Genomic DNA, 144,179 nt, shown 5'->3' on the forward strand with positions numbered 1-144,179 from the left:
AGAAATTGCATCCGAAATTAATAGAAAAGGCTCAATGCCGACTTAAGTACAAGAGGCCTGACACCTTAACTTTCTAAGATTTGAACCTCTCCCATGAGTCCAGTTTTCGATTCCGATGCTTCACTTCAGGTTTACTGTATCCCCTTGACCTTCTTATTGCGGATGAAGCACCGAAATTGCGTCGGAATTAAATTCAAAATGCACAATGCCGACTTAAGTACAAGAGGACTGACACTCTAACTTTCTATGATTTGAACCTCTCCTGTGAGTGCAGTTTTAGATTCCGATGCTTCACTTTAGGTTTACTGTATACCTTGGACCTTCTTATTGACGATGTAGCACAGAAATTGCATCGGAATTAAATTCAAAATGCACAATGCCGACGTAAGTACAAGAGGACTGACACTCTAACTTTCTATGATTATAACCTATCCTGTGAGTCCAGTTTTAAATTCCGATACTTCACATCAGGTTTACTGTATCCCTTGGACCTTCTTATTGACGATGAAACACAGAAATTGCATGCGAATTTAATACAAAAGGCACAATGCCGACTTATATACAAGAGGACTGACACTCTAACTTTCTATGATTTGAAACTCTCCTGTGAGTCCAATTTTAGATTCCGATGCTTCACTTCAGGTTTACTGTATACCTAGGACCTTCTTATTGACGATGAAATACAGAAATTGCATCGAATTAAATTCAAAAGGCACAATGCCGACTTAAGTACAAGAGGACTGACACTCTAACTTCCAATGATTTGAACCTCTCCTGTGAGTCCAGTTTTAGATGCCGATGCTTCACTTCAGGATTACTGTATCCCTTGGACCTTCTTAAAGACGATGAAACACAGAAACTGCATCCGAATTTAATACAAAAGGCACAATGCCGACTTAAGTACAAGAGGACTGACACTCTACCTTTCTATGATTTGAACCTCTCCTGTGATTCCAGTTTTAGATTCCGATGCTTCGCTTCAGGTTTACTGTACCCCTTGGACCTTCTTATTAAAGATGAAACACAGGAATTGCATCCGAATTTAATACAAAAGGCACAATGCCGACTTAAATACAAGAGGACTGACACACCAACTTTCTATGATCTGAACCTCTCCTGTGAGTCCAGTTTTAGATTCCGATGATTCACTTCAGGTTTACTGTATCCCTTGAACCTTCTTATTGACGATGAAACACAGAAATTGCATCCGAATTTAATACAAAAGGAACAATGCCGACTTAAATACAAGAGGACTGACACTCTAATTTTCTATGATTTGAAACTCTCCTGTGAGTCCAGTTTTAGATTCCGATGCTTCACTTCAGGTTTACTGTATCCCTTGGACCTTCTTATTGAGGATGAAACACAGAAATTGCATCGAATTAAATTCAAAAGGAACAATGCCGACTTAAGAACAAGAGGACTGACACTCAAACTTTCTATGATTTGAACCTCTCAAATGAGTCGAGTTTTAGATTCCGATGCTTCGCTTCCGGTTTACTGTATCCCTTGGACCTTCTTATTGAAGATGAAACACAGAAATTGCATCCGAACTTAATACAAAAGGCACAATGCCGTCTTAAGTACAAGAGGACTGACACTCTACCTTTGTATGATTTGAACCTCTCCTGTGAGTCTAGTTTTAGATTCCGATGGTTCACTTCAGTTTTACTGTATCCCTTGGACCTTCTTATTGACGATGTAACGCAGTAATTGTAATCGAACTTAATTCCAAATCACAATGCCGACTTAAGTACAACAGGACTGACACTCTTACTTTCTATGATCTGAACATCTCCTGTGAGTCCAGTTTTAGATTCCGATGATTCACTTCAGGTTTACTGTATCCCTTGGACCTTCTTATTGACGATGGAACACAGAAATTGCATCCGAAATTAATAAAAGGCACAATGCCGACGTAAGTGCAAGAGGACTGACACCTTAACTTTCTATGTTTTGAACCTCTCCTCTGAGTCCAGTTTTCGATTCCGATGCTTCACTTCAGGTTTACTGTATCCCTTTGACCTTCTTATTGCCGATGAAACACAGAAACTGCATCCGAATTTAATACAAAAGGCACAATGCCGACATAAGTACAAGAGGACTGACACACTACCTTTCTATGATTTGAACCTCTCCAGTGAGTCCGGTTTTAGATTCCGATGCTTCACTTTAGGTTTACTGTATACCTTGGACCTTCTTATTCACGATGTAGCACAGAAATTGCATCGGAATTAAATTCAAAAGGCACAATGCCGACTTAAGTACAAGAGTGCTGACACTCTAACTCTCTATGATTTGAACCTATTCTGTGAGTCCAGTTTTAGATTCCGAAGCTTCACTTCAGGTTTACTGTATCCCTTGGACCTTCTTATTGCGGATGAAGCTCAGAAATTGCGTCGGAATTAAATTCAAAATGCACAATGCCGACTTAAGTACAAGAGGACTGACACTCTAACTTTCTATGATTTGAACCTCTCCATTGAGTCCGGTTTTAGATTCCGATGCTTCACTTTAGGTTTACTGTATACCTTGGACCTTCTTATTGACGATGTAGCACAGAAATTGCATAGGAATTAAATTCAAAAGGCACAATGCCGACTTAAGTACAAGAGTGCTGACACTCTAACTCTCTATGATTTGAACCTATTCTGTGAGTCCAGTTTTAGATTCCGAAGCTTCACTTCAGGTTTACTGTATCCCTTGGACCTTCTTATTGCGGATGAAGCTCATAAATTGCGTCGGAATTAAATTCAAAATGCACAATGCCGACTTAAGTACAAGAGGACTGACACTCTAACTTTCTATGATTTGAACCTCTTCTGTGAGTCCAGTTTTAGATTCCGATGCTTCACTTTAGGTTTACTGTATACCTTGGACCTTCTTATTGACGATGAAACACAGAAATTGTATCGAATTAAATTGAAAAGGCACAATGCCGACTTAAGAACAAGAGGACTGACACTCAAACTTTCTATGATTTGAACCTCTCCTGTGTGTCCAGTTTTAGATTCCGATCATTCGCTTCAGGTTTACTGTATCCCTTGGACCTTCTTATTGCGGATGAAGCTCAGAAATTGCGTCGGAATTAAATTCAAAATGCACAATGCCGACTTAAGTACAAGAGGACTGACACTCTAACTTTCTATGATTTGAACCTCTCCTGTGAGTCCAGTTTTAGATTCCGATGCTTCACTTTAGGTTTACTGTATACCTTGGACCTTCTTATTGACGATGAAACACAGAAATTGTATCGAATTAAATTCAAAAGGCACAATGCCGACTTAAGTACAAGAGTGCTGACACTCTAACTTTCTATGATTTGAACCTATTCTGTGAGTCCAGTTTTAGATTCCGAAGCTTCACTTCATGTTTACTGTATCCCTTGGACCTTCTTATTGCGGATGAAGCTCAGAAATTGCGTCGGAATTAAATTCAAAATGCACAATGCCGACTTAAGTACAAGAGGACTGACACTCTAACTTTCTATGATTTGAACCTCTCCTGTGAGTCCAGTTTTAGATTCCGATGCTTCACTTTAGGTTTACTGTATACCTTGGACCTTCTTATTGAAGATGAAACACAGAAATTGCATCCGAATTTAATACAAAAGCCTCAATGCCGACTTAAGTACAAGAGCACTGACACTCTACCTTTGTATGATTTTAACCTCTCCTGTGTGTCTAGTTTTAGATTCCGATGGATCACTTCAGTTTTACTGTATCATTTGGACCTTCTTATTGACGATGAAACACAGTGATTGCATCCGAACTTAATTCAAAATCACAATGCCGACTTAAGTACAAGAGGACTGACACTCTAACTTTCTATGCTTTGAACCTCTCTTTTGAGTCCAGTTTTAGATTCCGGTACTTCACTACAGAATTAGTGTATCCCTTGGACCCTCTTATTGACGATGAAACACAAAAATTGCATCGGAATTAAAATCAAAAGGCACAATGCCGACTTAAGTACAAGAGGACTGACACTCTAACTTTCTATGATTTGAAACTCTCCTGTGGGTCCAGTTTTAGATTCCGATGCTTCACTTCAGGTTTACTGTATCTCTTGGACGTTCTTATGGACGATGAAACACAGAAATTGCATCGCGAAATTAATACAAAAGGCACAATGCCGACTTAAGTACAAGAGGACTGACACCTTAACTATCTATGATTTCAACCTCTCCTGTGAGTCCAGTTTTCGATTCCGATTCTTCACTTCAGGTTTACTGTATCCCTTTGAAATTGTTATTGACGATGAAACACAGAAACTGCATCCGAACTTAATTCAAAATCACAATGCCGGCTTAAGTACAAGAGGACTGACACTCTAACTGTCTATGATCTGAACCTCTCCTGTGAGTCCAGTTTTAGATTCCGATGCTTCACTACATGTTTACTGTATCCCTTGGACCTTCTTATTGACGATGAAACACAGAAATTGCATCCGAATTTGATACAAAAGGCACAATGCCGACTTAAATACAAAAGGTCTGACACACTACCTTTGTATGATTTGTACCTCTCCTGTGAGTGTAGTTTTAGATTCCGATGGTTCACTTCAGTTTTACTGTATCCCTTGGACCTTCTTATGGACGATGAAACACAGAAATTGCATCCGAAATTAATACAAAATGCTCAATGCCGACTTAAGTACAAGAGGCCTGACACCTTAACTTTCTATGATTTAAACCTCTCCAGTGAGTCCAGTTTTCGATTCCGATGCTTCACTTCAGGTTTACTGTATCCCTTTGACCTTCTTATTGCGGATGAAAAACAGAAATTGCGTCGGAATTAAATTCAAAATGCACAATGCTGACTTAAGTACAAGAGGAGTGACACTCTAACTTTCTATGATTTGAACCTCTCCTGTGAGTGCAGTTTTAGATTCCGATGCTTCACTTTAGGTTTACTGTATACCTTGGACCTTCTTATTGACGATGTAGCACAGAAATTGCATCGGAATTAAATTCAAAAGGCACCTTGCCGACGTAAGTACAAGAGGACTGATACTCTAACTTTCTATGATTTGAACCTATCCTGTGAGTCCAGTTTTCGATTCCGATGCTTCACTTCAGGTTTACTGTATCCCCTTGACCTTCTTATTGCGGATGAAGCACCGAAATTGCGTCGGAATTAAATTCAAAATGCACAATGCCGACTTAAGTACGAGAGGACTGACACTCTAACTTTCTATGATTTGAACCTCTCCTGTGAGTGCAGTTTTAGATTCCGATGCTTCACTTTGGGTTTACTGTATACCTTGGACCTTCTTATTGACGATGTAGCACAGAAATTGCATCGGAATTAAATTCAAAAGGCACAATGCCGACGTAAGTACAAGAGGACTGACACTCTAACATTCTACGATTATAACCTATCCTGTGAGTCCAGTTTTAAATTCCGATACTTCACATCAGGTTTACTGTATCCCTTGGACCTTCTTATTGACGATGAAACACAGAAATTGCATGCGAATTTAATACAAAAGGCACAATGCCGACTTATATACAAGAGGACTGACACTCTAACATTCTATGATTTGAAACTCTCCTGTGAGTCCAATTTTAGATTCCGATGCTTCACTTCAGGTTTACTGTATACCTAGGACCTTCTTATTGACGATGAAATACAGAAATTGCATCGAATTAAATTCAAAAGGCACAATGCCGACTTAAGAACAAGAGGACTGACACTCAAACTTTCCTTGATTTGAACCTCTCCTGTGAGTCCAGTTTTAGATTCCGATGATTCGCTTCACGTTTACTGTATCCCTTGGACCTTCTTATTGAAGATGAAACACAGAAATTGCATCCGAATATAATACAAAATGCACAATGCCGACTTAAGTACAAGAGGACTGACACTCTACCTTTGTATGTTTTGAACCTCTTCTGTGAGTCTAGTTTTAGATTCCGATGGTTCACTTCAGTTTTACTGTATCCCTTGGACCTTCTTATTGACGCTGAAACACAGTAATTGCATCCGTACTTAATTCAAAATCACAATGCCGACTTAAGTACAAGAGGACTGACAGTCTAATTTTCTATGATTTGAACCTCTCTTTTGAGTCCAGTTTTAGATTCCGATGCTTCACTTCAGGTTTACTGTATCTCTTGGACGTTCTAATGGACGATGAAACACAGAAATTGCATCGCGAAATTAATACAAAAGGCACAATGCCGACTTAAGTACAAGAGGACTGACACCTTAACTATCTATGATTTCAACCTCTCCTGTGAGTCCAGTTTTCGATTCCGATTCTTCACTTCAGATTTACTGTATCCCTTTGAAATTGTTATTGACGATGAAACACAGAAACTGCATCCGAATTTAATAAAAAAGGCACAATGCCGACTTAAGTACAAGAGGACTGACACTTTACCATTCTATGATTTGAACCTCTCCTGTGAGTGCAGTTTTAGATTCCGATGCTTCACTTTAGGTTTACTGTATACCTTGGACCTTCTTATTGACGATGTAGCACAGAAATTGCATCGGAATTAAATTCAAAAGGCACAATGCCGACGTAAGTACAAGAGGACTGATACTCTAACTTTCTATGATTTGAACCTATCCTGTGAGTCCAGTTTTAGATTCCGATGCTTCACTTCAGGTTCACTGTATCCCTTGGAACTTCTTATTGACGATGAAACACAGAAATTGCATGCGAATTTAATACAAAAGGCACAATGCCGACTTAAATACAAGAGTACTGACACTCTAACTTTCTATGATTTGAAACTCTCCTGTGAGTCCAGTTTTAGATTCCGATGCTTCACTTCAGGTTTACTGTATACCTAGAACCTTCTTATTGACGATGAAACACAGAAATTGCATCGAATTAAATTCAAAAGGCACAATGCCGACTTTAGAACAAGAGGACTGACACTCAAACATTCTATGATTTGAACCTCTCCTGTGAGTCCAGTTTTAGATTCCGATGCTTCGCTTCAGGTTTACTGTATCCCTCGGACCTTCTTATTGAAGATGAAACACAGAAATTGCATCGGAATTTAATACAAAATGCACAATGCCAACTTAAGTACAAGAGGACTGACACTCTACCTTTGCATGATTTGAACCTCTCCTGTGAGTCTAGTTTTAGATTCTGATGGTTCACTTCAGTTTTACTGTATTCCTTGGCCCTTCTTATGGACGATGAAACACAGAAATTGCATCCGAAATTAATAGAAAAGGCTCAATGCCGACTTAAGTACAAGAGGCCTGACACCTTAACTTTCTAAGATTTGAACCTCTCCCATGAGTCCAGTTTTCGATTCCGATGCTTCACTTCAGGTTTACTGTATCCCCTTGACCTTCTTATTGCGGATGAAGCACCGAAATTGCGTCGGAATTAAATTCAAAATGCACAATGCCGACTTAAGTACAAGAGGACTGACACTCTAACTTTCTATGATTTGAACCTCTCCTGTGAGTGCAGTTTTAGATTCCGATGCTTCACTTTAGGTTTACTGTATACCTTGGACCTTCTTATTGACGATGTAGCACAGAAATTGCATCGGAATTAAATTCAAAATGCACAATGCCGACGTAAGTACAAGAGGACTGACACTCTAACTTTCTATGATTATAACCTATCCTGTGAGTCCAGTTTTAAATTCCGATACTTCACATCAGGTTTACTGTATCCCTTGGACCTTCTTATTGACGATGAAACACAGAAATTGCATGCGAATTTAATACAAAAGGCACAATGCCGACTTATATACAAGAGGACTGACACTCTAACTTTCTATGATTTGAAACTCTCCTGTGAGTCCAATTTTAGATTCCGATGCTTCACTTCAGGTTTACTGTATACCTAGGACCTTCTTATTGACGATGAAATACAGAAATTGCATCGAATTAAATTCAAAAGGCACAATGCCGACTTAAGTACAAGAGGACTGACACTCTAACTTCCAATGATTTGAACCTCTCCTGTGAGTCCAGTTTTAGATGCCGATGCTTCACTTCAGGATTACTGTATCCCTTGGACCTTCTTAAAGACGATGAAACACAGAAACTGCATCCGAATTTAATACAAAAGGCACAATGCCGACTTAAGTACAAGAGGACTGACACTCTACCTTTCTATGATTTGAACCTCTCCTGTGATTCCAGTTTTAGATTCCGATGCTTCGCTTCAGGTTTACTGTACCCCTTGAACCTTCTTATTGAAGATGAAACACAGGAATTGCATCCGAATTTAATACAAAAGGCACAATGCCGACTTAAATACAAGAGGACTGACACACCAACTTTCTATGATCTGAACCTCTCCTGTGAGTCCAGTTTTAGATTCCGATGATTCACTTCAGGTTTACTGTATCCCTTGAACCTTCTTATTGACGATGAAACACAGAAATTGCATCCGAATTTAATACAAAAGGAACAATGCCGACTTAAATACAAGAGGACTGACACTCTAATTTTCTATGATTTGAAACTCTCCTGTGAGTCCAGTTTTAGATTCCGATGCTTCACTTCAGGTTTACTGTATCCCTTGGACCTTCTTATTGAGGATGAAACACAGAAATTGCATCGAATTAAATTCAAAAGGAACAATGCCGACTTAAGAACAAGAGGACTGACACTCAAACTTTCTATGATTTGAACCTCTCCAATGAGTCGAGTTTTAGATTCCGATGCTTCGCTTCCGGTTTACTGTATCCCTTGGACCTTCTTATTGAAGATGAAACACAGAAATTGCATCCGAACTTAATACAAAAGGCACAATGCCGTCTTAAGTACAAGAGGACTGACACTCTACCTTTGTATGATTTGAACCTCTCCTGTGAGTCTAGTTTTAGATTCCGATGGTTCACTTCAGTTTTACTGTATCCCTTGGACCTTCTTATTGACGATGTAACGCAGTAATTGTAATCGAACATAATTCCAAATCACAATGCCGACTTAAGTACAACAGGACTGACACTCTTACTTTCTATGATCTGAACATCTCCTGTGAGTCCAGTTTTAGATTCCGATGATTCACTTCAGGTTTACTGTATCCCTTGGACCTTCTTATTGACGATGGAACACAGAAATTGCATCCGAAATTAATAAAAGGCACAATGCCGACGTAAGTGCAAGAGGACTGACACCTTAACTTTCTATGTTTTGAACCTCTCCTCTGAGTCCAGTTTTCGATTCCGGTGCTTCACTTCAGGTTTACTGTATCCCTTTGACCTTCTTATTGCCGATGAAACACAGAAACTGCATCCGAATTTAATACAAAAGGCACAATGCCGACATAAGTACAAGAGGACTGACACACTACCTTTCTATGATTTGAACCTCTCCAGTGAGTCCGGTTTTAGATTCCGATGCTTCACTTTAGGTTTACTGTATACCTTGGACCTTCTTATTGACGATGTAGCACAGAAATTGCATCGGAATTAAATTCAAAAGGCACAATGCCGACTTAAGTACAAGAGTGCTGACACTCTAACTCTCTATGATTTGAACCTATTCTGTGAGTCCAGTTTTAGATTCCGAAGCTTCACTTCAGGTTTACTGTATCCCTTGGACCTTCTTATTGCGGATGAAGCTCAGAAATTGCGTCGGAATTAAATTCAAAATGCACAATGCCGACTTAAGTACAAGAGGACTGACACTCTAACTTTCTATGATTTGAACCTCTCCATTGAGTCCGGTTTTAGATTCCGATGCTTCACTTTAGGTTTACTCTATACCTTGGACCTTCTTATTGACGATGTAGCACAGAAATTGCATCGGAATTAAATTCAAAAGGCACAATGCCGACTTAAGTACAAGAGTGCTGACACTCTAACTCTCTATGATTTGAACCTATTCTGTGAGTCCAGTTTTAGATTCCGAAGCTTCACTTCAGGTTTACTGTATCCCTTGGACCTTCTTATTGCGGATGAAGCTCATAAATTGCGTCGGAATTAAATTCAAAATGCACAATGCCGACTTAAGTACAAGAGGACTGACACTCTAACTTTCTATGATTTGAACCTCTCCTGTGAGTCCAGTTTTAGATTCCGATGCTTCACTTTAGGTTTACTGTATACCTTGGACCTTCTTATTGACGATGAAACACAGAAATTGTATCGAATTAAATTGAAAAGGCACAATGCCGACTTAAGAACAAGAGGACTGACACTCAAACTTTCTATGATTTGAACCTCTCCTGTGTGTCCAGTTTTAGATTCCGATCATTCGCTTCAGGTTTACTGTATCCCTTGGACCTTCTTATTGCGGATGAAGCTCAGAAATTGCGTCGGAATTAAATTCAAAATGCACAATGCCGACTTAAGTACAAGAGGACTGACACTCTAACTTTCTATGATTTGAACCTCTCCTGTGAGTCCAGTTTTAGATTCCGATGCTTCACTTTAGGTTTACTGTATACCTTGGACCTTCTTATTGACGATGAAACACAGAAATTGTATCGAATTAAATTCAAAAGGCACAATGCCGACTTAAGTACAAGAGTGCTGACACTCTAACTTTCTATGATTTGAACCTATTCTGTGAGTCCAGTTTTAGATTCCGAAGCTTCACTTCATGTTTACTGTATCCCTTGGACCTTCTTATTGCGGATGAAGCTCAGAAATTGCGTCGGAATTAAATTCAAAATGCACAATGCCGACTTAAGTACAAGAGGACTGACACTCTAACTTTCTATGATTTGAACCTCTCCTGTGAGTCCAGTTTTAGATTCCGATGCTTCACTTTAGGTTTACTGTATACCTTGGACCTTCTTATTGAAGATGAAACACAGAAATTGCATCCGAATTTTATACAAAAGCCTCAATGCCGACTTAAGTACAAGAGCACTGACACTCTACCTTTGTATGATTTTAACCTCTCCTGTGTGTCTAGTTTTAGATTCCGATGGATCACTTCAGTTTTACTGTATCATTTGGACCTTCTTATTGACGATGAAACACAGTGATTGCATCCGAACTTAATTCAAAATCACAATGCCGACTTAAGTACAAGAGGACTGACACTCTAACTTTCTATGCTTTGAACCTCTCTTTTGAGTCCAGTTTTAGATTCCGGTACTTCACTACAGGTTTAGTGTATCCCTTGGACCCTCTTATTGACGATGAAACACAAAAATTGCATCGGAATTAAAATCAAAAGGCACAATGCCGACTTAAGTACAAGAGGACTGACACTCTAACTTTCTATGATTTGAAACTCTCCTGTGGGTCCAGTTTTAGATTCCGATGCTTCACTTCAGGTTTACTGTATCTCTTGGACGTTCTTATGGACGATGAAACACAGAAATTGCATCGCGAAATTAATACAAAAGGCACAATGCCGACTTAAGTACAAGAGGACTGACACCTTAACTATCTATGATTTCAACCTCTCCTGTGAGTCCAGTTTTCGATTCCGATTCTTCACTTCAGGTTTACTGTATCCCTTTGAAATTGTTATTGACGATGAAACACAGAAACTGCATCCGAACTTAATTCAAAATCACAATGCCGGCTTAAGTACAAGAGGACTGACACTCTAACTGTCTATGATCTGAACCTCTCCTGTGAGTCCAGTTTTAGATTCCGATGCTTCACTACATGTTTACTGTATCCCTTGGACCTTCTTATTGACGATGAAACACAGAAATTGCATCCGAATTTAATACAAAAGGCACAATGCCGACTTAAATACAAAAGGTCTGACACACTACCTTTGTATGATTTGTACCTCTCCTGTGAGTGTAGTTTTAGATTCCGATGGTTCACTTCAGTTTTACTGTATCCCTTGGACCTTCTTATGGACGATGAAACACAGAAATTGCATCCGAAATTAATACAAAATGCTCAATGCCGACTTAAGTACAAGAGGCCTGACACCTTAACTTTCTATGATTTAAACGTCTCCAGTGAGTCCAGTTTTCGATTCCGATGCTTCACTTCAGGTTTACTGTATCCCTTTGACCTTCTTATTGCGGATGAAAAACAGAAATTGCGTCGGAATTAAATTCAAAATGCACAATGCTGACTTAAGTACAAGAGGAGTGACACTCTAACTTTCTATGATTTGAACCTCTCCTGTGAGTGCAGTTTTAGATTCCGATGCTTCACTTTAGGTTTACTGTGTACCTTGGACCTTCTTATTGACGATGTAGCACAGAAATTGCATCGGAATTAAATTCAAAAGGCACCTTGCCGACGTAAGTACAAGAGGACTGATACTCTAACTTTCTATGATTTGAACCTATCCTGTGAGTCCAGTTTTCGATTCCGATGCTTCACTTCAGTTTTACTGTATCCCCTTGACCTTCTTATTGCGGATGAAGCACCGAAATTGCGTCGGAATTAAATTCAAAATGCACAATGCCGACTTAAGTACAAGAGGACTGACACTCTAACTTTCTATGATTTGAACCTCTCCTGTGAGTGCAGTTTTAGATTCCGATGCTTCACTTTGGGTTTACTGTATACCTTGGACCTTCTTATTGACGATGTAGCACAGAAATTGCATCGGAATTAAATTCAAAAGGCACAATGCCGACGTAAGTACAAGAGGACTGACACTCTAACTTTCTACGATTATAACCTATCCTGTGAGTCCAGTTTTAAATTCCGATACTTCACATCAGGTTTACTGTATCCCTTGGACCTTCTTATTGACGATGAAACACAGAAATTGCATGCGAATTTAATACAAAAGGCACAATGCCGACTTATATACAAGAGGACTGACACTCTAACATTCTATGATTTGAAACTCTCCTGTGAGTCCAATTTTAGATTCCGATGCTTCACTTCAGGTTTACTGTATACCTAGGACCTTCTTATTGACGATGAAATACAGTAATTGCATCGAATTAAATTCAAAAGGCACAATGCCGACTTAAGAACAAGAGGACTGACACTCAAACTTTCCTTGATTTGAACCTCTCCTGTGAGTCCAGTTTTAGATTCCGATGATTCGCTTCACGTTTACTGTATCCCTTGGACCTTCTTATTGAAGATGAAACACAGAAATTGCATCCGAATAGAATACAAAATGCACATTGCCGACTTAAGTACAAGAGGACTGACACTCTACCTTTGTATGTTTTGAACCTCTTCTGTGAGTCTAGTTTTAGATTCCGATGGTTCACTTCAGTTTTACTGTATCCCTTGGACCTTCTTATTGACGCTGAAACACAGTAATTGCATCCGTACTTAATTCAAAATCACAATGCCGACTTAAGTACAAGAGGACTGACAGTCTAATTTTCTATGATTTGAACCTCTCTTTTGAGTCCAGTTTTAGATTCCGATGCTTCACTTCAGGTTTACTGTATCTCTTGGACGTTCTAATGGACGATGAAACACAGAAATTGCATCGCGAAATTAATACAAAAGGCACAATGCCGACTTAAGTACAAGAGGACTGACACCTTAACTATCTATGATTTCAACCTCTCCTGTGAGTCCAGTTTTCGATTCCGATTCTTCACTTCAGATTTACTGTATCCCTTTGAAATTGTTATTGACGATGAAACACAGAAACTGCATCCGAATTTAATAAAAAAGGCACAATGCCGACTTAAGTACAAGAGGACTGACACTCTACCATTCTATGATTTGAACCTCTCCAGTGAGTCCAGTTTTAGATTCCGATGCTTCACTTCAGGTTTACTGTATCCCTTGGGCCTTCTTATTGCGGATGAAGCACAGAAATTGCGTCGGAATTAAATTAAAAATGCACAATGCCGACTTAAGTACAAGAGGACTGACACTCTACCTTTGTATGATTTGAACCTCTCCTGTGAGTCTAGTTTTAGATTCCGATGGTTCACCTCAGTTTTACTGTATCCCTTGGACCTTCTTATTGACGATGAAACACAGAAATTGCATCCGAATTTAATACAAAAGGCACAATGCCGACTTAAATACAAAAGGTCTGACACACTACCTTTGTATGATTTGAACCTCTCCTGTGAGTGTAGTTTTAGATTCCGGTGGTTCACTTCAGTTTTACTGTATCCCTTGGACCTTCTTATGGACGATGAAACACAGAAATTGCATCCGAAATTAATACAAAATGCTCAATGCCGACTTAAGTACAAGAGGCCTGACACCTTAACTTTCTATGATTTAAACCTCTCCAGTGAGTCCAGTTTTCGATTCCGATGCTTCACTTCAGGTTTACTGTATCCCTTTGACCTTCTTATTGCGGATGAAAAACAGAAATTGCGTCGGAATTAAATTCAAAATGCACAATGCTGACTTAAGTACAAGAGGAGTGACACTCTAACTTTCTATGATTTGAACCTCTCCTGTGAGTGCAGTTTTAGATTCCGATGCTTCACTTTAGGTTTACTGTATACCTTGGACCTTCTTATTGACGATGTAGCACAGAAATTGCATCGGAATTAAATTCAAAAGGCACAATGCCGACGTAAGTACAAGAGGACTGATACTCTAACTTTCTATGATTTGAACCTATCCTGTGAGTCCAGTTTTAGATTCCGATGCTTCACTTCAGGTTCACTGTATCCCTTGGAACTTCTTATTGACGATGAAACACAGAAATTGCATGCGAATTTAATACAAAAGGCACAATGCCGACTTAAATACAAGAGTACTGACACTCTAACTTTCTATGATTTGAAACTCTCCTGTGAGTCCAGTTTTAGATTCCGATGCTTCACTTCAGGTTTACTGTATACCTAGAACCTTCTTATTGACGATGAAACACAGAAATTGCATCGAATTAAATTCAAAAGGCACAATGCCGACTTTAGAACAAGAGGACTGACACTCAAACATTCTATGATTTGAACCTCTCCTGTGAGTCCAGTTTTAGATTCCGATGCTTCGCTTCAGGTTTACTGTATATCTCGGACCTTCTTATTGAAGATGAAACACAGAAATTGCATCGGAATTTAATACAAAATGCACAATGCCAACTTAAGTACAAGAGGACTGACACTCTACCTTTGCATGATTTGAACCTCTCCTGTGAGTCTAGTTTTAGATTCTGATGGTTCACTTCAGTTTTACTGTATTCCTTGGCCCTTCTTATGGACGATGAAACACAGAAATTGCATCCGAAATTAATAGAAAAGGCTCAATGCCGACTTAAGTACAAGAGGCCTGACACCTTAACTTTCTAAGATTTGAACCTCTCCCATGAGTCCAGTTTTCGATTCCGATGCTTCACTTTAGGTTTACTGTATACCTTGGACCTTCTTATTGACGATGTAGCACAGAAATTGCATCGGAATTAAATTCAAAATGCACAATGCCGACGTAAGTACAAGAGGACTGACACTCTAACTTTCTATGATTATAACCTATCCTGTGAGTCCAGTTTTAAATTCCGATACTTCACATCAGGTTTACTGTATCCCTTGGACCTTCTTATTGACGATGAAACACAGAAATTGCATGCGAATTTAATACAAAAGGCACAATGCCGACTTATACACAAGAGGACTGACACTCTAACTTTCTATGATTTGAAACTCTCCTGTGAGTCCAATTTTAGATTCCGATGCTTCACTTCAGGTTTACTGTATACCTAGGACCTTCTTATTGACGATGAAATACAGAAATTGCATCGAATTAAATTCAAAAGGCACAATGCCGACTTAAGAACAAGAGGACTGACACTCAAACTTTCCTTGATTTGAACCTCTCCTGTGAGTCCAGTTTTAGATTCCGATGATTCGCTTCACGTTTACTGTATCCCTTGGACCTTCTTATTGAAGATGAAACACAGAAATTGCATCCGAATTTAATACAAAATGCACAATGCCGACTTAAGTACAAGAGGACTGACACTCTACCTTTGTATGTTTTGAACCTCTTCTGTGAGTCTAGTTTTAGATTCCGATGGTTCACTTCAGTTTTACTGTATCCCTTGGACCTTCTTATTGACGATGAAACACAGTAATTGCATCCGAACTTAATTCAAAATCACAATGCCGACTTAAGTACAAGAGGACTGACAGTCTAATTTTCTATGATTTGAACCTCTCTTTTGAGTCCAGTTTTAGATTCCGATACTTCACTTCAGGTTTACTGTATCCCTTTGACCTTCTTATTGACGATGAAACACAAAAATTGAATCGGAATTAAAATCAAAAAGCACAATGAAGACTTAAGTACAAGAGGACTGACACTCTAACTTTCTATGATTTGAACCTCTCCTGTGAGTCCAGTTTTAGATTCCGATGCTTCGCTTCAGGTTTACTGTAACCCTTGGACCTTCTTATTGGCGATGAAACACAGTAATTACATCGGAATTTAATACAAAAGTCACAATGCCGACTTAAGTACAAGAGGACTGACACTCTAAGTATCTATGATTTGAACCTCTCCTGTGAATCCAGTTTTAGATTCCGATGGTTCACTTCAGGTTTACTTTATCGCTTGGACCAGCTTATTGACGATGAAACACAGTAATTGCATTAGAACTTAATTCAAAATCACAATGCCGACTTAAGTACAAGAGGACAGACACTCTATCTTTCTATGATTTGAACCTCTCCTGTGAGTCCAGTTTTATTCCGATGGTTCAGGTTTACTGTATCCCTTGGACCTGTTTATTGACGATGAAACACAGTAATTCCATCCGAACTTAATTCAAAATCACAATGCTGACTTAAGTACAAGTGGACTGACACTCTAACTTTTTATGATCTGAACCTCTCCTGTGAGTCCAGTTTTAGATTCCGATGCTTCACTTCAGGTTTACTGTATCCCTTGGACCTTCTTATTGACGATTAAACACAGAAATTGCATCCGAATTTAATACAAAACGCACAGTGACGACTTAAGTACAAGAGGACTGACTCTCTAACTTTCTATGATTGGGACCTCTCCTGTGAGTCCAGTTTTAGATTCCGATGCTTCAGTTCAGATTTACTGTATCCCTTGGACCTTCTTATTGACGATGAAACATAGAAATTGCATCGGAATTAAATTCAAAAGGCACAATGCCGACTTAAGTACAAGAGGACTGACACTCCAACTTTCTATGATGTGAACCTCTCCTGTGAGTCCAGTTTTAGATTCCGATGCTTCACTTCAGGTTTACTTTATCCCATTGACCTTCGTATGGACGAAGAAACACAGAAATTGCATCCAAATTTCATACAAAAGGCACAATGCCTACTTAAGTACAAGAGGACTGACACTCTAACTTTCTATGATTTGTACCTCTCCTGTGAGTCCAGTTTTAGATTCCGATGCTTCACTTCAGGTTTACTGCATAACTTGGACCTTCTTATTGACGATGAAGCACAGAAAATGCGTCGGAATTAAATTCAAAATGCACAATGCCGACTTAAGTACATGAGGACTGACACTCTAACCTTCTATGATTTGAACCTCTCTTTTGAGTGCAGTTATAGATTCCGATACTTCACTTCATGTTTACTGTATCCCTTGGACTCTCTTATTGACGATGAAACACAAAAATTGAATCGGAACTAAAATCAAAATGCACAATGCCGACATAAGTACAAGAGGACTGACACTCTAACTTTCTATGATTTGAACCTCTCCTGGGAGTCCAGTTTTAGATTCCGATGCTTCACTTCAGGTTTGCTGTATCCCTTAGACCTTCTTATTGACAATGAAACACAGAAATTTCATCCGAATTTAATACAAAAGGCACAATGCCGACTTAAATACAAGAGGACTGACACTCTAACTATCTATGATTTGAACCTCTCCTGTGGGTCCAGTTTTAGATACTGATGCTTCACTTCAGGTTTACTGTATACCTTGGACCTTCTTATTGACGATGAAACACCGAAATTGCATCGAAGTAAATTCAAAAAACACAATGCCGACTTAAGTACAAGAGGACTGACACTCTAACTTTCTATGATTTGAACCTCTCCTGTGAGTCCAGTTTTAGATTCCGATGCTTCCCTTCAGGTTTACTGTAACCCTTGGAACTTCTTATTGACGAAGAAACACAGTAATTACATCGGAATTTAATACAAAAGGCACAATGCCGACTTAAGTACAAGAGTACTGACACTCTAAGTATCTATGATTTGAACCTCTCCTGTGAGTCCAGTTTTAGATTCCGATGGTTCACTTCAGGTTTACTTTATCCCTTGGACCTGCTTATTGACGATGAAACACAGTAATTGCAACCGAACTTAATTCAAAATCACAAAGCCGACTTAAGTACAACAGGACTGACTCTCTACCTTTCTATGATTTGAACCTCTCCTGTGAGTCCAGTCTTAGATTCCGATGTTTCACTTCAGGTTTACTGTATTCTTTCTACCTTCTTCTTGACAATGAAACACAGAAATTGCATCGGAATTAAATTCAAAAGGCACAATGCCGACTTAAGTACAAGAGGACTGACACTCCAACTTTTTATGATTTGAACCTCTCCTGTGAGTCCAGTGTTAGATTCCGATGCTTCACTTCAGGTTTACTGTAACCCTTGGTCCTTCCTATTGACGATAAAAACAGATATTGCATCCGAATGTAATACAAAAGGCACAATGCCGACTTAAGTACAAGAGGACTGACACTCTAACTTTCGATGATTTGAACCTCTCCTGGAAGTCCAGTTTTAAATTCTGACGCTTCACTCCAGGTTTACTGTATACCTGGGACCTCCTTATTGTCGATGAAATACAGATATTGCATCGGAATTACATACAAAAGGCACAATGCCGACTTAAAAACAAGAGGACTGACACTCTAACTTTCTATGATTTGAGCGTGTCCTGTGAGTCCGGTTTTGGATTCCGATGCTTCACTTGAGGTTTACTGTATACCTAGGACCTTCTTATTGAGGATGAAACATAGAAATTGCATCGGAATTAAATTCAAAAGGCACAATGCCGACTGAAGTACAAGAGGACTGACACTCTAACTTTCTATGATTTGAACCTCTCCTGTGAATCCAGTTTTAGATTCCGATGCTTCACTTCAGGTTTACTGTATCCCTTGGACCTTCATATTGACGATTAAACACAGAAATTGCATCCGAAATTAAATACAAAAGGCACAATGCCGACTTAAGTACTAGCGCACTGACACTTTTTACAATCTATGATTTGAACCTGTAATGTGAGACCGGTTTTAGGTTCCGATGCTTCACTTCAAGTTTACTGTATCCCTTGGACCTTCTTATTGACGATGAAACACAGAAATTGCATCCGAATTTAATACAAAAGGCACAATGCCGATTTAAGTACAAGAGAACTGACACTCTAACTTTTTAGGATTTGAACCTCTCCTGTGAGTTCAGTTTTAAATTCTGATGCTTCACTTCAGGTTTACTGTATACCTTGGACCTTCGTATTGACGATGAAGCACAGAAATTGCATCGGAATTAAATTCAAAAGGTACAATGCCGATTTAAGTACAAGAGGACTGACACTCCAACTTTTTATGATTTGAACCTCTCCTGTGAGTCCAGTGTTAGATTCCGATGCTTCACTTGAGGTTTTCTGTAACCCTTGGACCTTCTTATTGACGATGAAACACAGTAATTACATCGGAATTTAATACAAAAGGCACAATGCCGACTTAAGTACAAGAGGACTGACACTCTAAGTATCTATGATTTGAACCTCTCCTGTGAGTCCAGTTTTAAATTCCGATGGTTCACTTGAGGTATACTTTATCCCTTGGACCTGCTTATTGACGATGTAACACAGTAATTGCATCCGAACTTAATTCAAAATCACAATGCCGACTTAAGTACAAGAGGACTGACACTCTAAGTATCTATGATTTGAACCTCTCCTGTGAGTCCAGTCTTAGATTCCGATGTTTCACTTCAGGTTTACTGTATCCTTTGGACCTTCTTCTTGACAATGAAACACAGAAAATGCATCGGAATTAAATTCAAAAGGCACAATGCCGACTTAAGTACTAGAGGACTGACACTCCAACTTTTTATGATTTGAACCTCTCCTGTGAGTCCAGTGTTAGATTCCGATGCTTCACTTCAGGTTTACTGTATCCCTTGGACCTTTTTATTGACGATGAAACACAGATATTGCATCCGAATGTAATACAAAAGGCACAATGCCGATTAAAGTACAAAAGGACTGCCACTCTAACTTTCTATGATTTGAACCTCTCCTGGGAGTCCAGTTTTAGATTCCGACGCTTCACTTCTGGTTTACTGTATACCTGGGACCTCCTTATTGACGATGAAATACAGATATTGCATCGGAATTAAATACAAAAGGCACAATGCCGACTTAAGTACAAGAGGACTGACACTCTAACTTTCTATGATTTGAACGTGTCCTGTGAGTCCGGTTTTGGATTCCGATGCTTCACTTGAGGTTTACAGTATACCCTGGATCTTCTTATTGACGATGAAACACAGAAATTGCATCGGAATTAAATTCAAAAGGCATAATGCCGACTGAAGTACAGGAGGACTGACACTCTAACTTTCTATGATTTGAACCTCTCCTGTGAATCCAGTTTTAGATTCCGATGCTTCACTTCAGGTTTACTGTATCCGTTGGACCTTCATATTGACGATTAAACACAGAAATTGCATCCGAATTAAATACAAAAGGCACAATGCCGACTTAACTACTAGCGGACTGACACTTCTTACAATCTATGATTTGAACCTCTAATGTGAGACCGGTTTTAGGTTCCGATGCTTCACTTCAAGTTTACTGTATCCCTCGGACCTTCTTATTGACGATGAAACACAGAAATTGCATCCGAATTTAATACAAAAGGGACAATGCCGATTTAAGTACAAGAGGAATCACACCTTAACTTTCGATGATTTGAACCTCTCCTGTGAGTCTAGTTTTCGATTCCGATGCTTCCCTTCAGGTTTACTGTATCCCTTGGATCTTCTTATTGACGATGAAACACAGAAACTGCATCCGAATGTAATACAAAAGGCACAATGCCGATTTAAGTACAAGAGGACTGACACTCTAACTTTCTATGATTAGAACCTCCCCTGTGAGTCCAGTTTTAGATTCCGATTCTTCACTTCTGATTTACTGTATCCCTTGGACCTTCTTAATGACGATGAAACTCAGAAATTCCATAAGAATTTAATTCAAAAGACACAATGCCGACTTAAGTACAAGAGGACTGACACTCTAACTTTCTGTGATTAGAACCTCTCCTGTGAGTCCAGTTTTAGATTCCGATGCTTCACTTCAGGTTTACTGTATCCCTTGGACCTTCTTATTGACGATGAAACACAGTAATTGCATTCGAAATTAATACAAAAGGCACAATGCTGACTTAAGTACAAGAGGAATCACACCTTAACTTTCGATGATTTGATCCTCTCCTGTGAGTCTAGTTTTCGATTCCGATGCTTCCCTACAGGTTTACTGTATCCCTTGGATCTTCTTATTGACGATGATACACAGAAACTGCATCCGAATGTAATACAAAAGGCACAATGCCAACTTAAGTACAAGAGGACTGACACTCTACCTTTCTATGATTTGAAACTCTCCTGTGAGTCCAGTGTTAGATTCCGATGCTTCACTTCAGGTTTACTGTATCCCTTGGACCTTCTTATTGACGCTGAAACACAGATATTGCATCGGAATTAAATACACAAGGCACAATGCCGAATTAAGTACAAGAGGACTGACACTCTAACTTTCTATGATTTGAACGTGTCCTGTGAGTCCAGTTCTGGATTCCGATGCTTCACTTCAGGTTTACTGTATACCTTGGACCTTCTTATTGACGATGAAACACAGAAATTGCATCGGAATTAAATTCAAAAAGCACAATACCGACTTAAGTACAAGAGGACTGACACTCTAAATTTCTATGATTTGAACCTCTCCTGTGAGTCCAGTTTTAGATTCCGATGGTTCACTTCAGGTTTACTTTATCCCTTGGACCTGCTTATTGACGATGAAACACAGTAATTGCTTCCGAACTTAATTCAAAATCACAAAGCCGACTTAAGTACAACAGGACTGACTCTCTACCTTTCTATGATTTGAACCTCTCCTGTGAGTCCAGTCTTAGATTCCGATGTTTCACTTCAGGTTTACTGTATTGTTTCTACCTTCTTCTTGACAATGAAACACAGAAATTGCATCGGAATTAAATTCAAAATGCACAATGCCGACTTAAGTACAAGAGGACTGACACTCTAACTTTCTATGATTTGAGCGTGTCCTGTGAGTCCGGTTTTGGATTCCGATGCTTCACTTGCGGTTTACTGTATACCTAGGACCTTCTTATTGAGGATGAAACATAGAAATTGCATCGGAATTAAATTCAAAAGGCACAATGCCGACTGAAGTACAAGAGGACTGACACTCTAACTTTCTATGATTTGAACCTCTCCTGTGAATCCAGTTTTAGATTCCGATGCTTCACTTCAGGTTTACTGTATCCCTTGGACCTTCATATTGACGATTAAACACAGAAATTGCATCCGAATTAAATACAAAAGGCACAATGCCGACTTAAGTACTAGCGCACTGACACTTCTTACAATCTATGATTTGAACCTGCAATGTGAGACCGGTTTTAGGTTCCGATGCTTCACTTCACGTTTACTGTATCCCTTGGACCTTCTTATTGACGATGAAACACAGAAATTGCGTCCGAATTTAATACAAAAGGCACAATGCCGATTTAAGTACAAGAGGACTGACACTCCAACTTTTTATGATTTGAACCTCTCCTGTGAGTCCAGTGTTAGATTCCGATGCTTCACTTGAGGTTTTCTGTAACCCTTGGACCTTCTTATTGACGATGAAACACAGTAATTACATCGGAATTTAATAGAAAAGGCACAATGCCGACTTAAGTACAAGAGGACTGACACTCTAAGTATCTATGATTTGAACCTCTCCTGTGAGTCCAGTTTTAAATTCCGATGGTTCACTTCAGGTATACTTTATCCCTTGGACCTGCTTATTGACGATGTAACACAGTAATTGCATCCGAACTTAATTCAAAATCACAATGCCGACTTAAGTACAAGAGGACTGACACTCTAAGTATCTATGATTTGAACCTCTCCTGTGAGTCCAGTCTTAGATTCCGATGTTTCACTTCAGGTTTACTGTATCCTTTGGACCTTCTTCTTGACAATGAAACACAGAAAATGCATCGGAAATAAATTCAAAAGGCACAATGCCGACTTAAGTACAAGAGGACTGACACTCCAACTTTTTATGATTTGAACCTCTCCTGTGAGTCCAGTGTTAGATACCGATGCTTCACTTCAGGTTTACTGTATCCCTTGGACCTTCTTTTTGACGATGAAACACAGATATTGCATCCGAATGTAAAACAAAAGGCACAATGCCGATTTAAGTATAATAGGACTGACACTCTAACTTTCTATGATTTGAACCTCTCCTGGGAGTCCAGTATTAGATTCCGACGCTTCACTTCTGGTTTACTGTATACCTGGGACCTCCTTATTGACGATGAAATACAGATATTGCATCGGAATTAAATACAAAAGGCACAATGCCGACATAAGTACAAGAGGACTGACACTCTAACTTTCTATGATTTTAACGTGTCCTGTGAGTCCTGTTTTGGATTCCGATGCTTCACTTGATGTTTACAGTATACCCTGGACCTTCTTATTGACGATGAAACACAGAAATTGCATCGGAATTAAATTCAAAAGGCACAACGCCGACTGAAGTACAAGAGGACTGACACTCTAACTTTCTATGATTTGAACCTCTCCTGTGAATCCAGTTTTAGATTCCGATGCTTCACTTCAGGTTTACTGTATCCCTTGGACCTTCATATTGACGATTAAACACAGAAATTGCATCCGAATTAAATACAAAAGGCACAATGCCGACTTAACTACTAGCGGACTGACACTTCTTACAATCTATGGTTCAAATGGCTCTGAGCAGTATGCGACTTAACTTCTGAGGTCATCAGTCGCCTAGAACTTAGAACTAATTAAACCTAACTAACCTAAGGACATCACACACATCCATGCCCGAGGCAGGATTCGAACCTGCGACCGTAGCGGTTACGCGGTTCCAGACTGAAGCGCCTTTAACCGCACGGCCACACCGGCCGGCTACAATCTATGATTTGAACCTCTAATGTGAGACCGGTTTTAGGTTCCGATGCTTCACTTCAAGTTTACTGTATCCCTTGGACCTTCTTATTGACGATGAAACACAGAAATTGCATCCGAATTTAATACAAAAGGGACAATGCCGATTTAAGTACAAGAGGACTGACACTTTAAATTTCAATGATTTGAACCACTCCTGTGAGTCCAGTTTGAGATTCCGATGCCTCACTTCAGGTTTACTGTATCCCTTGGACCTTCTTATTAACGATGAAACACGGAAATTGCATCCGAACTTAATGCAAAAGGCACAATGCCGACTTCAGTACAAGAGGACTGACACTCCAATTTTCTATGATTAGAACCTCCCCTGTGAGTCCAGTTTTAGATTCCGATTCTTCACTTCTGATTTACTGTATCCCTTGGACCTTCTTAATGACGATGAAACTCAGAAATTGCATAAGAATTTAATTCAAAAGACACAATGCCGACTTAAGTACAAGAGGACTGAAACTCTAACTTTCTATGATTTGAACCTCTCCTGTGAGTCCAGTTTTAGATTCCGATGCTTCACTTCAGGTTTACTGTATCCCTTGGACCTTCATATTGACGATGAAACACAGTAATTGCATTCGAAATTAATACAAAAGGCACAATGCTGACTTAAGTACAAGAGGAACCACACCTTAACTTTCGATGATTTGAACCTCTCCTGTGAATCTAGTTTTCGATTCCGATGCTTCCCTTCAGGTTTACTGTATCCCTTGGATCTTCTTATTGACGATGAAACACAGAAACTGCATCCGAATTTAATACAAAAGGCACAATGCCAACTTAAGTACAAGAGGACTGACACTCTACCTTTCTATGATTTGAACCTCTCCTGTGAGTCCAGTGTTAGATTCCGATGCTTCACTTCAGGTTTACTGTATCCCTTGGACCTTCTTATTCACGATGAAACACAGATATTGCATCCGAATGTAATACAAAACGCACAATGCCGACTTAAGTACAAGAGGACTGACACTCTATATTTCTATGATTTGAACCTCTCCTGGGAGTCCAGTTTTAGATTCCGACGCTTCACTTCAGGTTTACTGTATACCTTGGACCTCCTTATTGACGCTGAAACACAGATATTGCATCGGAATTAAATACACAAGGCACAATGCCGACTTAAGTACAAGACGACTGACACTCTAACTTTCTATGATTTGAACGTGTCCTGTGAGTCCAGTTCTGGATTCCGATGCTTCACTTCAGGTTTACTGTATACCTTGGACCTTCTTATTGACGATGAAACACAGAATTTGCATCGGAATTAAATTCAAAAGGCACAATACCGACATAAGAACAAGAGGACTGAAACTCTAACTTTCTATGATTTGAACATCTCCTGTGAGTCCAGTTTTAAATTCCGATGCTTCACTTCAGGTTTACTGTATCCCTTGGACCTTCATATTGACGATTAAACACAGAAATCTCATCCGAATTAAATACAAAAGGCACAATGCCGACTTAAGTACAATGGGACTGACACTTCTTACAATCTATGATTTGAACCTCTCCTTTAAGACCTGTTCTTGGTTCCGATGCTTCACTTCAAGTTTACTGAATCCCTTGGACTTTCTTATTGACGATGAAACACAGAAATTGCATCCGAATTTAATACAAAAGGCACAATGCCGATTTAAGTACAAGAGGACTGACACTCTAACTTTCAATGATTTGAACCTCTCCTGTGAGTCCAGTTTTAGATTCCGATGCTTCGCTTTAGGTTTACTGTATCCCTTGGACCCTCTTATTGAGGATGAAACACAGAAATTTCATCCGAATTTAATACAAAAGGCACAATGCCGATTTAAATACAAGAGGACTGACACTCTAACTTTCAATGATTTAAAACTCTCCTGTGAGTCCAGTTTTCGATTCCGATGATTCACTGCAGGTTTACTGTATCCCTTGGACCTTCTTATTGACGATGAAACACGGAAATTGCATCCGAACTTAATACAAAAGGCACAATGCCGACTTAAGTACAAGAGGACTGACACTCTAATTTTCTAGGATTAGAACCTCCCCTGTGAGTCCAGTTTTAGATTCCGATTCTTCACTTTTGATTTACTGTATCCCTTGGACCTTCTTAATGACGATGAATCTCAGAAATTGCATAAGAATTTAATTCAAAAGACACAATGCCTACTTAAGTACAAGAGGACTGACGCTCTAACTTTCTATGATTTGAACCTCTCCTGTGAGTCCAGTTTTAGATTCCGATGCTTCACTTCAGGTTTACTGTATCCCTTGGACCTTCTCATTGACGATGAAACACAGTAATTGCATTCGAAATTAATACAAAAGGCACAATGCTGACTTAAGTACAAGAGGAATCACACCTTAACTTTCTATGATTTGAACCTCTCCTGTGAGTCTAGTTTTCGATTCCGATGCTTCCCTTCAGGTTTACTGTATCCCTTGGACCTTCTTATTGACGACGAAACACAGAAACTGCATCCGAATTTAATACAAAAGGCACAATGCCAACTTAAGTACAAGAGGACTGACACTCTACCTTTCTATGATTTGAACCTCTCCTGTGAGTCCAGTTTTAGTTTCCGATGCTTCACTTCAGGTGTACTGTATCCCTTGGACCTTCGTTTTGACGAACAAACACAGAAATTGCATCCGAATTTATTTCAAAAGGCACAATGCCGACTTAAGTACAAGAGAACTGACACTCTAACTTTTTATGATTTTAAACCTCTCCTGTGAGTTCAGTTTTAAATTCCGATGCTCCACTTCAGGTTTACTGTATACTTTGGACCTTCTTATTGACGATGAAGCACAGAAATTGCATCGGAATTAAATTCAAAAGGCACAATGCCGACTTAAGTACAAGAGGACTGACACTCCAACTTTTTATGATTTGAACCTCTCCTGTGAGACCAGTGTTAGATTCCGATGCTTCACTTCAGGTTTACTGTATCCCTTGGACCTTCTTATTGACGATGAAACACAGATATTGCATCCGAATGTAATACAAAAGACACAATGCCGACTTAAGTTTAAGAGGACTGACACTCTATCTTTCTATGATTTGAACCACTCCTGGGAGTCCAGTTTTAGATTCCGATGCTTCACTTCAGGTTTACTGTATTCCTTGGACCTCCTTATTGACGATGAAACACAGATATTGCATCGGAATTAAATACAAAAGGCACAATGCCGACTACAGAACAAGAGGACTGACACTCTAAGTTTCTATGATTTGAACGTGTCCTGTGAGTCCAGTTTTGGATTCCGATGCTCCACTTCAGGTCTACTGTATACCGTGGACCTTCTTATTGGCGATGAAACACAGAAATTGCATCGGAATTAAATTCTAAGGGCACAATGCCGACTGAAGTACAAGAGGACTGACACTCTAACTTTCTATGATTTTAACCTCTCCTGTGACTCCAGTTTTAGATTCCGATGCTTCACTTCAGGTTTACTGTATCCCTTGGACCTTCATATTGACGATTAAACACAGAAATCTCATCCGAATTAAATACAAAAGGCACAATGCCGACTTAAGTACAATGGGACTGACACTTCTTTCAATCTATGATTTGAACCTCTCCTGTAAGACCTGTTTTAGGTTCCGATGCTTCACTTCAAGTTTACTGAATCCCTTGGAAATTCTTATTGACGATGAAACACAGAAATTGCATCCGAATTTAATACAAAAGGCACAATGCCGATTTAAGTACAAGAGGACTGACACTCTAACTTTCAATGATTTGAACCTCTCCTGTGAGTCCAGTTTTAGATTCCGATGCTTCGCTTTAGGTTTACTGTATCCCTTGGACCCTCTTATTGAGGATGAAACACAGAAATTTCATCCGAATTTAATACAAAAGGCACAATGCCGATTTAAATACAAGAGGACTGACGCTCTAACTTTCTATGATTTGAACCTCTCCTGTGAGTCCAGTTTTAGATTCCGATGCTTCACTTCAGGTTTACTGTATCCCTTGGACCTTCTCATTGACGATGAAACACAGTAATTGCATTCGAAATTAATACAAAAGGCACAATGCTGACTTAAGTACAAGAGGAATCACACCTTAACTTTCTATGATTTGAACCTCTCCTGTGAGTCTAGTTTTCGATTCCGATGCTTCCCTTCAGGTTTACTGTATCCCTTGGACCTTCTTATTGACGATGAAACACAGAAACTGCATCCGAATTTAATACAAAACGCACAATGCCAACTTAAGTACAAGAGTACTGACACTCTACCTTTCTATGATTTGAACCTCTCCTGTGAGTCCAGTTTTAGTTTCCGATGCTTCACTTCAGGTGTACTGTATCCCTTGGACCTTCGTTTTGACGATGAAACACAGATATTGCATCCGAATGTAATACAAAAGACACAATGCCGACTTAAGTACAAGAGGACTGACACTCTAACTTTCTATGATTTGAACGTGTCCTGTGAGTCCAGTTCTGGATTCCGATGCTTCACTTCAGGTTTACTGTATACCTTGGACCTTCTTATTGACGGTGAAACACAGAGATTACATCGGAATTAAATTCAAAAGGCACAATGCCGACTTAAGTACAAGAGGACTGACACTCTATCTTGCTATGATTTGAACCTCTCCTGGGAGTCCAGTTTTAGATTCCGACGCTTCACTTCAGGTTTTCTGTATACCTTGGACCTCCTTATTGACGATGCAACACAGATATTGCATCGGAATTAAATTCAAAAGGCACAATGCCGACTGAAGTACAGGAGGACTGACACTCTAACTTTCTATGATTTGAACGTGTCTTGTGAGTCCAGTTTTGGATTCCGATGCTTCACTTCAGGTCTACTGTATACCTTGGACCTTCTTATTGACGATGAAACACAGCAATTGCATCGGAATTAAATTCAAAAGGCACAATGCCGACTGAAGTACAAGAGGACTGACTCTCTAACTTTCTATGATTTGAACCTCTCCTGTGAATCCAGTTTTAGATCCCGATGCTTCACTTCAGGTTTACTGTATCCCTTGGACCTTCATATTGACGATTAAACACAGAAATTGCATCCGAATGAAATACAAAAGGCACAATGCCGACTTAAGTACAAGCGGACTGACACTTCTTACAATCTATGATTTGAACCTCTCCTGTAAGACCGGTTTTAGGTTCCGATGCTTCACTTCAAGTTTACTGAATCCCTTGGACCTTCTTATTGACGATGAAACACAGAAATTGCATCCGAATTTAATACAAAAGGCACAATGCCGATTTAAGTACAAGAGGACTGACACTCTAAATTTGTATGATTTGAACTTCTCCTGTGAGTCCAGTTTTAGATGCCGATGCTTCGCTTCAGGTTTACTGCATCCCTTGGACCTTCTTATTGACGATGAAACACAGAAATTGCATCGAATTAAATTCAAAACGCACAATGCCGACTTAAGAACAAGAGAACTGACACTCTAACTTTTTATGATTTGAACCTCTCCTGTGAGTTCAGTTTTAAATTCCGATGCTTCCCTTCAGGTTTACTGTATCCCTTGGACCTTCTTATTGACGATGAAACACAGATATTGCATCCGAATGTAATACAAAAGGCACAATGCCGACTTAAGTACAAGAGGACTGACACTCTATCTCTCTATGATTTGAACCTCTCCTGGGAGTCCAGTTTTAGATTCCGACGCTTCACTTCAGGTTTACTGTATACCTTGGACCTCCTTATTGACGACGAAACACTGATATTGCATCGGAATTAAATACAAAAGGCACAATGCCGACTTAAGTACAAGAGGACTGACACTCTAACTTTCTATGATTTGAACGTGTCCTGTGAGTCCAGTTCTGGATTCCGATGCCTCACTTCAGGCTTACTGTATACCTTGGACCTTCTTATTGACGATGAAACACAGATATTGCATCGGAATTAAATACAAAAGGCACAATGCCGACTTAAGTACAAGAGGACTGACACTCTAACTTTCTATGATTTGAACGTGTCCTGTGAGTCCAGTTCTGGATTCCGATGCCTCACTTCAGGCTTACTGTATACCTTGGACCTTCTTATTGACGATGAAACACAGAAATTGCATCAGAATTAAATACAAAAGGCACAATGCCGACTTAAGTACAAGAGGACTGACACTCTAACTTTCTATGATTTGAACCTCTCCTGTGAGTCCAGTTTTAGATTCCCATGCTTCACTTCAGGTTTACTGTATCCCTTGGCCCTTCTTATTGACGATGAAACAGAGTAATTGCAACCGAAATTAATACAAAAGGCACAATGCCGACTTAAGTACAAGAGGACTGACACCTTAACTTTCTACGATTTGAACCACTCCTGTGTGTTCAGTTTTCGATTCCGATGCTTCACTTCAGGATTACTGTATACCTTGGACCTCCTTATTGACGATGAAACACAGATATTGCATCGGAATTAAATACAAAAGGCACAATGCCGACTTAAGTACAAGAGGACTGACACTTTAACTTTCAATCATTTGAACGTGTCCTGTGAGTCCAGTTTTGGATTCCGATGCTTCACAACAGGTCTACTGTATACCTTGGACCTTCTTATTGACGATGAAACGCAGAAATTGCATCCGAATTAAATTCAAAAGGCACAATGCCGACTGAAGTACAAGAGGACTAACACTCTAACTTTCTATTATTTGAACGTGTCCTGTGAGTCCAGTTTTGGATTCCGATGCTTCACTTCAGGTCTACTGTATACCTTGGACCTTCTTATTGACGATGAAACACAGAAATTGCATGGGAATTAAATTCAAAAGGCACAATGCCGACTGAATTACAAGAGGACTGACACTCTAACTTTCTATGATTTGAACCTCTCCTGTGAATCCACTTTTAGATTCCGATGCTTCACTTCAGGTTCACTGTATCCCTTGGACCTTCATATTGACGATTAAACACAGAAATAGCATCCGAATTAAATACAAAAGGCACAATGCCGACTTAAGTACAAACCTACTGACACTTCTTACAATCTATGATTTGAACCTCTCCTGTAAGACCGGTTTTAGGTTCCGATGCTTCACTTCAAGTTTACTGAATCCCTTGGACCTTCTTATTGACGATGAAACCAAGAAATTGCATCGAATTAAATTCAAAAGGCACAATTCCGACTTAAGAACAAGAGGACTGACACTCAAACTTTCTATGATTTGAACCTCTCCAATGAGTCCAGTTTTAGATTCCGATGCTTCGCTTCAGGTTTACTGTATCCCTTGTACCTTCTTATTGAAGATGAAACACAGAAATTGCTTCCGAATTTAATACAAAAGGCACAATGCCGACTTAAGTACAAGAGGACTGACACTCTACCTTTGTATGATTTGAACCTCTCCTGTGAGTCAAGTTTTAGATTCCGATGGTTCACTTTAGTTATACTGTAACCCTTGCCCCTTCTTATTGACGATGAAACACAGTAATTGCATCCGAACTTAATTCAAAATCACAATGCCGACTTAAGTACAACAGGACTGACACTCTAACTTTCTATGATCTGAACCTCTCCTGTGAGTCCAGTTTTAGATTCTGATGCTTCACTTCAGGTTTACTCTATCCCTTGGACCTTCTTATTGACGATGAAACACAGAAAATGCATCCGAATTTAATACAAGAGGCACAATGCCTACTTAAGTACAAGAGGACTGACGCTCTACCTTTCTATGATTTGAACCTCTCCAGTGAGTCCAGTTTTAGATTCCGATGTTTCACTTCAGTTTTACTGTATCCCTTGGACCTTCTAATTGCGGATGAAGCACAGAAATTGCGTCGGAATTAAATTCAAAATGCACAATGCCGACTTAAGTAAGAGAGGACTGACACTCTAACTTTCTATGATTTGAACCTCTCCTGTGAGTCCAGTTTTAGATTCCGATACTTCACTTCAGGTTTACTGTATCTCTTGGACCTTCTTATGGACGATGAAACACAGAAATTGCATCCGAAATTAATACAAAAGGTACAATGCCGACTTAAGTACAAGAGGAATGACACCTTAACTTTCTATGATTTGAACCTCTCCTGTGTGTCCAGTTTTCGATTCCGATGCTTCACTTCAGGTTTATTGTATCCCTTTGACCTTCTTATTGACGATGAAACACAGAAACTGCATCCGAATTTAATACAAAAGGCACAATGCCGACTTAAGTACAAGAGGACTGACACTCTACCTTTCTATGATTTGTACCTCTCCAGTGAGTCCAGTTTTAGATTCCGAAGCTTCACTTCAGGTTTACTGTATCCCTTGGACCTTCTTATTGCGGATGAAGCACAAAAATTGCGTCGGAATTAAATTCAAAATGCACAATGGCGACATAAGTACAAGAGGACTGACACTCTAACTTACTATGATTTAAACCTCTCCTGTGAGACTAGTTTTAGATTCCGATCCTTCACTTTAGGTTTACTGTATACCTTTGACCTTCTTATTGACGATGTAGCGCAGAAATTACATCGGAATTAAATTCAAAAGGCACAATGCCGACTTAAGTACAAGAGAACTGACACTCTAAATTTCTATGATTTGAAGCTATCCTGTGAGTCCAGTTTTTGATTCCGATGCTTCACTTCAGGTTAACTGTATCCCTTTGACCTTCTTATTGACGAACAAACACAGAAATTGCATCTGAATTTCATACAAAAGGCACAATGCCTACTTATGTACAAGAGGACTGACACTCTAACTTTCTATGATTTGAACCTCTCCTGTGAGTCCAGTTTTAGATTCCGATGCTTCACTTCAGGTATACTGTATTCCTTGGACCTTCTTATTGACGATGAAACACAGAAATTGCATCCGAATTTAATACAAAAGGCACAATGCCGACTTAAATACAAGAGGACTGACACTCTAACTTTCTATGATTTGAGCGTGTCCTGTGAGTCCGGTTTTGGATTCCGATGCTTCACTTCAGGTTTACTGTATCCCTTTGACCTTCTTATTGACGATGAAACACAGAACCTGCATCCGAATTTAATACAAAAGGCACAATGCCGACTTAAGTAAAAGAGGACTGACACTCTACCTTTCAATGATTTGAACCTCTCCTGTGAGTCCAGTCTTAGATTCTGATGCTTCTCTGCAGGTTTACTGTATCCCTTGGACCTTAGTATTGACGAACAAATACAGAAAATGCATCTGAATTTCATACAAAAGGCACAATGCCTACGTAAGTACAAGAGGACTGACACTCTAACTTTCTATGATTTGAACCTCTCTTTTGAGTGCAGTTTTAGATTCCGATACTTCACTTCAGGTTTACTGTATCCCTTGGACCCTCTTATTGACGATGAAACACAAAAATTGAATCGGAATTAAAATCAAAATGCACAATGCCGACTTAAGTACAAGATGACTGACACTCTAACTTTATATGATTTGAACCTCTCCTGTGAGTTCAGTTTTAGATTCCGATGCTTCACTTCAGGTTTACTGTATTCCTTGGACCTTCTTATTGACGATGAAACACAGAAATTGCATCCGAATTTAATACAAAAGGCACAATGCCGACTTAAATACAAGTGGACTGAGACTCTAACTTTCTATGATTTGAACGTGACCTGTGAGTCCGGTTATGGATTCCGATGCTTCACTTCAGGTTTACTGTATCCCTTTGACCTTCTTAGTGACGATGAAACACAGAAACTGCATCCGAATTTAATACAAAAGGCACAATGCCGACTTAAGTACAAGAGGACGGACACTCTACCTTTCTATGATTTGAACCTCTCCTGTGAGTCCAGTCTTAGATTCCGATGTTTCACTTCAGTTTTACTGTATCCCTTGGACCTTCTAATTGCGGATGAAGCACGGAAATTGCGTCGGAATTAAATTCAAAATGCACAATGCCGACTTAAGTAAGAGAGGACTGACACTCTAACTTTCTATGATTTGAACCTCTCCTGTGAGTCCAGTTTTAGATTCCGATACTTCACTTCAGGTTTACTGTATCTCTTGGACCTTCTTATGGACGATGAAACACAGAAATTGCATCCGAAATTAATACAAAAGGTACAATGCCGACTTAAGTACAAGAGGACTGACACCTTAACTTTCTATGATTTGAACCTCTCCTGTGAGTCCAGTTTTCGATTCCGATGCTTCACTTCAGGTTTATTGTATCCCTTTGACCTTCTTATTGACGATGAAACACAGAAACTGCATCCGCATTTAATACAAAAGGCACAATGCCGACTTAAGTACAAGAGGACTGACACTCTACCATTCTATGATTTGTACCTCTCCAGTGAGTCCAGTTTTAGATTCCGAAGCTTCACTTCAGGTTTACTGTATCCCTTGGACCTTCTTATTGCGGATGAAGCACAGAAATTGCGTCGGAATTAAATTCAAAATGCACAATGGCGACATAAGTACAAGAGGACTGACACTCTAACTTACTATGATTTAAACCTCTCCTGTGAGTCTAGTTTTAGATTCCGATCCTTCACTTTAGGTTTACTGTATACCTTTGACCTTCTTATTGACGATGTAGCACAGAAATTACATCGGAATTAAATTCAAAAGGCACAATGCCGACTTAAGTACAAGAGAACTGACACTCTAACTTTCTATGATTTGAAGCTATCCTGCGAGTCTAGTTTTAGATTCCGATGCTTCACTTCAGGTTTACTTTATCCCTTGGACCTTCTTATTGAAGATGAAACACAGAAATTGCATCCGAAATTAATACAAAAGGCAGAATGCCGACTTAAGTACAAGAGGACTGACACTCTACCTTTGTATGATTTTAACCTCTCCTGTGAGTCCAGTTTTAGATTCCGATGCTTCACTTCAGGTTTACTTTATCCCTTGGACCTTCTTATTGACGATGAAACACAGAAATTGCATCCGAATTTAATACAAAAGGCACAATGCCGACTTAAGTACAAGAGGACTGACACACTAACTTTCTATGATTTGAACCTCTCCTGTGAGTCCAGTTTTAGATTCCGATGTTTCACTTCAGATTTACTGTATCCCTTGGAGCTTCTTATTGACGATGAAACACAGAAATTGCATCGGAATTAAATTCAAAAGGCACAATGCCGACTTAAGTACAAGAGGACTGACACTCTAACTTTCTATGATGTGAACCTCTCCTGTGAGTCCAGTTTTAGATTCCGATGCTTCACTTCAGGTTTACTGTATCTCTTGGACCTTCTTATGGACGATGAAACACAGAAACTGCTTCCAAATTTAATACAAAAGGCACAATGCCGACTTAAGTACAAGAGGACTGACACTCTAACTTTCTATGATTATGAACCTCTGCTGTGAGTCCAGTCTTAGATTCCGATGCTTCACTTCAGGTTTACTGTGTCCCTTGGACCTTCGTATTGACGAACAAACACAGAAATTGCATCTGAATTTCATACAAAAGGCACAATGCCTACTTAAGTACAAGAGGACTGACACTTTAACTTTCTATGATTTGAACCTGTCCTGTGAGTCCAGTTTTAGATTCCGATGCTTCACTTCAGGTATACTGTATTCCTTGGACCTTCTTATTGACGATGAAACACAGAAATTGCATCCGAATTTAATACAAAAGGCACAATGCCGACTTAAATACAAGAGGATTGACGCTCTAACTTTCTATGATTTGAACGTGTCCTGTGAGTCCGGTTTTGGATTCCGATGCTTCAGTTCAGGTTTACTGTATCCCTTTGACCTTCTTATTGACGATGAAACACAGAACCTGCATCCGAATTTAATACAAAAGGCACAATGCCGACTTAAGTACAAGAGGACTGACACTCTACCTTTCAATGATTTGAACCTCTCCTGTGAGTCCAGTCTTAGATTCCGATGCTTCTCTTCAGGTTTACTGTATCCCTTGGACCTTAGTATTGACGAACAAACACAGAAATTGCATCTCAATTTCACACAAAAGGCACAATGCCTACGTAAGTACAAGAGGACTGACACTCTAACTTTCTATGATTTGAACCTCTCTTTTGAGTGCAGTTTTGGATTCCGATACTTCACTTCAGGTTTACTGTATCCCTTGGACCCTCTTATTGACGATGAAACACAAAAATTGAATCGGAATTAAAATCAAAATGCACAATGCCGACTTAAGTACAAGATGACTGACACTCTAACTTTATATGATTTGAACCTCTCCTGTGAGTCCAGTTTTAGATTCCGATGCTTCACTTCAGGTTTACTGTATTCCTTGGACCTTCTTATTGACGATGAAACACAGAAATTGCATCCGAATTTAATACAAAAGGCACAATGCCGACTTAAATACAAGAGGACTGAGACTCTAACTTTCTATGATTTGAACGTGTCCTGTGAGTCCGGTTATGGAATCCGATGCTTCACTTCAGGTTTACTGTATCCCTTTGACCTTCTTATTGACGATGAAACACAGAAACTGCATCCGAATTTAATACAAAAGGCACAATGCCAACTTAAGTACAAGAGGACTGACACTCTACCTTTCTATGATTTGAACCTCTCCTGTGAGTCCAGTCTTAGATTCCGATGCTTCACTTCAGGTTTACTGTATCCCTTGGACCTTAGTATTGACGAACAAACACAGAAATTGCATCTGAATTACATACAAAAGGCACAATGCCTACGTAAGTACAAGAGGACTGACACTCTAACTATCTATGATTTGAACTTTCCCTGTGAGTCCAGTTTTAGATTCCGATGCATAACTTCAGGTTTACTGTATACCTTGGACCTTCTGATTGACGATGAAGCACAGAAATTGCGTCGGAATAAAATTCAAAATGCACAATGCCGACTTAAGTACAAGAGGACTGACACTCTAATTTTCTATGATTTGAACCTCTCTTTTGAGTGCAGTTTTACAATCCGATACTTCACTTCAGGTTTACTGTATCCCTTGGACCCTCTTATTGACGAAGAAACACAAAAATTGAATCGGAATTAAAATCAAAATGCACAATGCCGACTTAAGTGCAAGAGGACTGACACTCTAACTTTCTATGATTTGAACCTCTCCTGTGAGTCCAGTTTTAGATTCCGATGTTTCACTTCGGGTTTACTGTATCCCTCTGACCTTCTTATTGACGATGAAACACAGAAATTGCATCCGAATTTAATACAAAAGGCACAATGCCGACTTAAATACAAGAGGACTGACACCCTAACTTTCTATGATTTGAACCTCTCCTGTGAGTCCAGTTTTAGATACCTATGCTTCACTTCATATTTACTGTATACCTTGGACCTTCTTAATGACGATGGAACACCGAAATTGCATCGAATTAAATTCAAAAGGCACAATGCCGACTTAAGTACAAGAGGACTGACACTCTAATTTTCTATGATTTTAACCTCTCCTGTGAGTCCAGTTTTAGATTCCGATGCTTCGCTTCAGGTTTACTGTAACCCTTGGACCTTCTTATTGACGATGAAACACAGTAATTACATCGGAATTTAATACAAAAGGCACAATGCCGACTTCAGTACAAGAGGACTGACACTCTAACTTTCTATGATTTGAACGTGACCTGTGAGTCCGGTTATGGATTCCGATGCTTCACTTCAGGTTTACTGTATCCCTTTGACCTTCTTAGTGACGATGAAACACAGAAACTGCATCCGAATTTAATACAAAAGGCACAATGCCGACTTAAGTACAAGAGGACGGACACTCTACCTTTCTATGATTTGAACCTCTCCTGTGAGTCCAGTCTTAGATTCCGATGTTTCACTTCAGTTTTACTGTATCCCTTGGACCTTCTAACTGCGGATGAAGCACGGAAATTGCGTCGGAATTAAATTCAAAATGCACAATGCCGACTTAAGTAAGAGAGGACTGACACTCTAACTTTCTATGATTTGAACCTCTCCTGTGAGTCCAGTTTTAGATTCCGATACTTCACTTCAGGTTTACTGTATCTCTTGGACCTTCTTATGGACGATGAAACACAGAAATTGCATCCGAAATTAATACAAAAGGTACAATGCCGACTTAAGTACAAGAGGACTGACACCTTAACTTTCTATGATTTGAACCTCTCCTGTGAGTCCAGTTTTCGATTCCGATGCTTCACTTCAGGTTTATTGTATCCCTTTGACCTTCTTATTGACGATGAAACACAGAAACTGCATCCGCATTTAATACAAAAGGCACAATGCCGACTTAAGTACAAGAGGACTGACACTCTACCATTCTATGATTTGTACCTCTCCAGTGAGTCCAGTTTTAGATTCCGAAGCTTCACTTCAGGTTTACTGTATCCCTTGGACCTTCTTATTGCGGATGAAGCACAGAAATTGCGTCGGAATTAAATTCAAAATGCACAATGGCGACATAAGTACAAGAGGACTGACACTCTAACTTACTATGATTTAAACCTCTCCTGTGAGTCTAGTTTTAGATTCCGATCCTTCACTTTAGGTTTACTGTATACCTTTGACCTTCTTATTGACGATGTAGCACAGAAATTACATCGGAATTAAATTCAAAAGGCACAATGCCGACTTAAGTACAAGAGAACTGACACTCTAACTTTCTATGATTTGAAGCTATCCTGCGAGTCTAGTTTTAGATTCCGATGCTTCACTTCAGGTTTACTTTATCCCTTGGACCTTCTTATTGAAGATGAAACACAGAAATTGCATCCGAAATTAATACAAAAGGCAGAATGCCGACTTAAGTACAAGAGGACTGACACTCTACCTTTGTATGATTTTAACCTCTCCTGTGAGTCCAGTTTTAGATTCCGATGCTTCACTTCAGGTTTACTGTATCCCTTGGACCTTCTTATTGACGATGAAACACAGAAATTGCATCCGAATTTAATACAAAAGGCACAATGCCGACTTAAGTACAAGAGGACTGACACACTAACTTTCTATGATTTGAACCTCTCCTGTGAGTCCAGTTTTAGATTCCGATGTTTCACTTCAGATTTACTGTATCCCTTGGAGCTTCTTATTGACGATGAAACACAGAAATTGCATCGGAATTAAATTCAAAAGGCACAATGCCGACTTAAGTACAAGAGGACTGACACTCTAACTTTCTATGATGTGAACCTCTCCTGTGAGTCCAGTTTTAGATTCCGATGCTTCACTTCAGGTTTACTGTATCTCTTGGACCTTCTTATGGACGATGAAACACAGAAACTGCTTCCAAATTTAATACAAAAGGCACAATGCCGACTTAAGTACAAGAGGACTGACACTCTAACTTTCTATGATTATGAACCTCTGCTGTGAGTCCAGTCTTAGATTCCGATGCTTCACTTCAGGTTTACTGTGTCCCTTGGACCTTCGTATTGACGAACAAACACAGAAATTGCATCTGAATTTCATACAAAAGGCACAATGCCTACTTAAGTACAAGAGGACTGACACTTTAACTTTCTATGATTTGAACCTGTCCTGTGAGTCCAGTTTTAGATTCCGATGCTTCACTTCAGGTATACTGTATTCCTTGGACCTTCTTATTGACGATGAAACACAGAAATTGCATCCGAATTTAATACAAAAGGCACAATGCCGACTTAAATACAAGAGGACTGACACTCTAACTTTCTATGATTTGAACGTGTCCTGTGAGTCCGGTTTTGGATTCCGATGCTTCAGTTCAGGTTTACTGTATCCCTTTGACCTTCTTATTGACGATGAAACACAGAACCTGCATCCGAATTTAATACAAAAGGCACAATGCCGACTTAAGTACAAGAGGACTGACACTCTACCTTTCAATGATTTGAACCTCTCCTGTGAGTCCAGTCTTAGATTCCGATGCTTCTCTTCAGGTTTACTGTATCCCTTGGACCTTAGTATTGACGAACAAACACAGAAATTGCATCTCAATTTCACACAAAAGGCACAATGCCTACGTAAGTACAAGAGGACTGACACTCTAACTTTCTATGATTTGAACCTCTCTTTTGAGTGCAGTTTTGGATTCCGATACTTCACGTCAGGTTTACTGTATCCCTTGGACCCTCTTATTGACGATGAAACACAAAAATTGAATCGGAATTAAAATCAAAATGCACAATGCCGACTTAAGTACAAGATGACTGACACTCTAACTTTATATGATTTGAACCTCTCCTGTGAGTCCAGTTTTAGATTCCGATGCTTCACTTCAGGTTTACTGTATTCCTTGGACCTTCTTATTGACGATGAAACACAGAAATTGCATCCGAATTTAATACAAAAGGCACAATGCCGACTTAAATACAAGAGGACTGAGACTCTAACTTTCTATGATTTGAACGTGTCCTGTGAGTCCGGTTATGGAATCCGATGCTTCACTTCAGGTTTACTGTATCCCTTTGACCTTCTTATTGACGATGAAACACAGAAACTGCATCCGAATTTAATACAAAAGGCACAATGCCAACTTAAGTACAAGAGGACTGACACTCTACCTTTCTATGATTTGAACCTCTCCTGTGAGTCCAGTCTTAGATTCCGATGCTTCACTTCAGGTTTACTGTATCCCTTGGACCTTAGTATTGACGAACAAACACAGAAATTGCATCTGAATTACATACAAAAGGCACAATGCCTACGTAAGTACAAGAGGACTGACACTCTAACTATCTATGATTTGAACCTCTCTTTTGAGTGCAGTTTTACAATCCGATACTTCACTTCAGGTTTACTGTATCCCTTGGACCCTCTTATTGACGAAGAAACACAAAAATTGAATCGGAATTAAAATCAAAATGCACAATGCCGACTTAAGTGCAAGAGGACTGACACTTTAACTTTCTATGATTTGAACCTCTCCTGTGAGTCCAGTTTTAGATTCCGATGTTTCACTTCGGGTTTACTGTATCCCTCTGACCTTCTTATTGACGATGAAACACAGAAATTGCATCCGAATTTAATACAAAAGGCACAATGCCGACTTAAATACAAGAGGACTGACACCCTAACTTTCTATGATTTGAACCTCTCCTGTGAGTCCAGTTTTAGATACCTATGCTTCACTTCATATTTACTGTATACCTTGGACCTTCTTAATGACGATGGAACACCGAAATTGCATCGAATTAAATTCAAAAGGCACAATGCCGACTTAAGTACAAGAGGACTGACACTCTAATTTTCTATGATTTGAACCTCTCCTGTGAGTCCAGTTTTAGATTCCGATGCTTCGCTTCAGGTTTACTGTAACCCTTGGACCTTCTTATTGACGATGAAACACAGTAATTACATCGGAATTTAATACAAAAGGCACAATGCCGACTTCAGTACAAGAGGACTGACACTCTAAGTATCTACGATGTGAACCTCTCCTGTGAGTCCAGTTTTAGATTCAGATGGTTCAGGGTTACTGTATCCCTTGGACCTTTTTATTGACGATGAAACAGAGTAATTCCATCCGAACTTAATTCAAAATCACAATGCCGACTTAAGTACAAGAGGACTGACACTCTAACTTTCTATGATCTGAACCTCTCCTGTGAGTCCAGTTTTAGATCCCGATACTTCACTTCAGGTTTACTGTATCCCTTGGACCTTCTTATTGACGATGATACACAGAAATTGCATCCGAATTTAATACAAAAGGCACAATGCCGACTTAAGTACAAGAGGACTGACACTCTAACTTTCTATGTTTTGAACCTCTCCTGTGAGTCCAGTTTTAGATTCCGATGCTTCACTTCAGATTTACTGTATCCCTTGGACCTTCTTATTGACGATGAAACACAGAAATTGCATCGGAATTAAATTCAAAAGGCACAATGCCGACTTAAGTACAAGAGGACTGACACTCTAACTTTCTATGATGTGAACCTCTCCTGTGAGTCCAGTTTTAGATTCCGATGCTTCACTTCAGGTTTACTGTAACCCTTGGACCTTCTTATTGACGATGAAACACAGTAATTACATCGGAATTTAATACAAAAGGCACAATGCCGACTTAAGCACAAGAGGACTGACACTCTAAGTATCTATGATTTGAACCTCTCCTGTGAGTCCAGTTTTAGATTCCAATGGTTCACTTTAGGTTTACTTTATCCCTTGGACCTGCTTATTGACGATGAAACACAGTAATTGCATCCGAACTTAATTCAAAATCACAAAGCCGACTTAAGTACAACACGACTGACTCTCTACCATTCTATGATTTGAACCTCTCCTGTGAGTCCAGTCTTAGATTCCGATGTTTCACTTCAGGTTTACTGTATCCTTTGGACCTTCTTCTTGACAAGGAACCACAGATATTGCATCGGAATTAAATTCAAAAGGCACAATGCCGACTTAAGTACAAGAGGACTGACACTCTAACTTTCTATGATCTAAACCTCTCCTGTGAGTCCAGTTTTAGATTCCGATGCTTCGCTTCAGGTTTATTGTAACCCTTGGACCTTCTTATTGACGATGAAACACAGTAATTACATCGGAATTTAATACAAAAGGCACAATGTGTACTTAAGTACAAGAGGACTGACACTCTAACTTTCTATGATTTGAACTTCTCCTGTGAGTCCAGTTTTAGATTCCGATGCTTCCCTTCAGGTTTACTGTATACCTTGGACCTTCTTATTGACGATGAAGCACAGAAATTGCGTCGGAATTAAATTCAAAATGCACAATGCCGACTTAAGTACAAGAGGACTGACATTCTAACTTTCTATGATTTGAACCTCTCTTTTGAGTGCAGTTTTAGATTCTGATACTTCACTTCAGGTTTACTGTATCCTTTGGACCCTCTTATTGACGATGAAACACAAAAATTGAATCGGAATTAAAATCACAATGCACAATGCCAACTTAAGTACAAGAGGACTGACACTCTAACTTTCTATGATTTGAACCTCTCCTGTGAGTCCAGTTTTAGATTCCGATGCTTCACTTCAGGTTTACTGTATCCCTTGGACCTTCTTATTGACGGCGAAACACAGAAATTGCATCCGAATTTAATACAAAAGGCACAATGCCGACTTAAATACAAGAGGACTGACACTCTAACTTTCTATGATTTGAACCTCTCCTGTGAGTCCAGTTTTAGATACCGATGCTTCACTTCAGGTTTACTGTATACCTTAGACCTTTATATTGACGTTGAAACACCGAAATTGCATCGAATTAATTTCAAAAGGCACAATGCCGACTTAAGTACAAGAGGACTGACACTCTAACTTTCTATGATATGAACCTCTCCTGTGAGTCCAGTTTTAATATTCCGATGCTTCGCTTCAGGTTTATTGTAACCCTTGGACCTTCTTATTGACGATGAAACACAGTAATTACATCGGAAATTAATACAAAAGGCACAATGCCGACTTAAGTACAAGAGGACTGACACTCCAAGTATCTATGATTTGAACCTCTCCTGTGAGTCCAGTTTTAGATTCCGATGGTTCACTTCAGGTTTACTTTATTCCTTGGACCTGCTTATTGACGATGAAACACAGATATTGCATCCGAATGTAATACAAAAGGCACAATGCCGACTTAAGTACAAGGGGACTCACACTCTAACATTCTATGATTAGAACCTCCCCTGGGAGTCCAGTTTTAGATTCCGACGCTTCACTTCAGGTTTACTGTATACCTGGGACCTCCTTATTGACGATGAAATACAGATATTGCATCGGAATTAAATACAAAAGGCACAATGCCGACTTAAGTACAAGAGGACTGACACTCTAACTTTCTATGATTTGAACGTGTCCTGTGAGTCCGGTTTTGGATTCCGATGCTTCACTTGAAGTTTACTGTATACCTTGGACCTTCTTATTGACGATGAAACACAGAAATTGCATCGGCATTAAATTCAAAAGGCACAATGCCGACTGAAGTACAAGTGGACTGACACTCTAATTTTCAATGATTTGAACTTCTCCTGTGAGTCCAGTTTCAGATTCCAATGCTTCGGTTCAGGTTTACTGTATCCCTTGGACCTTCTTATTGACGATGAAACACAGAAATTGCATCCGAATTAAATACAAAAGGCACAATGCCGATTTAAGTACAAGAGGACTGACACTCTAACTTTCAATGTATTGAACCTCTCCTGTGAGTACAGTTTTAGATTCCGATGCTTCACTGCAGGTTTACTGTATCCCTTGTACCTTCTTATTGACGATGAAACACGGAAATTGCATCCGAACTTAATACAAAAGGCACAATGACGACTTAAGTACAAGAGGACTGACACTCTAATTTTCTATGATTAGAACCTCCCCTGTGAGCCCAGTTTTAGATTCTGATGCTTCACTTCAGGTTTACTGTATCTCTTGGAACTTCTTATGGACGATGAAACACAGAAATTGCATCCGAAGTTAATACAGAAGGCACAATGCCGACTTAAGTAGAAGAGGACTGACACCTTAACTTTCTATGATTTGAACCTCTCCTGTGAGTCCAGTTTTCGATTCCGATGCTTCACTTCAGGTTTACTGTATCCCTTTGACCTTCTTATTGACGATGAAACACAGAAACTGCATCCGAATTTAATACAAAAAGCACAATGCCGACTTAAGTACAAGAGGACTGACGCTCTACCTTTCTATGATTTGAACCGCTCCTGTGAGTCCAGTCTTAGAATCCGATGCTTCACTTCAGGTTTACTGTATCCCTTGGACCTTCGCATTGACGAACAAACACAGAAATTGCATCCGAATTTCATACAAAAGGCACAATGCCTACTTAAGTACAAGAGGACTGACACTCTAACTTTCTATGATTTGAACTTCTCCTGTGAGTCCAGTTTTAGATTCCGATGCTTCACTTCAGGTTTACTGTATACCTTGGACCTTCGTATTGACGATGAAGCGCACAAATTGCGTTGGAATTAAATTCAAAATGTACAATGCCGACTTAAGTACAAGAGGGCTGACACTCTAACTTTCTAAGATTTGAACCTCTCTTTTGAGTGCAGTTTTAGATTCCGATACTTCACTTCAGGTTTACTGTATCCCTTGGACCTTCATATTGACGATTAAACACAGAAATGGCATCCGAATTAAATACAAAAGGCACAATGACGACTTTAGTACTAGCGGACTGGCACTTCTTACAATCTATGATTTGAACCTCTAATGTGAGACCGGTTTTAGGTTCCGATGCTTCACTTCAAGTTTACTGTATCCCTTGGACCTTCTTATTGACGATGAAACACCGAAATTGCATCGAATTAAATTCAAAAGGCACAATGCCGACTTAAGTACAAGAGGACTGACACTCTAACTTTCTATGATTTGAACCTCTCCTGTGAGTCCAGTTTTAGATTCCGATGCTTCGCTTCAGGTTTACTGTAACCCTTGGACCTTCATATTGACGATTAAACACAGAAATTGCATCCGAATTAAATACAAAATTCACAATGCCGACTTAAGAACTAGCGGACGGACACTTCTTACAATCTATGATTTGAACCTCAAATGTGAGACCGGTTTTAGGTTCCGACGCTTCACTTCAAGTTTACTGTATCCCTTGGACCTTCTTATTGACGATGAAACACAGAAATTGCATCCGAATATAATACAAAAGGCACAATGCCGACTTTAGTACTAGCGGACTGGCACTTCTTACAATCTATGATTTGAACCTCTAATGTGAGACCGGTTTTAGGTTCCGATGCTTCACTTCAAGTTTACTGTATCCCTTGGACCTTCTTATTGACGATGAAACACCGAAATTGCATCGAATTAAATTCAAAAGGCACAATGCCGACTTAAGTACAAGAAGACTGACACTCTAACTTTCTATGATTTGAACCTCTCCTGTGAGTCCAGTTTTAGATTCCGATGCTTCGCTTCAGGTTTACTGTAACCCTTGGACCTTCTTATTGACGATGAAACACAGTAATTACATCGGAATTTAATACAAAAGGCACAATGCCGACTTAAGTACAACAGGACTGACATTCTAACTTTCTATGATTTGAACGTGTCCTGTGAGTCCGGTTTTGGATTCCGATGCTTCACTTGAGGTTTACTGTATACCTTGGACCTTCTTATTGACGATGAAACACAGAAATTGCATCCGAATTTAATACAAAAAGCACAATGCCGATTTAAGTGCAAGAGGACTGACACTCTAACTTTCTATGATTTGAACCTCTCCTGTGAGTCCAGTTTTAGATTCCGATGCTTCGCTTCAGGTTTACTGTATCCCTTGGACCTTCTTATTGAAGATGAAACACAGAAATAGCATCCGAATTTAATACAAAATGCACAATGCCGACTTAAGTACAAGAGGCCTGACACTCTACCTTTGTATGATTTGAACCTCTCCTGTGAGTCTAGTTTTAGATTCCGATGTTTCAGTTCAGTTTTACTGTATCCCTTGGACCTTCGTATTGACGATGAAACACAGTAATTACATCGGAATTTAATACAAAAGGCACAATGCCGACTTAAGTACAAGAGGACTGACACTCTAACTTTCTATGATTAGAACCTCTCCTGTGAGTCCAGTTTTAGATTCCGATGGTTCACTTCAGGTTTACTTTATCCCTTGGACCTGCTTATTGACGATGAAACACAGTAATTGCATCCGAACTTAATTCAAAATCACAAAGCCGACTTAAGTACAACACGACTGACTCTCTACCTTTCTATGATTTGAACCTCTCCTGTGAGTCCAGTCTTAGATTCCGATGTTTCACTTCAGGTTTACTGTATCCTTTGGACCTTCTTCTTGACAATGAAACACAGAAATTGCATCGGATTTAAATTCAAAAGGCACAATGCCGACTTAAGTACAAGAGGACTGACACACTAACTTTCTATGATCTAAACCTCTACTGTGAGTCCAGTTTTAGATTCTGATGCTTCGCTTCAAGTTTATTGTAACCCTTGGACCTTCTTATTGACGATGAAACACAGTAATTACATCGGAATGTAATACAAAAAGCACAATGCCGACTTAAGTACAAGAGGACTGACACTCTAACTTTCTATGATTTGAACTTCTCCTGTGAGTCTAGTTTTAGATTCCGATGCTTCCCTTCAGGTTTACTGTATACCTTGGACCTTCTTATTGACGATGAAGCACAGAAATTGCGTCGGAATTAAATTCAAAATGCACAATGCCGACTTAAGTACAAGAGGACTGACACTCTAACTTTCTATGATTTGAACCTCTCTTTTGAGTGTAGTTTTAGATTCCGATACTTCACGTCAGGTTTACTGTATCCTTTGGACCCTCTAATTGACGATGAAACACAAAAATTGAATCGGAATTAAAATCAAAATGCACAATGCCGACTTAAGTACAAGAGGACTGACACTCTAACTTTCTATGATTTGAACCTCTCCTGTGAGTCCAGTTTTAGATTCCGATGCTTCACTTCAGGTTTACTGTATCCCTTGGACCTTCTTATTGACGGCGAAACACAGAAATTGCATCCGAATTTAATACAAAAGGCACAATGCCGACTTAGATACAAGAGGACTAACACTCTAACTTTCTATGATTTGAACCTCTCCTGTGAGTCCAGTTTTAGATACCGATGCTTCACTTCAGGTTTACTGTATACCTTGGACCTTCTTATTGACGATGAAACACCGAAATTGCATCGAATTAAATTCAAAAGCACAATGCCGACTTAAGTACAAGAGGACTGACACTCTAACTTTCTATGATTTGAACCTCTCCTGTGAGTCCAGTTTTAGATTCCGATGCTTCGGTTCAGGTTTAATGTAACCCTTGGACCTTCTTATTGACGATGAAACACAGTAATTACATCGGAATTTAATACAAAAGGCACAATGCCGACTTAAGTACAAGAGGACTGACACTCTAAGTATCTATGATTTGAACCTCTCCTGGGAGTCCAGTTTTAGATTCCGATGGTTCACTTCAGGTTTACTTTATCCCTTGGACCTGCTTATTGACGATGAAACACAGTAATTGCATCCGAACCTAATTCAAAATCACAAAGCCGACTTAAGTACAACACGACTGACTCTCTACCTTTCTATGATTTGAACATCTCCTGTGAGTCCAGTCTTAGATTCCGATGTTTCACTTCAGGTTTACTGTATCCTTTGGACCTTCTTCTTGACAATGAAACACAGAAATTGCATCGGAATTAAATTCAAAAGGCGCAATGCCGACTTAAGTACAAGATGACCGACACTCCAACTTTCTATGATTTGAACCTCTGCTGTGAGTCCAGTGTTAGATTCCGATGCTTCACTTCAGGTTTATTGTATCCCTTGGACCTTCTTAGTGACGATGAAATACAGATATTGCATCGGAATTAAATACAAAAGGCACAATGCCGACTTAAGTACAAGAGGACTGACACTCTAACTTTCTATGATTTGAACTTCTCCTGTGAATCCAGTTTTAGATTCCGATGCTTCACTTCAGGTTTACTGTATCCCTTGGACCTTCATATTGACGATTAAACACAGAAATTGCATTCGAATTAAATACAAAAGGCACAATGCCGACTTAAGTACTAGCGGACTGACACTTCTTACAATCTATGATTTGAACCTCTAATGTGAGACCGGTTTTAGGTTCCGATGCTTCACTTCAAGTTCACTGTATCCCTTGGACCTTCTTATTGACGATGAAACACATAAATTGCATCCGAATATAATACAAAAGGCACAATGCCGATTTAAGTACAAGAGGACTGACACTCTAACTTTCAATGATTTGAACCTCTCCTGTGAGTCCAGTTTTAGATTCCAATGCTTCGGTTCAGGTTTACTGTATACCTTGGACCTTCTTATTGACGATGAAACACAGAAATTGCATCCGAATTTAATACAAAGGGCACAATGCCGATTTAAGTACAAGAGGACTGACACTCTAACTTTCAACGTTTTGAACCTCTCCTGTGAGTCCAGTTTTAGATTCCGATGCTTCACTGCAGGTTTACTGTATCCCTTGTACCTTCTTATTGACGATGAAACACGGAAATTGCATCCGAACTTAATACAAAAGGCAGAATGGCGACTTAAGTACAAGAGGACTGACACTCTAATTTTCTATGATTAGAACCTCCCCTGTGAGTCCAGTTTTAGATTCTGTTGCTTCACTTCAGGTTTTGCTGTATACCTTGGACCTTCTTATTGACGATGAAACACCGAAATCGCATCGAATTAAATTCAAAAGGCACAATGCCGACTTAAGTACAAGAGGACTGACACTCTAACGTTCTATGATTTGAACCTCTCCTGTGAGTCCAGTTTTCGATTCCGATACTTCACTTCAGGTTTACCGTATCCCTTTGACCTTCTTATTGACGATGAAACACAGAAACTGCATCCGAATTTAATACAAAAGGCACAATGCCGACTTAAGTACAAGAGGACTGACGCTCTACCTTTCTATGATTTGATCCTCTCCTGTGAGTCCAGTCTTAGAATCCGATGCTTCACTTCAGGTTTAATGTATCCCTTGGACCTTCGCATTGACGAACAAACACAGAAATTGCATCCGAATTTCATACAAAAGGCACAATGCCTACTTAAGTACAAGAGGACTGACACTCTAACTTTCTATGATTTGAACTTCTCCTGTGAGTCCAGTTTTAGATTCCGATGCTTCACTTCAGGTTTACTGTATACCTTGGACCTTCTTATTGACGATGAAGCACAGAAATTGCGTCGTAATTAAATTCAAAATGTACAATGCCGTCTTAAGTACAAGAGGACTGACACTCTAACTTTCTATGATTTGAACCTCTCTTTTGAGTGCAGTACTAGATTCCGATACTTCACTTCAGGTTTACTGTATCACTTGGACCCTCTTATTGACGATGAAACACAAAAAGTGAATCGGAATTAAAATCAAAATGCACAATGCCGACTTAAGTACAAGAGGACTGACACTCTAACTTTCTATGATTTGAACCTCTCCTGTGAGTCCAGTTTTAGATTCCGATGCTTTGCTTCAGGTTTTCTGTAACCCTTGGACCTTCTTATTGACGATGAAACACAGTAATTACATCGGAATTTAATACAAAAGGCACAATGCCGACTTAAGTACAAGAGGACTGACACTCTAAGTATCTATGATTTTAACCTCTCCTGTGAATCCAGTTTTAGATTCCGATGGTTCACTTCAGGTTTACTTTATCCCTTGGACCTGCTTATTGACGATGAAACACAGTAATTGCATCCGAACTTAATTCAAAATCACAAAGCCGACTTAAGTACAACACGACTGACTCTCTACCTTTCTATGATTTGAACCTCTCCTGTGAGTCCAGTTTTACATTCCGATGCTTCACTTCAGGTTTACAGTATACCTTGCACCTTGTTATTGACGATGAAACACAGAAATTGCATCCGAATTTAATACAAAAGGCACAATGCCGAGTGAAGTACAAAAGGACTGACATTCTAACTTCCTATGATTTGAAACTCTCCTGGGAGTCCAGTTTTAGATTCCGACGCTTCACTTCAGGTTTACTGTATACCTGGGACCTCCTTATTGACGATGTAATACAGATATTGCATCAGAATTAAATACAAAAGGCACAATGCCGCCTTAAGTACAAGAGGACTGACACTCTAACTTTCTACGATTTGAACGTGTCCTGTGAGACCGGTTTTATGTTCCGATGCTTCACTTCAAGTTTACTGTATCCCTTGGACCTTCTTATTGACGATGAAACACAGAAATTGCATCCGAATTTAATACAAAAAGCACAATGCCGAATTAAGTACAAGAGGACTGACACTCTAACTTTCTATGATTTGAACGTGTCCTGTGAGACCGGTTTTAGGTTCCGATGCTTCACTTCAAGTTTACTGTATCCCTTGGACCTTCTTATTGACCATGAAACACAGAAATTGCATCCGAATTTAATACAAAAAGCACAATGCCGAATTAAGTACAAGAGGACTGACACTCTAACTTTCTGTGATTTGAACCTCTCCTGTGAGTCCAGTTTTAGATTCCGATGCTTCGCTTCAGGTTCACTGTATCCCGTGGACCTTCTTATTGAAGATGAAACACAGAAATAGCATCCGAATTTAATACAAAAAGCACAATGCCGATTTAAGTACAAGAGGACTGACACTCTAACTTTCTATGATTTGCACCTCTCCTGTGAGTCCAGTTTTAGATTCCGATGCTTCGCTTCAGGTTTACTGTATCCCGTGGACCTTCTTATTGACGATGAAGCACAGAAATTGCGTCGGAATTAAATTCAAAATGCACAATGCCGACTTAAGTACGAGAGGGCTGACACTCTAACTTTCTATGATTTGAACTTCTCCTGTGAGTCCAGTTTTAGATTCCGATGCTTCCCTTCAGGTTTACTGTATACCTTGGACCTTCTTATTGACGATGAAGCACAGAAATTGCGTCGGAATTAAATTCAAAATGCACAATGCCGACTTAAGTACGAGAGGGCTGACACTCTAACTTTCTATGATTTGAACCTCTCTTTTGAGTGCAGTTTTAGATTCCGATACTTCACTTCAGGTTTACTGTATCCCTTGGACCCTCTTATTGACGATGAAACACAAAAATTGAATCGGAATTAAAATCAAAATGCACAATGCCGACTTAAGTACAAGAGGACTGACACTCTAACTTTCTATGATTTGAACCTCTCCTGTGAGTCCAGTCTTAGATTCCGATGTTTCACTTCAGGTTTACTGTATCCTTTGGACCTTCTTCTTGACAATGAAACACAGAAATTGCATCGGAATTAAATTCAAAAGGCACAATGCCGACTTAAGTACAAGATGACCGACACTCCAACTTTCTGTGATTTGAACCTCTGCTGTGAGTCCAGTGTTAGATTCCGATGCTTCACTTCAGGTTTACTGTATCCCTTGGACCTTCTTATTGACGATGAAACACAAAAATTGAATCGGAATTAAAATCAAAATGCACAATGCCGACTTAAGTTCAAGAGGACTGACACTCTAACTTTCTATGATTTGAACCTCTCCTGTGAGTCCAGTCTTAGATGCCGATGTTTCACTTCAGGTTTACTGTATCCTTTGGACCTTCTTCTTGACAATGAAACACAGAAATTGCATCGGAATTAAATTCAAAAGGCACAATGCCGACTTAAGTACAAGATGACCGACATTCCAACTTTCTATGATTTGAACCTCTGCTGTGAGTCCAGTGTTAGATTCCGATGCTTCACTTCAGGTTTACTGTATCCCTTGGACCTTCTTATTGACGATGAAATACAGATATTGCATCCGAATGTAATACAAAAGGCACAATGCCGACTTAAGTACAAGAGGACTCACACTCTAACTTTCGATGATTTGAACCTCTCCTGGGAGTCCAGTTTTAGATTCCGACGCTTCACTTCAGGTTTACTGTATACCTGGGACCTCCTTATTGACGATGAAATACAGATATTGCATCGGAATTAAATACAAAAGGCACAATGCCGACTTAAGTACAAGAGGACTGACACTCTAACTTTCTATGATTTGAACTTCTCCTGTGAGTCTAGTTTTAGATTCCGATGCTTCCCTTCAGGTTTACTGTATACCTTGGACCTTCTTATTGACGATGAAGCACAGAAATTGCGTCGGAATTAAATTCAAAATGCACAATGCCGACTTAAGTACAAGAGGACTGACACTCTAACTTTCTATGATTTGAACCTCTCTTTTGAGTGTAGTTTTAGATTCCGATACTTCACGTCAGGTTTACTGTATCCTTTGGACCCTCTAATTGACGATGAAACACAAAAATTGAATCGGAATTAAAATCAAAATGCACAATGCCGACTTAAGTACAAGAGGACTGACACTCTAACTTTCTATGATTTGAACCTCTCCTGTGAGTCCAGTTTTAGATTCCGATGCTTCACTTCAGGTTTACTGTATCCCTTGGACCTTCTTATTGACGGCGAAACACAGAAATTGCATCCGAATTTAATACAAAAGGCACAATGCCGACTTAGATACAAGAGGACTAACACTCTAACTTTCTATGATTTGAACCTCTCCTGTGAGTCCAGTTTTAGATACCGATGCTTCACTTCAGGTTTACTGTATACCTTGGACCTTCTTATTGACGATGAAACACCGAAATTGCATCGAATTAAATTCAAAAGCACAATGCCGACTTAAGTACAAGAGGACTGACACTCTAACTTTCTATGATTTGAACCTCTCCTGTGAGTCCAGTTTTAGATTCCGATGCTTCGGTTCAGGTTTAATGTAACCCTTGGACCTTCTTATTGACGATGAAACACAGTAATTACATCGGAATTTAATACAAAAGGCACAATGCCGACTTAAGTACAAGAGGACTGACACTCTAAGTATCTATGATTTGAACCTCTCCTGGGAGTCCAGTTTTAGATTCCGATGGTTCACTTCAGGTTTACTTTATCCCTTGGACCTGCTTATTGACGATGAAACACAGTAATTGCATCCGAACCTAATTCAAAATCACAAAGCCGACTTAAGTACAACACGACTGACTCTCTACCTTTCTATGATTTGAACATCTCCTGTGAGTCCAGTCTTAGATTCCGATGTTTCACTTCAGGTTTACTGTATCCTTTGGACCTTCTTCTTGACAATGAAACACAGAAATTGCATCGGAATTAAATTCAAAAGGCGCAATGCCGACTTAAGTACAAGATGACCGACACTCCATCTTTCTATGATTTGAACCTCTGCTGTGAGTCCAGTGTTAGATTCCGATGCTTCACTTCAGGTTTATTGTATCCCTTGGACCTTCTTAGTGACGATGAAATACAGATATTGCATCGGAATTAAATACAAAAGGCACAATGCCGACTTAAGTACAAGAGGACTGACACTCTAACTTTCTATGATTTGAACGTGTCCTGTGAGTCCGGTTTTGGATTCCGATGCTTCACTTGAGTTTTACTGTATACCTTGGACCTTCTTATTGATGATGAAACACAGAAATTGCATCGGCATTCAATTCAAAAGGCACAATGCCGACTGAAGTACAAGTGGACTGACACTCTAACTTTCTATGATTTGAACTTCTCCTGTGAATCCAGTTTTAGATTCCGATGCTTCACTTCAGGTTTACTGTATCCCTTGGACCTTCATATTGACGATTAAACACAGAAATTGCATTCGAATTAAATACAAAAGGCACAATGCCGACTTAAGTACTAGCGGACTGACACTTCTTACAATCTATGATTTGAACCTCTAATGTGAGACCGGTTTTAGGTTCCGATGCTTCACTTCAAGTTCACTGTATCCCTTGGACCTTCTTATTGACGATGAAACACATAAATTGCATCCGAATATAATACAAAAGGCACAATGCCGATTTAAGTACAAGAGGACTGACACTCTAACTTTCAATGATTTGAACCTCTCCTGTGAGTCCAGTTTTAGATTCCAATGCTTCGGTTCAGGTTTACTGTATACCTTGGACCTTCTTATTGACGATGAAACACAGAAATTGCATCCGAATTTAATACAAAGGGCACAATGCCGATTTAAGTACAAGAGGACTGACACTCTAACTTTCAATGTTTTGAACCTCTCCTGTGAGTCCAGTTTTAGATTCCGATGCTTCACTGCAGGTTTACTGTATCCCTTGTACCTTCTTATTGACGATGAAACACGGAAATTGCATCCGAACTTAATACAAAAGGCAGAATGGCGACTTAAGTACAAGAGGACTGACACTCTAATTTTCTATGATTAGAACCTCCCCTGTGAGTCCAGTTTTAGATTCTGTTGCTTCACTTCAGGTTTTGCTGTATACCTTGGACCTTCTTATTGACGATGAAACACCGAAATCGCATCGAATTAAATTCAAAAGGCACAATGCCGACTTAAGTACAAGAGGACTGACACTCTAACGTTCTATGATTTGAACCTCTCCTGTGAGTCCAGTTTTCGATTCCGATACTTCACTTCAGGTTTACCGTATCCCTTTGACCTTCTTATTGACGATGAAACACAGAAACTGCATCCGAATTTAATACAAAAGGCACAATGCCGACTTAAGTACAAGAGGACTGACGCTCTACCTTTCTATGATTTGATCCTCTCCTGTGAGTCCAGTCTTAGAATCCGATGCTTCACTTCAGGTTTAATGTATCCCTTGGACCTTCGCATTGACGAACAAACACAGAAATTGCATCCGAATTTCATACAAAAGGCACAATGCCTACTTAAGTACAAGAGGACTGACACTCTAACTTTCTATGATTTGAACTTCTCCTGTGAGTCCAGTTTTAGATTCCGATGCTTCACTTCAGGTTTACTGTATACCTTGGACCTTCTTATTGACGATGAAGCACAGAAATTGCGTCGTAATTAAATTCAAAATGTACAATGCCGTCTTAAGTACAAGAGGACTGACACTCTAACTTTCTATGATTTGAACCTCTCTTTTGAGTGCAGTACTAGATTCCGATACTTCACTTCAGGTTTACTGTATCACTTGGACCCTCTTATTGACGATGAAACACAAAAAGTGAATCGGAATTAAAATCAAAATGCACAATGCCGACTTAAGTACAAGAGGACTCACACTCTAACTTTCTATGATTTGAACCTCTCCTGTGAGTCCAGTTTTAGATTCCGATGCTTTGCTTCAGGTTTTCTGTAACCCTTGGACCTTCTTATTGACGATGAAACACAGTAATTACATCGGAATTTAATACAAAAGGCACAATGCCGACTTAAGTACAAGAGGACTGACACTCTAAGTATCTATGATTTTAACCTCTCCTGTGAATCCAGTTTTAGATTCCGATGGTTCACTTCAGGTTTACTTTATCCCTTGGACCTGCTTATTGACGATGAAACACAGTAATTGCATCCGAACTTAATTCAAAATCACAAAGCCGACTTAAGTACAACACGACTGACTCTCTACCTTTCTATGATTTGAACCTCTCCTGTGAGTCCAGTTTTACATTCCGATGCTTCACTTCAGGTTTACAGTATACCTTGCACCTTGTTATTGACGATGAAACACAGAAATTGCATCCGAATTTAATACAAAAGGCACAATGCCGAGTGAAGTACAAAAGGACTGACATTCTAACTTCCTATGATTTGAAACTCTCCTGGGAGTCCAGTTTTAGATTCCGACGCTTCACTTCAGGTTTACTGTATACCTGGGACCTCCTTATTGACGATGTAATACAGATATTGCATCAGAATTAAATACAAAAGGCACAATGCCGCCTTAAGTACAAGAGGACTGACACTCTAACTTTCTACGATTTGAACGTGTCCTGTGAGACCGGTTTTATGTTCCGATGCTTCACTTCAAGTTTACTGTATCCCTTGGACCTTCTTATTGACGATGAAACACAGAAATTGCATCCGAATTTAATACAAAAAGCACAATGCCGAATTAAGTACAAGAGGACTGACACTCTAACTTTCTATGATTTGAACGTGTCCTGTGAGACCGGTTTTAGGTTCCGATGCTTCACTTCAAGTTTACTGTATCCCTTGGACCTTCTTATTGACCATGAAACACAGAAATTGCATCCGAATTTAATACAAAAAGCACAATGCCGAATTAAGTACAAGAGGACTGACACTCTAACTTTCTATGATTTGAACCTCTCCTGTGAGTCCAGTTTTAGATTCCGATGCTTCGCTTCAGGTTCACTGTATCCCGTGGACCTTCTTATTGAAGATGAAACACAGAAATAGCATCCGAATTTAATACAAAAAGCACAATGCCGATTTAAGTACAAGAGGACTGACACTCTAACTTTCTATGATTTGCACCTCTCCTGTGAGTCCAGTTTTAGATTCCGATGCTTCGCTTCAGGTTTACTGTATCCCGTGGACCTTCTTATTGACGATGAAGCACAGAAATTGCGTCGGAATTAAATTCAAAATGCACAATGCCGACTTAAGTACGAGAGGGCTGACACTCTAACTTTCTATGATTTGAACTTCTCCTGTGAGTCCAGTTTTAGATTCCGATGCTTCCCTTCAGGTTTACTGTATACCTTGGACCTTCTTATTGACGATGAAGCACAGAAATTGCGTCGGAATTAAATTCAAAATGCACAATGCCGACTTAAGTACGAGAGGGCTGACACTCTAACTTTCTATGATTTGAACCTCTCTTTTGAGTGCAGTTTTAGATTCCGATACTTCACTTCAGGTTTACTGTATCCCTTGGACCCTCTTATTGACGATGAAACACAAAAATTGAATCGGAATTAAAATCAAAATGCACAATGCCGACTTAAGTACAAGAGGACTGACACTCTAACTTTCTATGATTTGAACCTCTCCTGTGAGTCCAGTCTTAGATTCCGATGTTTCACTTCAGGTTTACTGTATCCTTTGGACCTTCTTCTTGACAATGAAACACAGAAATTGCATCGGAATTAAATTCAAAAGGCACAATGCCGACTTAAGTACAAGATGACCGACACTCCAACTTTCTGTGATTTGAACCTCTGCTGTGAGTCCAGTGTTAGATTCCGATGCTTCACTTCAGGTTTACTGTATCCCTTGGACCTTCTTATTGACGATGAAACACAAAAATTGAATCGGAATTAAAATCAAAATGCACAATGCCGACTTAAGTTCAAGAGGACTGACACTCTAACTTTCTATGATTTGAACCTCTCCTGTGAGTCCAGTCTTAGATGCCGATGTTTCACTTCAGGTTTACTGTATCCTTTGGACCTTCTTCTTGACAATGAAACACAGAAATTGCATCGGAATTAAATTCAAAAGGCACAATGCCGACTTAAGTACAAGATGACCGACATTCCAACTTTCTATGATTTGAACCTCTGCTGTGAGTCCAGTGTTAGATTCCGATGCTTCACTTCAGGTTTACTGTATCCCTTGGACCTTCTTATTGACGATGAAATACAGATATTGCATCCGAATGTAATACAAAAGGCACAATGCCGACTTAAGTACAAGAGGACTCACACTCTAACTTTCGATGATTTGAACCTCGCCTGGGAGTCCAGTTTTAGATTCCGACGCTTCACTTCAGGTTTACTGTATACCTGGGACCTCCTTATTGACGATGAAATACAGATATTGCATCGGAATTAAATACAAAAGGCACAATGCCGACTTAAGTACAAGAGGACTGACACTCTAACTTTCTATGATTTGAACGTGTCCTGTGAGTCCGGTTTTGGATTCCGATGCTTCACTTGAGGTTTGCTGTATACCTTGGACCTTCTTATTGATGATGAAACACAGAAATTGCATCGGCATTCAATTCAAAAGGCACAATGCCGACTGAAGTACAAGTGGACTGACACTCTAACTTTCTATGATTTGAACTTCTCCTGTGAATCCAGTTTTAGATTCCGATGCTTCACTTCTGGTTTACTGTATCCCTTGGACCTTCATATTGACGAATAAACACAGAAATTGCATCCGAATTAAATAAAAAAGGCACAATGCCGACTTAAGTACTAGCGGACTGACACTTCTTACAATCTATGATTTGAACCTCTAATGTGAGACCGGTTTTAGGTTCCGATGCTTCACTTCAAGTTTACTGTATCCCTTGGACCTTCTTATTGACGATGAAACACATAAATTGCATCCGAATATAATACAAAATGCACAATGCCGATTTAAGTACAAGAGGACTGACACTCTAACTTTCTATGATTTGAACCTCTCCTGTGAGTCCAGTTTTAGATTCCAATGCTGCGGTTCAGGTTTACTGTATCCCTTGGACCTTCTTATTGACGATGAAACACAGAAATTGCATCCGAATTTAATACAAAGGGCACAATGCCGATTTAAGTACAAGATTACTGACACTCTAACTTTCTATGTTTTGAACCTCTCCTGTGAGTCCAGTTTTAGATTCCGATGCTTCACTGCAGGTTTACTGTATCCCTTGTACCTTCTTATTGACGATGAAACACGGAAATTGCATCCGAACTTAATACAAAAGGCAGAATGGCGACTTAAGTACAAGAGGACTGACACTCTAATTTTCTATGATTAGAACCTCCCCTGTGAGTCCAGTTTTAGATTCTGATGCTTCACTTCAGGTTTTGCTGTATACCTTGGACCTTCTTATTGACGATAAAACACCGAAATTGCATCGAATTAAATTCAAAAGGCACAATGCCGACTTAAGTACAAGAGGACTGACACTCTAACGTTCTATGATTTGAACCTCTATTGTGAGTCCAGTTTTCGATTCCGATGCTTCACTTCAGGTTTACCGTATCCCTTTGACCTTCTTATTGACGATGAAACACAGAAACTGCATCCGAATTTAATACAAAAGGCACAATGCCGACTTTGGTACAAGAGGACTGACGCTCTACCTTTCTATGATTTGATCCTCTCCTGTGAGTCCAGTCTTAGAATCCGATGCTTCACTTCAGGTTTAATGTATCCCTTGGACCTTCGCATTGACGAACAAACACAGAAATTGCATCCGAATTTCATACAAAAGGCACAATGCCTACTTAAGTACAAGAGGACTGACACTCTAACTTTCTATGATTTGAACTTCTCCTGTGAGTCCAGTTTTAGATTCCGATGCTTCACTTCAGGTTTACTGTATACCTTGGACCTTCTTATTGACGATGAAGCACAGAAATTGCGTCGTAATTAAATTCAAAATGTACAATGCCGTCTTAAGTACAAGAGGACTGACACTCTAACTTTCTATGATTTGAACCTCTCTTTTGAGTGCAGTACTAGATTCCGATACTTCACTTCAGGTTTACTGTATCACTTGGACCCTCTTATTGACGATGAAACACAAAAATTGAATCGGAATTAAAATCAAAATGCACAATGCCGACTTAAGTACAAGAGGACTGACACTCTAACTTTCTATGATTTGAACGTGTCCTGTGAGTCCGGTTTTGGATTCCGATGCTTCACTTGAGGTTTGCTGTATACCTTGGACCTTCTTATTGATGATGAAACACAGAAATTGCATCGGCATTCAATTCAAAAGGCACAATGCCGACTGAAGTACAAGTGGACTGACACTCTAACTTTCTATGATTTGAACTTCTCCTGTGAATCCAGTTTTAGATTCCGATGCTTCACTTCTGGTTTACTGTATCCCTTGGACCTTCATATTGACGAATAAACACAGAAATTGCATCCGAATTAAATAAAAAAGGCACAATGCCGACTTAAGTACTAGCGGACTGACACTTCTTACAATCTATGATTTGAACCTCTAATGTGAGACCGGTTTTAGGTTCCGATGCTTCACTTCAAGTTTACTGTATCCCTTGGACCTTCTTATTGACGATGAAACACATAAATTGCATCCGAATATAATACAAAATGCACAATGCCGATTTAAGTACAAGAGGACTGACACTCTAACTTTCTATGATTTGAACCTCTCCTGTGAGTCCAGTTTTAGATTCCAATGCTGCGGTTCAGGTTTACTGTATCCCTTGGACCTTCTTATTGACGATGAAACACAGAAATTGCATCCGAATTTAATACAAAGGGCACAATGCCGATTTAAGTACAAGATTACTGACACTCTAACTTTCTATGTTTTGAACCTCTCCTGTGAGTCCAGTTTTAGATTCCGATGCTTCACTGCAGGTTTACTGTATCCCTTGTACCTTCTTATTGACGATGAAACACGGAAATTGCATCCGAACTTAATACAAAAGGCAGAATGGCGACTTAAGTACAAGAGGACTGACACTCTAATTTTCTATGATTAGAACCTCCCCTGTGAGTCCAGTTTTAGATTCTGATGCTTCACTTCAGGTTTTGCTGTATACCTTGGACCTTCTTATTGACGATAAAACACCGAAATTGCATCGAATTAAATTCAAAAGGCACAATGCCGACTTAAGTACAAGAGGACTGACACTCTAACGTTCTATGATTTGAACCTCTCCTGTGAGTCCAGTTTTCGATTCCGATGATTCACTTCAGGTTTACCGTATCCCTTTGACCTTCTTATTGACGATGAAACACAGAAACTGCATCCGAATTTAATACAAAAGGCACAATGCCGACTTTGGTACAAGAGGACTGACGCTCTACCTTTCTATGATTTGATCCTCTCCTGTGAGTCCAGTCTTAGAATCCGATGCTTCACTTCAGGTTTAATGTATCCCTTGGACCTTCGCATTGACGAACAAACACAGAAGTTGCATCCGAATTTCATACAAAAGGCACAATGCCTACTTAAGTACAAGAGGACTGACACTCTAACTTTCTATGATTTGAACTTCTCCTGTGAGTCCAGTTTTAGATTCCGATGCTTCACTTCAGGTTTACTGTATACCTTGGACCTTCTTATTGACGATGAAGCACAGAAATTGCGTCGTAATTAAATTCAAAATGTACAATGCCGTCTTAAGTACAAGAGGACTGACACTCTAACTTTCTATGATTTGAACCTCTCTTTTGAGTGCAGTACTAGATTCCGATACTTCACTTCAGGTTTACTGTATCACTTGGACCCTCTTATTGACGATGAAACACAAAAATTGAATCGGAATTAAAATCAAAATGCACAATGCCGACTTAAGTACAAGAGGACTGACACTCTAACTTTCTATGATTTGAACCTCTCCTGTGAGTCCAGTTTTAGATTCCGATGCTTCACTTCAGGTTTACTGTATCCCTTGGACCTTCTTTTTGACGATGAAACACAGAAATTGCATCCGAATTTAATACAAAAGGCACAATGCCGACTTAGATACAAGAGGACTAACACTCTAACTTTCTATGATTTGAACCTCTCCTGTGAGTCCAGTTTTAGATACCGATGCTTCACTTCAGGTTTACTGTATACCTTGGACCTTCTTATTGACGATGAAACACCGAAATTGCATCGAATTAAATTCAAAAGCACAATGCCGACTTAAGTACAAGAGGACTGACACTCTAACTTTCTATGATTTGAACCTCTCCTGTGAGTCCAGTTTTAGATTCCGATGCTTCGGTTCAGGTTTAATGTAACCCTTGGACCTTCTTATTGACGATGAAACACAGTAATTACATCGGAATTTAATACAAAAGGCACAATGCCGACTTAAGTACAAGAGGACTGACACTCTAAGTATCTATGATTTGAACCTCTCCTGGGAGTCCAGTTTTAGATTCCGATGGTTCACTTCAGGTTTACTGTATCCTTTGGACCTTCTTCTTGACAATGAAACACAGAAATTGCATCGGAATTAAATTCAAAAGGCGCAATGCCGACTTAAGTACAAGATGACCGACACTCCAACTTTCTATGATTTGAACCTCTGCTGTGAGTCCAGTGTTAGATTCCGATGCTTCACTTCAGGTTTATTGTATCCCTTGGACCTTCTTAGTGACGATGAAATACAGATATTGCATCGGAATTAAATACAAAAGGCACAATGCCGACTTAAGTACAAGAGGACTGACACTCTAACTTTCTATGATTTGAACGTGTCCTGTGAGTCCGGTTTTGGATTCCGATGCTTCACTTGAGTTTTACTGTATACCTTGGACCTTCTTATTGATGATGAAACACAGAAATTGCATCGGCATTCAATTCAAAAGGCACAATGCCGACTGAAGTACAAGTGGACTGACACTCTAACTTTCTATGATTTGAACTTCTCCTGTGAATCCAGTTTTAGATTCCGATGCTTCACTTCAGGTTTACTGTATCCCTTGGACCTTCATATTGACGATTAAACACAGAAATTGCATTCGAATTAAATACAAAAGGCACAATGCCGACTTAAGTACTAGCGGACTGACACTTCTTACAATCTATGATTTGAACCTCTAATGTGAGACCGGTTTTAGGTTCCGATGCTTCACTTCAAGTTCACTGTATCCCTTGGACCTTCTTATTGACGATGAAACACATAAATTGCATCCGAATATAATACAAAAGGCACAATGCCGATTTAAGTACAAGAGGACTGACACTCTAACTTTCAATGATTTGAACCTCTCCTGTGAGTCCAGTTTTAGATTCCAATGCTTCGGTTCAGGTTTACTGTATACCTTGGACCTTCTTATTGACGATGAAACACAGAAATTGCATCCGAATTTAATACAAAGGGCACAATGCCGATTTAAGTACAAGAGGACTGACACTCTAACTTTCAATGTTTTGAACCTCTCCTGTGAGTCCAGTTTTAGATTCCGATGCTTCACTGCAGGTTTACTGTATCCCTTGTACCTTCTTATTGACGATGAAACACGGAAATTGCATCCGAACTTAATACAAAAGGCAGAATGGCGACTTAAGTACAAGAGGACTGACACTCTAATTTTCTATGATTAGAACCTCCCCTGTGAGTCCAGTTTTAGATTCTGTTGCTTCACTTCAGGTTTTGCTGTATACCTTGGACCTTCTTATTGACGATGAAACACCGAAATCGCATCGAATTAAATTCAAAAGGCACAATGCCGACTTAAGTACAAGAGGACTGACACTCTAACGTTCTATGATTTGAACCTCTCCTGTGAGTCCAGTTTTCGATTCCGATACTTCACTTCAGGTTTACCGTATCCCTTTGACCTTCTTATTGACGATGAAACACAGAAACTGCATCCGAATTTAATACAAAAGGCACAATGCCGACTTAAGTACAAGAGGACTGACGCTCTACCTTTCTATGATTTGATCCTCTCCTGTGAGTCCAGTCTTAGAATCCGATGCTTCACTTCAGGTTTAATGTATCCCTTGGACCTTCGCATTGACGAACAAACACAGAAATTGCATCCGAATTTCATACAAAAGGCACAATGCCTACTTAAGTACAAGAGGACTGACACTCTAACTTTCTATGATTTGAACTTCTCCTGTGAGTCCAGTTTTAGATTCCGATGCTTCACTTCAGGTTTACTGTATACCTTGGACCTTCTTATTGACGATGAAGCACAGAAATTGCGTCGTAATTAAATTCAAAATGTACAATGCCGTCTTAAGTACAAGAGGACTGACACTCTAACTTTCTATGATTTGAACCTCTCTTTTGAGTGCAGTACTAGATTCCGATACTTCACTTCAGGTTTACTGTATCACTTGGACCCTCTTATTGACGATGAAACACAAAAAGTGAATCGGAATTAAAATCAAAATGCACAATGCCGACTTAAGTACAAGAGGACTGACACTCTAACTTTCTATGATTTGAACCTCTCCTGTGAGTCCAGTTTTAGATTCCGATGCTTTGCTTCAGGTTTTCTGTAACCCTTGGACCTTCTTATTGACGATGAAACACAGTAATTACATCGGAATTTAATACAAAAGGCACAATGCCGACTTAAGTACAAGAGGACTGACACTCTAAGTATCTATGATTTTAACCTCTCCTGTGAATCCAGTTTTAGATTCCGATGGTTCACTTCAGGTTTACTTTATCCCTTGGACCTGCTTATTGACGATGAAACACAGTAATTGCATCCGAACTTAATTCAAAATCACAAAGCCGACTTAAGTACAACACGACTGACTCTCTACCTTTCTATGATTTGAACCTCTCCTGTGAGTCCAGTTTTACATTCCGATGCTTCACTTCAGGTTTACAGTATACCTTGCACCTTGTTATTGACGATGAAACACAGAAATTGCATCCGAATTTAATACAAAAGGCACAATGCCGAGTGAAGTACAAAAGGACTGACATTCTAACTTCCTATGATTTGAAACTCTCCTGGGAGTCCAGTTTTAGATTCCGACGCTTCACTTCAGGTTTACTGTATACCTGGGACCTCCTTATTGACGATGTAATACAGATATTGCATCAGAATTAAATACAAAAGGCACAATGCCGCCTTAAGTACAAGAGGACTGACACTCTAACTTTCTACGATTTGAACGTGTCCTGTGAGACCGGTTTTATGTTCCGATGCTTCACTTCAAGTTTACTGTATCCCTTGGACCTTCTTATTGACGATGAAACAAAGAAATTGCATCCGAATTTAATACAAAAAGCACAATGCCGAATTAAGTACAAGAGGACTGACACTCTAACTTTCTATGATTTGAACGTGTCCTGTGAGACCGGTTTTAGGTTCCGATGCTTCACTTCAAGTTTACTGTATCCCTTGGACCTTCTTATTGACCATGAAACACAGAAATTGCATCCGAATTTAATACAAAAAGCACAATGCCGAATTAAGTACAAGAGGACTGACACTCTAACTTTCTATGATTTGAACCTCTCCTGTGAGTCCAGTTTTAGATTCCGATGCTTCGCTTCAGGTTCACTGTATCCCGTGGACCTTCTTATTGAAGATGAAACACAGAAATAGCATCCGAATTTAATACAAAAAGCACAATGCCGATTTAAGTACAAGAGGACTGACACTCTAACTTTCTATGATTTGCACCTCTCCTGTGAGTCCAGTTTTAGATTCCGATGCTTCGCTTCAGGTTTACTGTATCCCGTGGACCTTCTTATTGACGATGAAGCACAGAAATTGCGTCGGAATTAAATTCAAAATGCACAATGCCGACTTAAGTACGAGAGGGCTGACACTCTAACTTTCTATGATTTGAACTTCTCCTGTGAGTCCAGTTTTAGATTCCGATGCTTCCCTTCAGGTTTACTGTATACCTTGGACCTTCTTATTGACGATGAAGCACAGAAATTGCGTCGGAATTAAATTCAAAATGCACAATGCCGACTTAAGTACGAGAGGGCTGACACTCTAACTTTCTATGATTTGAACCTCTCCTGTGAGTCCAGTCTTAGATTCCGATGTTTCACTTCAGGTTTACTGTATCCTTTGGACCTTCTTCTTGACAATGAAACACAGAAATTGCATCGGAATTAAATTCAAAAGGCACAATGCCGACTTAAGTACAAGATGACCGACACTCCAACTTTCTGTGATTTGAACCTCTGCTGTGAGTCCAGTGTTAGATTCCGATGCTTCACTTCAGGTTTACTGTATCCCTTGGACCTTCTTATTGACGATGAAACACAAAAATTGAATCGGAATTAAAATCAAAATGCACAATGCCGACTTAAGTTCAAGAGGACTGACACTCTAACTTTCTATGATTTGAACCTCTCCTGTGAGTCCAGTCTTAGATGCCGATGTTTCACTTCAGGTTTACTGTATCCTTTGGACCTTCTTCTTGACAATGAAACACAGAAATTGCATCGGAATTAAATTCAAAAGGCACAATGCCGACTTAAGTACAAGATGACCGACATTCCAACTTTCTATGATTTGAACCTCTGCTGTGAGTCCAGTGTTAGATTCCGATGCTTCACTTCAGGTTTACTGTATCCCTTGGACCTTCTTATTGACGATGAAATACAGATATTGCATCCGAATGTAATACAAAAGGCACAATGCCGACTTAAGTACAAGAGGACTCACACTCTAACTTTCGATGATTTGAACCTCTCCTGGGAGTCCAGTTTTAGATTCCGACGCTTCACTTCAGGTTTACTGTATACCTGGGACCTCCTTATTGACGATGAAATACAGATATTGCATCGGAATTAAATACAAAAGGCACAATGCCGACTTAAGTACAAGAGGACTGACACTCTAACTTTCTATGATTTGAACGTGTCCTGTGAGTCCGGTTTTGGATTCCGATGCTTCACTTGAGGTTTGCTGTATACCTTGGACCTTCTTATTGATGATGAAACACAGAAATTGCATCGGCATTCAATTCAAAAGGCACAATGCCGACTGAAGTACAAGTGGACTGACACTCTAACTTTCTATGATTTGAACTTCTCCTGTGAATCCAGTTTTAGATTCCGATGCTTCACTTCTGGTTTACTGTATCCCTTGGACCTTCATATTGACGAATAAACACAGAAATTGCATCCGAATTAAATAAAAAAGGCACAATGCCGACTTAAGTACTAGCGGACTGACACTTCTTACAATCTATGATTTGAACCTCTAATGTGAGACCGGTTTTAGGTTCCGATGCTTCACTTCAAGTTTACTGTATCCCTTGGACCTTCTTATTGACGATGAAACACATAAATTGCATCCGAATATAATACAAAATGCACAATGCCGATTTAAGTACAAGAGGACTGACACTCTAACTTTCTATGATTTGAACCTCTCCTGTGAGTCCAGTTTTAGATTCCAATGCTGCGGTTCAGGTTTACTGTATCCCTTGGACCTTCTTATTGACGATGAAACACAGAAATTGCATCCGAATTTAATACAAAGGGCACAATGCCGATTTAAGTACAAGATTACTGACACTCTAACTTTCTATGTTTTGAACCTCTCCTGTGAGTCCAGTTTTAGATTCCGATGCTTCACTGCAGGTTTACTGTATCCCTTGTACCTTCTTATTGACGATGAAACACGGAAATTGCATCCGAACTTAATACAAAAGGCAGAATGGCGACTTAAGTACAAGAGGACTGACACTCTAATTTTCTATGATTAGAACCTCCCCTGTGAGTCCAGTTTTAGATTCTGATGCTTCACTTCAGGTTTTGCTGTATACCTTGGACCTTCTTATTGACGATAAAACACCGAAATTGCATCGAATTAAATTCAAAAGGCACAATGCCGACTTAAGTACAAGAGGACTGACACTCTAACTTTCTATGATTTTAACCTCTCCTGTGAATCCAGTTTTAGATTCCGATGGTTCACTTCAGGTTTACTTTATCCCTTGGACCTGCTTATTGACGATGAAACACAGTAATTGCATCCGAACTTAATTCAAAATCACAAAGCCGACTTAAGTACAACACGACTGACTCTCTACCTTCCTGTGATTTGAACCTCTCCTGTGAGTCCAGTTTTACATTCCGATGCTTCACTTCAGGTTTACAGTATACCTTGCACCTTGTTATTGACGATGAAACACAGAAATTGCATCCGAATTTAATACAAAAGGCACAATGCCGAGTGAAGTACAAAAGGACTGACATTCTAACTTTCTATGATTTGAACCTCTCCTGGGAGTCCAGTTTTAGATTCCGACGCTTCACTTCAGGTTTACTGTATACCTGGGACCTCCTTATTGACGATGTAATACAGATATTGCATCGGAATTAAATACAAAAGGCACAATGCCGCCTTAAGTACAAGAGGACTGACACTCTAACTTTCTATGATTTGAACGTGTCCTCTGAGACCGGTTTTATGTTCCGATGCTTCACTTCAAGTTTACTGTATCCCTTGGACCTTCTTATTGACGATGAAACACAGAAATTGCATCCGAATTTAATACAAAAAGCACAATGCCGATTTAAGTACAAGAGGACTGACACTCTAACTTTCTATGATTTGAACGTGTCCTGTGAGACCGGTTTTAGGTTCCGATGCTTCACTTCAAGTTTACTGTATCCCTTGGACCTTCTTATTGACCATGAAACACAGAAATTGCATCCGAATTTAATACAAAAAGCACAATGCCGATTTAAGTACAAGAGGACTGACACTCTAACTTTCTATGATTTGAACCTCTCCTGTGAGTCCAGTTTTAGATTCCGATGCTTCGCTTCAGGTTTACTGTATCCCGTGGACCTTCTTATTGAAGATGAAACACAGAAATAGCATCCGAATTTAATAGAAAAAGCACAATGCCGATTTAAGTACAAGAGGACTGACACTCTAACTTTCTATGATTTGAACCTCTCCTGTGAGTCCAGTTTTAGATTCCGATGCTTCGCTTCAGGTTCACTGTATCCCGTGGACCTTCTTATTGAAGATGAAACACAGAAATAGCATCCGAATTTAATACAAAAAGCACAATGCCGATTTAAGTACAAGAGGACTGACACTCTAACTTTCTATGATTTGAACCTCTCCTGTGAGCCCAGTTTTAGATTCCGATGCTTCGCTTCAGGTTTACTGTATCCCGTGGACCTTCTTATTGAAGATGAAACACAGAAATAGCATCCGAACTTAATTCAAAATCACAATGCCGACTTAAGTACAAGAGGACAGACACTCTATCTTTCTATGATTTGAACCTCTCCTGTGAGTCCAGTTTTAGATTCCGATGGTTCAGGTTTACTGTATCCCTTGGACCTTTTAATTGACGATGAAACACAGTAATTCCATCCGAACTTAATTCAAAATCACAATGCCGACTTAAGTACAAGAGGACTGACACTCTAACTTTCTATGATTTGAACCTCTCCTGGGAGTCCAGATTTAGATTCCGACGCTTCACTTCAGGTTTACTGTATACCTGGGACCTCCTTATTGACGATGAAATACAGATATTGCATCGGAATTAAATACAAAAGGCACAATGCCGACATAAGTACAAGAGGACTGACACTCAAACTTTCTATGATTTGAACGTGTCCTGTGAGTCCGGATTGGATTCCGATGATTCACATCAGGTTTACTGTATCCCTTTGACCTTCTTATTGACGATGAAACACAGAAACTGCATCCGAATTTAATACAAAAGGCACAATGCCGACTTAAATACAAGAGGACTGACACTCTAACTTTCTATGATTTGAAGCTCTCCTGTGAGTCCAGTTTTAGATACCGATGCTTCACTTCAGGTTTACTGTATACCTTGGACCTTCTTATTGACGATGAAACACCGAAATTGCATCGAATTAAATTCAAAAGGCACAATGCCGACTTAAGTACAAGAGGACTGACACTCTAACTTTCTATGATTTGAACCTATCCTGAGAGTCCAGGTTTAGATTCCGATGCTTCGCTTCAGGTTTATTGTAACCCTTGGACCTTCTTATTGACGATGAAACACAGTAATTGCATCGGAATTTAATACAAAAGGCACAATGCCGACTTAAGTACAAGAGGACAGACACTCTAACTTTCTATGATTTGAACTTCTCCTGTGAGTCCAGTTTTAGATTCCGATGCTTCCCTTCAGGTTTACTGTATACCTTGGACCTTCTTATTGACGATGAAGCACAGAAATTGCGTCGGAATTAAATTCAAAATGCACAATGCCGACTTAAGTACGAGAGGGCTGACACTCTAACTTTCTATGATTTGAACCTCTCTTTTGAGTGGAGTTTTAGATTCCGATACTTCACTTCAGGTTTACTGTATCCCTTGGACCCTCTTATTGACGATGAAACACAAAAATTGAATCGGAATTAAAATCAAAATGCACAATGCCGACTTAAGTACAAGAGGACTGACACTCTAACTTTCTATGATTAGAACCTCTCCTGTGAGTCCAGTTTTAGATTCCGATGCTTCACTTCAGGTTTACTGTATCCCTTGGACCTTCTTATTGACGATGAAACACAGAAATTGCATCCGAATTTAATACAAAAGGCACAATGCCGACTTAAATACAAGAGGACTGACACTCTAACTTTCTATGATTTGAACCTCTCCTGTGAGTCCAGTTTTAGATACCGATGCTTCACTTCAGGTTTACTGTATACCTTGGACCCTCTTATTGACGATGAAACACCGAAATTGCATCGAATTAAATTCAAAAGGCACAATGCCGACTTAAGTACAAGAGGACTGACACTCTAACTTTCTATGATTTGAACCTCTCCTGTGAGTCCAGTTTTAGATTCCGATGCTTCGCTTCAGGTTTATTGTAAACCTTGGACCTTCTTATTGACGATGAAACACAGTAATTACATCGGAATTTCATACAAAAGGCACAATGCCTACTTAAGTACAAGAGGACTGACACTCTAATTTTCTATGATTTGAACTTCTCCTGTGAGTCCAGTTTTAGATTCCGATGCTTCACTTCAGGTTTACTGTATCCCTTGGACCTTCTTTTTGACGATGAAACACAGAAATTGCATATGAATTTAATACAAAAGGCACAATGCCGACTTAAATACAAGAGGACTGACACTCTAACTTTCTATGATTTGAACGTGTCCTGTGAGTCCAGTTTTAGATACCGATTCTTCACTTCAGGTTTACTGTATAGCTTGCACCTTCTTATTGACGATGAAACACCGAAATTGCATCGAATTAAATTCAAAAGGCACAATGCCGACTTAAGTACAAGAGGACTGATACTCTAACTTTCTATGATTTTAGCCTCTCCTGTGAGTCCAGTTTTAGATTCCGATGCTTCGCTTCAGGTTTTCTGTAACCCTTGGACCTTCTTATTGACGATGAAACACAGTAATTACATCGGAATTTAATACAAAAGGCACAATGCCGACTTAAGTACAAGAGGACTGACACTCTAACTTTCTATGATTTGAACGTGTCCTGTGAGACCGGTTTTAGGTTCCGATGCTTCACTTCAAGTTTACTGTATCCCTTGGACCTTCTTATTGACGATGAAACACAGAAATTGCATCCGAATTTAATACAAAAAGCACAATGCCAATTTAAGTACAAGAGGACTGACACTCTAACTTTCTATGATTTGAACGTGTCCTGTGAGACCGGTTTTAGGTTCCGATGCTTCACTTCAAGTTTACTGTATCCCTTGGACCTTCTTATTGACCATGAAACACAGAAATTGCATCCGAATTTAATACAAAAAGCACAATGCCGATTTAAGTACAAGAGGACTGACACTTTAACTTTCTATGATTTGAACCTCTCCTGTGAGTCCAGTTTTAGATTCCGATGCTTCGCTTCAGGATTACTGTATCCCGTGGACCTTCTTATTGAAGATGAAACACAGAAATAGCATCCGAATTTAATACAAAAAGCACAATGCCGATTTAAGTACAAGAGGACTGACACTCTAACTTTCTATGATTTGAACCTCTCCTGTGAGTCCAGTTTTAGATTCCGATGCTTCGCTTCAGGTTTACTGTATCCCGTGGACCTTCTTATTGAAGATGAAACACAGAGATAGCATCCGAATTTAATACAAAAAGCACAATGCCGATTTAAGTACAAGAGGACTGACACTCTAACTTTCTATGATTTGAACCTCTCCTGTGAGTCTAGTTTTAGATTCCGCTTCTTCGCTTCAGGTTTACTGTATCCCTTGGACCTTCTTATTGAAGATGAAACACAGAAATAGCATCCAAACTTAATTCAAAATCACAATGCCGACTTAAGTACAAGAGGACAGACACTCTATCTTTCTATGATTTGAACCTCTCCTGTGAGTCCAGTTTTAGATTCCGATGGTTCAGGTTTACTGTATCCCTTGGACCTTTTAATTGACGATGAAACACAGTAATTCCATCCGAACTTAATTCAAAATCACAATGCCGACTTAAGTACAAGAGGACTGACACTCTAACTTACTATGATTTGAACCTCTCCTGGGAGTCCAGTTTTAGATTCCGACGCTTCACTTCAGGTTTACTGTATACCTGGGACCTCCTTATTGACGATGAAATACAGATATTGCATCGGAATTAAATACAAAATGCACAATGCCGACATAAGTACAAGAGGACTGACACTCTAACTTTCTATGATTTGAACGTGTCCTGTGAGTCCGGTTTTGGATTCCGATGCTTCACATCAGGTTTACTGTATCCCTTTGACCTTCTTATTGACGATGAAACACAGAAACTGCATCCGAATTTAATACAAAAGGCACAATGCCGACTTAAATACAAGAGGACTGACACTCTAACTTTCTATGATTTGAAGCTCTCCTATGAGTCCAGTTTTAGATACCGATGCTTCACTTCAGGTTTACTGTATACCTTGGACCTTCTTATTGACGATGAAACACCGAAATTGCATCGAATTAAATTCAAAAGGCACAATGCCGACTTAAGTACAAGAGGACTGACACTCTAACTTTCTATGATTTGAACCTATCCTGAGAGTCCAGGTTTAGATTCCGATGCTTCGCTTCAGGTTTATTGTAACCCTTGGACCTTCTTATTGACGATGAAACACAGTAATTGCATCGGAATTTAATACAAGAGGCACAATGCCGACTTAAGTACAAGAGGACAGACACTCTAACTTTCAATGATTTGAACTTCTCCTGTGAGTCCAGTTTTAGATTCCGATGCTTCCCTTCAGGTTTACTGTATACCTTGGACCTTCTTATTGACGATGAAGCACAGAAATTGCGTCGGAATTAAATTCAAAATGCACAATGCCAACTTAAGTACGAGAGGGCTGACACTCTAACTTTCTATGATTTGAACCTCTCTTTTGAGTGCAGTTTTAGATTCCGATACTTCACTTCAGGTTTACTGTATCCCTTGGACCCTCTTATTGACGATGAAACACAAAAATTGAATCGGAATTAAAATCAAAATGCACAATGCCGACTTAAGTACAAGAGGACTGACACTCTAACTTTCTATGATTTGAACCTCTCCTGTGAGTCCAGTTTTAGATTCCGATGCTTCACTTCAGGTTTACTGTATCCCTTGGACCTTCTTATTGACGATGAAACACAGAAATAGCATCCGAATTTAATACAAAAGGCACAATGCCGACTTAAATACAAGAGGACTGACACTCTAACTTTCTATGATTTGAACCTCTCCTGTGAGTCCAGTTTTAGATTCCGATGCTTCGCCTCAGGTTTATTGTAACCCTTGGACCTTCTTGTTGACGATGAAACACAGTAATTACATCGGAATTTAATACAAAAGGCACAATGCCGACTTAAGTACAAGAGGATTGACACTCTAAGTAACTATGATTTGAACCTCTCCTGTGAGTCCAGTTTTAGATTCCGATGGTTCACTTCAGGTTTACTTTATCCCTTGGACCTGCTTATTGACGATGAAACACAGTAATTGCATCCGAACTTAATTCAAAATCACAAAGCCGACTTAAGTACAACACGACTGACTCTCTACCTTTCTATGATTTGAACCTCTCCTGTGAGTCCAGTCTTAGATTCCGATGTTTCACTTCAGGTTTGCTGTATCCCTTGGACCTTCTTATTGACGATGAAACACAGATATTGCATCCGAATGTAATACAAAAGGCACAATGCCGACTTAAGTACAAGAGGACTGACACTCTAACTTTCTATGATTTGAACTTCTCCTGTGAATCCAGTTTTAGATTCCGATGCTTCACTTCAGGTTTACTGTATCCCTTGGACCTTCATATTGACGATTAAACACAGAAATTGCATCCGAAATAAATACAAAAGGCACATTGCCGACTTAAGTACTAGCGGACTGACACTTCTTACTATCTATGATTTGAACCTCTAATGTGAGACCAGTTTTAGGTTCCGATGCTTCACTTCAAGTTTACTGTATCCCTTGGACCTTCTTATTGACGATGAAACACTGAAATTGCATCCGAATATAATACAAAAGGCACAATGCCGATTTAAGTACAAGAGGACTGACACTCTAACTTTCAATGATTTGAACCTCTCCTGTGAGTCCAGTTTTAGAGTCGAATGCTTCGGTTCAGGTTTACTGTATCCCTTGGACCTTCTTATTGACGATGAAACACAGAAATTGCATCCGAATTAAATACAAAATGCACAATGCCGATTTAAGTACAAGAGGACTGACACTCTAACTTTCAATGATTTGAACCTCTCCTGTGAGTCCAGTTTCAGATTCCGATGCTTCGCTTCAGGTTTACTGTAACCCTTGGACCTTCTTATTGACGATGAAACACAGTAATTACATCGGAATTTAATACAAAAGTACAATTCCGACTTAAGTACAAGAGGACTGACACTCTAAGTATCTATGATTTGAACCTCTCCTGTGAGTCCAGTTTTAGGTTCCGATGGTTCACTTCAGGTTTACTTTATCCCTTGGACCTGCTTATTGACGATGAAACACAGTAATTGCATCCGAACTTAATTCAAAATCACAAAGCCGACTTAAGTACAACACGACTGACTCTCTAACTTTCTATGATTTGAACCTCTCCTGTGAGTCCAGTTTTAGATTCCGATGCTTCGCTTCAGGTTTACTGTAACCCTTGGACCTTCTTATTGACGATGAAGCACAGAAATTGCGTCGGAATTAAATTCAAAATGCACAATGCCGACTTAAGTACGAGAGGGCTGACACTCTAACTTTCTATGATTTGAACCTCTCTTTTGAGTGGAGTTTTAGATTCCGATACTTCACTTCAGGTTTACTGTATCCCTTGGACCCTCTTATTGACGATGAAACACAAAAATTGAATCGGAATTAAAATCAAAATGCACAATGCCGACTTAAGTACAAGAGGACTGACACTCTAACTTTCTATGATTAGAACCTCTCCTGTGAGTCCAGTTTTAGATTCCGATGCTTCACTTCAGGTTTAATGTATCCCTTGGACCTTCGCATTGACGAACAAACACAGAAATTGCATCCGAATTTCATACAAAAGGCACAATGCCTACTTAAGTACAAGAGGACTGACACTCTAACTTTCTATGATTTGAACTTCTCCTGTGAGTCCAGTTTTAGATTCCGATGCTTCACTTCAGGTTTACTGTATACCTTGGACCTTCTTATTGACGATGAAGCACAGAAATTGCGTCGTAATTAAATTCAAAATGTACGATGCCGTCTTAAGTACAAGAGGACTGACACTCTAACTTTCTATGATTTGAACCTCTCCTGTGAGTCCAGTTTTAGATTCCGAAGCTTTACTTCAGGTTTACTGTATCCCTTGGACCTTCTTTTTGACGATGAAACACAGAAATTGCATACGAATTTAATACAAAAGGCACAATGCCGACTTAAATACAAGAGGACTGACACTCTAACTTTCTATGATTTGAACGTGTCCTGTGAGTCCAGTTTTAGATACTGATTCTTCACTTCAGGTTTACTGTATACCTTGGACCTTCTTATTGACGATGAAACACCGAAATTGCATCGAATTAAATTCAAAAGGCACAATGCTGACTTAAGTACAAGAGGACTGACACTCTAACTTTCTATGATTTGAACCTCTCCTGTGAGTCCAGTTTTAGATTCCGATGCTTCGCTTCAGGTTTTCTGTAACCCTTGGACCTTCTTATTGACGATGAAACACAGTAATTACATCGGAATTTAATACAAAAGGCACAATGCCGACTTAAGTACAAGAGGACTGACACTCTAAGTATCTATGATTTTAACCTCTCCTGTGAATCCAGTTTTAGATTCCGATGGTTCACTTCAGGTTTACTTTATCCCTTGGACCTGCTTATTGACGATGAAACACAGTAATTGCATCCGAACTTAATTCAAAATCACAAAGCCGACTTAAGTACAACACGACTGACTCTCTACCTTCCTATGATTTGAACCTCTCCTGTGAGTCCAGTTTTACATTCCGATGCTTCACTTCAGGTTTACAGTATACCTTGCACCTTGTTATTGACGATGAAACACAGAAATTGCATCCGAATTTAATACAAAAGGCACAATGCCGAGTGAAGTACAAAAGGACTGACATTCTAACTTTCTATGATTTGAACCTCTCCTGGGAGTCCAGTTTTAGATTCCGACGCTTCACTTCAGGTTTACTGTATACCTGGGACCTCCTTATTGACGATGTAATACAGATATTGCATCGGAATTAAATACAAAAGGCACAATGCCGCCTTAAGTACAAGAGGACTGACACTCTAACTTTCTATGATTTGAACGTGTCCTCTGAGACCGGTTTTATGTTCCGATGCTTCACTTCAAGTTTACTGTATCCCTTGGACCTTCTTATTGACGATGAAACACAGAAATTGCATCCGAATTTAATACAAAAAGCACAATGCCGATTTAAGTACAAGAGGACTGACTCTCTAACTTTGTATGATTTGAACCTCTCCTGTGAGTCCAGTTTTAGATTCCGATGCTTCGCTTCAGGTTTACTGTATCCCGTGGACCCTCTTATTGAAGATGAGACACAGAAATAGCATCCGAATTTAATAGAAAAAGCACAATGCCGATTTAAGTACAAGAGGACTGACACTCTAACTTTCTATGATTTGAACCTCTCCTGTGAGTCCAGTTTTAGATTCCGATGCTTCGCTTCAGGTTCACTGTATCCCGTGGTCCTTCTTATTGAAGATGAAACACAGAAATAGCATCCGAATTTAATACAAAAAGCACAACGCCGATTTAAGTACAAGAGGACTGACACTCTAACTTTCTATTATTTGAACCTCTCCTGTGAGTCCAGTTTTAGATTCCGATGCTTCGCTTCAGGTTTACTGTATCCCGTGGACCTTCTTATTGAAGATGAAACACAGAAATAGCATCCGAACTTAATTCAAAATCACAATGCCGACTTAAGTACAAGAGGACAGACACTCTATCTTTCTATGATTTGAACCTCTCCTGTGAGTCCAGTTTTAGATTCCGATGGTTCAGGTTTACTGTATCCCTTGGACCTTTTAACTGACGATGAAACACAGTAATTCCATCCGAACTTAATTCAAAATCACAATGCCGACTTAAGTACAAGAGGACTGACGCTCTAACTTTCTATGATTTGAACCTCTCGTGGGAGTCCAGATTTAGATTCCGACGCTTCACTTCAGGTTTACTGTATACCTGGGACCTCCTTATTGACGATGAAATACAGATATTGCATCGGAATTAAATACAAAAGGCACAATGCCGACATAAGTACAAGAGGACTGACACTCTAACTTTCTATGATTTGAACGTGTCCTGTGAGTCCGGTTTTGGATTCCGATGATTCACATCAGGTTTACTGTATCCCTTTGACCTTCTTATTGACGATGAAACACAGAAACTGCATCCGAATTTAATACAAAAGGCACAATGCCGACTTAAATACAAGAGGACTGACACTCTAACTTTCTATGATTTGAAGCTCTCCTGTGAGTCCAGTTTTAGATACCGATGCTTCACTTCAGGTTTACTGTATACCTTGGACCTTCTTATTGACGATGAAACACCGAAATTGCATCGAATTAAATTCAAAAGGCACAATGCCGACTTAAGTACAAGAGGACTGACACTCTAACTTTCTATGATTTGAACCTATCCTGAGAGTCCAGGTTTAGATTCCGATGCTTCGCTTCAGGTTTATTGTAACCCTTGGACCTTCTTATTGACGATGAAACACAGTAATTGCATCGGAATTTAATACAAAAGGCACAATGCCGACTTAAGTACAAGAGGACAGACACTCTAACTTTCTATGATTTGAACTTCTCCTGTGAGTCCCGTTTTAGATTCCGATGCTACCCTTCAGGTTTACTGTATACCTTGGACCTTCTTATTGACGATGAAGCACAGAAATTGCGACGGAATTAAATTCAAATTGCACAATGCCGACTTAAGTACGAGAGGGCTGACACTCTAACTTTCTATGATTTGAACCTCTCTTTTGAGTGGAGTTTTAGATTCCGATACTTCACTTCAGGTTTACTGTATCCCTTGGACCTTCTTTTTGACGATGAAACACAGAAATTGCATACGAATTTAATACAAAAGGCACAATGCCGACTTAAATACAAGAGGACTGACACTCTAACTTTCTATGATTTGAACGTGTCCTGTGAGTCCAGTTTTAGATACCGATTCTTCACTTCAGGTTTACTGTATAGCTTGGACCTTCTTATTGACGATGAAACACCGAAATTGCATCGAATTAAATTCAAAAGGCACAATGCCGACTTAAGTACAAGAGGACTGATACTCTTACTTTCTATGATTTGAACCTCTCCTGTGAGTCCAGTTTTAGATTCCGATGCTTCGCTTCAGGTTTTCTGTAACCCTTGGACCTTCTTATTGACGATGAAACACAGTAATTACATCGGAATTTAATACAAAAGGCACAATTCCGACTTAAGTACAAGAGGACTGACACTCTAACTTTCTATGATTTGAACGTGTCCTGTGAGACCGGTTTTAGGTTCCGATGCTTCACTTCAAGTTTACTGTATCCCTTGGACCTTCTTATTGACGATGAAACACAGAAATTGCATCCGAATTTAATACAAAAGGCACAATGCCAATTTAAGTACAAGAGGACTGACACTCTAACTTTCTATGATTTGAACGTGTCCTGTGAGACCGGTTTTAGGTTCCGATGCTTCACTTCAAGTTTACTGTATCCCTTGGACCTTCTTATTGACCATGAAACACAGAAATTGCATCCGAATTTAATACAAAAAGCACAATGCCGATTTAAGTACAAGAGGACTGACACTTTAACTTTCTATGATTTGAACCTCTCCTGTGAGTCCAGTTTTAGATTCCGATGCTTCGCTTCAGGATTACTGTATCCCGTGGACCTTCTTATTGAAGATGAAACACAGAAATAGCATCCGAATTTAATACAAAAAGCACAATGCCGATTTAAGTACAAGAGGACTGACACTCTAACTTTCTATGATTTGAACCTCTCCTGTGAGTCCAGTTTTAGATTCCGATGCTTCGCTTCAGGTTTACTGTATCCCGTGGACCTTCTTATTGAAGATGAAACACAGAGATAGCATCCGAATTTAATACAAAAAGCACAATGCCGATTTAAGTACAAGAGGACTGACACTCTATCTTTCTATGATTTGAACCTCTCCTGTGAGTCCAGTTTTAGATTCCGATGCTTCGCTTCAGGTTTATTGTAACCCTTGGACCTTCTTGTTGACGATGAAACACAGTAATTGCATCGGAATTTAATACAAAAGGCACAATGCCGACTTAAGTACAAGAGGACAGACACTCTAACTTTCTATGATTTGAACTTCTCCTGTGAGTCCAGTTTTAGATTCCGATGCTTCCCTTCAGGTTTACTGTATACCTTGGACCTTCTTATTGACGATGAAGCACAGAAATTGCGACGGAATTAAATTCAAATTGCACAATGCCGACTTAAGTACGAGAGGGCTGACACTCTAACTTTCTATGATTTGAACCTCTCTTTTGAGTGGAGTTTTAGATTCCGATACTTCACCTCAGGTTTACTGTATCCCTTGGACCCTCTTATTGACGATGAAACACAAAAATTGAGTCGGAATTAAAATCAAAATGCACAATGCCGACTTAAGTACAAGAGGACTGACACTCTAACTTTCTATGATTAGAACCTCTCCTGTGAGTCCAGTTTTAGATTCCGATGCTTCACTTCAGGTTTACTGTATCCCTTGGACCTTCTTATTGACGATGAAACACAGAAATTGCATCCGAATTTAATACAAAAGGCACAATGCCGACTTAAATACAAGAGGACTGACACTCTAACTTTCTATGATTTGAACCTCTCCTGTGAGTCCAGTTTTAGATACCGATGCTTCACTTCAGGTTTACTAGATTCCTTGGACCTTCTTATTGACGATGAAACACCGAAATTGCATCGAATTAAATTCAAAAGGCACAATGCCGACTTAAGTACAAGAGGACTGACACTCTAACTTTCTATGATTTGAACCTCTCCTGTGAGTCCAGTTTTAGATTCCGATGCTTCGCTTCAGGTTTATTGTAAACCTTGGACCTTCTTATTGACGATGAAACACAGTAATTACATCGGAATTTCATACAAAAGGCACAATGCCTACTTAAGTACAAGAGGACTGACACTCTAATTTTCTATGATTTGAACTTCTCCTGTGAGTCCAGTTTTAGATTCCGATGCTTCACTTCAGGTTTACTGTATCCCTTGGACCTTCTTTTTGACGATGAAACACAGAAATTGCATACGAATTTAATACAAAAGGCACAATGCCGACTTATATACAAGAGGACTGACACTCTAACTTTCTATGATTTGAACGTGTCCTGTGAGTCCAGTTTTAGATACCGATTCTTCACTTCAGGTTTACTGTATAGCTTGGACCTTCTTATTGACGATGAAACACCGAAATTGCATCGAATTAAATTCAAAAGGCACAATGCCGACTTAAGTACAAGAGGACTGATACTCTAACTTTCTATGATTTGAACCTCTCCTGTGAGTCCAGTTTTAGATTCCGATGCTTCGCTTCAGGTTTTCTGTAACCCTTGGACCTTCTTATTGACGATGAAACACAGTAATTACATCGGAATTTAATACAAAAGGCACAATGCCAATTTAAGTACAAGAGGACTGACACTCTAACTTTCTATGATTTGAACGTGTCCTGTGAGACCGGTTTTAGGTTCCGATGCTTCACTTCAAGTTTACTGTATCCCTTGGACCTTCTTATTGACCATGAAACACAGAAATTGCATCCGAATTTAATACAAAAAGCACAATGCCGATTTAAGTACAAGAGGACTGACACTTTAACTTTCTATGATTTGAACCTCTCCTGTGAGTCCAGTTTTAGATTCCGATGCTTCGCTTCAGGTTTATTGTAAACCTTGGACCTTCTTATTGACGATGAAACACAGTAATTACATCGGAATTTCATACAAAAGGCACAATGCCTACTTAAGTACAAGAGGACTGACACTCTAATTTTCTATGATTTGAACTTCTCCTGTGAGTCCAGTTTTAGATTCCGATGCTTCACTTCAGGTTTACTGTATCCCTTGGACCTTCTTTTTGACGATGAAACACAGAAATTGCATACGAATTTAATACAAAAGGCACAATGCCGACTTAAATACAAGCGGACAGACACTCTATCTTTCTATGATTTGAACCTCTCCTGTGAGTCCAGTTTTAGATTCCGATGGTTCAGGTTTACTGTATCCCTTGGACCTTTTAATTGACGATGAAACACAGTAATTCCATCCGAACTTAATTCAAAATCACAATGCCGACATAAGTACAAGAGGACTGACACTCTAACTTTCTATGATTTGAACCTCTCCTGGGAGTCCAGTTTTAGATTCCGACGCTTCACTTCAGGTTTACTGTATACCTGGGACCTCCTTATTGACGATGAAATACAGATATTGCATCGGAATTAAATACAAAAGGCACAATGCCGACATAAGTACAAGAGGACTGACACTCTAACTTTCTATGATTTGAACGTGTCCTGTGAGTCCGGTTTTGGATTCCGATGCTTCACATCAGGTTTACTGTATCCCTTTGACCTTCTTATTGACGATGAAACACAGAAACTGCATCCGAATTTAATACAAAAGGCACAATGCCGACTTAAATACAAGAGGACTGACACTCTAACTTTCTATGATTTGAAGCTCTCCTATGAGTCCAGTTTTAGATACCGATGCTTCACTTCAGGTTTACTGTATACCTTGGACCTTCTTATTGACGATGAAACACCGAAATTGCATCGAATTAAATTCAAAAGGCACAATGCCGACTTAAGTACAAGAGGACTGACACTCTAACTTTCTATGATTTGAACCTATCCTGAGAGTCCAGGTTTAGATTCCGATGCTTCGCTTCAGGTTTATTGTAACCCTTGGACCTTCTTATTGACGATGAAACACAGTAATTGCATCGGAATTTAATACAAAAGGCACAATGCCGACTTCAGTACAAGAGGACAGACACTCTAACTTTCTATGACTTGAACTTCTCCTGTGAGTCCAGTTTTAGATTCCGATGCTTCCCTTCAGGTTTACTGTATCCCTTGGACCCTCTTATTGACGATGAAACACAAAAATTGAATCGGAATTAAAATCAAAATGCACAATGCCGACTTAAGTACAAGAGGACTGACACTCTAACTTTCTATGATTTGAACCTCTCCTGTGAGTCCAGTTTTAGATTCCGATGCTTCACTTCAGGTTTACTGTATCCCTTGGACCTTCTTATTGACGATGAAACACAGAAATTGCATCCGAATTTAATACAAAAGGCACAATGCCGACTTAAATACAAGAGGACTGACACTCTAACTTTCTATGATTTGAACCTCTCCTGTGAGTCCAGTTTTAGATTCCGATGCTTCGCTTCAGGTTTATTGTAACCCTTGGACCTTCTTGTTGACGATGAAACACAGTAATTACATCGGAATTTAATACAAAAAGCACAATGCCGACTTAAGTACAAGTGGATTGACACTCTAAGTAACTATGATTTGAACCTCTCCTGTGAGTCCAGTTTTAGATTCCGATGGTTCACTTCAGGTTTACTTTATCCCTTGGACCTGCTTATTGACGATGAAACACAGTAATTGCATCCGAACTTAATTCAAAATCACAAAGCCGACATAAGTACAACACGACTGACTCTCTACCTTTCTATGATTTGAACCTCTCCTGTGAGTCCAGTCTTAGATTCCGATGTTTCACTTCAGGTTTGCTGTATCCCTTGGACCTTCTTATTGACGATGAAACACAGATATTGCATCCGAATGTAATACAAAAGGCACAATGCCGACATAAGTACAAGAGGACTGACACTCTAACTTTCTATGATTTGAACTTCTCCTGTGAATCCAGTTTTAGATTCCGATGCTTCACTTCAGGTTTACTGTATCCCTTGGACCTTCATATTGACGATTAAACACAGAAATTGCATCCGAAATAAATACAAAAGGCACATTGCCGACTTAAGTACTAGCGGACTGACACTTCTTACTATCTATGATTTGAACCTCTAATGTGAGCCCTTCCGATGCTTCACTTCAAGTTTACTGTATCCCTTGGACCATCTTATTGACGATGAAACACAGAAATTGCATCCGAATATAATACATAAGGCACAATGCCGATTTAAGTACAAGAGGACTGACACTCTAACTTTCAATGATTTGAACCTCTCCTGTGAGTCCAGTTTTAGATTCGAATGCTTCGGTTCAGGTTTACTATATCCCTTGGACCTTCTTATTGACGATGAAACACAGAAATTGCATCCGAATTTAATACAAAATGCACAATGCCGATTTAAGTACAAGAGGACTGACACTCTAACTTTCAATGATTTGAACCTCTCCTGTGAGTCCAGTTTTAGATTCCGATGCTTCGCTTCAGGTTTACTGTAACCCTTGGACCTTCTTATTGACGATGAAACACAGTAATTACATCGGAATTTAATACAAAAGCACAATTCCGACTTAAGTACAAGAGGACTGACACTCTAAGTATCTATGATTTGAACCTCTCCTGTGAGTCCAGTTTTAGGTTCCGATGGTTCACTTCAGGTTTACTTTATCCCTTGGACCTGCTTATTGACGATGAAACACAGTAATTGCATCCGAACTTAATTCAAAATGACAAAGCCGACTTAAGTACAACACGACTGACTCTCTAACTTTCTATGATTTGAACCTCTCCTGTGAGTCCAGTTTTAGATTCCGATGCTTCGCTTCAGGTTTACTGTAACCCTTGGACCTTCTTATTGACGATGAAACACAGAAACTGCATCCGAATTTAATACAAAAGGCACAATGCCGACTTAAATACAAGAGGACTGACACTCTAACTTTCTATGATTTGAACCTCTCCTGTGAGTCCAGTTTTAGATACCGATGCTTCACTTCAGGTTTACTGTATACCTTGGACCTTCTTATTGACGATGAAACACCGAAATTGCATCGAATTAAATTCAAAAGGCACAATGCCGACTTAAGTACAAGAGGACTGACACTCTAACTTTCTATGATTTGAACCTATCCTGTGAGTCCAGGTTTAGATTCCGATGCTTCGCTTCAGGTTTATTGTAACCCTTGGACCTTCTTATTGACGATGAAACAAAAGTAATTGCAATGGAATTTAATACAAATGGCACAATGCCGACTTAAGTACAAGAGGACAGACACTCTAACTTTCTATGATTTGAACTTCTCCTGTGAGTCCAGTTTTAGATTCCGATGCTTCCCTTCAGGTTTACTGTATACCTTGGACCTTCTTATTGACGATGAAGCACAGAAATTGCGTCGGAATTAAATTCAAAATGCACAATGCCGACTTAAGTACGAGAGGGCTGACACTCTAACTTTCTATGATTTGAACCTCTCTTTTGAGTGCAGTTTTAGATTCCGATACTTCACTTCAGGTTTACTGTATCCCTTGGACCCTCTTATTGACGATGAAACACAAAAATTGAATCGGAATTAAAATCAAAATGCACAATGCCGACTTAAGTACAAAGGGACTGACACTCTAACTTTCTATGATTTGAACCTCTCCTGTGAGTCCAGTTTTAGATTCCGATGCTTCACTTCAGGTTTACTGTATCCCTTGGACCTTCTTATTGACGATGAAACACAGAAATTGCATCCGAATTTAATACAAAAGGCACAATGCCGACTTAAATACAAGAGGACTGACACTTTAACTTTCTATGTTTTGAACTTCTCCTGTGAGTCCAGTTTTAGATACCGATGCTTCACTTCAGGTTTACTGTATACCTTGGACCTTCTTATTGACGATGAAACACCGAAATTGCATCGAATTAAATTCAAAAGGCACAATGCCGACTTAAGTACAAGAGGACTGACACTCTAACTTTCTATGATTTGAACCTCTCCGGTGAGTCCAGTTTTAGATTCCGATGGTTCACTTCAGGTTTACTTTATACCTTGGACCTGCTTATTGACGATGAAACACAGTAATTGCATCCGAACTTAATTCAAAATCACAAAGCCGACTTAAGTACAACACGACTGACTCTCTACCTGTCTATGATTTGAACCTCTCCTGTGAGTCCAGTCTTAGATTCTGATGTTTCACTTCAGGTTTACTGTATACCTTGGACCTTCTTATTGACGATGAAACACAGAAACTGCATCGGAATTTAATACAAAAGGCACAATGCCGGCTTAAGTACAAGAGGACTGACGCTCTACCTTTCTATGATTTGAACCTCTCCTGTGAGTCCAGTCTTAGAATCCGATGCTTCACTTCAGGTTTACTGTATCCCTTGGACCTTCGCATTGACGAACAAACACAGAAATTGCATCCGCATTTCATACAAAAGGCACAATGCCTACTTAGGTACAAGAGGACTGACACTCTAACTTTCTATGATTTGAACCTCTCTTTTGAGTGCAGTTTTAGATTCCGATACTTCACTTCAGGTTTACTGTATCCCTTGGACCCTCTTATTGACGATGAAACACAAAAATTAAATCGGAATTAAAATCAAAATGCACAATGCCGACTTAAGTACAAGAGGACTGACACACTAACTTTCTATGATTTGAACCTCTCCTGTGAGTCCAGTTTTAGATTGCGATGCTTCACTTCAGGTTTACTGTATCCCTTGGACCTTCTTATTGACGATGAAACACAGAAATTGCATCCGAATTTAATACAAAAGGCACAATGCCGACTTAAATACAAGAGGACTGACACTCTAACTTTCTATGATTTGAACCTCTCCTGTGAGTCAGTTTTAGATACCGATGCTTCACTTCAGGTTTTCTGTATACCTAGGACCTTCTTATTGACGATGAAACACCGAAATTACATTGAATTAAATTTAATTGGCACAATGCCGACTTCAGTACAAGAGGACTGACACTCTAACTTTCTATGATTTGAACCTCTCCTGTGAGTCCAGTTTTAGATACCGATGCTTCACTTCAGGTTTACTGTATACCTTGGACCTTCTTATTGACGATGAAACACCGAAATTGCATCGAATTAAATTCAAAAGGCACAATGCCGACTTAAGTACAAGAGGACTGACACTCTAACTTTCTATGATTTGAACCTATCCTGTGAGTCCAGGTTTAGATTCCGATGCTTCGCTTCAGGTTTATTGTAACCCTTGGACCTTCTTATTGACGATGAAACAAAAGTAATTGCAATGGAATTTAATACAAATGGCACAATGCCGACTTAAGTACAAGAGGACAGACACTCTAACTTTCTATGATTTGAACTTCTCCTGTGAGTCCAGTTTTAGATTCCGATGCTTCCCTTCAGGTTTACTGTATACCTTGGACCTTCTTATTGACGATGAAGCACAGAAATTGCGTCGGAATTAAATTCAAAATGCACAATGCCGACTTAAGTACGAGAGGGCTGACACTCTAACTTTCTATGATTTGAACCTCTCTTTTGAGTGCAGTTTTAGATTCCGATACTTCACTTCAGGTTTACTGTATCCCTTGGACCCTCTTATTGACGATGAAACACAAAAATTGAATCGGAATTAAAATCAAAATGCACAATGCCGACTTAAGTACAAAGGGACTGACACTCTAACTTTCTATGATTTGAACCTCTCCTGTGAGTCCAGTTTTAGATTCCGATGCTTCACTTCAGGTTTACTGTATCCCTTGGACCTTCTTATTGACGATGAAACACAGAAATTGCATCCGAATTTAATACAAAAGGCACAATGCCGACTTAAATACAAGAGGACTGACACTTTAACTTTCTATGTTTTGAACTTCTCCTGTGAGTCCAGTTTTAGATACCGATGCTTCACTTCAGGTTTACTGTATACCTTGGACCTTCTTATTGACGATGAAACACCGAAATTGCATCGAATTAAATTCAAAAGGCACAATGCCGACTTAAGTACAAGAGGACTGACACTCTAACTTTCTATGATTTGAACCTCTCCGGTGAGTCCAGTTTTAGATTCCGATGGTTCACTTCAGGTTTACTTTATACCTTGGACCTGCTTATTGACGATGAAACACAGTAATTGCATCCGAACTTAATTCAAAATCACAAAGCCGACTTAAGTACAACACGACTGACTCTCTACCTGTCTATGATTTGAACCTCTCCTGTGAGTCCAGTCTTAGATTCTGATGTTTCACTTCAGGTTTACTGTATACCTTGGACCTTCTTATTGACGATGAAACACAGAAACTGCATCGGAATTTAATACAAAAGGCACAATGCCGGCTTAAGTACAAGAGGACTGACGCTCTACCTTTCTATGATTTGAACCTCTCCTGTGAGTCCAGTCTTAGAATCCGATGCTTCACTTCAGGTTTACTGTATCCCTTGGACCCTCGCATTGACGAACAAACACAGAAATTGCATCCGCATTTCATACAAAAGGCACAATGCCTACTTAGGTACAAGAGGACTGACTCTCTAACTTTCTATGATTTGAACCTCTCTTTTGAGTGCAGTTTTAGATTCCGATACTTCACTTCAGGTTTACTGTATCCCTTGGACCCTCTTATTGACGATGAAACACAAAAATTAAATCGGAATTAAAATCAAAATGCACAATGCCGACTTAAGTACAAGAGGACTGACACACTAACTTTCTATGATTTGAACCTCTCCTGTGAGTCCAGTTTTAGATTGCGATGCTTCACTTCAGGTTTACTGTATCCCTTGGACCTTCTTATTGACGATGAAACACAGAAATTGCATCCGAATTTAATACAAAAGGCACAATGCCGACTTAAATACAAGAGGACTGACACTCTAACTTTCTATGATTTGAACCTCTCCTGTGAGTCAGTTTTAGATACCGATGCTTCACTTCAGGTTTTCTGTATACCTAGGACCTTCTTATTGACGATGAAACACCGAAATTACATTGAATTAAATTTAATTGGCACAATGCCGACTTCAGTACAAGAGGACTGACACTCTAACTTTCTATGATTTGAACCTCTCCTGTGAGTCCAGTTTAGATTCCGATGCTTCGCTTCAGGTTTACTGTAATCCTTGGACCTTCTTATTGACGATGAAACACAGTAATTACATCGGAATGTAATACAAAAGGCACAATGCCGACTTAAGTACAAGAGGATTGACACTCTAAGTATCTATGATTTGAACCTCTCCTGTGAGTCCAGTTTTAGATTCCGATGGTTCACTTCAGGTTTACTTTATACCTTGGACCTGCTTATTGACGATGAAACACAGTAATTGCATCCGAACTTAATTCAAAATCACAAAGCCGACTTAAGTACAACACGACTGACTCTCTACCTGTCTATGATTTGAACCTCTCCTGTGAGTCCAGTCTTAGATTCTGATGTTTCACTTCATGTTTACTGTATACCTTGGACCTTCTTATTGACGATGAAACAAAGAAATTGCATCGGAATTGAATTCAAAAGGCACAATGCCGACTGAAGTACAAGTGGACTGACACTCTAACTTTCTATGATTTGAACTTCTCCTGTGAATCCAGTTTTAGATTCCGATGCTTCACTTCAGGTTTACTGTATCCCTTGGACCTTCATATTGACGATTAAACACAGAAATTGCATCCGAAATAAATACAAAAGGCACATTGCCGACTTAAGTACTAGCGGACTGACACTTCTTACAATCTATGATTTGAACCTCTAATGTGAGACCGGTTTTAGGTTCCGATGCTTCACTTCAAGTTTACTGTATCCCTTGGACCTTCTTATTGACCATGAAACACAGAAATTGCATCCGAATATAATACAAAAGGCACAATGCCGATTTAAGTACAAGAGGACTGACACTCTAACTTTCAATGATTTGAACCTCTCCTGTGAGTCCAGTTTTAGATTCCAATGCGTCGGTTCAGGTTTACTGTATCCTTTGGACCTTCTTATTGACGATGAAACACAGAAATTGCATCCGAATTTAATACAAAATGCACAATGCCGATTTAAGTACAAGAGGACTGACACCTTAACTTTCTATGATTTGAACCACTCCTGTGAGTCCAGTTTTAGATTCCGATGCTTCGCTTCACGTTTATTGTAACCATTGGACCTTCTTATTGACGATGAAACACAGTAATTACATCGGAATTTAATACAAAAGGCACAATGCCGACTTAAGTACAAGAGGATTGACACTCTAAGTATCTATGATTTGAACCTCTCCTGTGAGTCCAGTTTTAGATTCCGATGGTTCACGTCAGGTTTACTTTATACCTTGGACCTGCTTATTGACGATGAAACACAGTAATTGCATCCGAACTTAATTCAAAATCACAAAGCCGACTTAAGTACAACACGACTGACTCTCTACCTGTCTATGATTTGAACCTCTCCTGTGAGTCCAGTCTTAGATTCTGATGTTTCACTTCAGGTTTACTGTATACCTTGGACCTTCTTATTGACGATGAAACAAAGAAATTGCATCGGAATTAAATTCAAAATTCACAATGCCGACTGAAGTCCAAGTGGACTGACACTCTAACTTTCTATGATTTGAACTTCTCCTGTGAATCCAGTTTTAGATTCCGATGCTTCACTTCAGGTTTACTGTATCCCTTGGACCTTCATATTGACGATTAAACACAGAAATTGCATCCGAAATAAATACAAAAGGCATATTGCCGACTTAAGTACTAGCGGACTGACACTTCTTACAATCTATGATTTGAACCTCTAATGTGACACCGGTTTTAGGTTCCGATGCTTCACTTCAAGTTTACTGTATCCCTTGGACCTTCTTATTGACGATGAAACGCAGAAATTGCATCCGAATATAATACAAAAGGCACAATGCCGATTTAAGTAAAAGAGGACTGACACTCTAACTTTCAATGATTTGAACCTCTCCTGTGAGTCCAGTTTTATATTCGAATGCTTCGGTTCAGGTTTACTACATCCCTTGGACCTTCTTATTGACGATGAAACACAGAAATTGCATCCGAATTTAATACAAAATGCACAATGCCGATTTAAGTACAAGAGGACTGACACTCTAACTTTCAATGATTTGAACCTCTCCTGTGAGTCCAGTTTTAGATTCCGATGCTTCGCTTCAGGTTTACTGTAACCCTTGGACCTTCTTATTGACGATGAAACACAGTAATTACATCGGAATTTAATACAAAAGCACAATTCCGACTTAAGTACAAGAGGACTGACACTCTAAGTATCTATGATTTGAACCTCTCCTGTGAGTCCAGTTTTAGGTTCCGATGGTTCACTTCAGGTTTACTTTATCCCTTGGACCTGCTTATTGACGATGAAACACAGTAATTGCATCCGAACTTAATTCAAAATGACAAAGCCGACTTAAGTACAACACGACTGACTCTCTAACTTTCTATGATTTGAACCTCTCCTGTGAGTCCAGTTTTAGATTCCGATGCTTCGCTTCAGGTTTACTGTAACCCTTGGACCTTCTTATTGACGATGAAACACAGAAACTGCATCCGAATTTAATACAAAAGGCACAATGCCGACTTAAATACAAGAGGACTGACACTCTAACTTTCTATGATTTGAACCTCTCCTGTGAGTCCAGTTTTAGATACCGATGCTTCACTTCAGGTTTACTGTATACCTTGGACCTTCTTATTGACGATGAAACACCGAAATTGCATCGAATTAAATTCAAAAGGCACAATGCCGACTTAAGTACAAGAGGACTGACACTCTAACTTTCTCTGATTTGAACCTATCCTGTGAGACCAGGTTTAGATTCCGATGCTTCGCTTCAGGTTTATTGTAACCCTTGGACTTCTTATTGACGATGAAACAAAAGTAATTGCAATGGAATTTAATACAAAAGGCACAATGCCGACATAAGTACAAGAGGACAGACACTCTAACTTTCTATGATTTGAACTTCTCCTGTGAGTCCAGTTTTAGATTCCGATGCTTCCCTTCAGGTTTACTGTATACCTTGGACCTTCTTATTGACGATGAAGCACAGAAATTGCGTCGGAATTAAATTCAAAATGCACAATGCCGACTTAAGTACGAGAGGGCTGACACTCTAACTTTCTATGATTTGAACCTCTCTTTTGAGTGCAGTTTTAGATTCCGATACTTCACTTCAGGTTTACTGTATCCCTTGGACCCTCTTATTGACGATGAAACACAAAAATTGAATCGGAATTAAAATCAAAATGCACAATGCCGACTTAAGTACAAGAGGACTGACACTCTAACTTTCTATGATTTGAACCTCTCCTGTGAGTCCAGTTTTAGATTCCGATGCTTCACTTCAGGTTTACTGTATCCCTTGGACCTTCTTATTGACGATGAAACACAGAAATTGCATCCGAATTTAATACAAAAGGCACAATGCCGACTTAAATACAAGAGGACTGACACTCTAACTTTCTATGTTTTGAACTTCTCCTGTGAGTCCAGTTTTAGATACCGATGCTTCACTTCAGGTTTACTGTATACCTTGGACCTTCTTATTGACGATGAAACACCGAAATTGCATCGAATTAAATTCAAAAGGCACAATGCCGACTTAAGTACAAGAGGACTGACACTCTAACTTTCTATGATTTGAACCTCTCCTGTGAGTCCAGTTTTAGATTCCGATGCTTCGCTTCACGTTTATTGTAACCCTTGGACCTTCTTATTGACGATGAAACACAGTAATTACATCGGAATTTAATACAAAAGGCACAATGCCGACTTAAGTACAAGAGGATTGACACTCTAAGTATCTATGATTTGAACCTCTCCTGTGAGTCCAGTTTTAGATTCCGATGGTTCACTTCAGGTTTACTTTATACCTTGGACCTGCTTATTGACGATGAAACACAGTAATTGCATCCGAACTTAATTCAAAATCACAAAGCCGACTTAAGTACAACACGACTGACTCTCTACCTGTCTATGATTTGAACCTCTCCTGTGAGTCCAGTCTTAGATTCTGATGTTTCACTTCAGGTTTACTGTATACCTTGGACCTTCTTATTGACGATGAAACAAAGAAATTGCATCGGAATTAAATTCAAAAGGCACAATGCCGACTGAAGTACAAGTGGACTGACACTCTAACTTTCTATGATTTGAACTTCTCCTGTGAATCCAGTTTTAGATTCCGATGCTTCACTTCAGGTTTACTGTATCCCTTGGACCTTCATATTGACGATTAAACACAGAAATTGCATCCGAAATAAATACAAAAGGCACATTGCCGACTTAAGTACTAGCGGACTGACACTTCTTACAATCTATGATTTGAACCTCTAATGTGAGACCGGCTTTAGGTTCCGATGCTTCACTTCAAGTTTACTGTATCCCTTGGACCTTCTTATTGACCATGAAACACAGAAATTGCATCCGAATATAATACAAAAGGCACAATGCCGATTTAAGTACAAGAGGACTGACACTCTAACTTTCAATGATTTGAACCTCTCCTGTGAGTCCAGTTTTAGATTCCAATGCGTCGGTTCAGGTTTACTGTATCCTTTGGACTTTCCTATTGACGATGAAACACAGAAATTGCATCCGAATTTAATACAAAATGCACAATGCCGATTTAAGTACAAGAGGACTGACACCTTAACTTTCTATGATTTGAACCACTCCTGTGAGTCCAGTTTTCGATTCCGATGCTTCACGTCAGGTTTACTGTATCCCTTTGACCTTCTTATTGACGATGAAACACAGAAACTGCATCAGAAATTTAATACAAAAGGCACAATGCCGGCTTAAGTACAAGAGGACTGACGCTCTACCTTTCTATGATTTGAACCTCTCCTGTGAGTCCAGTCTTAGAATCAGATGCTTCACTTCAGGTTTACTGTATCCCTTGGACCTTCGCATTGACGAACAAACACAGAAATTGCATCCGCATTTCATACAAAAGGCACAATGCCTACTTAGGTACAAGAGGACTGACACTCTAACTTTCTATGATTTGAACCTCTCTTTTGAGTGCAGTTTTAGATTCCGATACTTCACTTCTGGTTTACTGTATCCCTTGGACCCTCTTATTGACGATGAAACACAAAAATTAAATCGGAATTAAAATCAAAATGCACAATGCCGACTTAAGTACAAGAGGACTGACACACTAACTTTCTATGATTTGAACCTCTCCTGTGAGTCCAGTTTTAGATTGCGATGCTTCACTTCAGGTTTACTGTATCCCTTGGACCTTCTTATTGACGATGAAACACAGAAATTGCATCCGAATTTAATACAAAAGGCACAATGCCGACTTAAATACAAGAGGACTGACACTCTAACTTTCTATGATTTGAACCTCTCCTGTGAGTCAGTTTTAGATACCGATGCTTCACTTCAGGTTTTCTGTATACCTAGGACCTTCTTATTGACGATGAAACACCGAAATTACATTGAATTAAATTTAATTGGCACAATGCCGACTTCAGTACAAGAGGACTGACACTCTAACTTTCTATGATTTGAACCTCTCCTGTGAGTCCACTTTTAGATTCCGATGCTTCGCTTCAGGTTTACTGTAATCCTTGGACCTTCTTATTGACGATGAAACACAGTAATTACATCGGAATTTAATACAAAAGGCACAATGCCGACTTAAGTACAAGAGGACTGACACTATAAGTGTCTATGATTTGAACCTCTCCTGTGAATCCAGTTTTAGATTCCGATGGTTCACTTCAGGTTTACTTTATCCCTTGGACCTGCTTATTGACGATGAAACACAGTAATTGCATCCGAACTTAATTCAAAATCACAAAGCCGACTTAAGTACAACAGGACTGACTCTCTACCTTTCTATGATTTGAACCTCTCCTGTGAGTCCAGTCTTAGATTCCGATGTTTCACTTCAGGTTTACTGTATCCTTTGAAACTTCTTCTTGACAACGAAACACAGAAATTGCATCGGAATTAAATTCAAAAGGCACAATGCCGACTTAAGTACAAGAGGACTGACACTCCAACTTTTTATGATTTGAACCCCTCCTGTGAGTCCAGTGTTAGATTCCGATGCTTCACTTCTGGTTTACTGTATCCCTTGGACCTTCTTATTGACGATGTAACACAGATATTGCATCCGAATGTAATACAAAAGGCACAATGCCGACTTAAGTACAAGAGGACTGACACTCTAACTTTCTATGATTTGAACCTCTCCTGGGAGTCCAGTTTTAGATTGCGATGCTTCACTTCAGGTTTACTGTATAACTGGGACCTCCTTATTGACGATGAAATACAGATATTGCATCGGAATTAAATACAAAAGGCACAATGCCGACTTAAGTACAAGAGGACTGACACTCTAACTTTCTATGATTTGAACGTGTCCTGTGAGTCCGGTCTTGGGTTCCGATGCTTCACTTGAGGTTTACTGTATACCTTGGACCTTCTTATTGACGATGAAACACAGAAATTGCATCGGAATTAAATTTAAAAGGCTCAATGCCGACTGAAGTACAAGAGGACTGACACTCTAACTTTCTATGATTTGAACCTCTTCTGTGAATCCAGTTTTAGATTCCGATGCTTCACTTCAGATTTACTGTATCCCTTGGACCTTCATATTGACGATTAAACACAGAAATTGCATCCGAATTAAATACAAAAGGCACAACGCCGACTTAAGTACTAGCGGACTGACACTTCTTACAATCTATGATTTGAACCTCTAATGTGAGACCGGTTTTAGGTTCTGATGCTTCACTTCAAGTTTACTGTATCCCTTGGACCTTCTTATTGACGATGAAACACGGAAATTGCATCCGAATTTAATACAAAAGGCACAATGCCGACTTAAGTACAAGAGGACTGACACTCTAATTTTCTATGATTAGAACCTCCCCTGTGAGTCCAGTTTTAGATTCCGATGCTTCATTTCTGATATACTGTATCCCTTGGACCTTCTTATTGACGATGAAACACAGAAATAGCATAGGAATTAAATTCAAAAGGCACAATGCCGACTTAAGTACAAGAGGACTGACACTCCAACTTTTTATGATTTGAACCTCTCCTGTGAGTCCAGTGTTAGATTCCGATGCTTCACTTCAGGTTTACTGTATCCCTTGGACCTTCTTATTGACTATGAAACACAGATATTGCATCCGAATGTAATACAAAAGGCACAATGCCGACTTAAGTTCAAGAGGACTGACACTCTAACTTTCTATGATTTGAACCTCTCCTGGGAGTCCAGTTTTAGATTCCGACGCTTCACTTCAGGTTTACTGTATACATTGGACCTCCTTATTGACGATGAAACACAGATATTGCATCGAAATTAAATACAAAAGGCACAATGCCGACTTAAGTACAAGAGGACTGACACTCTAACTTTCTATGATTTGAACCTCTCCTGTGAGTCCAGTTTTAGATTCCGATGCTTCACTTCAGGTTTACTGTATCCCTTGGACCTTCTTATTGACGATGAAACACAGTAATTGCAGCCGAAATTAATACAAAAGGCACAATGCCGACTTAAGTACAAGAGGACTGACACCTTAACATCCTATGTTTTGAACAACTCCTGTGAGTGCACTTTTCGATTCCGATGCTTCACTTCAGGTTAACTGTATACCTTGGACCTCCTTATTGACGATGAAACACAGATATTGCATCGGAATTAAATACAAAAGGCACAATGCCGACTTATGTACAAGATTACTGACACTCTAACTTTCTATGATTTGAACATGTCCTGTGATTTCTGTTTTGGATTCCGATTCTTCACATCAGGTCTACTGTATACCTTGGACCTTCTTATTGACGATGAAAGACAGAAATTGCATCGGAATCAAGTTCAAAAGGCACAATGCCGACTGTAGTACAAGAGGACTGACACTCTAACTTTCTATGATTTGAACGTGTCCTGTGAGTCCAGTTTGGAATTCCGATGCTTTACTTCAGGTCTGCTGTATACCTTGGACCTTCTTATTGACGATGAAACACAGAAATTGCATCGGAATTGAATTCAAAAGGCACAATGCCGGCTGAAGTACAAGAGGACTGACACTCTAACTTTCTATGATTTGAACCTCTCCTTTGAGTCCAGTTTTAGATTCCAATGCTTCACTTCAGGTTTACTGTATCCCTTGGACCTTCTTATTGACGATTAAACACAGAAATTGCATCCGAATTTAATACAAAAGGCAGAATCCCGATTTAAGTACAAGAGGACTGACACTCTAAATTTCAATGATTTGAACCACTCCTGTGAGTCCAGTTTTAGATTCCGATGCTTCGCTTCAGGTTTACTGTATCCCTTGGACCTTCTTATTGACGATGAAACACAGAAATTGCATCCGAATTTAATACAAAAGCCACAATGCCGACTTAAATACAAGAGGACTGACATTCTAAATTTCTATGATTTGAACCTCTCCTGTGAGTCCAGTTTTAGATACCGATGCTTCACTTCAGGTTTACTGTATACCTTGGACCATCTTATTGACGATGAAACACCGAAATTACATCGAATTAAATTCAATTGGCACAATGCCGATTTAAGTACAAGAGGACTGACACTCTAACTTTCTATGATTTGGACCTCTCCTGTGAGTCTAGTTTTAGAATCTGATGCTTCGCTTCAGTTTTACTGTAATCCTTGGACCTTCTTATTGACGATGAAACACAGTAATTGCATCCGAACTTAATTTAAAATCACAATGCCAACTTAAGTACAAGAGGACTGACACTCTAACTTTCTATGGTCTGAACCTCTCCTGTGAGCCCAGTTTTAGATTCCGATGCATCACTGCAGGTTTACTATATCCCTTGGACCCTCTTATTGACGATGAAACACAAAAATTGAATCGGAATTAAAATCAAAATGCACAATGCCGACTTAAGTACAAGAGGAGTGACACTCTAACTTTCTATGATTTGAACCTCTCCTTTGAGTCCAGTTTTAGATTCCAATGCTTCACTTCAGGTTTACTGTATCCCTTGGACCTTCTTATTGACGATGAAACACAGAAATTGCATACGAATTTAATACACAAGGCACAATGCCGACTTAAGTACAAGAGGACTGACACTCTAACTTTCTATGATTTGAACCACTCCTGTGAATCCAGTTTTAGATTCCGATGCTTCACTTCAGGTTTACTGTATCCCTTGGACCTTCGTATTGACGATGAAACACAGACACTGCATCCGAATTTAATACAAAAGACACAATGCCGCCTTAAGTACAAGAGGACTGACGCTCTACATTTCTACGATTTGAACCTCTCCTGTGAGTCCAGTCTTAGAATCCGATGCTTCACTTCAGGTTTACTGTATCCCTTGGACCTTCGTATTGACGATGAAACACAGACACTGCATCCGAATTTAATACAAAAGGCACAATGCCGACTTAAGTACAAGAGGACTGACACTCTAACTTTCTATGATTTGAACCTCTCCTGTGAGTCCAGTTTTAGATTCCGATGCTTCTCTTCAGGTTTACTGTATACCTTGGACCTTCTTATTGACGGATGAAGCACAGAAATTGCGTCGGAATTAAATTCAAAATGCACAATGCCGACTTAAGTACAAGAGGACTGACACTCTAACTTTCTATGATTTTAACCTCTCTTTTGAGTGCAGTTTTAGATTCCGATACTTCACTTCAGGTTTACTGTATCCCTTGGAACCTCTTATTGACGAAGAAACACAAAAATTAAATCGGAATTAAAATCAAAATGCACAATGCCGACTTAAGTACAAGAGGACTGATACTCTAACTTTCTATGATTTGAACCTCTCCTGCGAGTCCAGTTTTAGATTCCGATGCTTCACTTCAGGTTTACTGTATCCCTTGGACCTTCTTATTGACGATGAAACACAGAAATTGCATCCGAATTTAATACAAAAGCCACAATGCCGACTTAAATACAAGAGGACTGACATTCTAAATTTCTATGATTTGAACCTCTCCTGTGAGTCCAGTTTTAGATACCGATGCTTCACTTCAGGTTTACTGTATACCTTGGACCATCTTATTGACGATGAAACACCAAAATTACATCGAATTAAATTCAATTGGCACAATGCCGACTTAAGTACAAGAGGACTGACACTCTAACTTTCTATGATTTGGACCTCTCCTGTGAGTCTAGTTTTAGAATCTGATGCTTCGCTTCAGGTTTACTGTAATCCTTGGACCTTCTTATTGACGATGAAACACAGTAATTACATCGGAATTTAATACAAAAGGCACAATGCCGACTTAAGTACAAGAGGACTGACACTCTACGTATCTATGATTTGAACCTCTCCTGTGAGTCCAGTTTTAGATTCCGATGGTTCACTTCAGGTTTACTTTATCCCTTGGACCTGCTTATTGACGATGAAACACAGTAATTGCATCCGAACTTAATTATAAATCACAAAGCCGACTTAAGTACAACAGGACTGACTCTCTACCTTTCTATGATTTGAACCTCTCCTGTGAGTCAAGTCTTAGATTCCGATGTTTCAGTTCAGGTTTACTGTATCCCTTGGACCTTCTTCTTGACAACGAAACACAGAAATTGCATCGGAATTAAATTCAAAAGGCACAATGCCGACTTAAGTACAAGAAGACTGACACTCCAACTTTTTATGATTTGAACCTCTCCTGAGAGTCCAGTGTTAGATTCCGATGCTTCACTTCAGGTTTACTGTATCAGTTTTACCTTCTTATTGACGATGTAACACAGATATTGCATCCGAATGTAATACAAAAGGCACAATGCCGACTTAAGTACAAGAGGACTGACACTCTAACTTTCTATGATTTGAACGTGTCCTGTGAGTCCGGTTTTGGATTCCGATGCTTCACTTGAGGTTTACAGTGTACCTTGGACCTTCTTATTGACGATGAAACACAGAAATTGCATCGGAATTAAATTCAAAAGGCACAATGCCGACTGAAGTACAAGAGGACTGACACTCTAATTTTCAATGATTTGAACCTCTCCTGTGAGTCCAGTTTTGGATTCCGATGCTTCACTGCAGGTTTACTGCATCCCTTGGACCTTCTTATGGACAACGAAACACGGAAATTGCATCCGAACTTAATACAAAAGGCACAATGCCGACTTAAGTACAAGAGGACTGACACTCTAATTTTCTATGATTAGAACCTCCCCTGTGAGTCCAGTTTTAGATTCCGATGCTTCACTTCTGATTTACTGTATCCCTTGGACCTTCTTATTGACGATGAAACACAGAAATAGCATAGGAATTAAATTCAAAAGGCACAATGCCGACTTAAGTACAAGAGGACTGACACTCTAACTTTCTATGATTTGAACCTCCCCTGTGAGTCCAGTTTTAGATTCCGATGCTTCACTTCAGGTTTACTGTATCCCTTGGACCTTCTTATTGACGATGAAACACAGTAATTGCATCCGAAATTAATACAAAAGGCACAATGCTGACTTAAGTGCAAGAGGAATGACACCTTAACTTTCTATGATTTGAACCTCTCCTGTGAGTCCAGTTTTAGATTCCGATGCTTCACTTCAGGTTTACTGTATCCCTTGGACCTTCGTATTGACGAACATACACAGAAATTGCATCCAAATTTAATTCAAAAGGCACAATGCCGACTTAAGTACTAGCGGACTGACACTTCTTACAATCTATGATTTGAACGTCTAATGTGAGACCGGTTTTAGGTTCCGATGCTTCACTTCAAGTTTACTGTATCCCTTGACGTTCTTATTGACGATGAAACACAGAAATTGCATCCGAATTTAATACATAAGGCACAATGCCGATTTAAGTACAAGAGGACTGACACTCTAACTTTCAATGATTTGAACCTCTCCTGTGAGTCCAGTTTTAGATTCCGATGCTTCGCTTCAGGTTTACTGTATCCCTTGGACCTTCTTATAGACGATGAAACACAGAAATTGCATCCGAATTTAATACAAAATTCACAACGCCGATTTAAGTACAAGAGCACTGACACTCTAATTTTCAATGATTTGAACCTCTCCTGTGAGTCCAGTTTTAGATTCCGATGCTTCACTGCAGGTTTACTGTATCCCTTGGACCTTCTTATTGACGACGAAACACGGAAATTGCATCCGAACTTAATACAAAAGGCACGATGCCAACTTAAGTACAAGAGGACTGACACTCTACCTTTCTATGATTTGAACCTCTCCTGTAAGTCCAGTTTTAGATTCCGATGCTTCACTTCAGGTTTACTGTATCCCTTGGACCTTCGTATTGACGAACATACACAGAAATTGCATCCAAATTTAATTCAAAAGGCACAATGCCGACTTAAGTACAAGAGAACTGACACTCAAACTTTTTATGATTTGAACCTCTCCTGTGAGTTCAGTTTTAAATTCCGATGCTTCACTTCAGGTTTACTGTATACCTTGGACCTTCTTATTGACGATGAAGCACAGAAATTGAATCGGAATTAAATTCAAAAGGCACAATGCCGACTTAAGTACAAGAGGACTGGCAGTCCAACTTTTTATGATTTTAACCTCTCCTGTGAGTCCAGTGTTAGATTCCGATGCTTCACTTCAGGTTTACTGTATCCCTTGGACCTTCTTATTGACGATGAAACACAGATATTGCATCCGAATGTAATACAAAACGAACAATGCCGACTTAAGTACAAGAGGACTGACACTCTAATTTCTATGATTTGAACCTCTCCTGTGAGTCCAGTTTCAGATTCCGATGTTTCGCTTCAGGTTTACTGTAATCCTTGGACCTTCTTATTGACGATGAAACACAGTAATTACATCGGAATTTAATACAAAAGGCACAATGCCGACTAGAGTACAAGAGGACTGACACTCTAAGTATCTATGATTTGAACCTCTCCTGTGAGTCCAGTTTTAGATTCCGATGGTTCACTTCAGGTTTACTTTATCCCTTGGACCTGCTTATTGACGATGAAACACAGTAATTGCATCCGAACTTAATTCAAAATCACAAAGCCGACTTAAGTACAACAGGACTGACTCTCTACCTTTCTATGATTTGAACCTCTCCTGTGAGTCCAGTCTTAGATTCCGATGTTTCACTTCAGGTTTACTGTATACTTTGGACCTTCTTCTTGAGAACGAAACACAGAAATTGCATCGGAATTAAATTCAAAAGGTACAATGCCGACTTAAGTACAAGAGGACTGACACTCGAACTTTTTATGATTTGAACCTCTCCTGTGAGTCCAGTGTTAGATTCCGATGCTTCACTTCAGGTTTACTGTATCCCTTGGACCTTCTTATTGACGATGAAACACAGATATTGTATCCGAATGTAATACAAAAGGCACAATGCCGACTTAAGTACAAGAGGACTGACACTCTAACTTTCTATGATTTGAACCTCTACTGGGAGTCCAGTTTTACATTCTGACGCTTCACTTCAGGTTTACTGTATACTTTGGACCTTCTTCTTGAGAACGAAACACAGAAATTGCATCGGAATTAAATTCAAAAGGTACAATGCCGACTTAAGTACAAGAGGACTGACACTCGAACTTTTTATGATTTGAACCTCTCCTGTGAGTCCAGTGTTAGATTCCGATGCTTCACTTCAGGTTTACTGTATCCCTTGGACCTTCTTATTGACGATGAAACACAGATATTGTATCCGAATGTAATACAAAAGGCACAATGCCGACTTAAGTACAAGAGGACTGACACTCTAACTTTCTATGATTTGGACCTCTCCTGTGAATCCAGTTTTAGATTCCGATTACTCACTTCAGGTTTACTGTATCCCGTGGACCTTCTTATTGACGATGAAACACTGAAATTGCATCCGAATTTAATACAAAGGGCACAATGCCGACTTAAATACAATAGGACTGACACTCTTAATTTCTATGATTTGAACCTCTCCTGTGAGTCCAGTTTTAGATACCGATGCTTCACTTCAGGTTTACTGTATACCTTGGACCTTCTTATTGACGATGAAACACCGAAATTACATCGAATTAAATTCAATTGGCACAATGCCGACTTAAGTACAAGAGGACTGACACTCTAATTTTCTATGATTTGAACCTCTTCTGTGAGTCTAGTTTTAGATTCCGATGCTTCGCTTCAGGTTTACTGTAATCCTTGGACCTTCTTATTGACGATGAAACACAGTAATTACATCGGAATTTAATACAAAAGGCACAATGACGACTTAAGTACAAGAGGACTGACACTCTAAGCATCTATGATTTGAACCACTCCTGTGAGTCCAGTTTTAGATTCCGATGGTTCACTTCAGGTTTACTTTATCCCTTGGACCTGCTTATTGACGATGAAACACAGTAATTGCATCCGAACTTAATTCAAAATCACAAAGCCGACTTAAGTACAACAGGACTGACTCTCTACCTTTCTATGATTTGAACCTCTCCTGTGAGTCAAGTCTTAGATTCCGATGTTTCACTTCAGGTTTACTGTATCCTTTGGACCTTCTTCTTGACAACGAAACACAGAAATTGTATCGGAATTAAATTCAAAAGGCACAATTCCGACTTAAGTACGAGAGGACTGACACTCCAACTTTTTATGATTTGAACCTCTCCTGTGAGTCCAGTGTTAGATTCCGATGCTTCACTTCAGGTTTACTGTATCCCTTGGACCTTCTTATTGACGATGAAACACAGATATTGCATCCGAATGTAATACAAAAGGCACAATGCCGACTTAAGTACAAGAGGACTGACACTCTAACTTTCTATGATTTGAACCTCTCCTGGGAGTCCAGTTTTAGATTCCGACGCTTCACTTCAGGTTTACTGTATAACTGGGACCTCCTTATTGACGATGAAATACAGATATTGCATCGGAATTAAATACAAAAGGCAAAATGCCGACTTAAGTACAAGAGGACTGACACTCTAACTTTCTATGATTTGAACGTGTCCTGTGAGTCCGGTTTTGGATTCCGATGCTTCACTTGAGGTTTACTGTATACCTTGGACCTTCGTATTGACGATGAAACACAGAAATTGAATCGGAATTAAATTCAAAATGCACAATGCCGACTGAAGTACAAGAGGACTGACACTCTAACTTTCTATGATTTGAACCTCTCCTGTAAATCCAGTTTTAGATTCCGATGCTTCACTTCAGGTTTACTGTCTCCCTTGAACCTTCATATTGACGATTAAACACAGAAATTGCATCCGAATTAAATACAAAAGGCACAATGCCGACTTAAGTACTAGCGGACTGACACTTCTTACAATCTATGATTTGAACCTCTAATGTGAGACCGGTTTTAGGTTCCGATGCTTCACTTCAAGTTTACTGTATCCCTTGGACCTTCTTACTGACGATGAAACACAGAAATTGCATCCGAATTTAATACATAAGGCACAATGCCGATTTAAGTACAAGAGGACTGACACTCTAACTTTCTATGATTTGAACCGCTCCTGTGAGTCCAGTTTTAGATTCCGATGCTTCACTTCAGGTTTACTTTATCCCTTGGACCTGCTTATTGACGATGAAACACAGTAATTGCATCCGAACTTAATTCAAAATCACAAAGCCGACTTAAGTACAACAGGACTGACTCTCTACCTTTCTATGATTTGAACCTCTCCTGTGAGTCCAGTCTTAGATTCCGATGTTTCACTTCAGGTTTACTGTATACTTTGGACCTTCTTCTTGACAACGAAACACAGAAATTGCATCGGAATTAAATTCAAAAGGTACAATGCCGACTTAAGTACAAGAGGACTGACACTCGAACTTTTTATGATTTGAACCTCTCCTGTGAGTCCAGTGTTAGATTCCGATGCTTCACTTCAGGTTTACTGTATCCCTTGGACCTTCTTATTGACGATGAAATACAGATATTGCATCGGAATTAAATACAAAAGGCACAATGCCGACATAAGTACAAGAGGACTGACACTCTAATTTTCTATGATTTGAACGTGTCCTGTGAGTCCGGTTTTGGATTCCGATGCTTCACTTGAAGTTTACTGTATACCTTGGACCTTCTTATTGACGATGAGACACAGAAATTGCATCGGAATTAAATTCAAAAGGCACAATGCCGACTGAAGTACAAGAGGACTGACACTCTAACTTTCTATGATTTGGACCTCACCTGTGATTCCAGTTTTAGATTCCGATGACTCACTTCAGGTTTACTGTATCCCGTGGACCTTCTTATTGACGATGAAACACTGAAATTGCATCCGAATTTAATACAAAGGGCACAATGCCGACTTAAATACAATAGGACTGACACTCTTAATTTCTATGATTTGAACCTCTCCTGTGAGTCCAGTTTTAGATACCGATGCTTCACTTCAGGTTTACTGTATACCTTGGACCTTCTTATTGACGATGAAACACCGAAATTACATCGAATTAAATTCAATTGGCACAATGCCGACTTAAGTACAAGAGGACTGACACTCTAATATTCTATGATTTGAACCTCTCCTGTGAGTCTACTTTTAGATTCCGATGCTTCGCTTCAGGTTTACTGTAATCCTTGGACCTTCTTATTGACGATGAAACACAGTAATTACATCGGAATTTAATACAAAAGGCACAATGACGACTTAAGTACAAGAGGACTGACACTCTAAGTATCTATGATTTGAACCTCTCCTGTGAGTCCAGTTTTAGATTCCGATGGTTCACTTCAGGTTTACTTTATCCCTTGGACCTGCTTATTGACGATGAAACACAGTAATTGCATCCGAACTTAATTCAAAATCACAAAGCCGACTTAAGTACAAGAGGACTGACACTCTAATTTTCTATGATTAGAACCTCCCCTGTGAGTCCAGTTTTAGATTCCGATGCTTCACTTCTGATTTAATGTATCCCTTGGACCTTCTTATTGACGATGAAACACAGAAATAGCATAGGAATTAAATTCAAAAGGCACAATGCCGATTAAAGTACAAGAGGACTGACACTCTAACTTTCTATGATTTGAACCTCTCCTGTGAGTCCATTTTTAGATTCCGATGCTTCACTTCAGGTTTACTGTATCCCTTGGACCTTCTTATTGACGATGAAACACAGTAATTGCATCCGAAATTAATACAAAATGAACAATGCTGACTTAAGTACAAGAGGAATGACACCTTAACTTTCTATGATTTGAACCTCTCCTGTGAGTCCAGTTATAGATTCCGATGCTTCACTTCAGGTTTACTGTATCCCTTGGACCTTCGTGTTGACGAACATACACAGAAATTGCATCCAAATTTAATTCAAAAGGCACAATGCCACTTAAGTACTAGCGGACTGACACTTCTTACAATCTATTATTTGAACCTCTAATGTGAGACCGGTTTTAGGTTCCAATGCTTCACTTCAAGTTTTCTGTATCCCTTGGACCTTCTTATTGACGATGAAACACAGAAATTGCATCCGAATTTAGTACAAAAGGCACATGGCCGATTTAAGTACAAGAGGACTGACACTCTAACTTTCAATGATTTGAACCTCTCCTGTTAGTCTAGTTTTAGATTCCGATGCTTCGCTTCGGGTTTACTGTATCCCTTGGACCTTCTTATAGACGATGAAACACAGAAATTGCATCCGAATTTAATACAAAAGGCACAACGCCGATTTAAGTACAAGAGCACTGACACTCTAATTTTCAATGATTTGAACCTCTCCTGTGAGTCCAGTTTTAGATTCCGATGCTTCACTTCAGGTTTACTGTATCCCTTGGACCTTCGTATTGACGAACATACACAGAAATTGCATCCAAATTTAATTCAAAAGGCACAATGCCGACTTAAGTACAAGAGAACTGACGCACTAACTTTTTATGATTTGAACCTCTCCTGTGAGTACAGTTTTATATTCCGATGCTTGACTTAAGGTTTACTGTATACCTTTGACCTTCTTATTGACGATGAAGCACAAAAATTGCATCGGAATTAAATTCAAAAGGCACAATGCCGACTTAAGTACAAGAGGACTGACACTCCAACTTTTTATGATTTGAACCTCTCCTGTGAGTCCAGTGTTAGATTCCGATGCTTCACTTCAGGTTTACTGTATCCCTTGGACCTTCTTATTGACGATGAAACACAGACATTGTATCCGAATGTAATACAAAAGGCACAATGCCGACTTAAGTACAAGAGGACTGACACTCTAACTTTCTATGATTTGAACCTCTCCTCGGAGTCCAGTTTTACATTCCGACGCTTCACTTCAGGCTTACTGTATAACTGGGACCTCCTTATTGACGATGAAATACAGATATTGCATCGGAATTAAATACAAAAGGCACAATGCCGACATAAGTACAAGAGGACTGACACTCTAATTTTCTATGATTTGAACGTGTCCTGTGAGTCCGGTTTTGGATTTCGATGCTTCACTTGAGGTTTACTGTATACCTTGGACCTTCTTATTGACGATGAGACACAGAAATTGCATCGGAATTCAATTCAAAAGGCACAATGCCGACTGAAGTACAAGAGGACTGACACTCTAACTTTCTATGATTTGGACCTCTCCTGTGAATCCAGTTATAGATTCCGATTACTCCCTTCAGGTTTACTGTATCCCTTGGACCTTCATATTGACGATTAAACACAGAAATTGCATCCGAATTAAATACAAAAGGCACAATGCCGACTTAAGTACAACCGGACTGACACTTCTTACAATCTATGATTTGAACCTCTCCTGTGAGTCCAGTTTTAGATTCCGATGCTTCACTTCAGGTTTACTGTATCCCGTGGACCTTCTTATTGACGATGAAACACAGAAATTGCATCCGAATTTGATACGAAAGGCACAATGCCGAGTTAAATACAATAGGACTGACACTCTAAATTTCTATGATTTGAACCTCTCCTGTGAGTCCAGTTTTAGATACCGATGCTTCACTTCAGGTTTACTGTATACCTTAAACCTTCTTATTGACGATGAAACACCGAAATTACATCGACTTAAATTCAATTGGCACAATGCCGACTTAAGTACAAGAGGACTGACACTCTAACTTTCTATGATTTGAACCTCTCCTGTGAGTCTAGTTTCAGATTCCGATGCTTCGCTTCAGGTTTACTGTAGTCCTTGGACCTTCTTATTGACGATGAAACACAGTAATTACATCGGAATTTAATACAAAAGGCACAATGCCGACTTAAGTACAAGAGGACTGACACTCTAAGTATCTATGATTTGAACCTCTCCTGTGAGTCCAGTTTTAGATTCCGATGCTTCACTTCAGGTTTACTGTATCCCTTGGACCATCTTATTGACGATGAAACACAGTAATTGCAACCTAAATTAATACAAAATGCACAATGCTGACTTAAGTACAAGAGGAATGACACCTTAACTTTCTATGATTTGAACCTCTCCTGTGAGTCCAGATATAGATTCCGATGCTTCACTTCAGGTTTACTGTATCCCTTGGACCTTCGTGTTGACGAACATACACAGAAATTGCATCCAAATTTAATTCAAAAGGCACAATGCCGACTTAAGTACTAGCGGACTGACACTTCTTACTATCTATGATTTGAACCTCTAATGTGAGACCGGTTTTAGGTTCCGATGCTTCACTTCAAGTTTACTGTATCTCCTGGACCTTCTTATTGACGATGAAACACAGAAATTGCATCCGAATTTAATACAAAAGCCACAATGCCGATTTAAGTACAAGAGGACTGACACTCTAACTTTCAATGATTTGAACCTCTCCTGTGAGTCCAGTTTTAGATTCCGATGCTTCGCTTCAGGTTTACTGTATCCCTTGGACCTTCTTATAGACGATGAAACACAGAAATAGCATGCGAATTTAATACAAAAGGCACAACGCCGATTTAAGTACAAGAGCACTGACACTCTAATTTTCAATGATTTGAACCTCTCCTATGAGTCCAGTTTTAGAATCCGATGCTTCGCTTCAGGTTTACTGTAATCCTTGGACCTTCTTCTTGACAACGAAACACAGAAATGGAATCGGAATTAATTTCAAAAGGCACAATGCCGACTTAAGTGCAAGAGGTCTGACACTCCAACTTTTTATGATTTGAACCTCTCCTGTGAGTCCAGTGTTAGATTCCGATGCTTCACTTCAGGTTTACTGTATCCCTTGGACCTTCTTATTGACGATGAACCACAGATATTGTATCCGAATGTAATACAAAAGGCACAATGCCTACTTAAGTACAAGAGGACTGACACTCTAACTTTCTATGATTTGAACCTCTCCTGGGAGTCCAGTTTTAGATTCCGACGCTTCACTTCAGGTTTACTGTATAACTGGGACCTCCTTATTGACGATGAATTACAGATATTGCATCGGAATTAAATACAAAAGGCACAAAGCCGACATAAGTACAAGAGGCCTGACACTCTAATTTTCTGTGATTTGAACGTATCCTGTGAGTCCGGTTTTGGATTCCGATGCTTCACTTGAGGTTTACTGTATACCTTGGACCTCATATTGACGATGAAACACAGAAATTGCATCGGAATTAAATTCAAAAGGCACAATGCCGACTGAAGTACAAGAGGACTGACACTCTAACTTTCTATGATTTGAACCTCTCCTGTGAATCCAGTTTTAGATTCCGATGCTTCACTTCAGTTTTACTGTATCCGTTGGACCTTCATATTGACGATTAAACACAGAAATTGCATCCGAATTAAATACAAAAGGCACAATGCCGACGTAGGTACTAGCGGACTGACACTTCTTACAATCTATGATTTGAACCTCTAATGTGAGACCGGTTTTAGGTTCCGATGCTTCACTTCAAGTTTACTGTATCCCTTGGACCTTCTTATTGACGATGAAACACAGAAATTGCATCCGAATTTAATACAAAAGGCACAATGCCGATTTAAGTACAAGAGGACTGACACTCTAATTTTCAATGATTTGCACCTCTCCTGTGAGTCCAGTTTTAGATTCCGATGCTTCACTGCAGGTTTACTGTATCCCTTGGACCTTCTTATTGACGATGAAACACGGAAATTGCATCCGAACTTAATACAAAAGGCACAATGCCGACTTAATTACAAGAGGATTGACACTCTAATTTTCTATGATTAGAATCTCCCCTGTGAGTCCAGTTTTAGATTCCGATGCTTCACTTCTGATTTACTGTATCCCTTGGACCTTCTTATTGACGATGAAACACAGAAATAGCATAGGAATTAAATTCAAAAGGCACAATGCCGACATAAGTACAAGAGGACTGACACTCTAACTTTCTATGATTTGAACCTCTCCTGTGAGTCCAGTTTTAGATTCCGATGCTTCACTTCAGGTTTACTGTATCCCTTGGACCTTCTTATTAACGATGAAACACAGTAATTGCATCCGAAATTAATACAAAAGGCACAATGCTGACTTAAGTACAAGAGGAGTGACACCTTAACTTTCTATGATTTGAACCTCTCCTGTGAGTCCAGTTTTCGATTCCGATGCTTCCCTTCAGGTTTACTGTATCCCTTGGACCTTCTTATTGACGATGAAACACATATATTGCATCCGAATGTAAGACAAAAGGCACAATGCCGACATAAGTACAAGAGGACTGACACTCTACCTTTCTATGATTTGAACCTCTCCTGTGAGCCCAGTTTTGGATTCCGATGCTTCACTTCAGGTTTACTGTATCCCTTGGACCTTCGTATTGTCGAACATACACAGAAATTGCATCCAAATTTAATTCAAAAGGCACAATGCCGACTTAAGTACAAGAGGACTGACACTCTACCTTTCTGTGATATGAACCTTTCCTGTGAGTCCAGTTTTAGATTCCGACGCTTCACTTCAGGTTTACTGTATCCCTTGGACCTTCTTATTGACGATGAAACACATATATTGCATCCGAATGTAATACAGAAGGCACAATGCCGACTTAAGTACAAGAGGACTGACACACTAACTTTCTATGATTTGAACCTCTCCTGGGAGTCCAGTTTTAGATTCCGACGCTTCACTTCAGGTTTACTGTATACCTTTTACCTTCTTATTGACGATGAAACAGAGAAATTGCATAGGAATTAAATTCAAAATGCACAATGCCAACTTAAGTACAAGAGGACTGACACTCTATCTTTCCATGATTTGAACCTCTCCTGTGAGTCCAGTTTTAGATTCCGATGCTTCACTTCAGGTTTACTGTATCCCTTGGACCATCTTATTGACGATGAAACACAGTAATTGCAACCGAAATTAATACAAAAGGCACAATGCCGACTTAAGTACAAGAAGACTGACACCTTAACTTTCTATGATTTGAACCACTCCTGTGAGTCCACTTTTCGATTCCGATGCTTCACTTCAGGTTTACTGTATACCTTGGACCTCCTTATTGACGTTGAAACACAGATATTGCATCGGAATTAAATACTAAAGGCACAATGCCGACTTATGTCCAAGAGGACTGACACTCTAACTTTCTATGATTTGAACGTGTCCTGTGAGTCCAGTTTTGGATTCCCATGCTTCACATCTGGTCTACTGTATCCTTTGGACCTTCTTATTGACGATGAAACACAGAAATTGCATCGGAATGAAGTTCAAAAGGCACAATGCCGACTGAAGTACAAGAGGACTGACACTCTAACTTTCTATGATTTGAACGTGTCCTGTGAGTCCAGTTTTGGATTCCGATGCTTCACTTCAGGTCTACTGTATAACTTGGAGCTTCTTATTGACGATGAAACACAGAAATTGCATCGGAATTAAATTCAAAAAGCACAATGCCGACTAAAGTACAACAGGACTGACACTCTAACTTTCTATGATTTGAACCTCTCCTGTATGACCGGTTTTAGGTTCCGATGCTTCACTTCAAGTTTACTGTATCCCTTGGACCTTCTTATTGCCGACGAAACACAGAAATTCCATCCGATTTTAATACAAAAGGCACAATGCCGATTAAAGTACAAGAGGACTGACACTCTAACTTTCAATGATTTGAACCTCTCCTGGGAGTCCACTTTTAGATTCCGATGGTTCACTTCAGGTTTACTGTATCCCTTGGACCATATTGACGATGAAACTCAGTAATTGCATCCGAACTTAATACAAAAGGCACAATGCCGACTTATGTACAAGAGGACTGACACTCTTACTTTCTATGATTAGAACCTCTCCTGTGAGTCCAGTTTTAGATTCCGATGCTTCACTTCTGATTTACTGTATCCCTTGGACCTTCTTATTGACGATGAAACACAGAAATAGCATAGGAATTAAATTCAAATGGCACCATGCCGACTTAAGTACAAGATTACTGACACCTTAACTTTCTATGATTTGAACCTCTCCTGTGAGTCCAGCTTTCGATTCCGAAGCTTCATTTCAGGTTTACTGTATCCCTTGGACCTTCTTATAGACGATGAAACACAGAAATTGCATCCGAATTTAATACAAAAGGCACAATGCCGATTTAACTACAAGAGGACTGACACTCTAATTTTCAATGATTTGAACCTCTCCTGTGAGTCCGGTTTTAGATTCCGATGCTTCACTGCAGGTTTACTGTATCCCTTGGACCTTCTTATTGACGATGAAACACGGAAATTGCATCCGAACTTAATACAAAAGGCACAATGCCGACTTAAGTACAAGAGGGCTGACACTCTAATTTTCTATGATTAGAACCTCCCCTGTGAGTCCAGTTTTAGATTCCGATGCTTCACTTCTGATTTACTGTATCCCTTGGACCTTCTTATTGACGATGAAACACAGAAATAGCATAGGAATTAAAATCAAAAGGCACAATGCCGACTTAAGTACAAGAGGACTGACACTCTAACTTTCTATGATTTGAACCTCTCCTGTGAGTCCAGTTTTAGATTCCGATGCTTCACTTCAGGTTTACTGTATCCCTAGGACCCTCTTATTGACGATGAAACACAGTAATTGCATCCGAAATTAATACAAAAGGCACAATGCTGACTTAAGTACTAGAGGAATGACATCTTAACTTTCTATGATTTGAACTACTCCTGTGAGTCCAGTTTTCGATTCCGATGCTTCCCTTCAGGTTTACTGTATGCCTTGGACCTTCTTATTGACGATGAAACACAGAAACTGCATCCGAATTTAATACAAAAGGTACAATGCCAACTTAAGTACAAGCGGACTGACACTCTACCTTTCTATGATTTGAACCTCTCCTGTGAGTCCAGTTTTAGATTCCGATGCTTCACTTCAGGTTTACTGTATCCCTTGGACCTTCGTATTGACGAACATACACAGAAATTGTATCCAAATTTCATTCAAAAGGCACAATGCCGACTTAAGTACAAGAGAACTGACACTCTAACTTTTTGTGATTTGAACCTCTCCTGTGAATTCAGTTTTAAATTCCGATGCTTCACTTCAGGTTTACTGTATACCTTGGACCTTCTTATTGACGATGAAGCACAGAAATTGCATCGGAATTAAATTCAAAAGGCACAATGCCGACTTAAGTACAAGAGGACTGACACTCCAACTTTTTATGATTTGAACCTCTCCTGTGAGTCCAGTGTTAGATTCCGATGCTTCACTTCAGGTTTACTGTATCCCTTGGACCTTCTTATTGACGATGAAACACATATATTGCATCCGAATGTAATACAAAAGGCACAAGGCCGACATAAGTACAAGATGACTGACACTCTAACTTTCTATGATTTGAACCTCTCCTGGGAGTCCAGTTTTAGATTCCGACGCTTCACTTCAGGTTTACTGTATACCTTGGACCTTCTTTTGACGATGAAACACAGAAATTGCATCGGAATTAAATTCAAAAGGCACAATGCCGACTTAAGTACAAGAGGACTGACACTCTAACTTTCTATGATTTGAACCTCTCCTGTGAGTCCAGTTTTAGATTCCGATGCTTCACTTCAGGTTTACTGTATCCCTTGGACCTTCTTATTGACGATGAAACACAGTAATTGCAACCGAAATTAATACAAAAGGCACAATGCCGACTTAAGTACAAGAGGACTGACACCTTAACTTTCTATGATTTGAACCACTCCAGTGAGTCCACTTTTCGATTCCGATGCTTCACTTCAGGTTTACTGTATACCTTGGACCTCCTTATTGACGATGAAACACAGATATTGCATCGGAATTAAATACAAAAGGCACAATGCCGACGTGAGTACAAGCGGCCTGACACTTCTTACAATCTATGATTTGAACCTCTCCTGTAAGACCAGTTTTAGGTTCCGATGCTTCACTTTAAGTTTACTGTATCCCTTGGACCTTCTTATTGACGATGAAACACAGAAAGTGCATCCGAATTTAATACAAAAGGCACAATGCCGATTTAAGTACAAGAGGAATGACACTCTAAATTTCAATGATTTGAACCACTCCTGTGAGTCCAGTTTTAGATTCCGATGCTTCGCTTCAGGTTTACTGCATCCCTTGGACCTTCTTATTGACGACGAAACACAGACATTGCATCCGAATTTAATACAAAAGACACAATGCCGATTAAAGTACAAGAGGACTGACACTCTAACTTTCAATGATTTTAACCTCTCCTAGGAGTCCAGTTTTAGATTCCGACGGTTCACTTCAGGTTTACTGTATCCCTTTGACCATATTGACGATGAAACACAGTAATTGCATCCAAACTTAATACAAAAGGCACAATGCCGACTTAAGTACAAGAGGACTGACACTCTTACTTTCTATGATTAGAACCTCTCCTGTGAGTCCAGTTTTAGATTCCGATGCTTCACTTCTGATTTACTGTATCCCTTGGACCTTCTTATTGACGATAAAACACAGAAATTGCATAGGAATTAAATTCAAATGGCACAATGCCGACTTAAGTACAAGATTACTGACACCTTAACTTTCTACGATTTGAACCTCTCCTGTGAGTCCAGCTTTGGATTCCGATGCTTCACTTAAGGTTTACTGTATCCCTTGGACCTTCTTATTGACGATGAAGCACAGAAATTGCAACGGAATTAAATTCAAAAGGCACAATGCCGACTTAAGTGCAAGTGGACTGACACTCCAATTTTTATGATTTGAACTTCTCCTGTGAGTCCAGTGTTAGATTCCGATGCTTCACTTCAGGTTTACTGTATCCCTTGGACCTTCTTATTGACGATGAAACACAGTTATTGCATCCAAATGTAATACAAAAGGCACAATGCCGACCTAAGTACAAGAGGACTGACACTTTAAGATTCTATGATTTGAACCTCTCCTGGGAGTCCAGTTTTACATTTCCACGCTTCACTTCAGGTTTACTGTATACCTTGGACCTCCTTATTGACGATGAAACACAGATATTGCATCGGAGTTAAATACAAAAGGCACAATGCCGACTTAAGTACAAGAGGACTGACACTCTACCTTTCTACGATTTGAACCTCTCCTGTGAGTCCAGTTTTAGATTCCGATGCTTCACTTCCGGTTCACTGTATCCCTTGGACCTTCGTATTGACGAACAAACACAGAAATTGCATCCGAACTTAATACAAAAGGCACAATGCCGACTTAAGTGCAAGAGGACTGACACTCTAACTTTCTATGATTTGAACCTCTCCTGTGAGTCCAGTTTTAGATTCCGATGCTTCACTTCAGGTTTACTGTATCCTTTGGACCTTCTTCTTGACGACGAAACACAGAAATTGCATCGGAATTAAATTCAAAAGGCACAATGCATACTTAAGTACAAGAGGGCTGACACTCTAACTTTCTATGATTTGAACCTCTCCTGTGAGTCCAGTTTTAGATTGCGGTGCTTCACTTCAGGTTTACTGTATACCTTGAACCTTCTTATTGACTATGAAGCACAGAAATTGCATCGGAATTAAATTCAAAAGGCACAATGCTGACATAAGTACAAGAGGACTGTCACTCTAACTTTCTATGATTTGAACCTCTCCTAAGTGTCCAGTTTTGGATTCCGATGCTTCACTTCAGGTTTACTGTATCCCTGGGGCCTTCTTATTGACGATGAAACACAGAAATTGCATCCGAATTAAATACAAAAGGCACAATGCCACTTAAGTACAAGAGGACTGACTCTTCTTACATTCTATGATTTGAACGTCTCCGGTGAGACCGGTTTATGGTTCCGATAATTCACTTCAAGTTTACACTATCCCTTGGACCTTCTAATCGACAATGAAACACAGAAATTGCATCCGAACTTAATACAAAAGGCACAATGCCGGCTTAAGTACAAGAGGACTGACACTCTTACTTTCTATGATTAGAACCTCTCCTGTGAGTCCAGTTTTAGATTCCGATGCTTCACTTCTGATTTACTGTATCCCTTGGACCTTCTTATTGACGATGAAACACAGAAATTGCATAGGTTTTAAATTCAAATGGCACAATGCCAACTTAAGTACAAGATTACTGACACCTTAACTTTCTATGATTTGAACCTCTCCTGTGAGTCCAGCTTTCGATTCCGATGCTTCACTTCAGGTTTACTGTATCCCTTGGACCTTCTTATGGAAGATGAAGCACAGAAATTGCAACGGAATTAAATTCAAAAGGCACAATGCCGACTTAATTGCAAGAGGACTGAGACTCCAATTTTTATGATTTGAACTTCTCCTGTGCGTCCAGTGTTAGATTCCGATGCTTCACTTCAGGTTTACTGTATCCCTTGGACCTTCTAATTGACGATGAAACACAGATATTGCATCTAAATGTAATTCAAAAGGCACAATGCCGTCCTAAGTACAAGAGGACTGACACTCTAACTTTCTATGATTTGAACCTCTCCTGGGAGACTAGTTTTAGATTCCGACGCTTCACTTCAGGTTTACTGTATACCTTGGACCTCTTTATTGACGATGAAACACAGATATTGCATCGGAGTTAAATACAAAAGGCACAATGCCGACTTAAGTACAAGATTACTGACACCTTAACTTTCTATGATTTGAACCTCTCCTGTGAGTCCAGTTTTAGATTCCGATGCTTCACTTCAGGTTTACTGTATCCCTTGGACCTTCGTATTGACGAACAAACACAGAAATTGCAACCGAATTTAATACAAAAGGCACAATGCCGACTTAAGTGCAAGCGGACTGACACTCTAACTTTCTATGATTTGAACCTCTCCTGTGAGTCCAGTTTTAGATTCCGATGCTTCACTTCAGGTTTACTGTATCCTTTGGACCTTCTTCTTGACGACGAAACACAGAAATTGCATCGGAATTAAATTCAAAAGGCACAATGCCGACTTAAGTACAAGAGGACTGACATTCTAACTTTCTATGATTTGAACCTCTCCTGTGAGACCGGTTTTAGGTTCCGGTGCTTCACTTCAAGTTTACTGTATCCCTTGGACCTTCTTATTGACGATGAAACACAGAAATTGCATCCGAATTTAGTACAAAAGGCACAATGCCGACTTAAGTACAAGAGGACTTTCACTTCTTACTGTCTATGTTCAGAACCTCTCCTGTGAGTCCAGATTAGATTGCGATGCTTCACTTCAGGTTTACTGTATACCTTGAACCTTCTTATTGACTATGAAGCACAGAAATTGCATCGGAATTAAATTCAAAAGGCACAATGCTGACATAAGTACAAGGGGACTGTCACTCTAACTTTCTATGATTTGAACCTCTCCTAAGAGTCCAGTTTTGGATTCCGATGCTTCACTTCAGGTTTACTGTATCCCGGGGGCCTTCTTATTGACGATGAAACACAGAAATTACATCGGTATTAAATTCAAAAGGCACAATGCCACTTAAGTACAAGAGGACAGACTCTTCTTACATTCTATGATTTGAACCTCTCCTGTGAGACCGGTTTTTGGTTCCGATACTTCACTTCAAGTTTACACTATCCCTTGGACTTTCTAATCGACGATGAAACACAGAAATTGCATCCGAAATTAATACAAAAGGCACAATGCGGACTTAAGTACAAGAGGACTGACACTCTAACTATCTATGATCTGAACCGCTCCTATGAGTTCAGTTTTAGATTCCGATGCTTCACTTCAGGTTTACTGTATCCCTTGGACCTTTTTATTGACGATGAAACACAGAAATTGCATCCGAATTTAATACAGAAGGCACAATGCCAACCTAAGTACATCAGGACTGACACTCTAACTTTCTATGATTTGAACCTTTCCTGTGAGTCCAGTTTTAGATTCCGATGCTTCACTTCAGATTTACTGTTTCCCTTGGACTTTCTTATTGACGATGAAACACAGAAATTGCATCGGTATTAAATTCAAAAGGCACAATGCCGACTTAAGTACAAGAGGACTGACACTCTAACTTTCTATGATTTGAACCTCTCCTGTGAGTCCAGTTTTAGATTCCGATGCTTCACTTCAGGTTTACATTATCTCTTGGACCTTCTTATTGACGATGGAACAAAGAAATTGCATCCGAAATTAATACAAAAGGAACAATGCCGACTTAATTACAAGAAGACTGACACTCTAACATTCTATGATTTGAACCTCTCCTGTGGGTCCAGTTTTAGATTCCGATGCTTCACTTCAGGTTTTCTGAATACCTTGGATCTTCTTATTGACGATGAAGCACAGAAATTGCGTCGGAATTAAATTCAACAGGCACAATGCCGACTTAAGTACAAGAGGACTGACACTCTAACTTTCTATGATTTGAACCTCTCCTGTGAGTCCAGTTTTAGATTCCAAAGCTTCACTTCAGGTTTACTTTACCCTTTAAACCTTCTTATTGACGATGAAACACAGAAATTGCATCGCAATTAAATTCAAAAAGCACAATGCCGACTTAAGTACAAGAGGACTGACACTCTAACTTTCTATGATTTTAACCTCTCCTGGGAGTCCAGTTTTAGATTCCGACGCTTCACTTCAGGTTTACTGTATACCTTGGACCTTCTTATTGGCGATGAAACACAGATATTACATCGGAATTAAATTCAAAAGGCACAATGCAGACTGAAGTAGAAGAAGACTGACACTCTAACTTTCTATGATTTGAACCTCTCCTGTGAATCCTGTTTTAGATTCCGATGCTTCACTTCAGGTTTACTGTATCACTTGGATCTTCATATTGACGATTAAACACAGAAATTGCATCCGAATTAAATACAAAAGGCACAATGCCGACTTAAGTACAAGCGGACTGACACTTCTTACAATCTATGATTTGAACCTCTCCTGTGAGACCGGTTTTAGGTTCCGATGCTTCACTTAAAGTTTACTGTATCCCTTGGACCTTCTTATTGACGATGAAACACAGAAATTGCTGCCGAATTTAATACAAGAGGCACAATGCCGATTTAAGTACAAGAGGACTGACACTCTAACTTTCAATGATTTGAACCTCTCCTGTGAGTCCAGTTTTTGATTCCGATGCATCGCTTCAAGTTTACTGTATCCCTTGGACCTTCTTATTGACGATGAAACACAGAAATTGCATCCGAATTTAACACAAAAGGCACAATGCCGATTTAAGTACAAGAGTACGGACAATCTACCTTTCTATGATTTGAACCTCTCCTGTGAGACCAGTTTTGGATTCCGATGCTTCACTTCAGGTTTACTGTATCCCTTGGACCTTCGTATTGACGAACAAACACAGAAATTGCTTCCGAATTTAATTCAAAAGGCACAATGCCGACTTAAGTACAAGAGGACTGACACTCTAACTTTTTATGATTTGAACCTCTCCTGTGAGTTCAGTTTTAAATTCCGATGCTTCACTTCAGGTTTACTGTATCCTTTGGACCTTCTTATTGACAATGAAGCACAGAAATTGCATCCGAATTCAATACAAAAGGCACAATGCCGACTTACGTACAAGAGGAAAGACACTCTAACTTTCTATGATTTGAACCTCTCCTGTGAGTCCAGTTTTAGATTGCGATGCTTCACTTCAGGTATACTGTATACCTTGAACCTTCTTATTGACTATGAATCACAGAAATTGCATCGGAATTAAATTCAAAAGGCACAATGCCGACATAAGTACAAGAGGACTGCCACTCTAACTTTCTATGATTTGAATCTCTCCTGTGAGTCCAGTTTTGGATTCCGATGCTTCACTTCAGGTTTACTGTATCATTGGGGCCTTCTTATTGACGATGAAACACAGAGATTGCATCCGAATTAAATTCAAAAGGCACAATGCCACTTCAGTACAAGAGGACTGACTCTTCCTACATTCTATGATTTGAACCTCTCCTGTGAGACCGGTTTTTGGTTCCGATGCTACACTTCAAGTTTACAGTATCCCTTGGACCTTCTTATTGACGATGAAACACAGAAATTGCATCCGAAAATAATACAAAAGGCACAATGCCGACTTAAGTACAAGAGGACTGACACTCTAACTATCTATGATCTGAACCTCTCCTGTGAGTCTAGTTTTAGATTCCGATGCTTCACTTCAGGTTTACTGTATCCCTTGGACCTTTTTATTGACGATGAAACACATAAATTGCATCCGAATTTAATACAGAAGGCACAATGCCGACTTACGTACAACATTACTGACACTCTAACTTTCTATGATTTGAGCCTCTCCTGTGAGTCCAGTTTTAGATTCCGATGCTTCACTTCAGATTTACCGTATCCCTTGGACCTTCTTATTGACGATGAAACACAGTAATTGCATCGGTATTAAATTCAAAAGGCACAATTCCGACATAAGTACAAGAGGACTGACACTCTAACTTTATATGATTTGAGCCTCTCCTATGAGTCCAGTTTTGGATTCCGATGCTTCACTTCAGGTTTACTGTATCTCTTGGACCATCTTATTGACGATGAAACACAGAAATTGCATCCGAAACTAATACAAAAGGAACAATGCCGACTTAAGTACAAGAGGACTGACACCTTAACTTTCTATGATTTGAACCTCTCCTGTGAGTCCAGTTTTCGATTCCGATGCTTCACTTCAGGTTTACTGTATCCCTTGGACCTTCTTATTGTCGATGAAACACAGAAACTGAATTCGAATTTAATACAAAAGGCACAATGCCGACTTAAGTACAAGAGGACTGACATTACCAATCTATGATTTGAACCTCTCCTGTGAGTCCAGCTTTAGATTCCGATGTTTCACTTCAGGCTTACTGTAACCCTTGGACCTTCGTATTGACGAACAAACACAGAAATTGCATCCGAATTTAATACAAAAGGCACAATGCCGACATAAGTACAAGATGACTGACACTCTAACTTTCTATGATTTGAACCTCTCCTGTGGGTACAATTTTACATTCCGATGCTTCACTTCAGGTTTACTGAATACCTTGGACCTTCTTATTGACGATGAAGCACAGAAATTGCGTCGGAATTAAAATCAAAAGGCACAATGCCGACTTAAGTACAAGAGGTCTGACACTCTAAATTTCTATGATTTGAACCTCTCCTGTGAGTCCAGTTTTAGATTCCAAAGCTTCACTTCAGGTTTGCTTTACCCTTTAAACCTTCTTATTGACGATGAAACACAGAAATTGCATCGGAATTAAATTCAAAAAGCACAATGCCGACTTAAGTACAAGAGGACTGACACTCTAACTTTCTATGATTTGAACCGCTCCTGGGAGTCCAGTTTTAGATTCCGACGCTTCACTTCAGGTTTACAGTATACCTTGGACCTTCTTATTGACGATGAAACACAGAAATTACATCGGAATTAAATTCAAAAGGCACAATTCTGACTGAAGTACAAGAGGACTGACACTCTAACTTTCTATGATTTGAACCTCTCCTGTGAATCCAGTTTAAGATTCCGATGCTTCACTTCAGGTTTACTGTATCACTTGAATCTTCATATCCACGATTAAACACAGAAATTGCATCCGAATTAAATACAAAAGGCACAATGCCGACTTAAGTACAAGCGGACTGACACTTCTTACAATCTATGATTTGAATCTCTCCTGTGAGACCGGTTTTAGGTTCCGATGCTTCAATTAAAGTTTACTGTATCCCTTGGACCTTCTTATTGACGATGAAACACAGAAATTGCTGCCGAATTTAATACAAGAGGCACAATGCCGATTTAAGTAAATGATGACTGACACTCTAACTTTCAATGATTTGAACCTCTCCTGTGAGTCCTGTTTTTGATTCCGATGCTTCGCTTCAAGTTTACTGTATCCCTTGGACCTTTGTATTGACGAACAAACACAGAAATTGCATCCGAATTTAATTCAAAAGGCACAATGCCGACTTAAGTACAAGAGAACTGACACTCTAACTTTTTATGATTTGAACCTCTCCTGTGAGTTCAGTTTTAAATTCCGATGTTTCACTTCAGGTTTACTGTATACTTTGGACCTTCTTATTGACGATGAAGCACAGAAATTGCATCCGAATTCGATACAAAAGGCACAATGCCGACTTAAGTACAAGAGGAATGACACTCTAACTTTCTATGATTTGAACCTCTCCTGTGAGTCCAGTTTTAGATTGCGATGCTTCGCTTCAGGTATACTGTATTCCTTGAACCTTCTTATTGACTATGACGCACAGAAATTGCATCGGAATTAAATTCAAAAGGCACAATGCCGACATAAGTATAAGAGGACTGTCACTCTAACTTTCTATGATTTGAACCTCTCCTGTGAGTCCAGTTTTGGATTCCGATGTTTCACTTCAGGTTTACTGGATCTCTGGGGCCTTCTTATTGACGATGAAACACAGAGATTGCATCCGAATTAAATACAAAAGTCACAATGCCACTTCAGTACAAGAGGACTGACTCTTCTTACATTCTTTGATTTGAACCTCTCCTGTGAGACCGGTTTTTGGTTCCGATGCTACACTTCAAGTTTACAGTATCCCATGGACCTTCTTATTGACGATGAAACACAGAAATTGCATCCGAAAATAATACAAAAGGCACAATGCCGACTTAAGTACAAGAGGACAGACACTCTAACTATCTATGATCTGAACCTCTCCTGTGAGTCTAGTTTTAGATTCCGATGCTTCACTTCAGGTTTACTGTATCCCTTGGACCTTTTTATTGACGATAAAACACAGAAATTGTATCCGAATTTAATACAGAAGGCACAATGCCGACTTAAGTACAACAGGACTGACACTCTAACTTTCTATGGTTTGAACCTCTCCTGTGAGTCCAGTTTTAGATTCCGATGCTTCACTTCAGGTTTACTGTATCTCTTGGACCATCTTATTGACGATGAAACACAGAAATTGCATCCGAAATTAATACACAAGGAACAATGCCGACTTAAGTACATGAGGACTGACACCTTAACTTTCTATGATTTGAACCTCTCCTGTGAGACCGGTTTTTGGTTCCGATGCTACACTTCAAGTTTACAGTATCCCTTGGACCTTCTTATTGTCGATGAAACACAGAAACTGAATTCGAATTTAATACAAAAGGCACAATGCCGACTTAAGTACAAGAGGACTGACACTACCTATCTATGATTTGAACCTCTCCTGTGAGTCCAGCTTTAGATTCCGATGTTTCACTTCAGGCTTACTGTGCCCCTTGGACCTTCGTATTGACGAAAAAACACAGAAATTGCATCCGAATTTAATACAAAAGGCACAATGCCGACTTAAGTACAAGATGACTGACACTCTAACTCTCTATGATTTGAACCTCTCCTGTGGGTCCAGTTTTAGATTTCGATGCTTCACTTCAGGTTTACTGAATACCTTGGACCTTCTTATTGACGATGAAGCACAGAAATTGCGTCGGAATTAAATTTAAAAGGCACAATGCCGACTTAAGTACAAGAGGACTGACACTCTAACTTTCTATGATTTGAACCTCTCCTGTGGGTCCAGTTTTAAATTCCGATGCTTCACTTCAGGTTTACTGAATACCTTGGACCTTCTTATTGACGATGAAACACAGAAATTGCGTCGGAATTAAACTCAGAAGGCATAATGACGACTTAAGTACAAGAGGACTGACACTCTAAATTTCTATGATTTGAAAATTCTCCTGTGAGTCCAGTTTTAGATTCCGATGCTTCACTTGAGATTTACTTTACCATTTGGACCTTCTTATTGATGAAGATGCACAGAAATTGCGTAGGAATTAAATTCAAAAGGCACAATGCCGACTGAAGTACAATAGGACTGACTGTCTAACTTTCTATGATTTGAACATCTCCTGTGAATCCAGTTTTAGATTCCGATGCTTCACTTCAGGTTTACTGTATCCCTTGGACCTTCATATTGACGATTAAACACAGAAATTGCATCCGAATTAAATACAAAAGGCACAATGCCGACTTAAGTACAAGCGGACTGACACTTCTCACAATCTATGATTCGAACCTCTCCTGTGAGACCGGTTTTCGATTCCGATGCTTCCCTTCAGGTTTACTGTATCCCTTGGACCTTCGTATTGACGATGAAATACAGAAACTGCATCCGAATTTAATACAAAAGCACAACGCCAACTTAAGTACAAGAGGACTGACACTCTAGCTTTCTATGATTTGAACCTCTCCTGTGAGTCGAGATTTAGATTCCGATGCTTCACTTCAGGTTTACAGTATCCCTTGGCCTTTCGTATTGACGAACAACCACAGAAATTGCATCCGAATTTTATACAAAAGGCACAATGCCGACTTAAGTACAAGAGGACTGACACTCTAACTTTCTATGATTTGAACCTCTCCTGTGAGTCCAGTTTTAGATTCCGATGCTTCACTTCAGGTTTACTGTATCCTTTAGACCTTCTTCTTGACGACGAAACACAGAAATTGCACCGGAATTAAATTCAAAAGGCACAATGCCGACTTAAGTACAAGAGAACTGCCACTCTAACTTTTTATGATTTGAACCTCTCCTGTGAGTTGAGTTTTAAATTCCGATGCTTCACTTTAAGTTTACTGTACACCTTGGACCTTCTTATTGACGATGCAGCACAGAAATTGCATCGGAATGAAATTCAAAAGGCAAAATGCCGACTTAAGTACAAGAGGACTGACACTCCAATTTTTATGATTTGAACCTCTCCTGTGAGTCTAGTGGCAGATTCCGATGCTTCACTTCAGGTTTACTGTATCCCTTGGACCTCCTTATTGACGATGAAACACAGAAATTGCATCGGTATTCAATTTAAAAGGCACAATGCCGACTTAAGTACAAGAGGACTGACACTCTAACTCTCTGTGATTTGAACCTCTCCTGTGAGTCCAGTTTCAGATTCCGATGCTTCACTTCAGGTTTACTATATCTCTTGGACCTTCTTCTTGGCGATGAAACACAGAAATTGCATCCGAAATTAAACAAAAAAACAATTCCGACTTAAGTACAAGAGGACTGACACCCTAACTTTCTGTGATTTAACCACTCCTGTTAGTCCAGTTTTCGATTCCGATGCTTCACTTCAGGATTACTGTATCCCTTGGACCTTCTTATTGACGATGAAACACAGAAACTGCATCCGAATTTAATACAAAAGGCGCAATGCCTACTTAAGGACAAGAGGACTGACGATCTACCTTTCTATGATTTGAACCTCTCCTGTGAGTCCAGCTTTAGATTCCGATGCTTCACTTTAGGCTTACTGTATCCCTTGGACCTTCGTATTGACGAACAAACACAGAAATTGCATCTGAATTTAATACAAAAGACACAATGCCGACTTAAGTACAAGAGGACTAACACTCTAATTTTCTATGATTTGAACCTCTCCTGTGGGTCCAGTTTTAGATTCCGATGCTTCACTTCAGGTTTACTGAATACCTTGGACCTTCTCATTGACGATGAAGCACAGAAATTGCGTCGGAATTAAACTCAAAAGGCACAATGCCGACTTAAGTACAAGAGGAATGACACTCTAACTTTCTATGATTTGAAAATTCTCCTGTGAGTCCAGTTTTAGATTCCGATGCTTCACTTCAGGTTTACTTTACCATTTGGACCTTCTTATTGACGATGAAACACAGAAATTGCATCGGAATTAAATTCAAAAGGCACAATGCCGACTTAAGTACAAGAGGGCTGCCACTCTAACTTTCTATGATTTGAACCTCTCCTGGGAGTCCAGTTTTAGTTTCCGACACTTCACTTCAGGTTTACTGTATACCTTGGACCTCCTTATTGACGATGAAACACAGATATTGCATCGGAAATAAATAAAAAAGGCACAAAGCCGACTTAAGTACAAGAGGACTGACACTCTAACTTTCTATGATTTGAACGTGTCCTGTGAGTCCAGTTTTGGATTCCGATGCTTCACTTCAGGTTTACTGTATACCTTGGACCTTCTTATTGACGATGAAACACAGAAATTGCATCGGAGTTAAATTCAAAAGGCAGAATGCCGACTGAAGTACAAGAGGACCGACACTCTAACTTTCTATGATTTGAACCTCTCTTGTGAATCCAGTTTTAGATTCCGATGCTTCACTTCAGGTTTACTGTATCCCTTGGACCTTCATATTGACGATTAAACACAGAAATTGCATCCGAATTAAATACAAAAGGCACAATGCCAACTTAAGTACAAGTGGACTGACACTTCTTACAATCTATGATTTGAACCTCTCCTGTGAAACCGGTTTTAGGTTCTGATGCTTCACTTCAAGTTTACTGTATTCCTTGTACCTTCTTATTGACGATGAAACACAGAAATTGCATCCGAATTTAATACAAAAGGCACAAATCCGATTTAAGTACAAGAGGACTGACACTCTAACTTTCAATGATTTGAACCTCTCTTGTGAATCCAGTTTTAGATTCCGATGCTTCACTTCAGGTTTACTGTATCCCTCGGACCTTCTTATTGTCGACGAAACACAGAAATTGCATCCGAATTTAATACAAAAGGCACAATGCCGATTTAAGTACAAGAGGACTTACACTCTAACTTCAATGATTTGAATCTTTTTTAGGAGTCCAGTTTTAGATTCCGATGGTTCACTTCAGGTTTACTGTATCCGTTGGACCATATTGACGATGAAACACAGTAATTGCATCCGAACTTAATTTAAAGTCACAATGCCGACTTAAGTACAAGAGGACTGACACTCTAACTTTCTATGATTAGAACCTATCCTGTGAGTCGAGGTTTAGATTCCGATGCTTCACTTCTGATTTACTGTATCCCTTGGACCTTGATATTGACGATGAAACACAGAAATTGCATCGGAATTAAATTCAAAAAGCACAATGCCGACTTAAGTACAAGAGGACTGACACTCTAACTTTCTATGATTTGAACCTCTCCTGTGAGTCCAGTTTCAGATTCCGATGCGACACTTCAGGTTTACTGTATACCTTGAACCTTCTTATTGACTATGAAGCACAGAAATTGCATCGCAATTAAATTCAAAAGGCACCATGCTGACTTAAGTACAGGAGGACTGACACTCCAATTTGTATGATTTGAACCTCTCCTGTGAGTCCAGTGTTAGATTCCGATGCTTCACTTCAGGATTACTGTATCCCTTGGGCCTTCTTAATGACGATGAAACACAGATATTGCATCCGAATGTAATACAAAAGGCACAATGCCGACTTAAGTACAAGAGGACTGACGCTCTAACTTTCTATGATTTGAACCTCTCCTGGGAGTCCAGTTTTAGATTCCGACGCTTCACTTCAGGTTTACTGCATACCTTGGACCTCCTTATTGACGATAAAACACAGATATTGCATCGGACTGAAATACAAAAGGCACAATGCCGACTTAAGTACAAGAGGACTGACACTCTAACTTTCTTTGATTTGAACGTGTCCTGTGAGTCCAGTTTTGGATTCCGATGCTTCACTTCAGGTTTACTGTATCCCTTGGACCTTCTTATTGACGATTAAACACAGAAAATGCATCCGAATTAAATACAAAAGGCACAATGCCGACTTAAGTACAAGCAGACTGACACTTCTTACAATCTATGATTTGAACATCTCCGTTGAGACCGGTTTTAGGTTCCGATGCTTCACTTCAAGTTTACTGTATCCCTTGGACCTTCTTATTGGCGATGAAACACAGAAATTGCATCCGAATTTAGTACAAAAGGCACAATGCCGACTTAAGTACAAGAGGACTGACACTTCTTACGGTCTATGTTCAGAACCTTTCCTGTGAGACCAGTTTTAGATTATGAAGCTTCACTTCAGGTTTACTGTATACCTTGGACCTTCTAATTGACGATGAAACACAGAAATTGCAGCCGAATTTAATACATAAGGCACAATGCCGACTTAAGTACAAGAGGACTGACACTCTAACTTTCTATGATTTGAACCTCTCCTGTGAGTCCAGTTTTAGATTCCGATTCTTCACTTCAGGTTTACTGTATCCTTTAGACCTTCTTCTTGACGACGAAACACAGAAATTGCACCGGAATTAAATTCAAAAGGCACAATGCCGACTTAAGTACAAGAGAACTGCCACTCTAACTTTTTATGATTTGAACCTCTCCTGTGAGTTGAGTTTTAAATTCCGATGCTTCACTTTAAGTTTACTGTACACCTTGGACCTCCTTATTGACGATGAAACACAGAAATTGCATCGGTATTCAATTTAAAAGGCACAATGCCGACTTAAGTACAAGAGGACTGACACTCTAACTCTCTGTGATTTGAACCTCTCCTGTGAGTCCAGTTTCAGATTCCGATGCTTCACTTCAGGTTTACTATATCTCTTGGACCTTCTTCTTGGCGATGAAACACAGAAATTGCATCCGAAATTAAACAAAAAAACAATTCCGACTTAAGTACAAGAGGACTGACACCCTAACTTTCTGTGATTTAACCACTCCTGTTAGTCCAGTTTTCGATTCCGATGCTTCACTTCAGGATTACTGTATCCCTTGGACCTTCTTATTGACGATGAAACACAGAAACTGCATCCGAATTTAATACAAAAGGCGCAATGCCTACTTAAGGACAAGAGGACTGACGATCTACCTTTCTATGATTTGAACCTCTCCTGTGAGTCCAGCTTTAGATTCCGATGCTTCACTTTAGGCTTACTGTATCCCTTGGACCTTCGTATTGACGAACAAACACAGAAATTGCATCTGAATTTAATACAAAAGACACAATGCCGACTTAAGTACAAGAGGACTAACACTCTAATTTTCTATGATTTGAACCTCTCCTGTGGGTCCAGTTTTAGATTCCGATGCTTCACTTCAGGTTTACTGAATACCTTGGACCTTCTCATTGACGATGAAGCACAGAAATTGCGTCGGAATTAAACTCAAAAGGCACAATGCCGACTTAAGTACAAGAGGAATGACACTCTAACTTTCTATGATTTGAAAATTCTCCTGTGAGTCCAGTTTTAGATTCCGATGCTTCACTTCAGGTTTACTTTACCATTTGGACCTTCTTATTGACGATGAAACACAGAAATTGCATCGGAATTAAATTCAAAAGGCACAATGCCGACTTAAGTACAAGAGGGCTGCCACTCTAACTTTCTATGATTTGAACCTCTCCTGGGAGTCCAGTTTTAGTTTCCGACACTTCACTTCAGGTTTACTGTATACCTTGGACCTCCTTATTGACGATGAAACACAGATATTGCATCGGAAATAAATAAAAAAGGCACAAAGCCGACTTAAGTACAAGAGGACTGACACTCTAACTTTCTATGATTTGAACGTGTCCTGTGAGTCCAGTTTTGGATTCCGATGCTTCACTTCAGGTTTACTGTATACCTTGGACCTTCTTATTGACGATGAAACACAGAAATTGCATCGGAGTTAAATTCAAAAGGCAGAATGCCGACTGAAGTACAAGAGGACCGACACTCTAACTTTCTATGATTTGAACCTCTCTTGTGAATCCAGTTTTAGATTCCGATGCTTCACTTCAGGTTTACTGTATCCCTTGGACCCTCATATTGACGATTAAACACAGAAATTGCATCCGAATTAAATACAAAAGGCACAATGCCAACTTAAGTACAAGTGGACTGACACTTCTTACAATCTATGATTTGAACCTCTCCTGTGAAACCGGTTTTAGGTTCTGATGCTTCACTTCAAGTTTACTGTATTCCTTGTACCTTCTTATTGAGGATGAAACACAGAAATTGCATCCGAATTTAATACAAAAGGCACAAATCCGATTTAAGTACAAGAGGACTGACACTCTAACTTTCAATGATTTGAACCTCTCTTGTGAATCCAGTTTTAGATTCCGATGCTTCACTTCAGGTTTACTGTATCCCTCGGACCTTCTTATTGTCGACGAAACACAGAAATTGCATCCGAATTTAATACAAAAGGCACAATGCCGATTTAAGTACAAGAGGACTTACACTCTAACTTCAATGATTTGAATCTTTTTTAGGAGTCCAGTTTTAGATTCCGATGGTTCACTTCAGGTTTACTGTATCCGTTGGACCATATTGACGATGAAACACAGTAATTGCATCCGAACTTAATTTAAAGTCACAATGCCGACTTAAGTACAAGAGGACTGACACTCTAACTTTCTATGATTAGAACCTATCCTGTGAGTCGAGGTTTAGATTCCGATGCTTCACTTCTGATTTACTGTATCCCTTGGACCTTGATATTGACGATGAAACACAGAAATTGCATCGGAATTAAATTCAAAAAGCACAATGCCGACTTAAGTACAAGAGGACTGACACTCTAACTTTCTATGATTTGAACCTCTCCTGTGAGTCCAGTTTCAGATTCCGATGCGACACTTCAGGTTTACTGTATACCTTGAACCTTCTTATTGACTATGAAGCACAGAAATTGCATCGCAATTAAATTCAAAAGGCACCATGCTGACTTAAGTACAGGAGGACTGACACTCCAATTTGTATGATTTGAACCTCTCCTGTGAGTCCAGTGTTAGATTCCGATGCTTCACTTCAGGATTACTGTATCCCTTGGGCCTTCTTAATGACGATGAAACACAGATATTGCATCCGAATGTAATACAAAAGGCACAATGCCGACTTAAGTACAAGAGGACTGACGCTCTAACTTTCTATGATTTGAACCTCTCCTGGGAGTCCAGTTTTAGATTCCGACGCTTCACTTCAGGTTTACTGCATACCTTGGACCTCCTTATTGACGATAAAACACAGATATTGCATCGGACTGAAATACAAAAGGCACAATGCCGACTTAAGTACAAGAGGACTGACACTCTAACTTTCTTTGATTTGAACGTGTCCTGTGAGTCCAGTTTTGGATTCCGATGCTTCACTTCAGGTTTACTGTATCCCTTGGACCTTCTTATTGACGATTAAACACAGAAAATGCATCCGAATTAAATACAAAAGGCACAATGCCGACTTAAGTACAAGCAGACTGACACTTCTTACAATCTATGATTTGAACATCTCCGTTGAGACCGGTTTTAGGTTCCGATGCTTCACTTCAAGTTTACTGTATCCCTTGGACCTTCTTATTGGCGATGAAACACAGAAATTGCATCCGAATTTAGTACAAAAGGCACAATGCCGACTTAAGTACAAGAGGACTGACACTTCTTACGGTCTATGTTCAGAACCTTTCCTGTGAGACCAGTTTTAGATTATGAAGCTTCACTTCAGGTTTACTGTATACCTTGGACCTTCTAATTGACGATGAAACACAGAAATTGCAGCCGAATTTAATACATAAGGCACAATGCCGACTTAAGTACAAGAGGACTGACACTCTAACTTTCTATGATTTGAACCTCTCCTGTGAGTCCAGTTTTAGATTCCGATTCTTCACTTCAGGTTTACTGTATACCTTGGACCTTCTTATTGACGATGAAGCACAGAAATTGCATCCGAGTTTAATACAAAAGGCACAATGCCACTTAAGTACAAGAGGACTGACTCTTCATACATTCTATGATATGAACCTCTCCTGTGAGACCGGTTTTTGGGTCCGATGCTTCACTTCAAGTTTCCTGTATCCCTCGGACCTTCTTATTGACGATGAAACACAGAAATTGCATCCGAATTTAATACAAAAGGCACAATGCCGACTTAAGTACAAGAGGACTAACACTCTAACTTTCTATGATTTGAACCTCTCCTGTGGGTCCAGTTTTAGATTCCGAAGCTTCACTTCAGGTTTACTGAATAACTTGGACCTTCTTATTGACGATGAAGCACAGAAATTGCGTCGGAATTAAACTCAAAAGGCACCATGCCGACTTAAGTACAAGAGGACTGAGACTCTAAATTTCTATGATTTGAAAATTCTCCTGTGAGTCCAGTTTTAGATTCCGATGCTTCACTTGAGGTTTACTTTACCATTTGGACCTTCTTATTGACGATGAAGCACAGAAATTGCGTAGGAATTAAATTCAAAAGGCACAATGCCGACTGAAGTACAATAGGACTGACAGTCGAACTTTCTATGATTTGAACATCTCCTGTGAATCCAGTTTTAGATTCCGATGCTTCACTTCAGGTTTACTGTATCCCTTGGACCTTCATATTGACGATTAAACACAGAAATTGCATCCGAATTTAATACAAAAGGCACAATGCCGACTTAAGTACAAGCAGACTGACACTTCTTACAATCTATGATTTGAACATCTCCGTTTAGACCGGTTTTAGGTTCCGATGCTTCACTTCAAGTTTACTGTATCCCTTGGACCTTCTTATTGACGATGATACACAGTAATTGCATCCGTAATTAATACAACACGCACAATGCCGACTTAAGTACAAGAGGACTGACACCTTAACTCTCTATGATTTGAACCTCTCCTGTGAGTCCAGCTTTCGATTCCAATGCTACACTTTAGGTTTACTGTATCCCTTGGACCTTCGTATTGACGATGAAATACAGAAACTGCATCCGAATTTAATACAAAAGGCACAATGCCAACTTAAGTACAAGAGGACTGACACTCTAGCTTTCTATGATTTGAACCTCTCCTGTGACTCGAGATTTAGATTCTGATGCTTCACTTCAGGTTTACGGTATCCCTTGGCCTATCGTATTGACGAACAACCACAGAAATTGCATCCGAATTTTATACAAAAGGCACAATGCCGACTTAAGTACAAGAGGACTGACACTCTAACTTTCTATGATTTGAACCTCTCCTGTGAGTCCAGTTTTAGATTCCGATGCTTCACTTCAGGTTTACTGTATCCTTTGGACCTTCTTCTTGACGACGAAACACAGAAATTGCACCGGAATTAAATTCAAAAGGCACAATGCCGACTTAAGTACAAGAGAACTGACACTCTAACTTTTTATGATTTGAACCTCTCCTGTGAGTTCAGTTTTAAATTCCGATGCTTCACTTTAAGTTACTGTATACCTTGGACCTTCTTATTGACGATGCAGCACAGAAATTGCATCGGAACTAAATTCAAAAGGCACAATGCCGACTTAAGTACAAGAGGACTGACACTCCAATTTTTATGATTTGAACCTCTCCTGTGAGTCCAGTGTTAGATTCCGATGCTTCACTTCAGGTTTACTGTATCCTTTGGACCTTCTTATTGACGATGAATCACAGATATTGCAACCGAATGTAATACAAAAGGCACAATGCCGACATAAGTACAAGAGGACTGACATTCGAACTATCTATGATCTGAACCTCTCCTGTGAGTCCAGTTTTAGATTCCGATGCTTCACTTCAGATTAACTGTATCTCTTGGACCTTCTTATTGACGATGAAACACAGAAATTGCATCGGTATTAAATTTAAGAGGCACAATGCCGACTTACGTACAAGAGGACTGACACTCTAACTCTCTATGATTTGAACCTCTCCTGTGAGTCCAGTTTCAGATTCCGATGCTTCCCTTCAGGTTTACTATATCTCTTGGACCTTCTTCTTGGCGATGAAACACAGAAATTGCATCCGAAATTAAACAAAACGAGCAATTCCGACTTAAGTACAAGAGGACTGACATCCTAACTTTCTATGATTTAAACCTCTCCTGTGAGTCCAGTTTTCGATTCCGATGCTTCACTTCAGGATTACTGTATCCCTTGGACCTTCTTATTGACGATGAAACACAGAAACTGCATCCGAATTTAATACAAAAGGCACAATGCCTACTTAAGTACAAGAGGACTGACGATCTACCTTTCTATGATTTGAACCTCTCCTGTGAGTCCAGCTTTAGATTCCGATGCTTCACTTTAGGCTTACTGTTTCCCTTGGACCTTCGTATTGACGAACAAACACAGAAATTGCATCTGAATTTAATACAAAAGACACAATGCCGACTTAAGTACAAGAGGACTGACACTCTAACTTTCTATGATTTGAAAATTCTCCTGTGAGTCAAGTTTTAGAATCCGATGCTTCACTTCAGGTTTACTTTACCATTTGGACCTTCTTATTGACGAGGAAACACAGAAATTGCATCGGAATTAACTTCAAAAGGCACAATGCCGACTTAAGTACAAGCAGACTGGCACTTCTTACAATCTATGATTTGAACCTCTCCGTTGAGACCGGTTTTAGGTTCCGATGCTTCACTTAAGGCTTACTGTATACCTTGGACCTCCTTATTGACGATGAAGCACAGATATTGCATCGGAAATAAATAAAAAAGGCACAAAGCCGACTTAAGTACAAGAGGAATGACACTCTAACTTTCTATGATTTGAACGTGTCCTGTGAGTCCAGTTTTGGATTCCGATGCTTCACTTCAGGTTTACTGTATACCGTGGACCTTCTTATTGACGATGAAACACAGAAATTGCATCGGAATTAAATTCAAAAGGCAGAATGCCGACTGAAGTACAAGAGGACTGACACTCTAACTTTCTATGATTTGAACCTCTCTTGTGAATCCAGTTTTAGATTCCGATGCTTCACTTCAGGTTTACTGTATCCCTTGGACCTTCATATTGACGATTAAACACAGAAATTGCATCCGAATTAAATACAAAAGGCACAATGCCGACTTAACTACAAGTGGACTGACACTTCTTACAATCTATGATTTGAACCTCTCCTGTGAAACCGGTTTTAGGTTCTGATGCTTCCCTTCAAGTTTACTGTATTCCTTGTACCTTCTTATTGACGATGAAACACAGAAATTGCATCCGAATTTAATACAAAAGGCACAAATCCGATTTAAGTACAAGAGGACAGACACTCTAACTTTCAATGATTTGAACCTCTCCTGTGAGTCCAGTTTTAGATTCCGATGCTTCGCATCAGGTTTACTGTATCCCTTGAACCTTCTTATTGACGACGAAACACAGAAATTGCATCCGAATTTAATACAAAAGGCACAATGCCGATTTAAGTACAAGCGGACTTACAGTCTAACTTTCAATGATTTGAATCTTTTTTAGGAGTCCAGTTTTAGATTCCGATGGTTCACTTCAGCTTTACTGTATCCGTTGGACCATATTGACGATGAAACACAGTAATTGCATCCGAACTTAATTTAAAATCACAATGGGGAATTAAGTACAAGAGGACTGACACTCTAACTTTCTATGATTAGAACCTCTCCTGTGAGTCGAGGTTTAGATTCCGATGCTTCACTTCTGATTTACTGTATCCCTTGGACCTTGATAATGACGATGAAACACAGAAATTGCATCGGAATTAAATTCAAAAAGCACAATGCCGACTTAAGTACAAGAGGACTGACACTCCAACTTTCTATGATTTGAACCTCTCCTGTGAGTCCAGTTTTAGATTCCGATGCTACACTTCACGTTTACTGTATACCTTGAACCTTCTTATTGACTATGAAGCACAGAAATTGCATCGCAATTAAATTCAAGAGGCACCATGCCGACTTAAGTACAGGAGGACTGACACTCCAATTTGTATGATTTGAACCTCTCCTGGGAGTCCAGTGTTAGATTCCGATGCTTCACTTCAGGATTACTGTATCCCTTGGACCTTCTTAATGACGATGAAACACAGATATTGCATCCGAATGTAATACAAAAGGCACAACGCCGACTTAAGTACAAGAGGACTGACGCTCTAAATTTCTATGATTTGAACCTCTCCTGGGAGTCCAGTTTTAGATTCCGACGCTTCACTTCAGGTTTACTGTATACCTTGGACCTCCTTATTGACGATAAAACACAGATATTGCTTCGGACTGAAATACAAAAGGCACAATGCCGACATAAGTACAAGAGGACTGACACTCTAACTTTCTTTGATTTGAACGTGTCCTGTGAGTCCAGTTTTGGATTCCGATGCTTCACTTCAGGTTTACTGTATCCCTTGGACCTTCTTATTGACGATTAAACACAGAAAATGCATCCGAATTAAATACAAAAGGCACAATTCCGACTTAGTACAAGCAGACTGACACTTCTAACATTCTATGATTTGAACCTCTCCGTTGAGACCGGTTTTAGGTTCCGATGCTTCACTTCAAGTTTACTGTATCCCTTGGACCTTCTTATTATCGATGAAACACAGAAATTGCATCCGAATTTAGTACAAAAGGCCCAATGCCGACTTAAGTACAAGAGGACTGACACTTCTTACTGTCTATGTTCAGAACCTTTCCTGTGAGACCAGTTATAGATTCCGAAGCTTCACTTCAGGTTTACTGTATACCTTGGACCTTCTAATTGACGATGAAACACAGAAATTGCAGCCGAATTTAATACATAAGGCACAATGCCGACTTAAGTACAAGAGGACTGACACTCTAACTTTCTATGATTTGAACCTCTCCTGTGAGTCCAGTTTTAGATTCCGATTCTTCACTTCAGGATTACTGTATAAGTTGGACCTTCTTATTGACGATGAAGCACAGAAATTGCATCCGAATTTAATACAAAAGGCACAATGCCGACTTAAGTACTAGAGGAATGACACTCTAACTTTCTATGATTTGAACCTCTCCTGTGAGTCCAGTTTTAAATTCCGATGCTACACTTCAGGTTTACTGTATACCTTGAACCTTCTTATTGACTATGAAGCACAGAAATTGCATCGCAATTAAATTCAAAAGGCACAATGCCAACATAAGTACAAGAGGACTGTCACTCTAACTTTCTATGATTTGAACCTCTCCTGTGAGTCCAGTTTTAGATTCCGATGCTTCACTTCAGGTTTACTGTATACCTGGGGCCTTCTTATTGACGATGAAACACAGAAATTGCATCCGAATTATATACAAAAGGCACAATGCCACTTAAGTACAAGAGGACTGACTCTTCATACATTCTATGATTTGAACCTCTCCTGTGAGACCGGTTTTTGGTTCCGATGCTTCACTTCAAGTTTCCTGTATCCCTCGGACCTTCTTATTGACGATGAAACACAGAAATTGCATCCGAAATTAATACAAAAGGCACAATGCCGAATTAAGTACAAGAGGACTGACACTCTAATTATCTATGATCTGAACCTCTCCTGTGAGTCGGGTTTTAGATTCCGATGCTTCACTTTAGGTTTAATGTATCCCTTGGACCTTTTTATTGACGATGAAACACAGAAATTGCATCCGAATTTAATACAAAAGGCACAATGCCGACTTAAGTACAAGAGGACTGACACTCTAACTTTCTATGATTTGAACCTCTCCTGTGAGTCCAGTTTTAGATCCCGATGCTTCACTTCAGGTTTACTGTATACCTTGAACCTTCTTATTGACTATGAAGCACAGAAATTGCATCGGAATTAAATTCATAAGGCACAATGCCGACATAAGTACAAGAAGACTGTCACTCTAACTTTCTAGGATTTGAACCTCTCCTGTGAGTCTAGTTTTAGATTCCGATGCTTCAATTCAGGTTTACTGTATCCCTGGGGCCTTCTTATTGACGATGAAACACAGAAATTGCATCCGAATTAAATACAAAAGGCACATTGCTACTTAAGTACAAGAGAACTGACTCTTCTTATATTCTATGATTTAAACCTCTCCTGTGAGACCGGTTTTTGGTTCCGATGCTTCACTTCAAGTTTACTGTATCCCTTGGACCTTCTTATTGACGATGAAACACAGAAATTGCATCGGAATTAAAATCAAAAGGCAGAATGCCGACTGAAGTACAAGAGGACTGGCACTCTAACTTTCTATGATTTGAACCTCTCTTGTGAATCCAGTTTTAGATTCCGACGATTCACTTCAGGTTTACTGTATCCCTTGGACCTTCATATTGACGATTAAACACAGAAATTGCATCCGAATTAAATACAAAAGGCACAATGCCGACTTAAGTACAAGTGGACTGACACTTCTTACAATCTATGATTTGAACCTCTCCTGTGAGACCGGTTTTAGGTTCCGATGCTTCACTTCAAGTTTACTGTATTCCTTGTACCTTCTTATTGACGACGAAACACAGAAATTGCATCCCAATTTAATACAAAAGGCACAAATCCGATTTAAGTACAAGAGGACTGACACTCTAACTTTCAATGATTTGAACCTCTCCTGTGAGTCCAGTTTTAGATTCCGATGCTTCGCATCAGGTTTACTGTATCCCTTGGACCTTCTTAATGACGACGAAACACAGAAATTGCATCCGAATTTAATACAAAAGGCACAATGCCGATTTAAGTACAAGAGGACTGACACTCTAACTTTCAATGATTTGAACCTTCTTTAGGAGTCCAGTTTTAGATTCCGATGGTTCAATTCAGGTTTACTGTATCCGTTGGACCATATTGACGATGAAACACAGTAATTGCATCCGAACTTAATTTAAAATCACAATGCCGACTTATGTACAAGAGGACTGACACTCTAACTTTCTATGATTAGAACCTCTCCTATGAGTCGAGGTTTAGATTCCGATGCTTCACTTCTGATTTACTGTATCCCTTGGACCTTGATAATGACGATGAAACACAGAAATTGCATCGGAATTAAATTCAAAAGGCACAAGGCCGACTTAAGTACAAGAGGACTGACACTCAAACTTTCTATGATTTGAACCTTTCCTGTGAGTTCTGTTTTAAATTCCGATGCTTCACTTCACGTTTACTGTATACCTTGGACCTTCTTATTGACGATGAAGCACAGAAATTGCATTGGAATTAAATTCAAAAGGCACCATGCCGACTTAAGTACAAGAGGACTGACACTCCAATTTTTATGATTTTAATCTCTCCTGTGAGTCCAGTGTTAGATTCCGATGCTTCACTTCAGGGTTACTGTATCCCTTGGACCTTCATATTGACGATGAAACACAGATATTGCATCCGAATGTAATACAAAAGGCACAATGCCGACTTAAGTACAAGAGGACTGACGCTCTAACTTTCTATGATTTGAACCTCTCCTGGGAGTCCAGTTTTATATTCCGACGCTTCACTTCAGGTTCACTGTATACCTTGGACATCCTTATTGACGATAAAACACAGATATTGCATCGGACTTAAATACAAAAGGCACTATGCCGACTTAAGTACAAGAGGACTGAGACTCTAACTTTCTTTGATTTGAACGTGTCCTGTGAGTCCAGTTTTGGATTCCGATGCTTCACTTCAGGTTTACTGTATCCCTTGGACCTTCTTATTGACGATTAAACACAGAAAATGCATCCGAATTAAATACAAAAGGCACAATGCCGACTTAAGTACAAGCAGACTGACACTTCTTACAATCTATGATTTAAATCCCTCCGTTGACACCGGTTTTAGGTTCCGATGCTTCACTTCAAGTTTACTGTATCCCTTTGACCTTCTTATTGGCGATGAAACACAGAAATTGAATCCGAATTAAATACAAAAGGCACAATGCCACTTAAGTACAAGAGGACTGACTCTTCTTACATTCTATGATTTGAACCTCTCCTGTGAGACCGGTTTTTGGTTCCGGTGCTTCACTTCAAGTTTCCTGTATCCCTCGGACCTTCTTTTTGACGATGAAACACTGAAATTGCATCCGAAATTAATACAAAAGGCACAATGCCGAATTAAGTACAAGAGGACGGACACTCTAATTATCTATGATCTGAACCTCTCCTGTGAGTCGGTTTTTAGATTCCAATGCTTCACTTTAGGTTTAATGTATCCCTTGGACCTTTTTATTGACGATGAAACACAGAAATCGCATCCGAATTTAATACAAAAGGCACAATGCCGACTTAAGTACAAGAGGACTGACACTCTAACTTTTTATGATTTGAACCTCTTCTGTGAGTCCAGTTTTAGATTACGATTCTTCACTTCAGATTTACTGTATCCCTTGGACCTTCTTATTGACGATGAAACACAGAAATTGCATCGGTATTAAATGCAAAAGGCACAATGCCGACTTAAGTACAAGAGGACTGACACTCTAATTTTCTATGATTTGAACCCTTCCTGTGAGTCCAGTTTTAGATTCCGATGCTTCACTTCAGGTTTACTGTATCTCTTGGACCTTCTTATTGACGATGAAACACAGTAATTGCTTCCTAAATTAAAACAAAAGGCACAATGCCTACTTAAGTACAAGAGGACTGACACCTTAGCTTTCTATGATTTGAACCTCTCTGTGAGTCCAGTTTTAGATTCCAATGCTTGACTTCAGGTTCATTGTATCCCTAGGACCATCTAATTGACGATGAAAAACAGAAACTGCATCCGAATTTAATACAAAAGGCACAATGTCGACTTAAGTCCAAGAGGACTGACACTCTAACTTTCTAGGATTTGAACCTCTCCTGTGAGTCCTGTTTTAGATTCCAATGCTTCACTTCAGGTTTACTGTATACCTTGAACCTTCTTATTGACGAACAAACACAGAAATTGCATCTGAATTTAATACAAAAGACACAATGCCGACTTAAGTACAAGAGGACTAACACTCTAACTTTCTATGATTTGAACCTATCCTGTGGGTCCAGTTTTAGATTCCGATGCTTCACTTCACGTTTACTGAATACCTTGGACCTTCTTATTGACGATGAAGCACAGAAATTGCGTCGGACTTAAACTCAAAAGGCACAATGCCGACATAAGTACAAGAGGACTGACACTCTAACTTTCTATGATTTGAAAATTCTCCTGTGAGTCCAGTTTTAGATTCCGATGCTTCACTTCAGGTTTACTTTACCATTTGGACCTTCTTATTGACGATGAAACACAGAAATTGCATCGGAATGAAATTCAAAAGGCAGAATGCCGACTTAAGTACAAGCAGACTGACACGTCTTACAATCTATGATTTGAACCTCTCCGTTGAGACCGGTTTTAGGTTCCGATGCTTCACTTAAGGCTTACTGTATACCTTGGACCTCCTTATTGACGATGAAACACAGATATTGCATCGGAAATAAATAAAAAAGGCACAAAGCCGACTTAAGTACAAGAGGACTTACACTCTAACTTTCTATGATTTGATCGTGTCCTGTGAGTCCAGTTTTGGATTCCGATGCTTCACTTCAGGTTTACTGTATACCGTTCACCTTCTTATTGACGATGAAACACAGAAATTGCATCGGAATTAAATTCAAAAGGCAGAATACCGACTGAAGTACAAGAGGACTGACACTCTAACTTTCTATGATTTGAACATCTCTTGTGAATCCAGTTTTTTATTCCGATGCTTCACTTCAGGTTTACTGTATCCCTTGGACCATCATATTGACGATTAAACACAGAAATTGCTTCCGAATTAAATACAAAAGGCACAATGCCGACTTAAGTACAAGTGGACTGACACTTCTTACAATCTATGATTTGAACCTCTCCTGTGAAACCGGTTTTAGGTTCTGATGCTTCCCTTCAAGTTTACTGTATTCCTTGTACCTTCTTATTGACGATGAAACACAGAAATTGCATCCGAATTTAATACAAAAGGCACAAATCCGATTTAAGTACAAGAGGACAGACACTCTAACTTTCAATGATTTGAACCTCTCCTGTGAGTCCAGTTTTTGATTCCGATGCTTCGCATCAGGTTTACTGTATCCCTTGGACCTTCTTATTGACGACGAAACACAGAAATTGCATCCGAATGTAATACAAAAGGCACAATGCCGATTTAAGTACAAGAGGACTTACACTCTAACTTTCAATGATTTGAATTTTTTTTAGGAGTCCAGTTTTAGATTCCGATGGTTCACTTCAGCTTTACTGTATCCGTTGGACCATATTGACGATGAAACACAGTAATTGCATCCGAACTTAATTTAAAATCACAATGCCGACTTAAGTACAAGAGGACTGACACTCTAACTTTCTATGATTAGAACCTCTCCTGTGAGTCGAGGTTTAGATTCCGATGCTTCACTTCTGATTTACTGTATCCCTTGGACCTTGATATTGACGATGAAACACAGAAATTGCATCGGAATTAAATTCAAAAAGCACAATGCCGACTTTAGTACAGGAGGACTGACACTCCAATTTGTATGATTTGAACCTCTCCTGTGAGTCCAGTGTTAGATTCCGATGCTTCACTTCAGGATTACTGTATCCCTTGGACCTTCTTAATGACGATGAAACACAGATATTGCATCCGAATGTAATACAAAAGGCACAATGCCGACTTAAGTACAAGAGGACTGACGCTCTAACTTTCTATGATTTGAACCTCTCCTGGGAGTCCAGTTTTAGATTCCGACGCTTCACTTCAGGTTTACTGTATACCTTGGACCTCCTTATTGACGGTAAAACACAGATATTGCATCGGACTGAAATACAAAAGGCACAATGCCGACTTAAGTACAAGAGGACTGACACTCTAACTTTCTTTGATTTGAACGTGTCCTGTGAGTCCAGTTTTGGATTCCGATGCTTCACTTCAGGTTTACTGTATCCCTTGGACCTTCTTATTGACGATTAAACACAGAAAATGCATCCGAATTAAATACAAAAGGCACAATTCCGACTTAGTACAAGCAGACTGACACTTCTAACAATCTATGATTTGAACCTCTCCGTTGAGACCGGTTTTAGGTTCCGATGCTTCACTTCAAGTTTACTGTATCCCTTGGACCTTCTTATTATCGATGAAACACAGAAATTGCATCCGAATTTAGTACAAAAGGCACAATGCCGACTTAAGTACAAGAGGACTGACACTTCTTACTGTCTATGTTCAGAACCTTTCCTGTGAGACCAGTTTTAGATTCCGAAGCTTCACTTCAGGTTTACTGTATACCTTGGACCTTCTAATTGACGATGAAATACAGAAATTGCAGCCGAATTTAATACATAAGGCACAATGCCGACTTAAGTACAAGAGGACTGACACTCTAACTTTCTATGATTTGAACCTCTCCTGTGAGTCCAGTTTTAAATTCCGATGCTACACTTCAGGTTTACTGTATACCTTGAACCTTCTTATTGACTATGAAGCACAGAAATTGCATCGCAATTAAATTCAAAAGGCACAATGCCAACATAAGTACAAGAGGACTGTCACTCTATCTTTCTATGATTTGAACCTCTCCTGTGAGTCCAGTTTTAGATTCCGATGCTTCACTTCAGGTTTACTGTATACCTGGGGCCTTCTTATTGACGATGAAACACAGAAATTGCATCCGAATTATATACAAAAGGCACAATGCCACTTAAGTACAAGAGGACTGACTCTTCATACATTCTATGATTTGAACCTCTCCTGTGAGACCGGTTTTTGGTTCCGATGCTTCACTTCAAGTTTCCTGTATCCCTCGGACCTTCTTATTGACGATGAAACACAGAAATTGCATCCGAAATTAATACAAAAGGCACAATGCCGAATTAAGTACAAGAGGACTGACACTCTAATTATTTATGATCTGAACCTCTCCTGTGAGTCGGGTTTTAGATTCCGATGCTTCACTTTAGGTTTAATGTATCCCTTGGACCTTTTTATTGACGATGAAACACAGAAATTGCATCCGAATTTAATACAAAAGGCACAATGCCGACTTAAGTACAAGAGGACTGATACTCTAACTTTCTATGATTTGAACCTCTCCTGTGAGTCCAGTTTTAGATTACGATGCTTCACTTCAGAATTACTGTATCCCTTGGACCTTCTTATTGACGATGAAACACAGAAATTGCATCCGAAATTATTACAAAAGGCACAATGCCGACTTAAGTACAAGAGGACTAACACTCTAACTTTCTATGATTTGAACCTCTCCTGTGGGTCCAGTTTTAGATTGCGATGCTACACTTCAGGTTTACTGTATACCTTGAACCTTCTTATTGACTATGAAGCACAGAAATTGCATCGCAATTAAATTCAAAAGGCACAATGCCAACATAAGTACAAGAGGACTGTCACTCTAACTTTCTATGATTTGAACCTCTCCTGTGAGTCCAGTTTTAGATTCCGATGCTTCACTTCAGGTTTACTGTATACCTGGGGCCTTCTTATTGACGATGAAACACAGAAATTGCATCCCAATTATATACAAAAGGCACAATGCCACTTAAGTACAAGAGGACTGACTCTTCATACATTCTATGATTTGAACCTCTCCTGTGAGACCGGTTTTTGGTTCCGATGCTTCACTTCAAGTTTCCTGTATCCCTCGGACCTTCTTATTGACGATGAAACACAGAAATTGCATCCGAAATTAATACAAAAGGCACAATGCCAAATTAAGTACAAGAGGACTGACACTCTAATTATCTATGATCTGAACCTCTCCTGTGAGTCGGGTTTTAGATTCCGATGCTTCACTTTAGGTTTAATGTATCCCTTGGACCTTTTTATTGACGATGAAACACAGAAATTGCATCCGAATTTAATACAAAAGGCACAATGCCGACTTAAGTACAAGAGGACTGACACTCTAACATTCTATGATTTGAACCTCTCCTGTGAGTCCAGTTTTAGATTACGATGCTTCACTTCAGAATTACTGTATCCCTTGGACCTTCTTATTGACGATGAAACACAGAAATTGCATCCGAATTTAGTACAAAAGGCACAATGCCGACTTAAGTACAAGAGGACTGACACTTCTTACTGTCTATGTTCAGAACCTTTCCTGTGAGACCAGTTTTAGATTCCGAAGCTTCACTTCAGGTTTACTGTATACCTTGGACCTACTAATTGACGATGAAACACAGAAATTGCAGCCGAATTTAATACATAAGGCACAATGCCGACTTAAGTACAAGAGGACTGACACTCTAACTTTCTATGATTTGAACCTGTCCTGTGAGTCCAGTTTTAGATCGCGATGCTTCACTTCAAGTTTACTGTATACCTTGAACCGTCTTATTGACTATGAAGCACAGAAATTGCGTCGGAATGAAATTCAAAAGGCACAATGCCGACATAAGTACAAGAAGACTGTCACTCTAACTTTCTAGGATTTGAACATCTCCTGTGAGTCTAGTTTTAGATTCCGATGCTTCACTTCAGGTTTAC

This window comes from Schistocerca americana, chromosome 11, assembly GCF_021461395.2.
Source record: "Schistocerca americana isolate TAMUIC-IGC-003095 chromosome 11, iqSchAmer2.1, whole genome shotgun sequence".
In the NCBI taxonomy this organism is placed as follows: domain Eukaryota; kingdom Metazoa; phylum Arthropoda; class Insecta; order Orthoptera; family Acrididae; genus Schistocerca; species Schistocerca americana.